General features: G+C 37.1%; 1 long non-coding RNA gene across 1 annotated transcript; it reads left to right on the top strand.

The window, feature by feature from the left end:
• The first annotated feature begins 55,083 nt into the window (after positions 1-55,083).
• On the top strand, positions 55,084-143,503 carry LOC105088353 (uncharacterized). Its single transcript, XR_837082.3, has 3 exons — positions 55,084-55,173; positions 136,497-136,797; positions 143,422-143,503. It is a non-coding gene; the product is annotated as an uncharacterized LOC105088353 (long non-coding RNA).
• Positions 143,504-144,179: the final 676 nt, after the last annotated feature.

Below are 144,179 nucleotides of genomic sequence, written 5' to 3'. Positions count from 1 at the left end.
AGGGGTATTACATTCTCCTCTGTCTAATCAGGAAACCAAAACAGTAAAACTAATATATTCTCATCAGGGAAGCTGTTGGGTGGTATGTTGGGTGAAGGACAGACTGTGACTTTCAGAAGAAGGAGATTTACAAATGTAGTAGCACAAAGGTAGTGACAGATGCAGAACTGAAGAACCGCAGGGTGGAGGAAGGCTTTTTAGCTGTTGCTTATTAAAATACTGTGTGGGAAGTGAGAAACTTTTCATTCTGCACCAACACATTCATCGAAGGATGTTTGTCTTTGTGATGTGAAGGAAACAAACTGCTAGGATTCTTTTTTTTTTTAACCAAAGTGCCTTAATAGTGGATGAAATCACAAGTTTACCCAGGAGTCTGAGGTGAGAAAATAGAGGGAGAGAGGAAGCTTGGCAGAGGAAGAGGGTATAGACTCTGTTGGTCCTATGCAAAAAGGAAAGTTTCTTGAAATCCTCTGTTTTATCTTTTTAAAAAATATGTAAATAGCACCGACTTTTTGGGGAAAGTTTTATAATGCTTTCAATTTTACTCAAAGTTATTTTCTCACATTTATCATGTGATTTTTTTTTTTTTTTTTTTGGTGACCTAGTTTGGGAGACTGGATGAGTACATTATCAATAGTCTTGATTTTCTTCTTAAGCTTTCCTTTTTCCTTTCAGAGGGTCGTGTGTAAGTAGCCTATACTGTTCCTCTTTGTACGATTTCCTTGGTACACCCAACCCTGGACAGGTGGTGGTGGCAGCGGTTCATGGTAAGGGTGTTAGGAGGGCAGGCAACAGCAGTGAGCATACACCTTCCTCCAGCTCTGGGTCCCTTACTTCTGTGGTTTCTTTCAAAGCACCAACACTGACAAGTGGGCCAGTTGAAAAAGCACAGAAATATAACTCTGGGATTTATTGCTTAATGCTAATGCCAAGATACCAACGAAAGTAATTGGAAGGAACTAGAGATCAGTAGTCTTGGGATGCTTGCTAACAACTGGCTCAAGTTAACCTTTTATAATATGTCATATTCTTCTTTTTCATGACATCATTCTTTGTCAGAGACACAAATTCTTTCAAGAGTTCTTCCAGATGTTTCTTGAAGACACCGCATATCATTACACTTCACTTGCATCTATATTTTATGATTTTAACATGGATATCAAAGGTGTGGGTGCTATAGCAGGAAAACTGGCAATGCCTTATGCACAGAGCAGCTTGGCCTGAGCCTTTCTCTGCACCTGATCCTATTCCCATTATGCTTTTTCCCTCCCTCAACCTGTGATTTAAAAAATGCAAGTCGCTTCACCGTTCTCTCCTTTTCCTCCCTTGTTTGGTTTCAATCCCACTTGGAGATGGAGATCTTGTCTCTTGTTCTCTCCCCACTCCGATTCAAAGTCTACATAATTTGCAAATTTTCACCTGAATTTACTAATTTAACTTCTCTGTCCATTGTCTAAGTTGATGCTTTCTCCTTCTTGCTCTAATATGTATTGCCTTCTCTGATTAATATTTCCACACAACAGTTTTGAATGGGTTTTGGTGATAGCAATACTTTTATTTGTAAGGCTTGGAGGCACAGAGTAATTGCATGGATAATAATAGTCAACATATATTGAGTGTTTGCTATACACTAGACATTCATTGTATGTGTTTATTTAATGCCCACAACCTTTTGAATCTGCAGCAGTTATTATGACATTTTGCAGGTGAGGAAACTGAAATACAAAGAGCTTAGTAATTTGCACTAAGTCCCGGTTCTCACAGCAGTAAATAGAGAGCTGAGATTTGAACTCAAGTCAATTTGATTCAATGTAATGTGCTCTACTACCATCAGCAATAATTCTAAGAATATTACGATTTTGGCCATTTTGGTCAATCTCTTATAAGGCTCTGGTAGTATAGTCAACATTAGATCTTGATATTTAAGTACATTTTAATTTCCCTGTAGATTTCTCATTGTATGGGAACCCTACTTATGTTAACAGATAGACGGACAAATGATTGGTTCAGTGTTGACTTGAGTCTTGAAATGAGAATTTGTGTTTGGAGACTGATGGAGCTGTAGAATGTGGCTGTCATAGAATTATTGATTTTTAAACCTGAAGGGATCTTAGATATTAAAAATAATATCAATAATAATGATAACAGCTACCAGGCACACCACGCTTTCTATATCCTAGATCTTTTGTCAAGATCATTATATACATTATTTAATTAATCCTTAAAAATAACACTATGAGGTAGGCTATCATTTTGTACTATGATCGTTTTACAAGTGAGAAAATAAACTTGTTATAGTTTGGTAACTTGCCCAAGTGATAATTGGCAAAGTTGAGATTCAGATACTGCAGAGTTTGTGTTCTTAAATATTATGTTATTTATTAATGTTTATTGTATCCACAGATTTTTACAAATGATGAAATTCTTGTTTAGAGAAGTTACTTGGCTTTCCCAGACCCCACAGCTAGGCAGTGATAGAGCTGAGTCTCCCTCTCATTCCTGGTTACACTTTCTTTCATGTCATTTTCTTTTTTATACAAAGTTTTGACTATTACCATTCTTTTCTTCATTCATTCCTTCAATCAATGTAAAACTGAGAATTAGGCTTCAGCAGAGCAGAAGTACAATGAAGGATACAAAGATGAATATGTGTTCTAAGCTGTAACCCAATGAGGGTAGAGAAGAAAAATATATAAGCAGCTGATTATATTTCAAAGCAGAAACAAATATATGTTAAAAGTACAAGCAAAGTGTGCAGTAGTGAAGAGTAAAATATAGTCTTTAGTTGGACTTGAAAAGAATACTCAGAGAATGTGTAATTTGAAATTAGCCTTGAAGGAAGGGTAGGAGGTTTGAAGGCAGGGTATCCCACTGAGGTCAATAAATATGAGAGCCAGCTAGGTGCTGTGAGAGGTACAGAGGCAGTCTGAAGGATGGTCTCTTGTCACAAGGAAGTGAAGTGAAATTAAGAGGCAAGACATATACATGAAAGTGAACAGTGAAGTGTTTGAGTTGTAAGGAGGCAGAGGTAGAGAAATATCTGAGAGTTAGAGTAATCAGGGAAGGTGCATGGATGGAGCAGTCTCAACAGGACCTTGAAAGATGGGCAGGGCTTCTGGGGAGAGGAGAGGCAGTTCAGGCAAGGTGGGGGTGGTCCCTGGTACAGCCAGGAGAGAATGTGCAAGGATGTTTATGGCTTAGAGAGGAGGTACAGAATAGTGTGTGTGTGTGTGTGTGTGTGTGTGTGTGTATTCATGTGGTGGTTAAAGAATAATTGTGGCAGACAAGAAGCTGGGAAAGTGATGCCATCAGACAGTGTGATGGCATGTGCCAGCCAGAAGCGAGGTACCGGTGCAGGCTGCTGCAAACTACTGGAAGATGACAGGCCTTGGAGAAAGTTGTTGTATAGCTCTGAGTGACTGCAGCTCATACATCAGTCATGTGAGTGCTCCTGGCTGAGAATAACCTTGTTAACATCTTTAAATATGAAGAGCAAAAATAGTCCATGACAGTACAAGTTGTTTAAATTTAAAGTTATTTTTTTAAATAGGGAAACAGTAATATTCTTTTACGTGCAAAATCTAAACAAATGCTGAGGAAGTCTGCATCAGCTTATACTGCTTTTTCGTAATTATTCATTAAGTGGTCTCTACTATACTTGTATGAAAATTTAAATCAATTGCTAGGATAAAGAAATTTGAATTCTGGGGTATGTATGGATTTTTGAGAGGCAGCAGAGAGGTGAAACTTACTTGGGGGCAGAATCTGTTATGAGGATTGAGAGCTGATAGTCTCTGTCTGCCATACTTGTGGGATGCCACACATTGAGGCCATGAGATGTTCCCAGCTGATGCCTGCGAATGGTGGAGGGGTGGGAGGAGCTGGGGATTTCTGCCCAACGTGAGGCTCCTCTATGATTGACCTGTGCATTGCCGTGCCTGTTGGGCTGGCCAAGACTTTCTCAAGCCTGTACTTTGTCTCAGACTCTTCCTAATGAATCTTCCTTCCTTCCCTTTTTCCTTTTATAGATGTCAGCCTTGTACCTTTGTTGACAGTAATTAGGTTTTTGTCTTGCCACAGAAAGAATTCAGAGATGAGACACGGAGGTTGAGAAAGTAAAGTGGGGATTTATTAAGGGATGGATAGTACACTCTCAAGGGGATAGCGGGCAGGCTCAGGTGAGCAGCTGCCCTGAGGTTCTTTGGTAAGTTGGTTACATAGAGTGTAAAAATGAATGGGAGGAATATTCATTGGGGAGGCAAGGGTTTGGGAGCATATTTCCTGATTTTCTTTCCTGAGGGGAGGAAGGATTTCTGTCCTTATTTAGTCTGGATTGGAAGTGTCATGGCATCAGTGCATGATGGGTACTTCTAATCTGCAAGGCTCATTTTATTGTAATGAGGGCATAATGAGCAAAAGGTTGCATTCGGACACTGGGGCTTCCTGCCTTTTCCTACCTTTCTTTATCAGCCTCCAGGGCACTTGTCACCCCAAAATGTGTGACCGCTTATCAGCCCAGAGGTTTCTGGTTTTCTTTCTCTGCTCAGGGACCCCTGTTGTTTACATGATGAATGGTTTCCTGCATTTGGTCTTGTACCCCTCCTTTTTGCCCACTTCCTGCCATTTGGTCTGCATCCCCCCTTTCTCTGCTCCTATCTAGCTATCTGCCTGTTCTAACACCTTGGGCTGAAAGCTTTCCCTGCCTACTCTTGCTCCCCATCCCCTGAGAAGTCTCTTGCCCTTGAATTCTTTCTTGGTATCTGTTTCCTGGAAGACCCAAACATATAAGCAATTTTATGATGATCAAAATCTAAAAAATAGAGATATAGTCCAGAGTAGAGGTGAGTAAACTTTCTGTAAAGAGTCAAATTGTAAATATTTTAGAGTTGATGGCCCTCTGTCACATAATTCTTTGCTTTTTCTTACAACCTTTAAAAAAATGTAAAAACCATATTTAACATGCAGGTTGTAAAAAACTAGACATTGTTTGCCTACTCCTCCTGCTCTAGGATACAGTTGATCTAGCTTTGGAGGTATTTGCTTATTTGCTGCATTTTTCTATTTTCTTATCTGTTAAAAAGGCAGTGAATTTCTGCCCACCAAGCTCACAAGATGTTTGCTATCTTTGGCAGTGACAATAAGTCATTTCAAAATGGTTTGGGGGTCCGAGGGAATAGTATTCTGAGGTGTAGAAATTTAAGTGGAAGTGAATGCCAATGAATATATATGGGTCTGAGGCAAGAAGACTAATGAAGAGGAAAAAGGTACAAGAACAATAAAAGTGGTAGCATCAGAAGCCCTCCCTTGCATAACTTCAGTAAACCAGTTGTGCATGAGAACTCTCATGAAAAGGAATGGAATGAGAAAGCTAGAGGATAAGAATAGACGAAGAAAGAAAGAAAAAAAGAGTGAGAAGAAGGGCAAAAACATAGAAAGAAAGCAGAAATTGTTATTTAATCTTTTTTATTCCACACGACAGAAGATAGAATGGGAAAGGAAAGAAAAAGTATGCAGCCTGTGGGAGTGGAGTAGACAGCCTAAAATGTGATTGAAAGAAGTTGTCCAGAAATTATGTTTTACACTGCATAAAGGCAACTCTCCAGGAAGAGAGAACTGTGTAATGGAACCGTGATTATAATCAATTATGATGAACCCAAGGAACACATTCTTAATAATTTGGATTTCCAGAGTTTAATGTGAATGTTAGCTTGTGGAGAATTGCTGTTATTTCAATGAGTGCATTAGGAGAAAATGTTTTAGACCAGTTAATGGAACAATTGTACAAGTTTTGTTCATTCCCTCTAGGAAAAATGCATGATTTAGGATGGAGGACTCTTTGTTCTGCATTAAATGACCTAGTTAAAGGAACATTCTGGTGTGGTTTCAGATTAGAAAATGTGAGTATTGGATAGGACTAAAGTAAGCATCTAGATGGGATTAACTATCCGGGGGCCATACCTGCTGTTTCATCACACCATTCCCTTTTTCTGGGCACACCTTGCTGTTAGGGTGAGGCAATTCCTGTGAGTTTTGGCCAGTGAGGTGAGGACAGAAATGATACAAGTCACTTTCAGGCCTGGACCTTGAAACATATCTCCTGACCTTCCAGCTCTCTCTTCTGTGACAGTGATCTTGGAGGCCAAATGCCGCAGTTGGAGTAGCTACAAGTTGAAGGAAGGCAGCCTAATTTTGCCATACTATGCCTGAGTGAGAAATAAACTGTAATTGAGCCAACTCAATGATATCTGGTGGTTTATCTGTTATTTTAACAGAGTGAAGCCTGTTTTTGATCAGTAGAGATCCCTTGGGTACCAAGCCACAGTCAGTGGCTAGCTACAGGTAGAGCTCAGGAAATCTGAATGTTAAGTTTGGTTAGTGCACAGAAATGCCTTCTATTGAAAAGCAGATTAAGAGGACAGCAGATGTTGCTGGAATCATTTCAAGGTTACAGAATTCTAAAAAAGGAAAAGAAAAAGGGGCTCAATGAATGACATCTGCCCAGATGAAATCAAGCAATCCTTTTAAGTCAATAGGAAAAGAGGGAAAGTCAGATATGACATGTACTGTTTGGAGATGTCAATATTGAGGCAGAACATGATGGTAATCTCTGGTGGTGTTAGTGCTGGTTGAGTGTAGGATCAAATTCTTCTTTCTAATGTTTAAAAACTAATGAAAAAGGTTCCCCTGAAGAGAAATCATTGTTGAAAATAGTAGGCAATGTATTAAAGGACAGATACCTGTGTGGTAGAAGCCTGATGTGGTAATTTACCTGAAATATAAAGCCGATCTGCCCAGACCCCTGCTTAAAACTGCAGTGGCCCCTCTGTCTCCTGCCTTGAACACCATGCCTGCTTGTCATACTGAATTATTTGCTGTTTCCCAAATTAACCCTCCATCATCTCTTTAATGGCGTTACTTACCGTGGTTCCTCTGATGGATGTGTTCTTTGCCACTTTTTGCCTGCTGAATTCCTATCTCTTTTTGAAGGCCTATATCAAATGCCATCTTCACATAAAGGATTTCCAGATTATTCTAGTGTGTCAGATTCTCCCTCAGTTCTTTCATAGAACCTTATAGCTTTCTGATACCACTTTCTACTTATACTGTAGTTATTTGTGTTCATGTCTGTCCTCTCCAGTTATTTTGTAAACTTCTTGAGATCATGTCAAATTTACATTTTTGTATATCTCCTAGGACAAATCAAAATTTCTGGTCTTAGGATAAGATTAAATAAATAAATAAATAAATAAATAAAATATTTAATTAAATTGAAGAGATTGAAAAATGAAAAGAATAATTCCTTTTGGCATTACTAGATAGTAAAACGTATTAAAAGTGATCATTAAATTAGCAGGGTATTATTATAAGAAATGAGAAAGTGAGAAGAAGGGAAATTTTGGTAGCCAAATAGTTCTTAGTAAAGACAGAATGATATAAATAACAAATTATCATAAATCAGAGATGCTAGGATGCTTAGTTTGCTAGTTGTAAAAAAAAAAAAAGAAAGAAAAGAAAAAAAAGGAAAAGATGAAAAAAAAGAAAAATTTGGTTTGGAGACTTACCTTATCCTCTACCAAAATCAATTTTAGTTAGAGCTAAACAGAAAAAAGTAAGAAATCAAGCCATTGACTCATGAATTCCACTGCAAGGAATCAATTCAAAAGAAATAGTGTGCAATACAGGCAAAGTTTTAGGCACAATGATGTTTAGAGCAGTGTTATTAAAAATGCTGAAAATTAGAAACAGCTTCGATATCTAGTATGAGGGGTATAGTTCAGGGAGACATATTTAGTGAAAAAGCATTATGCAGCTATTAAAAATTTTTATGAAGAGTTTTAAATGCTGTGAGGAATTGCTTATGATAATAATGTTGAACAAAAGCATATGGTGCATACATGTGTAAAATTTTATATAGAGAAAAATTTGTCAAAAGGTTTACTGTGCTTACCCCTGGTGCTGGCATTATAAATGTTTTTTTTCCTTTTTAATTTTCAGAATTTCTACAATAGCCATGCACAAATGTCTAAGTAGCAAATCATAAGCAAAATCACAAATTTTAAAAAGACTAATAACTTGAATGAAAAACTGGGAAAGTAAGATGATAAAGAACCTATACGTGCAAAATAAATTCATGAACTTAAACTTCAGGCTATTTATAAAGTCTTTAAGAAGCTGTAGCATTTAGGAGCTCATTCACTTGGGTAGATTGAGAGAAGTCTAATAAAGGGATCACTTACTAAAGTGTACAAGGTGCTTTATAAAACTTAACAAGAGGTAGAACCCCAGGGTTAGCAAAATGAGGAGCTTTTCTACCTGGAGATCTGAAGTGGCAAAAGGATGGGAAAGGGTAGGCACATGGAGAAGGGTCCTTGGCAGAGTCAACCAACACAGGGACATCAGGAGATGGATCTGGGGGATAATGACCTCAACTTTACTGCCATCCTGTCCTCAAGGCTCCTGCTGATGCTCCCTCTTGGGTAAGCTTCCAACTAGAAGCCAGAGAACCAGGGATCCTGTTGATGGAGAACAGCATCTCATTGCACAGAGCAAGGTTGAGGGAGGGGAGTGGATCTGGGTAGAAAATACAGCACAGACACTGTAGAAAAAAAAAAAAAGAGCTTGTCAGAGTGGATCTCATAAGAATTCTTTACTTAATGAACTGTTGGTTCAAGTCAATATGAATTGGAGGATTGTTGATACAGAATCTTCCTAATGAAGGAGAAACCTGATTGATCAAGATTTAGGCATGTCACAAATAGCAAAAAGATTTTTGGACACAGCTAATATTGTAAGGGAAAGAAAATAGGCTATAGCAACAAAAAAGCAGTATATGCAGTCTCATTAAAGTAAGAGCTGAACAACAAACAATCATTAATTTAGGGCTAAAAATCTCCTGGAATAGCAAAAATGCTACCGTTTACAAATAAATGTGAGTGGGATTCAGGGAAAGAACTAAGAAAGCTAGGACAAATCATAAGTACAGAGGATACAGAAACTGATGAGAAGAAATAATAATTTTAAAAATTGGACTGTAGGAGAGGTTTATACACATTGCATATATTTTGGTATGTTTCTTTATGAAAAAAGTATAAAAGTGAAAGTATGAAAGATGGGATTTGAACTTAAAAATTATGATTTTGTTACTTGTGATTATTTAAAGCTAAATTTAATAATTTTGCAATTTTCCCATCTGCTTTATTTAGTGTTACATTTTCAATGAGGTTTAATTGTTTTGAAACACATTTTTGTGAATTACTTAGGAATGAAGTCATGTTATACCATTCAGAATATGGTAGACTGCCAAAGTTTTTGGATAATTGTTTTAAGTGATATTATTACCCTTGAAAAAGAAAATATGGCTGTTTTGGAAAGATAGCATTTCCTTCAAAGGTTTAAAATATATTGACAGGCCCTGAGATTCAACAGGAATTCATCTTTAAGATAAAGCCCACATAAAAATTTTAGATATTGCCTGATGGCAGAGAGATAAATGGTTGTCAGAAAATGGAAAAGACTCATTTCCTAAGTCTGAGTGGCAATTTTCCTATAGCTCTGTCACATGGATAAAGTGCTTGCCTTTCTGAAACCAGTCACCTGAAGGGGAAGGAAGGAATGGCCAAAATGAATGAGATAAACCAAGATAATATTTATTTTCTGAGGTGCTCTGTTAGCATCTCAGAGTGGTTCAGCCAGAACCTTACTTCCAGTATCATTACATGGATGACTTAATTAAGACATCTATTAAGTTAACACCGTGCAGACTCACCTTCGGCAAAAATGAAGGGCTCTTCACAGCTCTGCCTTGTGTCTGTTGCTCTTCTTTCACCTGATCCTATCCCCTGTGTGTTCAAAATTTGTTCATCGTTCTTCCCTTCTATTTAGAGCTGGGTGAAGAAAACTCTGAATGTATATTGTGTCATCTTTAACTTCTAAGAATAAAGATAACCTATGGTTTAGCTGAGAAACCAATTTCAGCAGTAAAATTATTGCTTATATTTGAGACAGAAAGAGAGAGAAATGCAAAGAGATAGACAGAGACAGGGATACAGAGAGAAGAGTTGTTAGTATAAGTTGTTACCTAAAACTTAAGAAGCACTTTAATCAGGCAGACACGAGGTGTGTCTGCCTGTTTTATCTTTACTTTCTTGTATATTAAAGAGTATTTCCAAGTTTTGATGAGTGTCCTCACATTCAGGAAAGGAATGTTTATGGGAGATAGTGCTGCCATGATTGATAACTTTGTTAATATATAATTCAAATTTGGGTACTTTCCCCTTCATTTTCCCCAAATGCTAACCCACTGGTGTTGGTAAAAGATGTGAGATAATCTTGAGCTTGTATGTTATTTCCCTGTGAGTGAAGTTATTGTATCATGAACGTACACAGAGCATCCAAAGATATTTTATGAAAAATGCACTAACAAAATCACCAACAGCATGTGTGTACACACATGGGGCATTTTTCCTTGTCCAGTGTGTCCTTTTGGTTGTTTTTGGTCCAATCTTCAGATCTGCATAAGTGTGAAAGATTCTCAGGAGTCCATTAATCCTACTCTCCAGAGATAAACTGTTAATTAGTTAAATGTTTATCTTTCCAGTCTTCTTCAATGAACATTTAAGTGTGTATGTTTCCTGTCTTATGCATACTGAATTATAATCTGCATTTCATATATGATAAGCCAATATCTAACAATTACTTAATCCTTTCCAACGGCTGCATAGTATTCTTCTGTATGGATATATTCTAATTTATTTTTAAAACTCTTTGTTAGACACTATGTTATTTCAAGTTTTACTAAAGAAACAAATGCCCCCAATCCCCCAAAGAAAGTCACAATGACATATATCTTTGCATTTTTTTTCTGTTTCTGTAGGATAAATCCAAAATGTGGAATTGTTGACAATATAGTTATATTGTTGGGATAGGTGCATTGCAACATTGCCATTCAGAAACTTGTGCAATTTATATTCCGAGCATAAGAACTCTATTTCCTCACACATTCAACATTGGAATCTATAGCTCTTTTTAATTTTTGCATGAATAATAGATAAAAAAGTGATATTTCAGTGTTTTAATTGTTACATTTCAACTAGTTGAAAGGCTGAGTAAAATTTTAATTTTTATAAGTTTAAAAGCCAACTAACCAAAAAAAAAAAAAAAAAAGGAAAAATGTTTTTCCCCAGAATACATTCATTTTCCTCAATATTTGGTGCAGATGTTAAATGTTATCATTCTTCTCTCTCCCATGCCGCTTTAGGAACCCTCTGTGTTTGCCAATGTTCTTCCTGTAATGTTGTGACTGGAGTTACTGATCCTTATTATAATTTGTGTGGATTTGTTCTTTCTGGAAGAGTGCATTTCTCTCTGTGGTTTTAACTGAGAGGGAAGGTTCTCTGTCCTTTGATGAGATTGATGCTGATTCTGACACGACTCACTAAGTGAATCCTATTTCTTTCAAACTTAATGGTGATTTTTGCAGCTTTGAAACTATTTAAGATATGCCAGTTACTTAGAGGTTTATTTTTGCTTGAACAATTTCCTTTATATGGCACTGTGTATGATTTCTGGTTGTATGAATTTTAGCAATGGATCGGAATCTCAGTATGGATCAGATCATAAATATCCAAACTCATAATAGTCATTAATAGCTATTAAAATTTCCACCAATTTATTTCTCCATGTGTTCAAACTTGGATTTCACAGTAATAATAGAAAACTTTTTTTGCTTGTTTTATTTAAGAAATACATTGAACTTTCTGAATCTAGTAAAAGAAATGCATTGAGATTTAAAAACCTTGTGTGTGGACATTTCAATGATATAATAATATATAGGAGTAGTTAAATGAGGCACTTGCTCTGACTTTGTGTGAGATTGATATTATGATATATATGTGCATAGGAAGAATTGATGAGAAATGGAACTGAGAGTAAATTTTTTTTCATATCAGTTATGCCTAAGACCATAAGAATATGATTACCTAGAATAAGAATTTTTGAGTTTTTGTCACACCATGGTTTCTAAGACCAAGATCTTAATATGTAGGCAATTTAACCTCTTGGAACAATGGTTACTTAATCTGGAAAATTAAGATAATGATATTATTCCTGTCCCAAACACACAAAAAAGTATATAAAATAAAACAAGTCTATATTTGACACAAAATCAAACATGCACCTAGTGTTGCCTTTTTAAAATCTTAATTATTACCTAAATTCTATAATTTTGCTGCTTATGTAAAAGGTTAGGAATTTTAAGTGGCTGCTTTTGAAGCTTCATATTAATTGCATGACTTTTTTAAGTGCATAGTTTATGTCTACATCTTTAAAAAAGGATCACTTTCTATAGAGAAATAGAGACATAATTGAGGGGGAAATAGTCCAGGCAAATATGCCTATGTTGTATTTTTATTTTGCTTTCCACTCTTCTTTTCCACATTATGGGTCTGATTTTTAATGCAGTGTCAAATACATGTATTAAACTAGTATCTGAGACTCTGCATTAAGCACTTTTAAATAAAAACAGTTTCCATTTTACAGATGAGGAAACAGAATCGCAGAGAGGTTAAGTGACTTGCTGAAACTCATATAGCTAGTAAATAAGAGAGCTGGGCCTGGAACCCAGAGCTCTTCAGCACCCAAACATTATTCCTGACCTCAGTGTTCCCTGTCTCCTGGGGCATTTGTGTTTGTATACCAGTATTTTGTAATATTTGTATTTCATGAGTACCAGCTCAGAGTAGTAGAAAGATTGTTGTACTGAAAGTCAGGAATCTGGGGTTCTAGGTCGACTTAATTTTATCTTTTCACTCTCTGATCTTGAGTTATGATTTAAATTTTCCTGGACTTCCATGTCATACTGTGGAGAATGAGGCTAGAAATCCTATCTAATTTTTCTTACCCATTTCATGGGAATGATATATGTGCACAATAAAAATTCTATGTAGATACTGTAAAGCTTTGTGATAAACTGTATTACTGTTCAAAATTTTCACTGTCCCTCCCTGTGGAAGGACTTATACTTCCCTTTTCTGCTGATATAAGATTGGGCCTGTGTTTTGCTTTGGTCAATGAAATATAAGAAGAACTGATATGTTTTGTTATAAGCAGAAGCTTTTGATTTCTCTTCCCTGACTCTATTCCCTTTCATTTATGCTTGCAAACAAGACACTTTTTTTCTGAGTTTATCACTTTTTTAATAAGAAGTTGCTTAACATAGCCAAGAGTAGCCCATACATAGTATTAAACAGGTTCCAACTGCAAAAAGGTAAAACTGCGAAGGTCTGCTAGCAACATGAGCTAATTAAAACAGAAACAAATGGCTTGAATAAAAGCAAGAGTGTGACTGTATATCCCATTGTTAAAATCTTCAAATTGACTAAGGTGATAGCCACTAAATTCTTTCAACAGGATAAAATTTCCCAAGAAGAGTCTAAAATCATGGTTCACCTATAGAAGCCAGACAAACCTAGACTAGAGTGGGGAAAAAGAATTGTTATATGGTGGTTCTTGGCACATGGTGCTGATTGCAGTCAAGTAGACAAAAAATATGCTTTTATAGACCCCCCAAGTAGTGTAACCCCCAAATCTACTAGTTTTCACAAAAAGAGACTCAATTTTCAAAACTTAACAACCCTTAGGCTTCCAATATTTTATTGGAAGAAAACAGAATGGGAAATTTTCTCCAATTCCGAAAAGGTCATTTTCTCTAATGTCTTCCTCAAGAGGACAAGAGAGATAATAGAAAAGACTTTCCAGAGTGTTGAGCCAAAGGCTATTGATAACAATAGAATATAAGCTATTCCTCTGGGCAGAAACACGGCTTAATCAAGAAACAAGAAACGTGCTCTACTGTATCGGTCTCCTGGGGCTGCCATAATGACAAACTGCAGACTGATGGCTTAAACAACAGACATTTCTTTCCTCACAGTCTTGGAGGCTGGAGATCTGAGATCTGGGTGCCAGCATGGTCAGTTTTGGGTGAAGACTCTTCATGGCTTGCAGACAGCTGCCTTTTGACTGTAGACACACACGGTCTTTCTGTGATAGGGAGAGAGAAATCAAGCTCTCTGGTGTCTCTTCTTTACAGGGGTGCTAATCCTATCAGATCAGGACCCTAAATTTACTACATCATTTAACCTTAATTTCTTCCTTAGTGGCCCCATCTTCAAATATAGCTACACTGTGGGAGGGGGAGGGTCCATTAGGGCTTCAGTATATGAATTTTGAGGGGACACTAGACATTCAGTCCATAATACCTATCTTTATGGTGAGGTTCTTGCAATGCCTGTTATCAGGATTTTAGAATTACGGATCAGTGGCCACTTGTGTCAGCCATTCTTTCTGTTTCTGGAATGGGTGTGATTATTGTGATGCGGGGTTGGGTAGGGAGGGCTGATAACTTGGCTTTTTAGCTATGCCCCTTCCTACTGTGTGTCTCCCTGTAGAAGGAGTATATATTTGAATCCCACTGATGGTAGCCTTGGCTATGGCTTGTTATGTTTGGCCAAGAAAAGGTGAACAAAAGTAATGTTTGTCACTCTTAGTGGAAATGATAAGCCAGAGTGTGTGCTGACTATGAGATGGATGACGTCTTGGATAAAGGTTACTCCATCAGCCTGCATGCCGTTGAGAAGATAACATTAAGCAGAACCATGTGGTATGAATGAGAGAAAAAGCACAATAAAACAAAACTTTTGTTACTGTGAACTATTGAGAGTTTGAGATGGCTTGTTATCACGTATCACCCAGCCTAAGCTAATTGATAGCATCCTAAGCATATGTGGGGAATTAATGTTACACTTAGTGGATAAGTTCCAGATTTATCCAGATTGACCGAAGGATTAAACGTGCTACTTTATTTAATTTGCTAGAATCTTGAGGTGAAGGCTGAGCTACAGAAAGGAAAATTTTCATATTGAAAAGTAGTCCAAAGAAGAACTGAATTATTTATTTTACTGCAGTGTTAGTATTATAAGATCTGCTAAACTGTTCTTAACACAAGTTTGGAATAAAGTCTCAAAATGAAGAATAGAGATTCTGGAAAAGAATTACTTCTTCTAGCAAGTGTTCCATGACTCTATCTCTTTTTCTATATCGTGATAGGAGTATTGTGCAGTTTCTGTTTCCGGGGATGACAAACTTGCTGACTCATCCAGTCCCATCTCATTATAATAAATTTAGGATGACTTCAACATTTTCTATGAACTGGCCGAAGCTATTAAGAGGCCAAATCTGCTTTTTCCTAATTTAAATTCAATTGATGCTTCAATGTGAGATCTCTAGTTTATCAGGTCTTCATTAAGGGCCTGTCGAACTATTAAAAAGTATTACATTTTTGGACATTTACACCATTACATATACTATTAATTGCCAAAGTGTAGTAATTAGCTGATTAGAGTAATTGTTCTTTGTATATATATATATATCATTTCACTTACTATAGAGTCTACATTCCAGTAGCGTTAGGAGCAGAGAGAGAATTTTTATGTTAAAAGGGGAAGGGTCACTCAAGCATTCCATGATCATCAGTATTCTTTTCAAAGTTGCATCAACCAAAACTCCTGTAGTCACAACCTTGTCTTCAGTCACTTGAAAGGACTGGGTGCTCATTAGTAAGCTTCTCCATCCAGTTTCTGATGCTGAGCACAGTGTTGAAGGAGGGAGATAAAATAGACTTACTCAGCACTGCAGATAGAGTCAATTGATCTTCCAGGCAGCAAATACTTGATCAGCTCTTCTCATACTTACCAGCATCTCTACGTGGAGATGTCTGAAATCAGTGAACAGTAGCAGCTCAGCCAAATGAGATACTAACAGGATGTGCTGTAATTGTACAGATGCTCTATCTGCCTACATTAAGACCCAGAATAATTTGTGGGCTTTCAGAGCCCAAGCTAATTAATGAGACTTTTTTTTTATCCTATAAACCCTTTGTTAAGTTTTTATCAAGTGAATACAAAATAGTGTCCTAATAAAAAATTTTAATTTTAAAAATGTGAAGTATAAATATTTCCTTAAGTTCATATCGTGTGAAAAAAAAAAAGAAAATCAAAACAGTGCCCAGGATTATTGAGTGTAAGGTGATCACTGACAATAGCCCAAGTTGGGGAAATCTTTGTGGAGAGAAAGCTAAGTGTTCCAGGGTCAGGTCAAGAAATTCTGCAATGAAAATATCTGAAAAGAGGTTACTTCCTTTACAAAAAATTTAAAGAAAAGGTATTTCTAGCATCAATAGTATGTTATTTGAGAAGTCCATGTCTGTTTTCTGAATATTGGTAATAGAAGTGCTAATAAAACTCATAAAAATTTCCAAATGTTGTGGTTTCTAAACTTCTAATATTATATATTGCTTACTTTCTTGTTTTGCTGTTTATTTAGCCTGCATTTTATTTTCATTTTAATCAGTTCATGCTTTCCAAATATTTGGAGAAGGTAAATTCTTATTGTCAAACCTTCCTGCACTGTAACAAGGATAATTGAATGTTCTTGTTTATATTTATTCAATGCCTAGTTCTCTCTAAGTGCTTATTTAGTTTTAACAATCAGCTTATGTGTTGGCAACACATTTCTATTGATCACTCACTTGAGTAATTTCTCGTGCAATAGCATGGCTGAGGCTTATATTTATTTTGGTGCACATTTCCAGCACGTTCTTTGCTGTGTAACTAAGAACATTGTTAAGGAAGAGTACGGTTTTTCGTAAGTACGTATTGAAGAAAGGTTAAGTACTTACCAATGGGAAAAAACTGTTAAGAGATCATTACCCAAGAAATTGAGCATTTTGTGTCGCCACATTTTAGAGATGAAGAAAGTCATCCAGATGTGTCCAGTGCCCTAGGGCAAAGGAGTGATAGTTTTAAGGCTTGAGTAAAGGACTCTGACTAATCATTGCTCTTTCTCTTGCTCAAAGTTGACTCCTCACGTTCTTAAAAATCACAGCTTAGTGAATTTATTAGAGACAGTTCAGGGCACAATTCCCATGTTAGTATTTACTTTTTGTTTGTTTTTTAAACACCAGATCAGATAGGCATTGGTTGGTGTTATGACCCAATCAGTAAAACAGTGATTTCCCCTTGAACTGAATTCTAAAATTCGTAATTTCAGGAAGGATTGGTGGAAATTAAGAAATGTAATTGTAGAAATTACAATTGGTGGAAATTAAGAAATGTAAATGTAAAAGACAGATGTAATTCCTAAAGTTTTGTTTTTGTTTTTGCTTTTCAGTCTGGCCTGTAACACATATTTTCTATGTGTAATTTCTTTCCCTTCGATCACTGAACTAAAGCCCTGGGTAAAGGATCTTATCAAAATTCTATTATTCTGTAATTTGTGATATGTGGGAATGTCTTTTACAATAGCGTGGGGAGCAGTTATGTTCTTGGGAACACCATTAGGTGGAAATGTGGCTTTCCAACACCATTCTTTCTACTATAGGTTCATGGTGGAGAGCTTGATTACTGTGATGATCCCAGAGTTTCTCCTTCTCTTTACTCACTCTTCTCCTGGCAAGTAAGGGTGACTTATCTGACTGGAGAATTTAGCAAAAGTAAACTTGCATGTTTGTCTCAGTTCTGCTTTTTTTTTTTTTTTTTTTTTTTTTTTTCTGTTGGGGGCTAGGTGGCCCAGGAAGCAGGAGTTCTCTACCTTAGCATCCAGAGTGAAGAGATCATTTGCTGTTAAGTGTCGCCTGTAACAAGTTGATAAAATTTGCTGGATTACTGGGCTTAGTTAGCAGGATTGTCATGGTTCTCACAATAAGCTCTACTGTCTAACTCAATCTTTATGGCTAAAAAGTGTGGTATTTTGACCTATATTTCTTTTTTATCCAAGTTTTCAATTTGTTTGGAAAAAACAAAGAACCTACTGTCCTCAATAGATGTTACTAGCATAAAATTATTAAATATATAACCCACAAAAATATAATATTTAAAAATTAGCTCAAGTACATTGTAAGGCGAAGGAAAACTCTCATTTTTCCCCTTCCCAGTCGACTGTATCAGTGAAGTCTTGAGTGAGGGAGCACTCCTAGGCTAGTTGTAAATGAAGGGATTTCTGCTGGTACCTTCTTAGTGCTGCAGTCCTGATCTGGCTCTGTATCGTGAGATCCTCCTCTTCCCACTTTCTGGGAGTTGGTGCTGGACTTTCTCTCTGTTATTTTCTCTCTCTTTCTTGCAAGTCCAACGACTTTGCACATCCAGTATTCCGTGGAATCCAGGCTGTCTCACACCTGCAAGCCTCTTTCTGAAAAGAAGCTCGTGTTTTAATTTTAATTTATTTTTTCATTCACATTTTCTCTCCTTCCTCTAGAACTCTCTTCTCTTTGGAGTCTCTCTTTTTCACATAATTCCTGTAATATTCCTCCCCCTCAGTTCCCTACACTCACATATAACATCTATCTATGTATGTGTGTGTGTGTGTGTTTTATATATATCTGCACACACACATGTAACATCTCTCTCTATATATGTACATAAACATATTTCTGTGTAGTATACATAATCCTTACACTTTGCACTCTAGGAAAACAATGACTGATTTTCAGTGAATAACTCTCACCCACTTTGCCATTTATCTATCTATCTATCTATCTCTCTATCTATCTACCTATCTATCTATGTGTGTGTGTGTGTATCTGATATTACTCTCCAAACTCACCAAAGAGGAGTTACTAGAACTGACAGTCTGAGAAAATTCACCTGCCTTCACCCACCCCGCTGGAAGAAGGAAGTCAGTAGCACAGATGGAGCGACCACTGCGATCTCCTGAGCTGGAGACAGTGCTTGATGTCGAGGAGCATTTGCAATTTTGATTTTCTTGAGAAGGAAATATGCACTACCAAGTATTGTGTGAACGTCAGTGAAGAATCATTTTTCTTTATCTGTTGTATTTTCTTTGTTCTGACTACAACTTTTAATATTTCATATCCTACAGATCTTCACTTGGGACACAGTGATAAGCACCAGTTGAAATGTCCTTCTTTTGGGGCCATATTGTTAGAAAAGGAGAATTTTTTTTTTTAATCAGAAAATGGTCAGTGTCTTGACAAAACAGTATACAGTAATCTGAACTTCAGAAATTTTCCCAAGATGCCACATCTAGACAAGTTTAACTAGTGTTGCAAGAATCTTGTCCATAAGGGCTTGAAATTCAGGTCAGCTATTGAGGCCAAATGAAACTACTTAGAAAACTTTACCTGTGACATTGGAATTACTTGGCTTCATGGATCAAGGCTAGAGTTACTTAAAGACTGAGGCAAGGTTCACTGCAAATCAACTGTGTTAAGAGGATGTCGAGTAAATTGTTTTGCGATGGACTGAATCGAGGGGACTCCGTGTAGGATAATGGAGGACCTCTGTTAAGGAGAACTCAGTCTCAGCTTGCACCAGCTCTGAAGACTGAGAAACAACTCAGGTCATGCTGATGTGAAAATGAGAGGATGGTGAGGAAAGACATCCAGCTGATTTGGAGGTGTATGCAGAGCCCAAAGCAGTGTTCATCCTAATGGGGAGCCAGAGAGTTTTAAAAATAAATCTTTGGTTTCATTAAAAAAAACTTAGTTCCAAAAGATCAACAGGAAATGAGCTATTGACTATGTGTTGACATTTCAGGCCATAAAGGGACTGAAAGGAATACAAACATACCCTTCAAATATGCTGATACTCTTGAGTGACATTTACACGGGAGAAAAATATTAAAATCATATTTCCCCTAGTCTTAAGGCTATGCACCGAGGTTAGGGAATTAAATAATTGGCATTTTCTTAAGAGTTTCTAATTTATAATACCTGGTTTTGCTCCAGTGGCTTGTTGGGCATTGAGACCAATATCCAAGTTGACCCCAGGTCCTAATCACTTTCAATTCCTCTCTGTTGACAAACAATCCTCTTAGAGTGATTTTGTGTACTTTTTTTCCCCAACATTAACCAAAAGTATGAGGTAAACTGAATCATATCCCAGAGGTAACAATTAAAAATAATTGTTTCCAAAGCTTTGTTATATTTTTGTTAATATTAACTGAATTACAGAGCAAACCTTTCTTTATGTCATGCAATTATTTCCTTCTAGAATAGAGGTCATATATAGCAGAATTTGAGTTCAAAATGGCTTATATGTAATTTTTGTTTGCCATTTTCAGTTTGATAAAAATTGAGAACAGTAACACAAGAGTTCATACCTTCAGATTTTCTTGAAAAATTAAAAGATCTTGGCACCACTTTTCCTGCATCCCTAGTGGTAATGACTTAATGGAGTAGAATAGTGTTTCATATCTAAGCAGAGCAGGTGTTTTCCAATATGGCACCATTCCCTATGGTTTTATGTTGGACCAGCCTCATTACTTAATTTACCAGAGTGGCTTTGTAAGAATCTGAATCTGTGAGTTAGAGTTTGATGGTCTAGCCTGATCCTTCTTCAACAATCCTGGCTCCATATAATGTGTTTTCTTTTGTGTCTGGCTTATCTCAAAATGAAGAGTTTATGAGATTTATCTGCTGTTTTGCTCATTTTCATTGCTATATAGCATTTATGTGAATATACCAATCTATTTGTCTATTCTGCTTGATAGATTTTAGGTTATTTCCTGTTTTTGAGTATAAGAACCCTTGTGCTTTTCTCTTGTATCCATGGGTGTGCATTTTCGTTTGTTATATAGCCAGGAATAGGATTGCTGGGTCAAAAGGTATGGATTCAACTTTCTTGTATACTATCAACATATTTTCTAAAATAGTTTGGTGGACAGGCTCTTGGGTGACTTCCTGGTGTCCATGGGTTTGAATAATCTTCCCTTGAGTGTGAGAAGAACCTGTGACTTATTTTTGACCAATGAAATATTGAAATGCCATTCCTCTGATTAGATTATGCTATATAGCAGAGGTGACAGGATGCCACCCTTTTTTGACTGTGTTATGTTATATGAACAGACTAGAGCAAGAGACCCGCTTGATGGCTAAGAAGAATTATGCTACTGTGTTTTGAGAGGGCCTCGAGAGAGGACAATGCTGCAAGGAACTCTGGGTAGCCCCTTTGAGCCGAGTGTTCCCAGCTGACAGCCAGCAGGAAAATGGGAACCAGAGTCTGTAAGAAAATTAATTCTGCCAACAACATAAATAATTTGGAAGATTCTTTCCAGTTTTAATGAGATGTTTGATAATAGTTCACCAAGACTCTTGATGAAAATGCAGCCTGGCTGACACCTTTGTGGTGGCCTTCTGAGACTGATCAGAGAACTCAGCAAAACTGGGCCAGACCTAAAAAAAACTGTGAGATAGTAACTGTGTGTTGCTTTTAGCTCTTAAATTTGGGGTAATTTGTTATGCAGCAAACAAACAAGTAAATAAACAAACAAAAAAAAACCCGAATGCAGTAGTTACACCAATTTGCACTCCCAAAAGCAGTGGATGAGTAGACATGCTTGGCTACATGTGATATAGCTGGTAATAGCAGATATGTAAAATTATCTCACTGGAGTTTTAATTTGCACTTCCCCTAGTTTTTATTGAAATTGAGCATAATAAGCATTTCATAAGCTTATTAGCCATTTGGTTTTCTGAAATGCCTGTTAACATCTCTTGCTCCTTTTCTATTGAATGTCTTTTTTATTGATTTATGAGTTTTTAATTTTTCTAGCTATAAACCCTTTGTTCCTTAATATGTTGCAAATGTACCCTCCTACTCTGACTCACCTTTTTTGTTCACTTAATACAGCTTTTGATAAACAGGTGTTCAAATTTGTCAATCTTTTTGGGATGACCATATTAACTAGATCATTTATTCTGTTTGTGGCATGAGAGCCATTGATTTTGGAATGTTAAAAAAAAAAACTCACATTCCTATAATACATTAAAGTTTTTTCCTTAAACATTTGCTTAAATTCACTGGTGATGTCATCTGGGACTGTTGTTTTCTTTGTTGGGAGATGTTTAATTGTAGATTCAATTTTTTTTATAGTCATAGAACAATTCAGACTTTTTCTTTTTAATCTAATTTTTTTGGTGAATTCTGCATTTATTCAAAGAGCCTAATATATTTATACCTAATATCTTTTTATTTTGATGCTTTTAAAAAGTGTAGTGATAATCTCTTTTTCATTCTACTTATGTTTATTTGGGTAGTCTCTATTTTCATCAATCAGATACACTAGGAATTTATCACTGTTACTCATCTTTCTATTTTAATAACTTTTATTCTGATCATTAGTATTTTCTTCCTTCTACTTATGGTTTTGACTTTCTGTTCTTTATCTGACTTTTTGAAATGTAAGTTAAGCTAATTGATTTTCATCCTGTATTTTTTCTAGTTTATGCATGCAGTGTTATAAATTACTTTCTACATATAGCTTTAGTTGTAGCACACAAATTTTTATATGTGATTTTTTTTGTTATTGGTCACTTTAAATGTTTTCTAATTTTATTGTTTTATATTTGACTTATAGGTTATTTATAAGTACAATATATTTTCTAATTTCCAAATGTTTTGAGATAGTCTAATTTTCTTAAGTTCATTTCTAGCTTAATGCTGTGATTTCAGGTTTTTTAAAAATCAGAGATGGAATATTCTCAGATATTATTTTTTTCAAATATTGCTCTGACACATTCTTTTATTTATTTTCTTCTTTAACTTCAGTTGTATGCATTGTAGATCCTTCCATTGTCTTTTATGTCTTTTATCCCCTTTTTTGTATTTTTCTGTTTTATTTCTTTGTGCAACATTTTGGATATATTATTTTGGCTTATATTTCAGTTCACAGATTCTTTCTGTTGATAACAATGATCCACTGAGTTCTTAATTTTGGCTATTTTATTATATTACTTTATTGTCTAGAATTTCCACTTGGTTAATTTTTATGGTTTCCAGTTCTCTGCTGAAATTTCCAGTCTTGTCTTTTGTCTCTTTATGTAGAGTAAGAACACTCATTTTAAAGCCTGTGGAGAATAACTTTAATCTATAGACTCTAAACGTGTGTTTCTTTTGTCTTTTATTGCGGTTGTTTTTTAAATCATACCTGTTGTTCACATATGTACATGATAACTTTTTATTTTGAGCCTGATGTGATGTTTGCAATATTGTGTAAAGAAATAATTCAGTGCTTACAGTGATGTCATCTTCCTTTTTAAGGAACTTATAGTCATTTCTGCCCGGAGATCTACCACTCTGGCAGTTAGAGCCACGTGCTCTACGATCACCTTAATACAATTCTGGGGACTGGTAAGATTCAAAGTTGGGCTGCAGTGCCTTTGAGATCCATTTCTATTTCCAGTTAACCTTTATTTGTAGATTCTAGCCCTTTTAAGTCCCAATCCATAGTGAGGTGGATTCACCACGGACCTCCCACATGGTGAATCCTGGACTTCAGTCACTGTCTCCCTATCTCCATGAGACCATCCAGTGCTCTGCTCAATCTTTTAGTCTCTCAGCCAGTCCCTCCAGAATCTGTCAATGCTTTGAGGAAAAAATTAGCCCCCAAAGTGGTTTCATCTTCCTTAGTTGTTGTATTTCCTTGATACGTGTTTTAAAATTTTGTTTTTAATGCCTTCAAGCAGTTTTAAAAACTATATTCTGTTCAGCTTTTTTAGCTGTCCTTAGCTGCAGAGTTGGCTCAAATTACCTACCATTACTAGAAATAGATGTCTTCACAACCTTTACTTCATTATTTCTGTCTTATTAAAATGAGTGATCACCACAAAACCTTTATATGAATAGAAGGGTGTGTTTGTGTTGATAGGTCTTTTTGAATTGAGTATCACATTAGTCCCCTCTTGAGTGAAAATTTTTGAACTGCATTTCCCTAGAAAAATATTTTCCTTGAGGTGATAATTGCTTTTTCTCTCCCAAACTGAAATACACTCTGCTGTTTACCTTGCTAAAAGTAGTTTTAAGCTACCTAGAGCTGTAGTTTTGGCTTTGCTTTTTTTAGAGTATTGCATTAAAAACTTTGGACAGATTTGTTGCTGTCCCACTCAATGGCTTGGGAGAGAGTCATTGGCCCCTGAGTTTACACTTATTGTATTTTTTTTTTTCTTTTTGGAGAGCATCCTATTTATACTTTAACTTTGATATTTGCACATTAAAATTTCTGGTTTCATTTCCTCATAATTAAACTGAAGATCTGTGACAAAAACTAATTTATGATTTTGCTGAGGCATGAACTTGACTTATAACCTCTTTGAGGCTGGTGTGTTGATTGGGAAAAGTAAGATGTTAGCCAGTGACTAAGCCCTACTGACCACCCACCACTCAGTTATACTGGTTTCCATGCAGAGTTTTGATTCTCTATGGTGATATTTTAAGATTGGAGGTTTGTGAAAATTTCCAGAACCTATCTGATATAAATGTCAAGAGCTCAGTGTGTTTCATTTTAATTAGTAAGGAGAATGTGTTTTCCTCACTTAAGTTTTCAAATCTTACTACAGTTTCCATAGAAAAACAGTTGGAATATGGGGTAGTAAAAACATCTTGAAGAAATGAGATAGTGAGCTAAAAGTTGTATGAGGATCTCTATCCTAATCAACCTTGGAAGCCAACCACATTAGACTATTTGTAAACATGTGCAACTTTATCTAGAAATATCTCAGCATTCTCCCTTTAATATATCAAAGTAAAGCAGAAGTGATTCTGTCCTTCAAAATATGCAAACTGACTTTTGGAAGGTCAAAAAACATTCTGATCTTGAGCACTAAAAGCTAAGTTCTTAAAATAGATTTTGATAATTTAGTTAAAAAACCTTTCCTAGTATGGTACAGTGTAATTGTTGCAAAGTTATTGAGCCATTTTATTTAATTTTCTTCTTTTTTTGGGTTATTTCTGACTTTTTACAAAAGCTTAATAAAATTCTTAGAGAATAGGTGTTTGGGGTTCATTGAATTTTCTGAATAATTGGTGCTCAAGCTTATAATCTTTTTATGCTAATGGGAATAAAAAATTTTCACCTACTTGACTGACTTAGAAGAAAATACTGAATATAATTGAATTTCCTTTTTTTGATTATGACACTTAGGATAAATGATTCATAGTGATCATTCAGAACATCAGAGTTTTCTGTGTTGTGTAGGAATCCGAACTAAATTTCTTCTGACTTTTGGACTCATCAGAAATGATTTTCTCGAATGGCATGATATCAGCTTGTTTTCTTTCAATTTAACTTTGTCCCTTAGTGTTGTAGACCATGAGAATGTAATCACATGCAAATAATGCTTAATGGAGATAGTACATGTACATATTGGGAATGGATTTGTGTATGTTATTTTTGCGAGGTGGAATATTCACTGTTTTTGGACAAGGATTAGAGAATTAAGCTAAAATATCTAAACATAGCTAAAATAGAATTTACATCATTTGATATGATATTAGTATAAGTTTGGCGTCATTTCTGGCTTGCTAAATGATTAATACTTAATCTGTAATTGGAGAAGCTACGGCAGCAATTTCCTGTAATAGTTTACAAGCTGTATCTAATTTCTCCTTGGGGGAAAGTTTCAATTGTGTATTACTCCCCGAATATGGACAAATTTAGCTGCCAGCTCTTTCTTAAATTTGGTATTAATCTTTCCGGTGAGCCAGCAGTTTTCATGTGTTTATCACAATTAATTTTGATGTAAAGAAACAACAAAATCTTTTGCTATTTTCACAACCGGGAGTTAACATCTTGGTTTAAGAAAAATCCACAGCAAACATGAAAATGAATCTTTGGTAGACATGTCTGAGTTCAGCTTTCAGTGTTAACAATCTCATAATCATAATCGTAATCATTCAGTAAAGAGTTATTGAGAGCTTGCTGTTCTGCTCCATGTCAGGCACTGTGATAAGCAGCCCTACAGACAGCATGTGGAGCATGGTGAGTAGAGCTTTAGATCTCATATAGATCACACGTAGGAGCAATGTTACCATTTGTTAACCATTTCATACATGCGTGCGCACATACACACAGGTTTTCTATGTTTCGGAAAGCATTTAGCATCTCGTTGATGGTTAAGGAGATAAAAAATTCTGAAGATAAAATTTAGGAATCTGCTCAGGTTCTTCATTATGTTACAGGGATGGTGTCCACTGTTGTGAGTTTTCTGGTGACTCCAGGAATGATTACTTTTCCTACATCATGCGACACAGGAGACATTTAAGTTGATAAATGGGGGCTAGTTTTTGCTTGCCTTTCTTGTAATGCAGTAGAGTGGCTACGAACGCAAGTTCTGGACACTGTCCTAGTTCTGTCAGACTTGGAAAAAAATTATTTTTTTTCCAGAGCCTTAACTTCTTCTGCTGTAAAATGGGTAAAATGAGGGATAATTAGATTAAACTCATAGGATTGTGAGCATTTGAAAGCGGTGGCCCTTGTGGATCTAAATCTGGTATTCCTTGTGCTGCTCACCAGATTAAATTGCCTATGAGCTTGCCAACCGAGGAAACTTTTCACCAACAGAAAAAACCTCTGGTCAGAAATATTCTTTCTTGAGTAATCTAACTTTATTAACAGAAAAGATTTTTGTTTTTAAATATGATGTTTAACCAGTAGGAAATTGTGAAGGTTCAGCAAAAAATAAACAAACAAACCTGTTTCTGTTTAGGGAAACAAAGTGATAAGGTGATACAGTGATATCTAAAGTGAGAAAAGATGAAGGTCTTGGAGACATAGAAGGTAACAAGTTGTGGTCATCATCCACTATAAGTCAGTTCTACTGATTTTGAAATTTAAGTTATAGGTTGAGTTATCCACCCTGAGCAGTAATCTTGGAATTTTTCCGGTATCATATAGATTGTCCTCCTGAAATTTTAATCTAATTCCATCTTAATCTTCTTTATTCTGGTCCTCATCCTGTTTTTGCTTTACCTTGTTTATGTTTTATGGCTCCTGTTTATGACCTCACTCATGCCTCTCTCCTCTTTGATTTGTTTTTGCGTCTGGTCTCCCTACCCTTAACTATGGTTCCTTCACCTCCCCCGTTTGCTGTGGGCTCTTGAATTGAATTCACAGCACCGAGCCCACAGCTTCTCAAACCTTAAGCAAACAAATCACACTGTGATACTGTTAAAATGGAGATTCTGATTCAGGAGGTCTGGAGTAGAGCCTGAGATTCTGTATTTTCTGACTTTTATGCAAAAGTGTCCAGAGCTCTATAGCAACTGGCTATGTATATTAGAGATAAGATAGTTCTTCATTTAAAATATGCTAAGATAGAAGGACCAAAATCCTGTACCTATCCAATCTATTAGACACGAATAATATCGTCAAGACTGAATTGTACTGTTGTGAAGCCCATACTCACCGGAAAGATGGAGATCCTGAAACAAAAGAAACCTGTAAAAGGTTATGAGATTTCTGAAGATGTCTTTATTTTTGTTGACAGTCATCCGGGGAAATGTAATCATTTGGCAATGTTATTGAGGTAGGAATCATTTTTTCCTCCTTTTAAATTACCTCAGTGAAAGACACTGTTCTTGTGGTTACAGAAGTTGTGCTCATGGACTGTGGAGTCAAGGGTAAAATCCAGAATTTAGATTCTGACTTCCAGAATTGGCCCAAGTTATCACATACAATGTTCACACTAGGAAAGGTTATTGGTACCTCGCACCTGCTTACTTTCCCATTTAGGTATCCTGGTGATCTCTGTTCCCCATTGCCATGTCGCTCCTTGTTCATATGTAGATTCAGGAGTTAATTAATAGTTTGTGATTTCACAAGTCTTCTGTGTGTTATTGACTGCCCCAGTTTGTGTCAACTCACGAGTCAAGTTTATATATTTTAATATAGGAGGACAGGAAATTTAGGAGAAAATCTTGTCTTTTTGACCTTCACAGAAAAATTTAACACACACGTAAGAGACAGAAGTGCAACCAAGGCTTTAATTCTGCTTCACTTGTGGTAGTTATTTTGCCACAAGCAGATGTCGTCGTATGTGTGTTACCACCTGACCCACAGAGCTGCTTCCAGTACTGTCGTTTATTTGCCAGGTATTAAGTTCACAAGAAAGCAATATAAAGCTGCTCTCAACCATTAGCTAGGGGAGAAAAAGCTTTGTGTTTACATCAGTGAATCTGGAAAGGGCAATATATTTAGTTACCTGTGTGTGAGGTGATTATACAATTGCTCTGTGTCATTTTATGTAGTGATCAATTGAGAAGGCTTTAAGAGCTTATTTGAATTTATGGCTGCTGCTCGGCCCTCCTCCGGCTTTATATCAAGCAAGGTAAACAGAGTGAACTCACCCATGTGGGCCCAATGTTTGACAGCTTCCCGGGGCTGACAGTCACCGTTGCACGCTCTCCAGTCACTCCGCTCGAAAATCCTTATGAACAACATGGCAAAGGCTTAGCTGTCCTCCAGGAACTTCTTCCTGATCAGTGCCTTGTGGCTGATCTCTTTAGGGCTCCACAGCCTGCAGCCTGGGACGTGCTCGGCAGCCAGATTCTGAGTCACAGACACGGTTGTTTGCAAAGAGATTGTGAACATGCCAGGTGAGGAGGCTGGCATCCCAGCCAGTTTCTCCCAGACAGCTGAAAGGTAGTCCACTAAGTAGCCTGAAGCACTGGTTTTCTTTGGTCCCCTCATTCTAAAAAAGGCATCAGACACTAAAACCAAATGTCTCTCATTTTACCCCTGTGGGACAATATTAGCGTTTTATATGAAAACAATCATATAAATAAGGTGGTCATTTTTGTTGCCATAAGCAAGAATTACTAAGCATGTTACTACTCTTGGGTCATTTTCTTCAGCAGTAAGACTAAATCAACCTAGTAAATAGGATCTTACAGCCTCTAAGATCTAACATACAGACGTCTATATAGGTGTTCACAAAGACACCATGGCTCAGATAGGAAATAGCTATCGGAGTTGTGAAATGGCGCTAGAGAACCTCCTTTGTGTCAGTATTCTGAATAAGGCACAATCATATAGGGTCTCTGAACTAGAAGGTTGAGTAAAACCTGGTTTGGAAGCAAGTTAAAAAAATCTTCTGACCAAAAGGATACAATTTTCTGGCTTCTTAAATCCATGTGCATTATAAAACCTAATGTCAAATCATATCTTGAATCATTCAAATTTTAAATCAACCGTAAGTAGTAAACAGTGCTGTTCTACTTCACATGTGAGGAAACAGGTTCAGGGCCACATAGCTGGTGAGTAAGGAATCTATAGTGGGGGATTGTTTTCAAACTTTTATTAATTTGAGTTCTACCAGGGTGCTTTTATAAAATACTAAGACACCCTTTCTTTCAGATTTTCTCTTCCTTGTTTTGGGTCAATGGCCTTCATGGCTTTGTTCTAGTTTGTCAGAGGATGTGAGATGTTTCTGTTAGGCTTTTTGTTTTATGTGCAATTCTGAATTTTCTCCATAATGACAATCTAGGCTGGCTTGAGAAAGAGAATATCTGGGACTTACATCAAAGGGACTGTCAGATACTTTTTTTTTTTTTTTTTTTTTTTTTGCTTTTTGCTTTCATTGCCTGTCCCATCCCAGAAAGATGTGTCATGAGAAACAAAGAACTCGGAGTTTTCAACAGTCCCAAAGGGAAGGAACAGTCTCATTTACTATGCTACATGGCATCGTAAATCAGCAAGGATAAAACTTGTGTGACTCTAATCTGGCATTAATTCTGGCGCTAAAAATTTAATACTTCCCTGGCCAGCCCTCAGAGATGTTGGGGGTTGTTAAGGGATTTTAACTGGGGTACTCTGAGTTCCTCTGGAGGTAAGTATGTGGGAATTTGGAGAGTCCCTCTCCAAGTGAGCTTTACGAGATCTGTGTATTATTACGAATGGCCTCAACAACGAGCAAACCAGGGTCCGCGGAGCTGGTGGGTGGAATAGCTTTAACAGTTCGTTCTTCAGTTTTATCTAGATGCTCATATCAACTCTGCTCTACTGGGATATGTGATAAACCTTAAAAACAAAAATGTTGAAATGTTTATAAAAGTTATACTCTTCTTTTCTCATGAACCAATAAGGTTCATTGCCAGATGAACCAAATCAACATTTTTTTCCTGCAACTTCATTAATTTAGGCTTGTCATATGGGTGACTGTTTGTAAGGCTGGACTACATATTTGGGCTTCATACATATTTACTCTGAATAGTCTCTCTTCTTCTCATGGCCTAAACTGGTACAGAAAAGGGAGACATTACTAATCCTATATGGAAAATGTTTCATAGAAGAGAGACTGACTAATAGAATACATGTATTTTGATAAGAATGCAAAAATATGTAAAATTAGCTTTGGCCAAGCCCATGATTAAAAGTTTCAATGCGAGGTGCCATTTCCTAAGCAGGATTGTAAAGAAGGTGGTGAGAACCATAATTCCCCTCATCTAGTGTGAAAAGAAGAGAGAGAACAGTGGTCTAGAACTACTTAAGACCCTAGGTGGCCACCAGAGCCTGACCCTTCTAGGGGGGTGTTAAGGGACCTCTCGGGGAGTTAGGAGACTCCAGATAGAGGCCTAGACTGGGGCCCAAAAGGAGACTCCTTGGTGTTCAGAGGGGGGTGGATATTCATGTTAGGGAACTGCAGGGGAGATACTTCTAGAAATGGGAGTGGTTGTGGTTTTGAAGAATCCATAGGTGTGTCCCCGAGAGAAAAGAGAAAGCGAGAACTTACAATATCTGCCAGAGCCAGAGAGAATCAATTCCCAGTGATACTGGCACCCATCTTGGAAGGGTTTTCCTCATTTTTTTTTTTCTCTTCTCTCCTCCTCAGCCGTGGAAAGGGCTAGAAGCTGCAGCTAGGAAGAGAAAGTGGAATGGTAAATGGGAGATAGGGAACTAATGAGCAAGAAAGAACTGGATCATGCCTTCCTTTCCTACTGCAGAATTCCTGCCTGCAGCTGGCCTAATTTGGGCCGAGGTATTTTAACATCGAACTTCTAAGTTTTTATATTCTCTGCAACTGGACATACCAATGGCTGATTTGTGACTTTTTGGGGAACCAGGGTGCAATTTTTCTCTGAAGCAGATTGTTTATATAACCCTATAGACTCTGTAGTTAAAGATTTTATTTCACATTAGTATATTTATGTGGCATCAATTTATGTAGACATCAATCAAATAAACAATTGGATAAACAAGAAAAAATAGACTGATAAGCGCTTTTCGGTGAATTAAAACACAATGAAAAGACAATGACTTGGAAGCTTCTTTGGATTGACTGGTCAAGGAACAGTTCTCTGAGGAAAAAGGAGCCACACAAATATTGTGTGTGTGTGGAGGGGGACTTCAAGCAAAAAGAAATAGCTAGTGCAAAGACTTTCAGGACGGACTTTCAGGCAGGGAAGAAGGTGTGGCCAAGAGAATTAAGTCTTGGTGTACATGTGAAAAAAATCTTGTGCTGATACCTAGACATTTTCCCAGGAATTTGTAGGTTGCTTGTATTCTCAAAGAATGAGTAGGAGAGGATTAGAGACATTTTTGTTTTGTGGTTATATGCTTGAATAGCCTGCAAAATACAGTGATATAGATCACACATAAGTGTAGCAACTCTTGAAAGAGATGAAGTGTGTAATTGTGATGCTATGTAAAAGCACTTGGGTAAAATATAAATGGCTTAGAAATGCAAGCTATTAGTTATACAAAAATTATGGCATGGCATCCAGAGATGCCACATGAAGTTTTTTAGGTAGGAGTGAGCGAGTTATTTTGGTTGCAGTGGAGATTTTAGTTCTGAGCTGTGATTTTGGTATCTTATCCCAGTGGAACATGAACTTTTAAAATGCTTCCTGGGCTTTAGGACTTCCTGCTTCTGCAGAGGATTTTAGGGAGATAACTCACTGTCAAAACGATGCTTGGAGCCAGGTTCAGATTCTGTGCACTGAGGGAATACAGCTTTAGAGTAGGTCAAGGTTTTCCTAGCATGTGATTTAGTGGACTGGCCATAACGTTTGTTATTGCGTAGTTTTCTGGGACAGAGTCTTTTCCCAGCAGGGCTGTGACTCAACCTTTCAACCAACCAAATGGAGTGCCAGAAGGATGAGACTGTGAAAAATGAGCCTTTACCTGGACCTTGTGGGAATTTAAATGCTCATGGTCCTTTCTGTAATGTGTTTTGACTAACCGAACTTGGTCCAAAGTATTCCCTTTCCTTTTTCACCATTAGGCTCTTTGCTTCTTTTTTTTTTTTTTTTTTTTTTTTTTTCTGATATTCTTCTATTCCTAAAAGGTTTACATTTCTCTGGTGAAACTGCATGTTGGGAGGAGGGGGGTTTGAGAAATGCTTCAGGATGAAGTGCTATCTATCAATCCACAACACTACCAAGAGATTTATTTGTTGTTTGCCTATTTCTCACCTCTTTGCTTCCTAACACATTTTTCTTCCATTTCTTCTATCCACTACAGAGGACTGCCTGCAGCTTTTCCCTAGAGCCATTCGGCAGAACAGTCTTAGAGAGGAGTTAAAGTCTTCAATGTCTCCCCTGACAGGCACTAGAACATTTTTTCTTTAACTCTAGCATCACTGATCTTTGCCACCAAATATCCACCACCCTACTCCTCAGCCCCAAATAAGACATTCTTACTGATAGTGGGTGGGTAGGTGGGCAAAGAGCAATATTACTCAACCAGTTTCCACGTTTTCTTTATTTTTTAAAGAGGAGAAAGTTGCCTTGCTAGACATGTTTTTAGGAGGAATTAGTATTAATAGTCACATGATTTAAGTCAGCAAAATAATTCACCTGGCAATTTTTGGCTGGGTCAGAAAAGCTACTGAAGTCCATTCAGCTTAATTATGATGATGGTGATTAGTGAATCTGTCTTAGTGAAAGACCACTGCAATTATTAGAAAATCAGTAACATACAGAATCATCCCACTTTGACCTACAAATATGCCCATGTCCATCAGGATTTAGCATGTGAACATCCATGATATGCTAGTCCTTTGTTGTCACATTATTTAAACTGTACCAAGGAAACTATCCTAAAAGCTTTTTCTCACACAACTGCAGTCTTTGTTTTTAGGTGCTATCCTGTTCAGATTCTTAAAGCAGTCAATAGTATTAGGAGAGCTTCACTGATTGAAGCTCTGACCTGATTATAAGAATCAAAAAGCCTGGGTGATTATCTAAAGCCTATAGGAACTTAATCACATTGCTTTAGTCATGGAAATAAGCCAGGATGCCACAATCAGCTTTTCAAGTAAGATAGCTGTAGATCTAGGGTTGAAAGAGAATAATGTGATCCTTTCTGAAAAATCAGACCTTCCTTTTAGAGCGGGCAGTGGTGAGTTTTTGTTGTACCAAGTTGAGGTGGCATGTGAAGGGGAGGTCCTCGCTGCTATCATGAATGCCATTTCACAGTTTCTGAGAGTTGATATTAGGTGGATCAAAATGCAGAAAAGATGGATCCAGAATGGTTGAGAATGTAAAATATCCAAAGTATTTCAATACAACTAAATAAATGTTTCTTTCTTTACAATCTTATGAAGAGCCATTTTAGAAATGTCTGGGTTCCCTTTTAGAATATATCTCTTCATAATTTTAAAAGATTGAATTTATATTCAAGTTTTTAGTCACAGTAAGCCAGCCTCTATTTACAGGTGTACATCATTATTCCTTTTTCCTCCTTTTTAAGGCAAAGCTTTGCACTGGATCCCACCACTTCTATCTGCCTGAGGTCACTTAGGGGCCAACAAACTATGGCTAGAGGCCTGCTTCCACCCTTTCTTGTATATAAAGTGTTACAGAAACACCACTGTGTCCATTAACTTACGTATTATTTCTGGCTGCTTTGTGCTTCTACAGCAGAGTTGAATAGTTGCAACAGGGACCTTGTATCCTCTAAGCCTAAAATATTTACTACCTGATCTTTCAAGAAAACATTTTCTGTATATATACAGTTTTATTGAAGTATAGTCAGTTTACAATGTTGTGTCAATTTCTGGTGTACAGCATAATGTTTCAGTCATACATGAATGTACATATATTCATTTTCATATTCTTTTTCACCATAAGTTACTATAAGATATTGAGTATAGTTCCCTGTGCTATACAGTATGAACTTGTTTATCCCTTTTATGTATAGTAGTTAGTATCTGCAAATCTCAAACTCCCAATTTATCCCTTCCTACCCCCTACCCACCCTGGTAACCATAAGTTTGTTTTCTATGTCTGTGAGTCTGTTTCTGTTTTGTAAGTAAGTTTGTCCTTTTTTTTTTTTTAGATTCCACATGTAAGTGATATCATATTGTATTTTACTTCGCTTAGAATGACGATCTCCAGGTCCATCCATATTGCTGCAAATGACATTATTTTATTTTTTTATGGCTGAGTAGTAGTCCATTGTATAAATATACCACAGCTTCTTTATCTGATCATCTGTAGATGGACATTTAGGTTGCTTCCATGTCTTGGCTATTGTATATAGTGCTGCTATGAACATTGGGGTGCATGTATCTTTTGGAATTAAGGTTCCCTCTGTATATATGCCCAGGAGTGGGATTGCTGGATCATATGGTAAGTCTATTTTTAATCTTTTGAGGAATCTCCATACTGTTTTCCGTAATGGCTGCACCAAACTGCATTCCCACCAACAGTGTAGGAGAGTTCCCTTAAGAAAACAGTTTCTAAGCAGACTGTCAGCCTATGAATATGCAAACCTCTTTCTCACCTTCAGCAGCCCTTTGACTCTATGGAGCTTCTAGACCAGGCTATTTCGCTTCTCTTCTATTTAAACTTCTTGGAAAGTACTAGCCCTTCACCAACTAGCCAGTCACTCCCTGTCTCCCATTCACTCCTCAGCTCTGCATTCTTGTTTCTGCTCCTACTCTGTAGCTGTTTAGGCTACAAATGTTTTCTTAATTAAATCCAGTGGCCACATTTTTGGTTCTTCTCTATGGCGATTGATCCTGGGATCATTGGTGCTCATGCTGGACTCTGTACTCTAGGTTTGTGATGATATATTCTCCTCTTTGAACTCTGACTTCTGTGGTATTGCTCCTTGGGCCTCTTTGAGGCTACACGTTAACTGCCATGGCTCCCTATTTCAGACCCCCATCAGCTCTCATGTGGACAACCTCAGCAAACTTCTAACTGGTTTTGCCCTTCGGCATCATTGTCCTCGTTAAATCTGCTCTCATGTAGAGTGATCCATATTGAAACCCAGTATTACTCCACTGTTTACAAAACCTTAGTAATTACCATTGCCTATACGACAACTTTAAAGCTCTTTTATAGCTGCAGTGAACAAAGGCAGATTGCTGCCTTACCCATTGTTCCCTGCTGAGGAGAACTGCCCAAGACCACTGTTTTATAACCTGGATTTTATCCCAGGAAGAGCGAAACATTGTAAACACAGGGTGGTGATAGAAAATGTTGTGTAAAGTAGTTCCGTATTCCACAGGGGTCCTAAGGAAAATGGGTGGGTGGGTGGGTGATAAGGAGGAGAGCTGAGTAGGGGGACAGACAGTGAGGAACCTGGTATACTATATTAGAGAAGTTATGTTTTATTCAGTAAGATCAATTGACTAATTTTAAGCCAATTAGTATTGTCAGTTTTATAGTAAAGAAAACTCATTCTTAAAATGCCATAGTATATCTAGAAAGCAATTTTTATACTATGTAATAAGATAATTAAAGGATTACAGGACTGAGCCTTTGTTTCTTTAAGTAGGAGAGATTTGAACATACTTATGTAAACTACCAAACATGAAAAGGCTGAACTATAGGAGAGAGACGGAATAATTGATGGAATGGTTTACCGGGGGATAGGATGCCAGCTGAAGGATTAGCAGGGACAGAACCAGGAGTACTTCAGTGCTAGGTGGGAACAAAGGAGGGGAGAAGTGAGGAGGTATCTATGATATCGAAATGAGCAAATGAAACTGAGACAATTCTCATGGGCTTTACTTAATTTGTGAACGAGGTAGCCATATAGTCATCTGGGAATGATAAAGGAGGTAACAGCTGACCATGCTTAAATGAGATTTTGGACTAATGGTTGAGGAAAATGGGAGCTAGAGATAAATGTGGACAGACAGAAACAGGATTATTTGGCGGTGTTAAAGATCACCTAATGTCATCAATTTATAGGGACTTCAATAGAAAACTGTTCTGCTGATAGCACTTTGCAATCATAGGAAAGCAGGAGGCAGCCATTTGGTTGGACAGGTACAGGCCTGGAGTTATGTCATATGAAAAGGGCACAGGTAAAGGGTCTTGACAAATAACAGCTTTTGAAGCCTTGAATCACAGTGCCTAAGGCTGGCTGCAGATGGAGTTAACTTTCACAGTTTCAGAATTATGATTGGTACACAAAGCATCAGCCCATCATGTTAATACTCTTCAGTGGTTCCTAATTGCTTTGCATGTTAATGCAATCTATTGGTAATCAGCTTTAATGTCCTCCAACTGTTAGCTCTCTTTTATCAGAACAGTTGCGGATGTTTTGAAAGGGAGAGTCTCAGGCAGAATTGGAATGAACTATATGGAACACCCAGTTTATGGAGGCAGCCAAACTGCCAGACTCTGTATTCCTTCTTTTGTTCTTCTGAAAATGTTTCCTTATCATCCACAAACTTCCTCCACTCTCTTCTATCTCAGAACCTTCTGTTGTTCATTTAGTCAGTCAATAAATATTGGAATATGATACAGATACTGTAATTAAAATTCAGTCACCTGAGCTGCAATGTTTAGTCTTAGCATTTCTGAACATGGAAGAATTTGAGAATCATTCTTGGTTTTAACATGTTGGTAGCAATCAGGTGTACCTGGGGCTTTTCAAAGCCAATGGGTCCTGCTGTATAACAAGGCGCCAAAAACTCATGAGGAAAAGTAAGATAACTATGACACCAACAAGGGCAAACATCTCCTGCTTGGAGGGAAAAGACTCATTTGCACTTTCAATCTCTCCTTCTCTCATAAATCCCTTTACTGTGAATTATGAGATTTGGTGGGTGTAGTATTGGGGGTTTTAATCTATATGAAACTCTTAACATTTATTTATCTGAGCTAGACTTGAGCCTCTTCCTGCCTCTTCTCCCACCAGCATCAAGTCCAAGAGGACAATGACTGGCTTAGGGATCAGCTAAAAAATATTTGTTACAGGAATGGATGAATCATGCTAGCAGATAACATATGCCTAGTAAAACTTTCTAGGCTCTACAAGCCAAGAATGGGTTCTGTTAAAATCCAGTGACCCCAGGGGAACCATGGCTCCTGGTGAGTGAGGTTCCTGAAATGATGAACAGAAATTACTAGAAACTGTCTGTGATGGGAGCTTCAGACAGGTCGGCCATTCTCACACCCTCTAATGTGATTGGCCCCCACCCCGTTCTCCAGTTTCCATCTCAAATGTCCTCTAGGCAAACTGCATCAGTGAAACTCATTGGAAGAATCCAAATCATTGTAAATGACTTCCTGCCTACCATCACAATCACTGTTAAAGGCTTCACCCACTTCATTTACTCTGCTTCCTCATTCCCCAGTGCTATCAAGTTCTGGAAGAAACAGAATTGTGTGATGATGTGTTAATTATATTTTTATTCCTTAACAAATATATCTAGTGCTTAGGAGACAGCGTGGTTTCCTGCAAATGTTAAAAATAAGCAAATTAACAAAACATAAAGCAAGTAAACAAATAAAACCTACTGAGTGCTACTATATTCAGATCCTTGGAATAACACAAAAGCCATTGTTCTGATGTCCACGTATTATACCTTTCATTATTTTTTCCAGCAGTAAATGTAAGTCAAGAAATTTGTTATCTTCTAATATTTCATAGTTTTTCACTCAATGACTTTTGATAAATGATATAGCTTGGGGAGATAATTTTCTTAGGGACCTTATTTAATTCTCATCCTAAACCTATAAGATAAACATTACCTACATTTTGCAGAGGGGTAGACCTCAGGTTCCAGGAAATTAAGCAACCTGATAATAAAAACAGATATTGTGACAAAAGAAGGGCATTCAAATAAATGATAATTCAAATGCAAGGCCAGGTAGGCATGATGATCACCATTTTAAAGACAGTTTTGGTTCAGGGAGAGAAGGTGTTCTGCCGAAGGCCACTCCACTAGTACTAGTGTGTGACGTGGGCCGGCGTCTCAGCAGGGGCTGTCTGCGCAGCGCGCTCTTCCTGCCTGCCTGACTTGTTTAACGAAGGGCTTTTCTCTCAGCAGGGCACCATTCCTGAGCGTGTACAGCCTCCCTGTAACAGGGAAAGTACTGCATAAAATTGCATGCTGTCTTGTTCAATTATAAGACAATCAGTGCCGAGGACACCTTACTGGCTAAACGTGAGTCTTCATGCCTCTGTTCTTTTACCAGCAGAGTTTAGTCTTGCTCTCAGGAAAGTAAAACATGATAAGCAAAAACAAGTAAAAATTCTATGACTGCTTCCTGCCTTTGCCATTTTGTTTCCTCCGTGGCTAGTGCCAAAGTAACCACGTACTACCCAGCCCCGAGCAGAAGCATGCCGACAGGTCCTGGAGTTCCACCACTGTGTTCATCCGGGCTGTGCAGTTAGATCTTTGCTCAAATGGAGATATGCTGTGAGAGACGCTGAGTGGAATTTTTCAAAAAGCAGTGAGGATCCCAGTGACTGTTTCTTCCTGACATTTGTTGGGGAAGGAATAGCAGGAAAATAAAATAAAAATGAAAAATCGTAGTTTCTTCCATATTGCCGTGTGGTGGTACTTTTCTAGCTGTGTTCGGCACACATTTAATCACATCAATCTAGCTGATAAAATAAAAGCTCTCCTCCCTTGGCCCCATGCTAATTATTCTTGTTAATTATTTTTTAATTACCCTTCTATCACTGCTTCTAGAACAACTGTCATAATTTCCACCTGAGAGGCTCCAGACATGACATACCTATAAATGTAGTGTAAAGGATGCTGGCTGGTGTGTGAATGCTTTCAAAGGAGACACAGAAGGGGAATCAAATCCAACCGCAGCTCCTGCCACATTAGTGCGGCTGAGTCTCTCAAATTTTTCCTGTTAATTATTCATTATAGAAACACATAAACACTATATCCCTTAATTAGTTAAGGGTTCATGTTACCTAGTTCATATCTCTGCATTTGTCAGGTGTCTGACAGCATGTTGGATGAAGCAGAGCTCAAATAGCCTGCTGCATTGTTTAATCTTACTTCCAGAATTAAAAAAAAAAAAAAAAGACTGGATGCCAACTAATTATGTGGACCTTTGAGGTTCGCCATGTAATAACTAGCTCTTCTGTGTTGGGGTGAAGCCATTAGCACTGTGCTGGCAGTCTGTGTTGTGGGTGGGTAGGACACAAAGCCATTGATTTGTGTTCTCCACTCTCAGGTAAGTTATAATCTCAATAGCAAGGCAAAATATGCTCATGTGAGGTTAAAAAAAAAATTAGAAACCAAAGGAGTGGTAAGAATAGGAGTCCAGAGGAGACTCTCAGGGCAAAGTTCAGATACAAGTTTAGAGGGCTTAGTGGCAGCAGTAAACATGGGCTCTTCAGTGGGCAGATGGCCTGACTGAATTGAAGACTGTGTGTAAGAACCAAATAGGTAAGGTAAATACAGCCTATATATTATATAAGATGTTATCCATTTGCTCAGAATATCCTTGGTCAAAATCTGTTTCAGAGGCCTGAAGCCCTGCAATACTCATAATATAGCTAGTGAGTTTTTCTTCTCTTATGTGAGATTAGTAAATTGTACCTGAAGTCAGTCCCATCAAAATCTGTGTGCTTGTGTTTCAGAAAGATGTATTTTATATCATTGTTACAATTGGAACATGTAATATTTATAAAGTTTCTTGCAAACTCTTTGTCCAAAAATTAGTCCAACCTCCTTGTTTAATTAGTATGAAAGTTCAGGGAGGGAACTATTGCTCAAAAATATTCCATGTGAGACCATCACGTTTGCTTGAATGTCATCTCTGCTTATCACTTCTAAGAGAGATGATAAGAAGTCTGTTTCTACTACCTAAAGCAGGCAGTCAATTGAAGGTAAGCCATAGTGCTTATTCTCAAAGAGTTGGAGTATTTTGTTATTCTTGAATAAAGGAGAAAACTGATCATCTTTAAAGCACAGTGTCCAATAAAGTGCTATAATGTCTCAGTGTCCTGAGATGATTGAGCAGTGGAATAGCACTGACTGGTCTGCAGGTTTTTTCATTTTCTAAAGACACAGCTTCATTGCCTTTTTTTCCCAACAAGAATTAGAGGCCAAACTTAGAGAAGAGTTACTCCTGATTTTGATAATGGTATAATAGTAGTTCACATGCATTATCATATTTAACTCCCACACAATTCTAGGAAATAAGTACAATTATCACAATCATTCCTGCCGTTAGACATGAGTATGAGAGGCCCCCACTCAGTGCTCTGAGCCACAGAGAACACTGCAAATCATAGATGCTGAAACCAAGGAATGTTTTTCCTTTTCAAGCTAAGATTTTTGTCTTATTTTCTCTTTTTTTTATGTTTAGAATTATACTACACAAAATTATGGGAAATAAATATATTAGCCAAAATGGATGCCCCAGGCCAGAGGGTACTACCTGAGTGTGTGTGTGTGCATGGATGTCTTCTGCCCTGGGAAACTAGAGGAAGAATTGGTGCTCTTGTTTACATCTGGCTGACCCGAATCACCACTGCTGGTGTCCAGGCAGACCAGGGTCCCTCCATAGCTGCATCCTCTTCCTCCCTACTCCACCCCCTCTCCCCAGTCTAGTTTTGATAGATGCTTAGAGCCGTGTGTAAATCCTGAGTCAGAAAGATATCCCTCTGGCACTCTGATCACCATCCAGGAGGCCTGGGAGCCTCTGCCTTGCCTGGCCCCAGCAGATCTATACTCCTACCCAGGCTTGCAGCAGGCAAGGACAGGCTCTGGGAGAGCAAGGTGGCTCTCTGGCCTCTTGGTAGTGAGCACATTCCAGAGGAGTAGCCTTGCGGGTGGGAGAGGGGAAACTGAGTGGAAACTAGGCCAGGTAGGGGGCACAGTTAATCTGGTAACTTCCAGGTGTTCAGACATGTGGTTCTTGGCCCTCATTTGTCCTTTTTGCCCCGGGCTGTGCTAGTATTAGGGGAAACCTGTTCTCAGTTCCACAGAGGAGCAAATTAAGGCTAAAGGGGATTAAATTAATTGCTCAATGGCTGGTGAATAACAGCGTTGGGATTTAAACACTGATCTGCTGACTTTAGAATCTCAAATTTGGGGTAGGGATGAGGCAGTTTATGGAGCAAGCACCTCGAAAAATATAAACTTATGTAATAAATGGAACGTCATATAGAAGTCTGAAGAGAAAAGCAACAGGAGATTAATCTTGATGCATGAGAATTGGCCTTGGTTCTTAATCTAAAGGTTTCCAGAGGATTGTTTCTTAAAGTTTGATTCACCAAGTGCTAATAGTTTTCACATGTATGCACAACACAAAAAAATATTCTCAAATTAAGGGGTAGGAAACTCCAGGTTAAACAAAGGAAAATAACATTCTTTATTGAAGCCCCTCTACTTACTTGGATTTCCATGGAATAAATAACATGACTTGTTGATTGACCTGTTTCTGTGGAGCAGTTTTTTGTTGAGGAAGGAGTGACTCGTAGCCCCTTTCCTGCCGACTCTTCCTCTGGAGGCAGTGGTGGGGAGCAGGCTGATAGCTGCTCTCTCTGACCCACAGTGGCCGAAACTGATGGTTCCTACATCTGACTAGCACTGGGGCCTCTGGCCAAGAGAAGGCAAGATTGAGCAGCACAGTCCTGCCATCACAAGACTGGTTTCTAAGTTACAGTGATGGGCCTGATGGCTAAGAGAATTGATTTGAACAAAAATTTAAGAATGCTTGCTTTTGGGGGTTAAGCTTCTAAGTTTTCCACATAAATGGAAAATAAATTGAAAGGCAGTACCTTTATTTACTTCTATATTTCTGTTTTGGGAAAAATAGCACAAGAAATGATCATCCAGATACATTTGGACAAAGTCAGACAGGAAAAGGAAATGAAAATTATTGAGTGTCTGTGCCTGTAGGCTAGTAGTATTAGAAACAAAACCTCCATCCACAGCATGGGTGACAGAAGAAAATTATGAGATACAAAGATTTTATATATATATAAAAAACAGTCTTACTGCTGCAGGATAACAGAAAAGTCTAGAACATGTTACTATGCAATGTGCTTGCAAATGGAAAGCATAATGAAGGAGTATAAATGGGAGCATTGTTGACTGATTTTCATATAAGAAGAGTAAGTTTAAGAGAATAAGTTAGTGCTTTTCTAAAAGGTTTACAAATAAAGCTACTAGAAGTAGGTATACTACAGACCTCTAGGGCAAAATAGATAAGGCAAAGAAATGTGTGACGTGATAAGAGCAAGAGAAGATAACAAGATTAAACTTATTGGAGATCTCAAACTCTTTGCTGTGATATGTGATTGTGAAACTTTTGAGACAAGGTTAGAATGAGGGAAAAGGACATGATGGAATTTCTAAATGCAGATCATACTTTTTTTTTTTTTTTAACTTGCAAAGCCTCAGCTGACAAGGTCTGCTCAACAAAGTTTAGTTAGGGTAAAATTTCTCGTCCAGCTCTAAGTCAGTGACCAGAATTCTCATGTACATCAGTAGAAGGATAAATCAGTGTGAAATTCTGTGTAGTAACATCTGTCCAAAATAGTCATTGTGTCTTGCAAATGTACAGTCATAATCTCTGTGCCAACAGTCCCCTGAAGATGTCCCCAATATTCAGTGTTATTCTCAGAGTAGTACTAGCTGGCATGCCCAAAGTTCTTCATGGCAACTGTGAAGAAGTTGTCTTACAGTTAAATGCATCCAATCTGAGGGAGTCCCTGCTTGGGCTTCAAGGTTATAGTCAGTAGGCTTTCCACAAGCTCCTGGAGTTTAGGAAACAAAAGAATCAAATTAAAAGAACAATGTGAATAGCTTACAAAGTTTAACTTAGTAATTAACCTTGGTATGTGTATATATGTGTAGTTATGCTGCTGATTTTTATGAACTTTTTATATAGGTAAGCTTGTTTATTAACAATCCTCTCAGTAGGGATTGGTTACATCGTTTGGAATCCTGGGTGGGTGGGAGCCAAATTGTAGCCATGGTTCACAAATTCATACCTTCCTCAGCCTCCTTGAATTTTGTTTCTGCTCACTGAGTTGGCTGTCTTTTTCCATAAAACATCTAGTTCTGAATATATCTTGGCTCTGTAGCCCTTCAGACTCCTTTTTCATTTTATTTAAGCCTCGATTTCATTGTGCAAGTGTTTTTGCCTTTATCATCACTGCTGCTAGCCTATCGCTACTATTAGGCATTTTCATTTAGCTCTGTCTCTGCCACGCACCGGCATTATACTAAGGGGTTAGAGAGAGCTCTCTCTTTAGTCAGGAAAAATGGCAACTTTTCCTTTTGTCTGTTGCATTGAAGTTTTTCTAGCATAAAACTGTGAGCTACTGATGTAACAAATTTTTTCACCAAACAGCAAATTCAAACATTTAATTGCAAACCACACATATTCATTGAATGCTTAATATGGGCCCAGTACTAAGTAGTGTCAGAAGAAAATATACCTTCCTTCAAAAAACTCATAATCTAGCAGAGGAGTTAGGTAAGAATTACATGGTGTGAAAACTGTCATAGAGGTTTTGAAATGCTCTCCTTGTCCTCTTTGACAGAACACTGTCTTGGTTTTCTCCCTGCTTCTCTGACTTGTTTATTTTTATGTTTCCACTGCAGTCTTGTACTCTATGGCCAATAATTCAGAGTTCCTCTAGGGTTGGTCCTAGCCCACCTTCTTTCTCACCCTATAGATTCTCTTCCCAGGTTGTTTCTCTTTATCCATGTCTATTATTTAATTTTTCAAAAAAAATTTTAATTGAAGTATAGTCAGTTACAATGTGTCAGTTTCTGGTGTACAGCATAATGTCCTAGTCATGGATATATATGCACATGTATTCATTTTCATATTATTTTTCATTAAAGGTTATTACAAGTTTATATGCAGAATACTCATAAGTTTTCCCTTTACTAAAAACTCTGCTCTGAGTTTCAGACCTTTATATCTTAATTTTTAATTTGACATTTCTCCAGGGAATCTCCAACTCAATATAATAAAAGACTGAACTCAATATCCAACCCCCATCCCTCAAAATCTGATCATGCTCCAGTACCACAATGTTAGTGAATGGTACCATTCACTAATGGTACCATTCCTTGTTCAAGCTGGAAAACTAGGGACCATCCTTTTATATCTTCTTTTTATTTGTCTCTAATGCTCAATCTATAATTAAGTCCTTTTGGTTTCCTTTTCTAAGTTTCTCTCACTTGTATTATTATAGTAGACTACTTTCTCCACTCCCAAATCTAATTTTTCACACTGAAGCCAGTGATCCTTTTAAAACTCTAATCTTATCAGAGAATTCCCTTCTTAAAATCTTTCACACTTTTCTACTGTTATTTTTTAATAATAACCATATCAAGATATAATTTACATACCATAAAACTTACCCTTTTAAAGTGTGCAGTTCAGTAGTTTTTAGTATATTCACAGAAATGTGCAATTATTATTACTATCTAATTTAAAAACTTTTTTATCTTCTAAAATAGAAATCTTGTATCTGTTAGCAGTCACACTCCATTCTCCCCTCCCCTCAGCCCCTGATAACTACTCATCTACCTTCTGTCTCTATGGATTTGCCTACTTTGTATATTTCATGTAAATTAAGTATACAATACCATTGCTTTTTGGATAAAGACAAAATTCATCAACCTGCTTTAAAACCCTGCAGAGCATGGCCTCCAGTTTTCTCATGTCTCACCATCTGTTCTCCTCCATTCTCTTGATTTTATTTACATTGGGCTTCTTTCCTTACTCCCCACTTGCTATACTTCCTACTGCTAAAGGTCTTCACGTGTGTGTTTTTCTCTTTCTCTTCTTATCTAGTAAAATCAGCTTCATTGTTCCACCAAAGCCCATATGTTACTCTTTCAGGGTGGCCTTTCCTGACCCTTCTGGCTAGGTCAAATCTCCGTGTACAGGATCTGATGACACTGGGTGCTCCTACTTTGCAGCATCTGTCACAGTTACAATATCCACTTTTCTTTTGTGATTATTTGATTAATGCCTTTTCTTAACTGGTCCAAGCTCTGCCCTAGTATCTAGCACAGGGTCTGCAACACGGTAGGAGCTGATTAAGGTTTTCTTAATGAATGAAAGAAGTTTGAAACAGAAAGATTTTCAGAAAATAGCTACTGAAGTTGAGCTGACATTAGAAAAAGATGAGAAACAATGCAAAATTTGGTAGTGGGAGAAGGCAGCAGACACTAATGAGGTTGCCTTCTGGCATCCTGAGGTATAACTGGAGCTTATCCTGGTGCACCTTCCTGCCTCACCTTCTCCATCTGTAACATGAGGAATATGTTTGCCTTTTTATGTCCCAGACTAATTCAAAGACTCAAATGAGGTAATGTATTTGAATAAGGTTTGTAAACCTTATGTCACAATTATGAAATTAAAAAGTGTTCTTATTAAATAACTGAGAAATAGATACTTAATAATCTTTGTTATTTGTAGGATACAAAACTAGATTGTGTGGGAAATAGGAAGCATGGTAACTCTTTCCCATTGGTGTATACACCATATATATTTGTCAATTATAAAGATTAAATCTCTCATACTAATTGATAAGAATGTGAAAGGCACTGTGCAATTTTATGGAAAAGAGAAGTGATTGGATCTAAGATAAGAAAGATGACATACGTGATAGCAGGATCATAAGTAGCCGAAATAATAAATACTGGCAGAGGTCTCTAAGATTATAACTATGACTGAACCAATACAATGTTTAAGATGAATTTGCTGAGTTGGAGAATGTGAGACTTAGTTGAGAAGAAAAAACAAAAGCTATGTATGAATATGGATGTTTCATTTGAAAAACCCTATTTTCATTTCATATTTTTGATTAAATATATTATAGCACAGTCATTCAAGTATTCCTCTGAGTTCTGTGTGCTTAAAAACTCATCAGTAGGTTGTGTGGGATAAAAAATTTATGTGGAGACCAATCACAGTATCCTGGAGAGGTTGAAATTAGTGTTAGCACTAAATACAGTGACTTTAATAAATATGTGCATGTAAATATGTTACATCCATTAATATATGATCACTGTGGCTGAACTTTTGATTTGGTTATACATACCCAGGAGCAGAAAGATCACTTATGGACACTTAAATTCCTACTATTATAGAATTTTAGGATAGGCAGGGCCTCAAGCATCATCATGTTATAATCCAAAGAGGATATGGCTCTCTTGCAGGTTTGTGGCTAGTGGTTAGTGACAGAAACAGGCCTAGAGCACAGGTATTGAGATTTCCAATCTAGTGTTGTTACTTTGCTACTAAGTCACTAAAACAGTAACTTGAAGTATCTAGTTGGTTTCATCCCATATGAGGCTGTCTTCATTTCAGTTCTACATCCAGAGATTGGCTTGTTTACATTTCCACTTGCGGTCATTGTGCAAAGGCATCTAATCTAGCTCCAGCATTGCTACTCTTTGAATTTTAGGACCATCAAGATGAATGTTCATTGCATGATTACTCAGGGCTTTCATGTCTAAGAATTTATAAGCAGCCAGTCTTTAGGTTCACAGAGAAGCATCTTGGAACAGCAAAACTATGAATAGTTAGGGTAGTCAGCCTGTATAATTAGCTTAATATCTGATTTATAAATACAAGTGGGAGAGGGTACACACGTATTTGAGTAAACATGTATTTTAATAAAATAAAGAGCATGATGAAAAATACATGAACAAATACAGGGAAAACAACTAATGCTTAACCCTTTTCAAGTGAAAAAAGAGAACTTTAGAAAGTTCTAATTGGTACATTTGAAGTATTTCAGAAAATAGTCCATTTATAGAATTAGAACTGGCTGCTATGTAAAATAATCAATCAGAAGGCAAATAATTATTGTAAATTAAAGGTATGATGAGTAAAATTTTAAAAAATGAATAGAAGGGCTAAAGGATAATGTTGGGAAATAGTTGATAAGGTGGAAGAATGAAGAGGAAGAGAAAAAAGGGAGAGGTGTAGAGGGCGATCTAGGAGGTCTGATACTTCCCTAATAGGCTGTTCATAGAAAAGAGAATAGAGGCAATGGGTGGGAGAATAATCAGAATAGCTTATCTTTTCCTGGATGAATAATAGTTATAATTTAATTGAGGCAAAGTTCAGCATCAATTATATTTTTATATTTTATATACGTATGTAAGCACTGAGAACACTTATCACAAATAAGAAGAAAGAAATGGAAGTTTTAGTGTAGTGATACCACTCAATTCTTTGAGCTCTTTCCAAGTTATATGATAAAAATTCATATAGGAACCTATCATCAAAAATATTTTTATTAATCTATCAGCTGACAATTCAACTGTGTTCCCTTCAGTTTGATCCTGACTAGCAAAAGGCTTTGTCACCCTGTCATTAGAGTCAGTGTCATTCTCAATTTATTGGCATTTACCAGAAGGGCTTTGCTGAGATGTATTCAATAACTCATTATCAATTTTGATACACATTTACCAATAAACAGTTTTCACAAAATTATTTCTTTTCATGCACTTTAAATATACTATTGTTAAAATCTCAGAACTACAGAATCAAGTGATTTATGGAAAATGTTTAATTTACCTATTTGGCAAAGCCAGTTTTCAAATCAAATCAATCAGTCAAGTCAGATTTACTCTCAGGAAAAGTCTGACTTCATTTCTTAATGTAATTACATGTGTTAATACATGTCCTCATGACATGCTCTCACATCTGAATTCTAATTCTGAGAGAGAGAGTCATAGTGGAGAGTCTTGGCAAGACTATTGCTTGTATGAAATAAAGCAATTTTGGAGCTGTGTAAGTGATAGGAATTTAGGGGAAATTTCTTAAAGTGCATAAAAAAGTAAATATATATATATATGTATATATATATACATATATATATATAAAATATATACATAAGGTCTAAAAGAATATAAAAGCAGGCAAAGGGCTAGAATAATAGAAAATTGTAAAAGACTGTTACAGAGGACAGGGAGCAAGATGGACAAGGACGAGGCAAGCCCACTGTTTCCCTAGATGGTATATTACTCAAGATGATAGATACTTCTTTACTCAGCTATTTTTCTTCCATATTCAAGAGCAAGAAAGTTAGTTTTCCAATTAGAAAAGTAGAATTAAAGTCTGAAATACATGATGAAACAATAAATGACACTGATCACTGTTATATAAAAATCATCTGAATTCTGATAAATGACCTTGTAGTTTATTGAAAGGACTTATAAGCACAGTTGCAGAATTTCTGTCAGCAATGTAAAAAAGGCAGTAATTGAGAGGCAACACACAAAGAGATTAATGCTTTTCTTAAAAAGTGTATCAAAAAGTCGTAAAAATTGGGTGTTGATACACTTAATGTCAATGCTAAAAACTGCCTGGAGCTAAAAATTATAAGTAGTTAACTAATGATCTATTTAGAAAAATTCTCTTGTCTTTCCCTCTCTCTCTAGGACCAGTCAGAATCACCAGTTAAAAACCCCTGGGAACCAGATCTCAACTCAAGGTGAGAAGAATCTCCTTAAGACTTCCAGATCTGAGCCAGCATCACAACCACTGTGTGCTCAATGCACGCAGTGGACAGACTGAAGCAGGGTCAGCATCATAGTCGGAAAATTCTTTTTGGGTGGGACTTCATTTGGATGATTTCAGGTTTGGATCCCAATTCTTAGTTCCTAGAATTCTATACATCTGTCTTGGGTAAGATGGAATAGACCTGCTTAAGAAACACACATTTATTTGAATGCTTTTCTAGGTCTCCCGCATTAGCATTTAGTGGGAGATGGTGTGAGGTTGTAGGTCCAGAGGTGTGTGGAAGCACACATGTGCATCACTGATGAGGCTGGGGACGGAGCAGGAATTGCTCTCTACAAACCTGGGCTGTGTGGATCCTCAGCACGCTCCGCAGGGAAGACTGATGGGATGTGGGGCTTGAATTCTCTGCTGTTAAGATTTATCTGCCTCACATACTGTCTCTGGCAGGACCCTGCTGTTTTTGTGTATTTGGAGGACCTACCTAGACAGTTTGGGAATTACCTGCATCATTGACAAGATCTCCCTTTTTTGTTTGCTGCTATTGTGTGTACTTCTCACACTGGCTGGAAAAAAAAAAAAAAGTCAGTTATATGTTTAATTGATCATTTTTAGTGCAGAAAGAAGCCTACACTGGCCTCCTCCCCACTGTGCTTATGGCTTTCAGTTTCTGGCTTTGGGGAAGAGAAGGACTATTCAACTTCCCTTCCATTTGAATACATGCATTTGTAGGAATTCATTAGTTTTCCACAGGAAAAAGTATTTGAAAGTTACAGGCATCATTCAAAGCAAATATGGAGTCACTTATAAGACAGCTCTAAAAGGTGTGTGTGTGTATGTGTGTGTGTGTGTGAATATTGAGATAAATAGTTTCAGGTACCCATTAAAGTGAAGTTGCATTTCTGTGTCTGTGACCGGCCCTACTCAACAACTTCCTTTATTTACAAACCAGAAGCTCCAGCTGTTTTATTAAAGACTGGGTGTGAAAGCTGAAGTGCTTTGCCAACACAGACATCAAAGGGACCTAAGCGTACTTTCCTCCATATGTTTTAGATCATTTTTTCCCTTCATGCCTGGTATCAATCAGACAGAGTGCTAGAATGTAATACCTCACACCTTGAAGATTAAACACCTTCTCAGCTGGTATTTCTGTTTCAACTTCATTTCCTGCCGCCTTCTATCATGAGCCCTTTGCACCATGTCATGTACAGTCCTGGTTCTGCCTGAGCAATGAGACTATGTTTTTCAAAAGCATTTTTTTTCCTGCAAATAAGTAGACTCTGCCTTGTCTTTGACGTGTGCTTAGTTGCTGAATGAATAGCTTTGTTGGGCAGAGAGATAAGATTATAATAGAGTCTGTAATAATGATGCCAATCACGAATGGCAGGAAGGCTGTTATTCTTGGACTGTTGTATTTGTAAATCATGCTGGATTCCCTACGGCTTAATCTAAAAATGCCACCTTGTCAGTGGTAGGAGTTTACATTTTGAATTCCCAAGAAAAATATTTCATAAAGAACATCCTACTCTTTTTACTGTGTAATAAATACGTTCCAGGAAGGACTCATGTTATCTAAGGAATTACCCAGGTGGCATTTTCATTTCTGTACCTCACGCAGCATGAGTTAGGCAGTTACCATGTTCTCTTATGTGTGGAGTGATTCTTATTTGTATTGGAGGTTTATATGTGTGTGTGTGTGTGTGTGTGTGTGTGTGTGTATTTTTGCTTTAGTTTTCTTTTTCCTTGAATTGGAAGCACATGTTCTAAGATGGGGTAGGGAGTGTGTTTGGGAGCTCTGTGGAGATAGAGCAGACCTATGAGGAGGAAGAGGCAGGGTGAAGGACCAGTTAGGGGTGAGGAATCTGCCTTTCAAAATAAGAAGACTTGGAGGTAGGTATTCAAAGAAAAGAAAAAAAGGAAGTGATTCCAGACAGTCTATAGATCTTCATGGAGTTGATGTGTTCTTAAAGGTAAAACACCAAACAAAATAAATCAGATTTTGTGTTTCATTTGCCTTATACCTTCAGGCTGTTTCTTTTTCCTTCTTTCTTTCCTTTTTATCCTGAGAAGGTGGCTTTTCCTATTTTGGTTTACAATTTTTTCTGTCCCTTCTCTATACACCTCAGTGACTAAAAAGCAGAATAGTCCCTGCTTTGTAGCTATAATAGCAAAGGAACTGTGGACTGTTCCTATATCAGCAAATGACCCATTTCGAAGCATGTTCCTATGTAAGACCTAATTGTGAGGTCAGGACTCACAATTAGAAATGATAGCTAACATTCTGTAAATAACCCCTTAAGTGAATCAATATTTAAGAGAGCCCTGTGGGAAAATTATAAGGAAATTATAGGCAAATTTGGATTTAGAAAGAACATCAGATTATTTCACTCTATCATTGCAGTTGAAAGATAATAAAAATGAGGCTCAGAGAAATTGAAAATTATGTTGTAAGGTTTGTGGAACAAGCTAGCTGTGAAATCCTGATCTCTTGAATGTCATTTTTGCAGTCAAGCTCTTGAATATGCCTGGTATCTCCTGTATATAACTATTCATAATCAAATCTACCTATTTTGTAATACATACAAGATTTTTTCCAAATTGGAAAAAAAGGTCTTTAATCACAAATTGTCAATTGTAATAAAGTAGGAAACGAAATCTAAAATATGACTAATTTCCTCTATCAAAAAAGAATTTCTAGAAGGTTAAACTCATTTGAAAGAATAGTATATTATAAAATGATTTATTTTATATCATACATTTTAATTATAAAACATTTTCACAGGTATTTTTGTATGTATTCTTTATTTAAAAACCTGTGTGGTGAGTGACTATTTGCTACATATGACAGCTAAGAATCCTGAAGCTCAAAACTGAAGAGGTACTTCTGAGACAGGAGAGACAGGAGGACTGGGTTCAAGGTCGAGGTCTTCTGACTGCAAATCCCAGGATTCTTTTCACAATCTCATAGTTTGTTCTTCCAGTGGTTAACTGACCCTTCTTTCTTCACCTGCATTTATCTCCCAAATTTTGTTCCAATTTAGGGAACAATAATGAGATTTTTAAAACCAGAACGATTATAGTAGAGAATTTCCAAAATAATACTGCAACTGAGGAATATACCTAGAAGAACTAATAAGAAGAGCAACCTGCCGTCCTGCTGGCGGTTAGGATGGGTAGAGGCAGCTGGTCAGCTCCATCCAGCTCCTACTGGCTCTCAAGAGCCAATGGTTAAATTTACAGCGATTTTGCTATTTGTTAAATAGCAATTATTACAAAGAAAATTTTATAAACTTTTAATTGAACATTATGTTAAAAACAAAGGTAGTAAATACTAGAGACTTGTCACTTCTTAATTATCTTACTATTATCTATGCTTTTGCTGTTATTTACATGTCTGGTATCTGTATGGTGGAAAAGCTATTTAATGCTATCTGCTCTTCGCAGTCCTGCGTTGGTAGTTTGAAATCAACTATGATGAAGCGTTTATACCATGAAAATCACAAATGCTAAAAATTATTGTTTTGTTCATTGTCTAGGCTTAAAGTATTAATATTTTAATATTAATAATGCAGATTAAGATTTAAATTGTGTTGTATATGCAGCTGTTACATTGTGAATAGCACATAAAATTGAGAAAACATTCTTCTAGTGTTTGAAAACTACTATCTGATTTAGCAAAGAAATTGCTCATGTCATTGAAAACTGAATGAATTCTGACATGCATCCTTGTTGTTTTACTTTAGCCTTACTCTGTAATGTAAAAGAAAATATCAACCAGCATTTATGTCACAATTGCACTCATTTGGCAATGACATGAGGACTTCTTTTTGAATCAGATTGCAATCAAACATTTATACATAGTCCAATTTTGTGATTCTAAGGTTGGGGACAGAATGAAGAAGAAACTGATAGTGGATTTTATAGGAAACAGCAAGTTGCACTGACGTCATTGGAATACAATTTACAATGACGATTATTATATATATTATCATTATTTGTAAATTGGGTGCTATGTGTCTTAAAGCAGTAAAACTTATAATAATTTTTTAAAGCAGTAAAATTTATAATAATTTTTTTCTTGGAGAGTCTGTTAAACATTTATCAGCACACCCCAAGATAGAAGGCATGTTTTGTTGGAAGATGAGTGCTCTCTGCAGATGAGAATACTAGAAAAATTCATTCTTGTCCCTTTGTAGCTTTCCTTGAACATGAGCTCCAAGTATAAATAACGATACCAGGTTTATGTACTAGACCTCTGTGACCTTTTCCTATATTGTATGGGGAGGTACTCTTCTGTTTGTAGGGTCTTGATTTCAAATTCCAGAATGTATTTTCTATTGTAAAAAGTTACCAATTTACATAGACAAATGAAGGACAAGAAAAACTTTCATTAGTTGTAGGTAAACTTCTGGTGTTGGACCCAAAATTCTACCTCAACACTGTCCTTTGTTTCACTTTTCTAGTACCCAGTGCCTAGTGCAATGATTCTACCATCTGTAACTAAAGCTCTGGTGCCTTTTTGGTCCTTTACTCCACTGGTGTGACTTATCCAAAATCAGTCATAATTTACCTGTCTTTCATTCTGTCCCCTTGGAGCGCTGCATATATTTTGCTACTGGAATAATAGTTGCCAAGGAGTTACTACTATCCTGTCTTCAAGTAATCCATATTTACATTAATACACACTCATTCTCTGGTCATGCTTTAAACCCAGTTGATAGCTCAAGGGTTGGGATTCCAAGCATTGTGGCACAGTGGTAGTTAGGGGTGGTGGATATTCAATAAATAATTGTGGACTGATTGATAGGATTCTCTTCTAGGCTCTTTCAATCATACCACTTTCAACTTCTTCTGCACTGGCAGACAAATTAGTCATATGATTCCTTCATCCTTCTATTGACTTTTGAATTCAAATTAATTTATACAAAAGCCAAAATTGCAGATTGAGCATCTACTAGTTTTCTGATGAAGCTGTCTTTGGTTTTAGAACTGGCTTGCTTTACCATTCATATACGCTCTGTTGGTTTTTATTTGGAGTTTAGTTTGTACTGCAGTTAGTCATACTTAAGTACCATTTGTAAAGGCCTTGATGAGACAGCAGAAATGTCAAAAGAGAAGAAGAAATCATGAAATGCCATGGTCTTTTGACTTCCAATTGAAGAGTGGAGGTTAGTTATAGGTCAAAGTGAATGAAGGGATGTTTTGTAATCTCAGGAAGCTTGCTAAGGTAAAATAGGGGAATCTTACTGAGAGTATATTCTTACTTCTAAAACTTCCATGGCTACTATAAGATTTAAATAGGCATATCAGGGTGTTCTGTATATTTAATATATGAAACTGAATATGAGCATTGCAGAGAGGTAGGTTAAGTAAAGTACTTTGAACTCGGCAGCCTAACTTCCAATCGTAGCTCTGCCGCCTCAAGAAACTTAATCTCTCTTAACCTCAATTTTATTATTTGTAAAATTGGAGATTATTTATAATGTACCTACTTTGGACTGTTTTAATTATTAAATAAGACAATAAATACAAAGTGCTTAGCAAAATATCCACTTGTTACAGATATTGATGACAGCATATTGACAAGAGGGTTTCCATGATGCAAAACCTTATTTAGAAGACAATTTGGGGAACAATTTCCCTTCAGAGAACCTTTTATTTCATGGGCCACATAATGACCTTCTCTATTATTATACTAAAATGGTGCTATTTCATGAAAATATTTTAATGAACTACAAATAGATTTAGCTACTTTGAAAGTTATTTGTTGAGTTTTGAAGGATATCGCAAATATTTCTACTATGTGTGCTTTGTGAAGGTGGAAATTATTGAATTTCATTGGGAATTCTCTTTTTGTTACAGAGATCAGGAAGATCTTAGGACAGTGCATCATATTTCAGGGGAAGGCACAAAGTGCTGTGGTCCGTCATGGTGCACGGTTTAATTCCAAATCCAGCCTAAGGGTTTTTATTATTTATCCATGTGTTCTGGGAATTTGAACTTTTATCTGATTAAATGTTATTAACATTATGTTATGTTTTATTACAGGTGCATTCTGTAGCTACTCTTGGAAGAGTTCTCTCTCCCTTTTACTGAAGTAATATTCTATATTATCAAAGGATAACAGCTTAGATAAATATCAAGCTTTTCCAGAATTTATCTTCTAATCTCTGCTATATTAATAGATTGTAAATGGGAAGTGAATGCAAAGACTAAGACTGCCAGACCTCACTTACCTGGTCTGGTGAACACCCTTCCCCACCCCCTGCCCCACTGGGACGTTATTTTCTACAGTTTGTTCCTTGGAAGTCTGGAAATATGCTGTTACAGAGGGTTACCTCAGAGGTCTAAGTAGTTATGGAAATGCTGCTTTTGGAGATTCATGAAGCATGTCAGCACATTAAAATCTCTGAGGAGTCCAGTAAAACAAGTTGTTTGAGCCAGTGTTTTCCTCTTTTATTGCATAATTCTTTTACCTTGTATCATTTGTTTGATGAAACATGTTTTAGGAAGCTTTATTCTGGATTAAGATTTCTCAGCTGGTAGCAAGAAAAAAATCTGAAATTGCTTTTAACAAAGTCCTGAGAGTTGATTTGGAACAAGAAGAATTGGACTTGAGCCGTTATGCTACAATTTCACAGCCGGGTAACACTGGGTAAGTTATTTCGTTTCCCTAAATCTCAGTTTCCTTTTCTGTAATAGCATAAAATACCTAAAAACTTACGTACAGGTTTTTATAAATATTATGTATGTTAATGTCAGTGAAAATAGCATGTAAAACCACTGGATGCTATTTACTGACTCAAATCCTTCCCTTATAGATTTATTGGGCCTTATTTAACATGCACATGTTAATGAACATAGGTCTCCAGTGTCTTAGCCTTAATAAATTACAATTAGGAAGAATGACTAGAAAGCTGTTGAGGTGGTTGTGGAGCAGTGGCAGGAAGAGCAGCAATCCCCAAACTGAAAAGCAGACTGATTATGTTGATACGTGGCATAATAGCCAATCATAGAGTTCATCAAGAAATGCTTAAATGATGTTAGGCATCCTCCATTTAAAAAGAAGTAGGGCATAATATTTTAGGTAAAATACCATAAATGTGGTTCCTTTAGATAAGGACCTCCTTATTATCCATATTTTAACATCTGCTTCTTGCATTGAGGTCAGGACATACTAAGATCTCTAAATTCCTGCTTAGTAAAATGTTCACTATTTGTTGACTGGTAATTTATTTACTTGGAGCAACTCTTTCCCTGAAAATTCTAGACTGATTTTTTTTACATTGTCTTCTCAAAAGTGTCTGTTTATGTAGATTACATAAATACATACATAAATCATACAATATATAATAAAATATATAGCATGTATACTATTAACAGTGAAAGTATAGGAATCATATTTATTCACATGAAATACATTTATGATATTGAATGTAAAAACCAGGCTAACAAATAATATAAAAATATGTATGTATGCAAAGAAAATAAATCTGGTAGAAAAAAACAAACTCGCCAAAAAATTAGTGTTGATTCTGTCTGGGTAGTGAGTTTATGGTTAGTTTTTATTTTATTGTATTTGCTTATCTTTATATTCCAATTTTTCTGTAATCATACAAATGTGGAATATTTCATACCAACATAGCCCAAAATGAAACAAAGAATTCACTCTGATATTTTGTCTTAGTCCACTGGGGTTGCTATAACAATATACCACAGTCTGGTAGCATATAAGCAACAGAAATGTATTTCTCACAGTTCTGGAGGACAGGGAGTCCCAGGTCAAGGTGCTGACAGATTTGGTGTCTTCAAGGGCCCACTTTCTGGTTCACAGGCAGTGCCTTCTTGCTGTGTCCTCACAAGGTGGAAGGGGGAAGGCGCTCTGGGGGTCTCTTTTGTAAGAATGCTAATCCCACTCATGAGGACTCCATCCTCATGACCTACTTACCTGCCAAACAGCCCCTCTCCTAATAGCATCACATTAGGCATTAGGATTTCAACTTGTGAATTTGGATGGGACACAAACATTCAGCCCTTAGTACTGACCAAAAGAACTGAGCAGAACAAATAGTAGTCATCCCATGAAAGTCCCTCCGGAGCTCGAGGGTGTATCTTTTCTTGCCTCTATGTCTCTGTGGCCCTCTGCCTACCCGCCTCCCTGAGTGTCACAGTCTCAGAGGAGATGATAGACTGGTACACCTCCAATCAATCAAGTTCTTACCTGAATGAATTTTCTAAAAGATGAAAACATATACATCAACCAAAATCTGAAACCTATTAATCTTAACATCCCCACAGGACTCTTCAAGAAGTTTCCAACTCCTGTGTTAAATGGCTGAGCAAAATAAATTTAAGAGAGAGAGAGAGATTAAGAAAGGACCTTGTGAAAACTGTAAACATCTTTGTAGATTTTCAGCTGAGCTCTCCAAGCAAATGTGGCTCTAAACTGTCCAATGATTATTCAGTCGGTATTGATGTGGTATTATCAGTGACATAGTAGGGGTATAAAAAGTTCTCAGCACCCCGTCTCTTACAGATAAATCTTGAAGGGTGCCAAGAAGGACTCATCAAACATTACCTGAGAGATAGTCCTGAGAGCGTAACCCATGAATATAATCTGTCTGAGACAGCAGTTAGCTCCAGGTAAGAGATAAATGACATGACCAATAATGCATATGGTTCTTGAGAAGCTTTTATCACTCTTCTTTTTTCAAATTCTCTTTTATCAGAGAGAACAAAATTGTAGGCTAAAAGTTACTTTCTCATAGCTCCCACAGAGCACTCTGCTGTTGGACATTGTGTTTATATTTAATGATGAGGAGGTTGAGGAAGGCTCTTGGGTTTATATCACTGTTGGATTATTGATTTGTTTAAGGTTTTTGTGATTTGTTGCACTGAGGAAATTAATGAATTTTTATGTTACGCTGGTATGAAGCCTTAGGGCTAGTAGGCTAATTATTGTTCATAAGTGGAAGGACAGATTATTTATTCACTTAAAGCCACATATTCCAGGAGGTAGGTAGTTTCCTAATGCAAGCAAAGTATACAAAGCATAATTTAAAAAAAATAGACATTTTTATGTCTTTTTGTTGATTATCAAAGGAGAACTAAAAATCCACTATTTTTTAAAACCTTGCTTAGGCTTGTATGCAGACTTTTCTATCCCTCGCATTCTCTTTTATTTCTGCTTGTTTTTTGCTGGTCAGCCAGATGCAGATTTGCAGCAGTAACCCTGAGATGGCCAAAGGATGCACAGCCCATATGGACTTTCCTCTTGTTCTCTTCCTTAGCTCTCTCGCTTTGCCTTTCTGTTGCTTTCCTTTTAGCTTCTTTTTCTCTGTCTTTGATTAATTTGTGTTCTTCTCTGAGCCCCGACTCCCTTTCTTTTTATTTTCTTGAGTGTTTCCCCTGTGTCCTTCTTATTCTCTCCATTGCTTTTTTTCACCATGATTCTCATTGTCCCCTACATCACTCTCAAGGTCCTGCTTTCTCACCACTTCCTCCTGGCAGTACCTGGTAGTGTTTCCCTCTCTCTCATTACTGTTCCTTTTCTGTCCCGTTATCTCTCTTCCTTCTGATCCCCATGGAGCCAGTTCGACACTTTCATCCCTGTGTACACTGAGATGAGACTCATTTAGATTTGTCTGGTATTGGCAGCAGAAGAGAATTTTATTTAGGGCAGGAGACGTGAGGTAGAGTGAGTGTCTCTTGTGACCAGCTTAGCTGAGATCTGGCTTCTTGCCAGAATCAGGAATCAGTCAGTGTTCAGGAAAAGTGATTTCTGGTGGCAAGGACAAGGGGGATGTGTGAGGCCAGCTGTGGTAGGTGAAGTGACAGGAGATGGACCCTGCAGATCTGTAGGCTCTGGGCTGATGAGGTATTTCAATGCTGAAGAGCATCATGCTGATTGTCACAGGCAAAGTTATCATCCCTGTTCACTCCATCATTCAATTTAAGCCACATATTATTGTCAGACTAATTTACCATCTTTGCTGCTTTCCTCTTAATCTCCCCTTTCTTGAAACTCCTTCAGAAACTTCAGTTACTGTTTTGTGCAAACCGCTACTCCTTAGCACCTTGCCTGCCACCAAGTGAGAGCTCTGACTTCCCTCTGCACTTCCAGTGCCAACTTCTCCTCCTTCTTTCACTCGTGCTCTTTGCATATATTTATTTGACCTTTTCTCCCAAAGTGTCCTTCTCATTTTTTGAGAGACTCAGTCCAGCTTTATTCAGAGAATTTGCCTCATTTAAGCAGTCCTGTCTATTAACCCCAAATTTTCAGCACCCTTGTAAAAGTTTAACATTATGCTTTTCCTACATATTAATTTGAATCCCACCTTCCCTTCTCTCTCAAAGTATAAGCTCTGTGCATAAACTCGCACCTATTTTGCTTATCTTATATCTAATAAACATTCATTTTTGATGAGGACATAATTTCATGTAAAAATTTTTTTTGATTAAAGCAATCTTAGTGCTTCAATAGATGTATGTAAATAAAAGTATGTACAGAAGGCTGTGATCTGGGAAGGATTTTATAATATTGTGTTTAATCCTTAAGGATTAAATAGTCTTACCCATGTTCCTTTATCAGAAAAATTCTGGTTAAAAAATACATTCTTTGGTGGCTAGGGTCTCCATCCAAAGTCTTGATGCCTAGTCCTTTTATATTCTTCAAGTGAGTGTCTTCGAGTGGTCTGTTGGTGGAACAGCCTAATAATCCTTGTGATTTGGACCATTTGTCTCTTTCTAAGAGATGTCAAGGACTCTTTTCATGTTTTTAAATGCCTTTTGTTTTTGTCCTGTGGTATAATTTTCTGAATTGATTTTTGGGCACTATCTTTAAAGTCAGAATCAAATGGATATTTCAAGTACTCTAATGAATAGTTGCTAGGTAAAACTGCTATTTTGGGTCCTCAGTAGACATGTAAACAGACGTATTTTCTATAATATGCATGCCTTTCTCAGAAAGTGTGTTCTAACAACCACTGATGAGTGAGCAAGCACCTATGTGACACTCACTACAAACCAGCCACGGCTTAACATCAGTGGTCTGTATGGCCAACCAGGTTCTCTCTTCTAGAAATTTAGAGTTGGGACACAGGACTCTCCTTAGTCAGAATTTAAATTTATAAAGGATGTTGAGCCAGAATTGGGAGTAATAGTCTTTGACTCACATGTTAATGGGTAGATAAATCTGGACAACATAGAAGGAAGATAATAGAGACATGAAAACAGAAGCAGAGATAAGACCGCTTGTCATGAGGGACAGAGACAAAAAGAGACAGACACACATGCACAGAAATACAGAGATAGAGGGAGACACATCAGCCAGCTGGGGGCGAGAGAAAGAGGGAACGAGGGAGGGTGGGAGGGCTGGAGGAAGAGATACCCACACACATGCCTCAGATCCCAGTAACTCACCAGTTCCCAATTCCACCCCCACCCTGCTTCCCCTCCCTGATGAGGACAGAGGCAGAGACCCTGTGCTAAAGCCAGATCGACTTGGTTCTATTCCTTGTATCCAAAAGATTCTAACACAAGACAGAGCCTACCTTTAGTCTGTGCATTTCTAACTCAGAACAACTTGCGTCCATAACAGTTCCATGTCCCTGCTGTGAATTAAGGGTGTGTGGGTTCTGTCTTGGTATTTAGTAAATTGCCAAACTTATCAGCAGTCATTGTCATAGTAAATCCATAATGAGGATTTTTTGCTGAATGATATTAAAACATTATTGCCAATTTTTGTAATTTGGAGTTCTTTATTAAATTGATTGGTTGATCAAAATAATTAATCAGTGTTTAAGTGAATTATCTAAAAATAAGTAACATTAGTAATGACAGACCCAAACGGTGGTCCATCGTGTGCTAAAGCACCTATGTAAAATATGTATTTTTTTCATGAAACTAAACAGCAATTTGCTTTAAATTTAAATAAATTGAAAAAACAAATAATTACTTGTCATATTGTCACACTAATTTAATGTTTTAAAGTACAGTTTCATTGTTTTAGTTTTTCCATCATTTAAATAAAATTGTTTAGATGTTTTATCTCTGTACGAGCATAAGCTTACGAAGTTTACATCTATTTTTATGTTAGTACATATACAGATACTATTAGGAAAATGATTCAAGTAATACTAGGTTGTCTAATATTTTTCCCTTAGAAGTTCCATGCATTATTCAAATTTGAGCAATTGTGAATTAAGTACTTGTTTTTTAATTGAAAGTTTTTCTTGATTTTCACATTAGGTTTTCAATTTTTTAGGTAACATTCCTAAGTTTATCTATGTATGCTCAATATTTATGTATCCTATGATAGGCTCTTTTAAGGGTCAAATAAGTTTGTTTTGAACAACTAAGCAGAATTTCTCATTCTCTCTCTCTGAATTTTCTTCAGTAGATTTCAATTTTTTGTCTGAAAACCAAGAGGTAGGTGATCAGTTCTCCTGGCTTGGACACTATATCAGGGAGGCCACGTATATCGTGTGAAGATAGGAAGCTAAGCAGTTCCCGTTTGTGGTTACTTACTGTTCACGGCAGCTGGCCAGCCCTCCTGGAGATGTTGAGCTCTGGTTCACAGGAGTACCACGTGCAAATAATCTATCTCAGCCCCAGGAAAGACGACTCATATTATTGGACCCAAAGCACCATGTTTGTGTTTGCAGTTCAGCATGCCACTGTGACTTTCAGAAAACCGATGCAAGTAGCACACGTAAAGTGAGAGATCATCATGCAGAACTTAGAAATGGAAACAAATAATACTTTCCCTTTCAGTTCTTTCCATATACATTTAACTTAAAGTATAAGTCAGCATCTGGGGAACAATAACCCCTCTCTCTGAAACATATATTTGAGGAGGTCTGAAAGAGGCCCATTTCCCTGTGGGTTGTAGATGAGTTCACCTTAACAGTTGTCCCTGAATTGGTCTGGGTTCTCAAGAAAAAAACAGAACCAACCAATAGGAAATATATATTTTATATAGATATATAAAAGAAGAAATATATAAATATATAAGAAATATGGGGAATTTGTATAGGAAATATATAAATATGTGAGATATATATTATATATATATATATATATATTTTTTTTTTTTTTTTAAGGAGCTGGGTATGTGATTGTGGACTGGCAAGTCTGAAACTTATAAGGCAGGCCAGCAGGCTGGAAACTCTTGGACAGGAGCTAATACTGTAGTCTTGAGGCAGAATTTCTCTTACAGGGAAATTTGTTTTGCTCTTAAGGCCTTTCCACTGATTGAATGAGGTCCACCCACATAATCAGGAATAATCTTCTTTACTTAAAGTCAAATGATTGTAAATCTTAACCAGATCTAAAAAACACCTCCACAGGGACACTTAAATTAGTGTTTGTTTGGATACCTGAACACTGTGGCCTAGCCGAGTTGACACAAAAAGCTAACCATCACAGTCTCCACGTCTGATCAGAATCCTGACTGATAGGATCTCAGCGTTCCTCTTCTCCAGTGCCCTCAGAATCCCTAACAGGGGAAGACTGATTCACACTTACTTGAACTGCTGAACTGTGCTGTTGTTCCCGTTGCTCAGTGACGCTCAGCCTCCCTGCTGCAGCTCTCTCCAGACATCTAGTGCTGCCATGGGATTCCTGACCCTCTGCTCAGGCTGCGCTTCCAGTGGTGCTGATGAGTCCTTGATCTTTGCCAGTTCCTTTCTCCACCACCACTCTGAGTTCTCTTGCCTCTTCCAGTGCTTTACCTGGTGGGGTGGCTGTAACCTCCACTCCCGTAAGATTCAAACCCTTTGTGGCTTTACTTTTATTGAGTTTCTGCAGATTCCCATAAAAGTTATTATGACAGTAATAGGAGGCAATCCACTGAATCTTCTAGGCTCCCCACATATCCCTTCTTATTCCCATCTTGTAGCAGCGCCACAGTCACCCCATGACAATTGGGATGGACTCCCCCCAGCAATGTTATACAGTCTTCCTCTGCTTTCAGTTCTGTGTCATAAGAGATCTAAATTATCAGGATGCAGAATTGGTCTCCAATATAATGGAATCACCACTTCTTTTCCAGTCAGAAGCATTATTCTCGTAACAATTCAAAATTCCAAATCTGTGGAACCCAAGGTTACAGGAAAAAGAAGCAGATTTTTCAGCATAGGGATTTCAGGTTTAACACTGAGGGGCCACTACCACTTCCACCCTTTGGTTCCTGGACCTGGCTATGGGGTGGAGTAGGGGGACATTACCGTACATTGGTCATTGGTTTACCCTAACCCCACCCTCCCCAACTGGTGCAATAGATGTCCACTTCTAGATGATGAGACATGTGGTAAGGCTTGTGAATTTCATGAGCATGAGCCCATTGCTGTGTTTGTTTCATTATAAAGTGAGGTGCTTTGTTGGGGTTGACGTTTTTGTGGTTTAACATTTCACTGAATAAGGAATGAATAAGGATGCGTATTAGATACCTATGGCTACCGTAACAAAGTACTGCAAACTTTATTCTTGTGCAATTCTCTACCGTAACAAAGTACTGCAAACTTTGTTTAAAACAGCAGAATTTTATTCTTGTGCAATTCTCAGCAGAGGTGAGGAGTCAGAAATTCAGGTGTCAGTGTAGCAGCGATCTCTCAAGAGTCTAGGGGAGAATCAGCTTCATGCTATTAACTTGTGCTGTTTCTGGCATTCCTTGACTTACAGCTGCATATTTACACTCTCTGCCTCCAAAGTCATGTTACACTTTTGGCCTGTGTCTTCATACCACCTTATAAGGACATCGGTTATATCGGATTAAGGGCCCACCTTACTCCAGTGTGACCTCATCTTAACTAGTTACACCTTCTATGGCTCTATTTCCAAATAAAGCTACATTCTGACGTACTGGGGGCTAGGACTTCAAATTAATTTTGTAGGGACACAATTCAGCTTACAGTAGGGTGACAGAAGAAACACCGAGGGCTGGGAGGCCAAATGCATATCTGGGACAGATATTTAGGTTCCTGGGGACAAATATCTACCCCAGTCACAAGTAGAAAGGGCAGTCAGCTTTCTATCAGGGAGCTGGCTGGTCCTTTTGAAGAATGGTGCCACATCAGAGTCCATGACTGGCCTCTGTGATTGAAAGTCTGGGTACCTGGGCATTGTAATAGCTAGGTTAGCCCTGGGGAGAGCGAGTCCGTGTTGCTGAGTCCCATGTGTATCCTTCAACCTTGCCACTATGGCCATTTTGAACAACTGCTGGATTGGCTGGGTGAAGAGGTTAAATGGCATCTCTAACAGGAATCACCTAGTCACTCTGACTATTGAGGCTCCTCTGTGGTGGACACCTTCTGGTGGACTTTTATATGACATAAATGGCTTAATAATAGTCCATGACTATTCCAAGACATCTTATCTGCATAACTCTCCCACACAATGCCTTGTCACCAATCCTCTAATCTTGTTTTTCAAGTCTCTGATGAGATAGGCATCCTTATCTCCTCCCAGGAGTCATTATGGATCCATTCAGTGGACCATCTCTGTCTCCACACAAGGTGTACAGGTGTACTGCATCAAATTCTGCCTACTGGAAGTATTTTCCATTAGGAATTTCAGGCTGTCACAAATGGGGTTAGAGCTCACCACTCCTGGATGGGGTCAACATCCATCAAAAAGGCAGGTAATTTTTCCTCCTTGACTAACAGTCTTCGATAACTTCCCAGGAGGACACAAGTATGGTTTAGGGACTGCTGACACAGCAACAGGAGTACGTACTTTCAAGTCTGATTCTGGTAAGAGGAGCTATTAGAATTTTCTGGACCTCCTTGGGCCTGTTAGATATATTCCTTTCCCATTAAATCAGTCAGTGCCCCTGCACACATCTCCTTTTAGGATTTGACCAATTAATACCCAATTCACAATGAGCAGCTCAGGTCATATGGTTTCCTGGTTGCTGTGCTCAGGAGTTGTTTTATTGTACCAGGTCCAGTAGCAAAGTAGAAATAGTTCTACAAATGAAACAGTTTTTTGCATGAGAGAGTTTGCATTTGCTCCATAATATAAAGGTTTATACCATGTTTCTCCTACTGAAGCACATTGGAGGCTCCAAAGGGAGCCTTCTTACTTGTAACAGAGGGTTTGAGTACCATTTAGATATTCTAGTTTATGAAATCCAAGAGGTGGGAAAGCTTGCACCATAACCTGGTCCTATTGCTAACCTTTTCTTGCTCTGGGCAACAGTCAACTGGTAACATTGCGGATTACTCAGGAAATAGGTTACGACAGTGTTCCCAGTATATTCTTCCTCCAAAATACAAAGACAAAGTACAAAGTACAAATGTGGTGCCTCTTTCTTCACAGTGGTAAATTCAAGGTGTGGTTAATTGTAGCTGGCTTTAAAGGGACTATTCACACATGCTCTACACTAGAACTAGTAGTAGTACTAGAAATGTTGCAGTTTGGCAGTATCCCAAAGCTTTGTGGAATTTCTCTCCTACTCACCAGCACATATCGTTTTATTAAAGCATCTGAAGCTTGTGACCTCTGGGTCATCAGGTCCAATTAGCATAATATCTTCAATGTAATGTATCAGGGTGATGTTTTCTGGGATTTCAACTTGGTCACGATTCTTTTGGACTATATATTATGACAAAGATCAAGAGTGTTAACGTAGTCCTGAGGTAAGACACTGAAGGTATAATTACCTTCCAACTCTACATAAAGGTGAACTTCTTCTGACTGTATTTACTAATGCAAATAGGGGGGAAAACACAATAACACAAACTACTTCCTAGATCAATAACTACACCAGGAGCCACAGCTGTGTTGATTTGCTCCACTAAGGGCACAACATCTGGATCAGCAGCGGTGGTTGATCACAGCAATTCAGGGTCACTCTAGAGCATTCATCTGGCTTGTGTACCAGCAAAACTGAAGAGTTAAATGAGGATGGGACAGGAATGACCATGACTTCTGCTTCTCTGATAGTAGCACAAATTTCTGCATTTTTTTTCGGGGTATTGCTTTCTGTTTGCTACCCGACAGGGGAAATTCCAGGGGCTCTACTCGGCTCTTCCCACTATAACAGCATTTACTTCATGGGTCAGAGAACCAATGTAAGGATGTTTTCAGTTGTTAAGTATGCTTATTCCAAGTACACAATAAGGAGCGCAGGAAATAACAGTCAGAAAGGATGTAGCCCATTGACCGCTCTTAAGGTGGATATAGGCCAAGACTCCATTTATTTACTGACTTTGTGTACCCGCTGATTAGTGCTAAATTGGGGTGAATAACTCCAGGTAGTATGATTATTTCTCTTTCCCAGTTAACTGTCATCCTGTTAAATGGCCATACATCTTACAGGGAAGGTTTGAAGGAAGATTGCACTGCATCTTGGTGTCCACATTTCAGAGTGATACCCTGAAAAGAGCTAGCCTCTGTCTCAAAAGGCTCTGGGTTTGTGAACTGAGTAAAAGACCATGAATTCCCACTATAGCCCTTTTTGGGGAGGTTTTGCCTTCCAGAGGAAAAATTGATCTGATAACATAGACTAAATAATATTTTAGAAGGCTGACAATCTATTTCATTCCTAAGATTCTCTCACATACACAAATTAATCACAACCATGTATCCATGTGGGTCAAAACACCTGTGTTGCCATTTTGTCCTTGTGTTTTACTGCAGTAGTTGTGCCAATCGCATCCCCAAAACTGGGCACTGCCATATGGCCTCCACTACTACAAGACCCCATCATTCTCACTAAAGTTAGGGAGCCTAATTCTTCAGGGACATTTCTAGCCTACAGAGGCAGCCATGACAGAACTTTTCTGGGATACAGGTGCTCAATACCAATTCTTTTTGCTTTGGGGAAGGACGTGTCTTTCCTGGATGTATGGAAAGAGTGACTGAGTAGGTTACAGATAATAGGTCTGCTCTGGCATCCCCACTACCCTAGGCCTTTAATTTTTTTCCTCTTTGTTGCAGAGAAGTCCCAGCATCTCAGCCTCATTACTGTAGGTCACCATTGATGTCAGGCTTCAAGCAAACTAATTAGAGCTTCAGCTGACATAATATGTCTAGAATTTTAGGTAAACTTCCCCATATTGATACATTCTTCTTGAACCAACCTTATTATTTTTATCTCCTTGATTTAACTGCTCCAGAATCTATTTGTAAGCATCCTTCCCTGCTGCCATTTCTTGACTATAAGAATTAGCAAGTTCCTGTCACCCCTTTGGTGTTGAACCCATCTTATCCTTGAGAAAACTTTGCAATTCTTCTTCTGGCCACAGAAGCAGTAGACGGTGGTGGGGGTTAACCTTGAAAATAACGGGAATGTCCTGACTAGGTAAGTGCTCCAGATGAATTCATTCAAAGTCATTTTTTTAGTCTAGAGAGACTGTATCAACTAGCAAGGATGATTCAGGGGGATTTGAGAATTCAAGTTAAGGACTTCATCTCAAGTCTCAGGCTTCTCTTTTCAACCAGTCCTTTATTACAGCAAGTTTCGTAGATTACAGTTAGAACCTTGGTTACAAAGGAGTGGGATCCTGAGACTAGAGGTGATCTGCTAAGCTTAATTTTAACTTGGACTTTCAAAGCCCACTGGATGTATGTATTTAATTGGTATCACAACTGTGCAACTCATGTCATCATGTCATGATTCTAATCATCAGCTATGTCTGCCTTACATATCCACAAGATAAGAGATACAGTTAAAGCTAATTAGGACTTTTCTGGTTCCCCACCATGCGTTGAGTTTATAGTTGAGCTTATATTTTTTATTTCTGTAATCTCTTCAGCACAGTGGGAAGCAGCCTGTAATCTTTATCACCAAAATGCTCAAATGAAACAGACACTTAATCTCCTCAAACCTTGCCCTCTGCTCTCTCCACCCCCCACCCCAACCCCGGTCTCCCACCTGAATATGGAAGTCATCTGTATGTTATAAAATAATATGCATGGAATTAATACTAGAATTTCAACCTGAGGGTCTGTTTCTCGAGGCTACTCCTGGAACCAATTACTGTATCAGCCATGGGCCCACAGAGACAAAAGGCACACTGATGGAATTGCCAGGAGAAATGTAGGGTTGGGTAAAATAACAAACAAGAGAAGTTGAGGGACTAGCAACATTGAAGGTGTTCCCATCCCTAAACCCAAGGAGAGGAACATACATTAAAGCCCTGTGAGAGACAGAGCCCTGAAGAGAGGCTGCCTGGTCAGAGCTGTGGTCAGAGGGAGCCGTGACCATGGTTAGAGTCCTGGCACTGAAGCAGGGCATGAGCTAGTGGAGAAGAACACAGCTCTCTCTTCTGGCTTCCTGATTGCCTGCTGGGCTCCCCTTAGCCCAGGTGATGTGGTTTGTGGGAGTCAGCCTTTTTGGCATATGCAGAACACAACAGAAATGGATCTGGGTTGGGGGAGAATGGAGACTGGCAGAATGGGTAATAATCACAGCACGGTGGTGGCAGTAGTGGGGGTAGCAGGAGCAGTCTGTGCAGTAGTGGCAAATTCAGGGAGCGTCTAGTACTGTATTCAGAAATGCTATTCGCCTTCAGCATTGCTCCTGATAGAGGATGTATTTTTTCAGGCTCATTGTGCCACCGTAGCAACCCTTTTCTATACCACATCCCACCCCAGTATGTCAGAAATTCTTTCCTAAGGGCCTCATGGTCCTTGGGCAAATCAGGAAACATGGCTAGAAACTCTTTAAGTGTCCTTAAGAATTCTCAGCTATGGGGACTGTACATGGTCGTAGCACAAGAAAGCCTCCAGAGGGATTGTTGCCTAGTGAGTCTGAATCTGAGCCAAGATAACTTGTTAAGAGTAGTGAAGTGAAAGAAAATTAAGGTGAGCATTACTTGGAAGAAAAATTAATTTATAATCTGATGTGGCAGCAGAAAAGCCGAATGTTTTTTGAAGAACTATATGAGGAATAATCACAGTCCTGAGTATTTCTTCCCACGCAATTCAGTTATAATGCTTCAGACATCACATCTGATTTGGGATGTCTGAGTTGCAATAAGTCACAGACATTTGGTGGAAGAAACAATGGTAGAAAGAGAAAATGTAAAACTTAATAAAAGAAAAAAGCCTTACTAGTCAAAAATATGCCCTCCTCTCAAAAAGCCCAAAGTGAAACAGGTTAATTGGCTTGACTCTATAGCTGGCAAATGAATTTTCACCTTAATAATCATAAAAAGTATAATGTGTTTAAGACATATAAAATGATGCAGTGGAGACTATAGGGAAGATATACCTCGGGCATGAGAAACATGACTAGAAATAATCACTCCTGTATTGGTAACATGATTTTTCTTGAGGAAAAAAAAATCAGCCATACATAGAAGTGTGGAGGAGGTGTTGATTGTCATTTCAAGTATAACTTGTTTATTCATAGCTGTGCGTCCCTTTCTGAGAAGCATCCCTTAACTCCGTGAAGGTGGAAATTCACACTGGGGCTAGATCTACAAACGAGGTAACTGGAATCTTCACTCTCTGTCCATTCCCACAAATAGAACAAATTTAGCTGTGTTTTGCTAGAGGCAAGTTTGCTGAACTTGAATAACCTTTACATTGATTGCTATAGACATCAGGTAAGATTGCGAAGCTTTTTCTGTGGCACTGCAGTTTTACACGGTGTAGGTTTTTGGTCATTGTGTCAATCTACATTGCTTGCCTCATACCATCTCTATTTGAGTAGAAAACGGCCTTTACCCCAGATATTGGGTTTCTCATCATTCTGCTCTAGGGGACAGCATGCAATCGTTGAGGCCAGTCGACCAGAGTTTTGAGTCTTGCTTCCTCTGCTTACTAGCTGTGTGACATTAGGCACATTTTTAGCTCCTGTGAGCCTCAATTTTCTGCTCTGCAATGTAGGATTATTAATGCTCATAGTAATGTTTTGAAGATTCAGGGAGACAATATAGGTAAAGCATCTAACATGGCTGGCATACAGCAGGGATTCAATAACTAAAAGCTGCTGTAATTCTTCATTGTTGTCTTCTCATTTCTCAAGTAAAGAATGAGTACACCTTCTCTGTGGGGTAGAGTGGTGGTACTTCCAGGAGAGAGAATGTTGGCAGGGCCAGGACTTGTTTCCAGAGCTAGACACCATTTATCTAAAATAGTTTCTTCATTTCTACCTCTCAGAAGAGACTGATTCATCACCTCCTGGAGATTTTAACTTCTTCCCTAATAAATGAAAAGTTTGAATCTGAAGTCAGGTAACATTTTGTCTTAAAGCGTTGTTTTAAATAGATTTTTCTTTCCTGCTTAAAAGAAAGTCAGGAAAGATTTATTATAAATGCTCTCAGGAGACCTTTTCCAAAATGCTTCCCCTTAAAGAGGTAGTCACAAAAATGAGCACTGAACATTGCCTTGGAGATTTGTTAAGTGACAGAAAAACCATTTCCCGCATGTCTATTAGTGGATTTGCCATAAGTTTGAATGTGCTAAAAATTAATCTAAAATTTCACATTTGATTGAATTAAGATCTGCATGTGAAGGCAGGGATATTTATTTTAAAAAAGGAATCATTTACTAAAAAGAGATTAGAAAGCTGATAAGCAAGCCAAATTATATTCAATACCTTTATAGTTACATCTTTAAGGCTGATGTCTAAATAGATAAATCACCGATATTTAGTTAACTTACATTTATGTATTACATTTGTCTCAGATAACAATTGTAAATTTAATTTGGATAATATAAGTTTTTCTTTTATTCTTTGACATTTTATAAATGTTTGCAAATGATCTTTTAATTTGGAGAGGGAATAGGCATAAAAAGCAAGAACATGAATTTTGCCTTTTCAGCTGTCTTTTTCTAGTCTTTAGGCTTTGAGTAGTTTTTGAATATTTGAAGGAAGGCAGGAACCTGAAGTTCGCAAGTTTGCTTCATCTATACCCTACACTATATCAGCTGCTTAACATCCATTGAGAAAGAATGCTGTATGTTTAGGGATTCTTCCTAATTTGACCTTTTTGAAATATAATAATAGCCTGATAGATGAGCAAATAGTGTCAGGAAATGTTAGTCTCCTTACAGGTATAATCAGTTTTTTTTTTTTCTAGTTTAACGATCCCTCATAATCAATTAATATAGAGTGGCAAATTGAAGAGTATTCTGGTTGTGACATGGAAACTCCCAGGTTCTATTCCTTGTGATTCAGTTCATTTAACACTGACGTCTTGTGCAAGTCTCTTAAGTCTTCCGAATCTCAGGTTTTCTCGCCTGTGAAATGGAAGTATCAACAAGCTCCCTGTGGTTGTCCGGCTGACTGGGCTGTCCTCAGCATCTACTTCTAACCACTTCTGCTTAACCTTCCTGCCCTGTAGAGGCTGAAAAGCTAAAAATCCCTATTTTCCAGGCTCCCTTGCTGCTGAGATTTGGAAGCAAATTTGATTCTATCATTTGGAAGTCTTTATTCAGGATTTGTAAGGTGGAGTTATATAGGCAGCATCCTCCTGCAGCTGTTTTTCTTTCTTTCAGAAAATGGATTGCAGAGTCGTGGGGCTTTTCTCCAGCAGTTTTCCAGCATCTAGACTTAGCCAGTAGCTGAGGTGACAACCACAGCTGCTTTCTCATCTCCAGGTTACAGCCGTAATGGACTCTTAATTTTTTTTTAATGTTTTATTTTACTTCATTAAATTAAAAAATATACAATTTCTTTAAAGTTACTTTCTATTTACAGTTTTTACAAAATATTGCTTATATTCTCTGTGCTGTACAATACATCCTTGAGCCTGTCTTACACTCAGTAGTTTGTACCTCCCACTCCTCCACCCCTATACCACCCCCCTTCACCTTAGTAACTACTAGTTTGTTCTCTATGTCTGCGAGTCCATAGCAGAATGTTACCTTGACTTAATAGTCCCTGTGTCTCTTGATTTTTACCTTCTGATTGTGGCAGCATCAGCAGTTGTCCTGTTCAGGGGTTATTCCTGGAGGCCCAGCCCAGAGCCCACTCCTTCCAAACTTCTAGTTATTTTGTAAGTATCTTATTTCTTGAGTTAAAATCATTTCTTTTAAAATATTTAAAGTGTTTATATTTATTATATTAAACTCTGATACTTGGCCCAAAGTCGAATGAAGCATGTATTTTAAGGTGCTTTGTTAAAATGCTATATAGATGTAGGAATTATTACATTTAACACACACATGCAAGATTTGCCATGTTATTTGACTAGTGAAATTCAACTGAAACATATACTCTATGTCATTGCCCCCTGATGATATAAGGAGTTAGATTAAAGTGGGTAACTCACAGAGAGAAAGAATAGCTGTGTAACCAAGTTACATTGAGTTTTCTGCCTATGCCCTGGCCAAGGGGTCAGGGCTGAGTGGGTTGTGGGTGCAGGACGGTGGCCTAATACTTCTTGAATAACTTGGGGTCTGGCAGAGCAAGAGAACTTGGCCCTGAGTGATTTCTTTGCTTCCACACACTATTCCTGATCACCACTGCCGTTGACTAGAATTTTCTGCAGCACTTGTGAATTTGAAGTTTCTGAAAGTCAGAGTACTGGGCTATTTCTTGCTTTCCCCTTTTCCTTATAAGCAATATCCATTGGGAAACTTAGGTTAAAGGTTTGAAATTATAAAGAGTTGAGCCAATTCCTAACATTACTGCTTATTCTAAGATGCAATCCTAGTATATTTCTTGCAAGAAATTGAATTATTCAGTTAGAAAATATGATGATTCTTGAAACACAACAGGAAAGTTATACGTGCTAAATCAGCACTCTGGGTCTCAAGATTTCTGAGTTATAATTAGCTTATCTCAGTGTTACTATTCACTTAATATAGCTGTCTTTAGTATTTGTGGCTTTGGATTTGTGGTGAGCGTGATGAGGCAATCATAACCTTTTTCCTCATTGTTAGGAAAAGTAAGATTTATAATCAGTGGGCTTCTCTGATCAAACACAATCAATTTTAAAGGAAAGATGTTCCTAGTATTATTCTGAATTGATAAGCATTCATTAAAAAATAAATGTTAGTTTTACATTGAATAATGCATGAATATTTTATGTTACCTTATATCAAAATGATGCTGAAGAGGTTTTTGATTACAGCACATGGTAGGAATTAGAAAGATAATACCTGGTAACCCTGCTTAACTGCCCAGTGGCTTTAATATCTGGAAAGTAAAGCAGGATTTTACTTTACGGATTCTTTCTGCTTTGTCTAATGAAACACATACTTGTACATATTCTGATGTAGTCTGTTTTCCTCCTAGAAAGAGCTTTTCAAATCAAGGCTTAAGCCAGCCACACTGATAAATGAGGTTACATGATTCAGTGGTTTTCTCAACACTTTCAAAACATAATTGTTACCCACGTGAATTAGAAGATTGCCTGGACAGCTGTGAACTTAGAAAATAATATTTTAAAAGTGTTTTTAGCATTTATCTATAAATGTAATAAATGTTGGGCAAGTGTGAAACATTTCTCAATCTCTATTAATGTCTAGATATGTACCATCTGCAGGCTATGTTCTATCAATCTCTCTCTGTTTATCTCTATCTCTACATCTATATCAACAATATTTATAAATACGTACATAGATGGATATATGTAAAGAATGGAATGTGAAGTAATAATAGTGTGTCATAGTAACTTGCAGAATCACAGAACATTTACTTCTCTGTTCTGTTCCTCATGACCATCTCCAGTTTAGATCATGAGTTCTTATGGAGCAGGGAGGGCTGCTGGGACCGAACATATCTGCTGAGGTAAAGAGCTAAGGAACCCCCTTTTCACTCGCCTTCACAGAATAAAGTACTTTGAACCATGTTGAGCCTAGAGAGGAATGGAGTTTTAGACGAAGAAGAGAGAGAGAAAACTGACCTGGTATTGTTTTATTCCCCGACTATTTGTGCTGAATACCAAATGAAAAAGAAGGACAGAAATATAAGAAGCCCCCAGGGAGTATGCAGATACTTGAGAAAAGGAGATGGATGCGCTGTCTCTTGGCTGCAGTTTAAAAGTGTGCACCACATCTGCCTGCATTGGTAAAGCAAGGGAGATGGTCACATGGCTCATTTAGATACCAGAGGGGCCTCCAGCCACGCCCCACCCTCCACCCAGTCTCCAGCGTACTAACCTGGTCTAAGATTGACATGTCAGGGAGTTGCTCTTAACAGTGGGCTAAAGATGGACTTTCGTGACTTACTGGGATGGGCAGCTGATGTGCAGGCTGGCATGGAAGAAGGAGAGAGAAACGGAGCTGCTGCATCTCTGAGCTCTCACCCTTCTAGGCTGCTGCCAGCAGCCAGATGTGGCCCCCACCAGCACCCCTCCTGATGTGGCTCACAGTCAGGACACTGACAGAGGCAGTGCAATACAGCATAGAAAGTAGATTTCTCTTCACAACCTCTCCCCACTATAGATAGGCGGCCAGCTGCTGTCTATGGAAGGCAGGTGCTTGATACCCTGAAACACTGACAGCTAGAAGGTGAGGTGAGAAAAAATGTCTAGGATGCACTAGGGAACTAAACTGTAACTGATTTACACGATCTAAATGGGCTATTAAATCACTGGATGGGGCCAAATTATAACACAAGAACTAAATGAAATTGCCTGCTATAAGGCTGGCTAGTTGGAGATTCAGATTTAGAAACTAAATTCAGTTCAAGACCAAAAGCTTTGTTTATAAACATCCAAATTTGTAATTTTATATATAGTCATATTATTCAAACACATATTTATTGAGTCTTTTTTTCCAAAATGAGATCATGCTATTGATGCACATAATCTTTGCTTGCATATGTATCAACACTGTAATTTTTAATAGGTGTCTAATACATGTGTTTTACATTTATGTGAGGTCAAATATACTTTTTTTATGATTATTACTTTTTATGTCATTTTTATATTTTTGTATCTATAATATAATATAAAATTCTATAATATATAGAATTACCAAGTATATAAATATTATACCTATATGCTTATGGCACTTTTATGGCTCTACTTTTAAATTTAATCTTTATTTCTAACTCATTTTAGGGTAAGGATGAAGCAGGAATCTGCCTGATTTTTTTTTTCCATATTACTCAACCATTGTCCCAGCTTCATTTATTAAATTATTTATCTTTCCTGTGCAACTTGAAAAGCCATCTTTATCTTTACCTATGAATGTTTATGTTTGTGTTATGCTTCTTTATTTTGAAAATACTACCATTTCTTAACTATGACAAATTTAGAATACATTTTAGGTTCTGAAAGGACAAGTCCTCCCTCATTCTTCTTCTCTTTCATAATTCTCCTGGATAGCCAGAGAATTTTAGTATAATTTTGATCAGTTCATTGAAAAAAAAAATTGATGTTCTGACTGAAACAGAAATAAATCTGTAGCTTATTTTGGGGGAGAAAATTTGTATTTTTATTTAAAAAGTTCTTTTCTATCTCACTATCTGATTGTTTTCCACATGTTCATTTTGCTTCTATGCTTCTGAATAAAATTTTATAATTTTCTTCAAGTAAATGATCTAATTTCTTGTGAAGTTAATTTTCTTTGTAGTTCTTTTGAATTTCTTGTCATTCTTCCATGTGAAATGTTTTCACTTTACATTTTCTAATTTTGGAAACATTAACTTTTTGGCTTGATTGTCCAATTTACTGAGTTCACTTTCTATTTATAGTAGCTTCTTCATTGGTTCATTTATTTTTTCTAGATAGATAAATATTTACATGTTTTCCATATTTCAGTACTTTTCACTTATGTTTCATTTTCTTATTTAATTTCATCGGCTGGGCTGAATCAGAGTAATCATGTGTGCATCATTTGTGGAGAGAATAATTATTATTTGTGGCATACTAATACTATCATATGGCATTAATAGCAGACATGCAGTGTTTAAATATGAGGCTGGCTGGAAGAGTTGTGATTGATTTTAATATACTACATCTTTCTATTCATGTTTTTAAGAGATTTTCCTTTAGGAGGGGATGTTAAATTTTATCAGATGCCTTTTTTCAATGTTTTATAAACTAAGGTTTTTTTCCTTACTTGACCTTTTTATAATATGAACTTTATTAATAAATTCCTATATGTAACCTGTATACTCCTGGAATAAGCACAAATGATATTAATTTTAAATACACAGCTAGATTTGATTGGTTAAAACTGTATTTTATTTAAAATTTTGATTCATTATATTCACCATTCACATTAAGGTTGGCCCCAGTTTTCCCATGGAATCAGAATTGGCTGTGGTTACAACAATATTAGGACAACTTGTCTGTGTACCCTGGAGTTTTTGGAGGCACAGATGCAGGTACCAGACTTTAGTTTGGAAAGGTCTACAGAGTAGAAGCTGGTTGAAATTGCCCGCTGTGTCAGAGTGAAGAGGAAGTCTGTGGGGCAGAGTTCGTGGAGCAAAAACAGAGCTGTTGCTATCCTGTTGTGTGAATCAGGAAAATATACTCCTTACTCCAGGCACAAACAGTCCCATCCCAATATGCCCAGTTTGATGTCAAGAATGAGGACTCTTCTCTTGTATAGCACTAGGTTGTGAACCCAGTGCACAGTGTTTCATGGCCACTTTGGGCAAACATGCCAAGGAGACATTTCAGAAGAGGATCAAGTTAGAGACATTTAAAGAAAACTCCATTAAATAAGGCTATCTACAAAGGGTGAGACAATCCCAGCAGAAGAGAAATGCTGGTTTGAAGGGGATAGAATTTTTTAAAAATGATAGGGATTTTTACTGATACAAGCAAAGCTTCTCCATGACTTGTGGAGATGATTATGCAAGTTATATATGAAGTAGCCAGCCAGCAGTTACAGAAAAGAAAACTAACTCTCCACTTGGAATAAAATGAAAGCAAATACCTGACAGAATTTGGGACAGGAGTCATGTTGGAACAGATACGGCACAGAATTGGTAGATCTTGTTAAATGACCAGGGAGTGACTATGCCTCTGCCTGTCTTCTAAGGATGCCCCACTCCCTGCCAACAGTAGTGTTTCCCTGAATCAGCCATTAACTTAGTTTTTATTCCAGGAGAAAAAAATAGTCTCCCATTTTTTATACTAGTGTATGATTTACAGCTGCCCTCTATGTGTTTAAAAAAAAAAAAAAAAGGCCCAGAATATTACATGGAAACTTGGGAAGTCAGCACTCTGAATTTGTTCCAGAGTATCTGATTTATGGTAAAAGCCTGTGGCACATCGACGCCTGACCCCATGTGAAGTTGCATTTGATATTTGGACTGTGAGTAGAATTTCCTTCATTTACAATAACATGAAACTCAGCAGTAAATCTTCACAAGATTATTGTAACTCAGACCAATTGTAAGCTATCCTTAGGGTTTACTGAGCAGTGTAATGGCAAAAATTTCTAATCTTAGGTGATAAATAGCAAAAGAAAACTCTTCCTATTTCCCTGACTCAAAAATTCTATCCAAATGGAATCATCCTTCTTGCCCCAGTGTCTAGTCTTTGGATCTTTATAAAACCACCAAGAAATAACGCTTTATTACATGTCTAGAGTCTTGAATTTAAGGAGCTAGAATATCACTAAAAATAGATTAGTTCACGTTTCTTAGGTGCGGTACTTCACATCAGAGATGAAAGGGAAGCAGAAATCCCCAAACTGTTGTAACTTGAAAAATGAAACATATTTAACCTACTGCGAATGGGCCATGTGGATGTAAGAAAGGACATATTAATCAAACCTTACCAATTAAGGAGCTGGTACTTCACTATTAAACTCGAAGATGAATTTCAAGAGCATGGCTTGATGGAATGGATATTTATGTTATTAAGATATCATAGCAACCAATCTTTATCTGTTCTGAGTGCTACATAGAGGTCAAGTTGAAAGTTCTTCGCTGATTACCATTGTGACAGTTAATAAAGATGATGTAGCTGTCTGTTATAACTTCTCTGAAAACACGTGTCTAGAGGTAGGAGAGTCTTTTTAGTGCTAAACAGTAAAGTCTTCTGCTAAAAAAGTGAGAGATAAATGAATTGAATCATTGTTAATCATTCAACAGATAACTTTAAACTAATTTTAATTAATATAAGAGCTCTCAGGATTTGTGAAATTTGAAGCCGAAGACCCACCATTGTCTGAAATGATTTTCTAAAGATGATTTTTCTTGGGATGTTCTTTTCTCCTAGTTCTTGCTCTGATTACTATTGCTACTTTTTAAAATGCTACAGATTTGGAATTTGAGGCTATGTACTTATTATCACTTATATAAACAGCTTGCAATGATATTAATTTGTACTTTTTTGTTTTTTAATTACCGAATTAGCATTTGTGGAGCATCTGCTCTTGGGAACCCTATTCCAGGCTTCTACATCTTCCACATCTCATAACTGCATCACTATTCACCCCTTTTCTGACTAATATCCTAGAACCCATCCTCATTTCTTCTTATTTTGTCACAGTTATTATGAAAACCATTAACAAGTCCTGTCTTCTGACTCTACTTTCAATGTCTGTTAAGAATCTGATCACTTCTTATCACCTCCAGGCTACTACTATCCCAGTCCAGAGCACTACCACGTCTTGCCTGGGCCCTTGCAATACCTCCCAACTGGTCTAGCTGCCATTTTGCAACCGTCCTAGCCCATTTGCCACAGAGCAGCTAGAGTAATCTTCAAAGGCAAATCACGTTATGTCACTTCCTTGCTCAAAACCTTCCATAAGCCTCTCACTGAATAAGTATAAGATCTAAACTGCTTCCCCATAGTCTGTGCTGGCCTTACATGACCTGGCTCTTTCTAACCCCGTGTTAGGCCCCTCTGCCCCTCTTTCACTCAGCTCCAGCCGCATTATCTTTCCGATGTTCTTGGAACTCCCAGGACTCATTGCCACCTTGGGGCCTTTGTGCTTTTTGTTCTCTCTGCCTAAAACATTATTCTACCCAGATCAATACATTTCCTCAATACATTCAGGTTTTTGCTTTAATGTTCCTTGGCCATTTCTTCCAAAATAACCCTCATGCATATCAGTTCCTAATCCTTTAACCTATTATATAAGTTTTTACAGTACTTTTTCTAGCTAACATTTTCATATTTCCCTGTTTACTTGTTTAATATTTGCCCCACCCCACCTCTTACATACACATTTAATATAGCCCGTGGGAGCAGGGACTTTATCTTGTTCTTTATACCAGGAGTCTAGCAGAGTAACTGACATATCGCAGGCATTCAATAAATATTTTGATGAGTGAATGCATGAATTGATATAGTAAGAAAGAAGGACAAATAATGGTAAAAAAGAGTTAACTAAAACTGAAGATATTTATTGCCAAAGAATTTCAGGTCTAATCAGAGGAAAAATCTCCACACCTATGCAAAAGAATATAAAGCATTACAGATTGAATGCATAATATCCAAGTAAAGCAGAGCAAAGCAGGACATTTTATTATGTATATTACATAGAGCCATCTGTCTCCCTCCTGTTTCTTTTGCATTTCTCCATACTGCCTAATATGGTCTCTGCACATAAATGTTGACTATGACTAATCGATTATTTTTTAAAATATGCAAGTATGAGTAGAAAGTAATTTGAAAGCAAAACTAAGTGAAGACTTGAATTACTCTGAATTACCTATGATTTAATTTTTCCATGCTTGACAATAAACATGGATGAATATGTATTGGCTTTGTTTAGCTGCTGGACATACATCAAGGCAATTTTTTATGGCATGGTACAATATTTTCAAGATACTATTAGTGAAAAATAAATTATACTTAAGAATCTAAATTCCTAGTGATTTCCTCTACTCTTCCATGTCTGTGATCTTTTTAAATTTGGAGAAATTAGGTTATACATGTTCCTTGAGAAACAAGTTTGTTGTAACTTGACTATATTTGTACAGTTATAAATGAATAATACACAACTTACTGAGTTCATCATTGATTCAAAAAATGGCTGCTCACTGACTTGGATAGACTGGGTATAGAAAATTGAATAAGACATAGTTCCAGCTTTCAAGAAGCTACCATGCCTTTATTCATTCACCTGATGTTTTCAGACAGTTGAACAGATTTCAGGCACTGTCCCAGGCATTAGGGATGCAATTGTGAACAGGGTTTTCAAGGTGCCCACAGTCACAGAATTTAAGGTTTTGCAAAATAGAAACGGTACATGTGATTTTTATATAAAGAAAGAGAATGGAGCAAAATGGGACCACGTAACAGAGAAAACCAGCTTTGAGCCTTCAGGGAAGGTCAGCCTGAGAAATGACTTTAAGATTAGACCCCGAGAAGAAATCTAAGGACAAAGTCAGGGCCCAGGGAGCAGGATGGGCAGACAGACAGACAGACTACCATAGTACAGTGTAATCAGGACTTTAGTAATAGAAGTAAGGAAGTGAGTATGAAGTCTGATGGTTGCACTGAAAAGGGAAAGATAAACAGTGCCATTTGGCATCAGCAAAGCCTTGCCCTGGAGGAGGTGCTTGGGCTTCAGGAGTGTGGGTTTGCCAGATGGAGAAGGAGGTAGGGTTCATCATGTGCACTATCTGAAGACTGTAACACCCCATGAGAAAGTAAGCACGTGATGTGATCCGGCCTCAAGCAAAGTGGACTGGTGTTGTGAGCTGAGCTAAGGAACTTGGCTGGTGGAGTCCTGACTTTCTGTCTGCATGTCAGGCACTGTGATCTTTAGAAAGGGATTAACACTTGAGAAAGAGCGCAGGGCAGTGTCTGGGCTGATCTGGCTCAAGAGCTGCCTGTGGCTAACTCGTGGCGTGGCAAAGTGCTGTCGTGGCAGACAGACCATCCATTCGCACGTGCCCGGTTACCTTGCTGGCTGAAAGATGGGCACAGTTACAGGAGAGAGAATGGACTTTGTCATTCTAGACAGCACAGTAGTCAGGCCTGGGCATGAAAACAGAGAAGTGGGGCTAAAGGCTTTTCCAAATATTTGGGAAGTACCTAAATGAACAAATTGTGTTGCATAAGTGTAGATTGTGTTGGTGTTATGTAAGTGTAGATTAGGGTTTCTTTTTCTTTTAAACACGAGAAACAGGGACCTTTAATTTTCCCTTTAAGAAAGGTAGTTAAGAAAATGGGTAATAATCTGTCTACTAAAAAAGCAGACAATCCTCAAGAGATTTTTTTTCACAAATAACAAAATGTACATCCAGTATTGACATCCATTTTTATGAGCAAATACAGAGTAGATTGGGAGGAGAGAGAGTCATGAAAACAACTTGTATTTTCTGAGGCAGATTTTTTTTTAAAGGATTTTATCTGCTTTGGAGAGGGTTGTAATTTCAAAGGACTGTGATTTTCTCCATGGTGCCCTGCTTTGAGAACATGGATTTACTTGACTGTTCTATGCAATTGCTTTTGCCTTCTATTGCTAAGTACCAGCATTTTTCATACATGCAGAAAGGAGGCAAGTGTGTTTGTGAAGTGGTGTCTTGTTGTTTGATTAGCTGTATGAAGCTGCCTTGTCATGAGAAGTCTTAATTGTAATAATTCTTTCACAGAACTTAGTGATGTCTTTCAGGCAATGCTACTATTTAAGGCTTTGCTTGTACCCTAGCCAAACAGATGTGTTTATTTACATGTCTGATCTAAACAGAAAGACAAAGGGGACTCTGCCCACGGCCTTGCACTTCCTGTAAGGCAGATAAAAGGGGAGGAGAGATGCAAGCAGTCAGGGTTCCCAGAAATGAGAGTGGGAATGAAGACAAGCCCGTAGGTGTGAGTCAAACTGAGGCAGCTGTGCTTTCCCTCTCAGCACTGTAACAGCTGTGTGGGGGCTGAAAAGAACCAGAGGGAGAGCTAGCTGGTGGCACTGGTTTGGGGCGGGTGGTGTCCTCTCTCCGTGAGCCTGAGGGGGAGTAGATGTATAATTGTCCTGCCTGTGCAAAGATGCTACTGCCAGAGCACCTATGAGTCCACATCATTCAGCTAAGCATGTGGGCATGTTCTGTTGCAAACTGTGACTGCACATGGACTGAGGGACATGAAGAGGCTGCTTCTCTTCAAATGTGGATTAAAAGCTTTGAATGGTTGGAACAGCTTTGCAAGTAGAGGACCTGCAAATCTAGAGCAGGCAGCGTGAAAGGAGTCAGATAGCATAATGAAGTGGTCTCTCAGGGAATAAACTGAGGGTGTTGGGACAGGGATCAAAGGAGGGTCCTTGTTCCTGGTAGGAGTAGGTTGGGACTAGGGGACTGAGCCATGCATGCTACTGCATGCCAGTAGAGAAATGAAGAGAGCGGTACTTTTCCTTCACTAAAGCACATTTTTAAAAAGTGTCCTCGTTTGATATTTTCATCTTCTGTCACTTCTTAATCTCTTTCATACTTAATGACATACAATAATGAAAACCATAAGCAGAAAGCAAAATCTACAATGATACTACCAGGAATGGCTTTGGAATTTTGTCCCCTGTTTCTACTCAGTGAAGGAAAAGATGTTACCATTTGTAATATTTAGTTATTGTTCTTTTAGTCATAAATTAGAAAAACAGGTACAAAACTGTGTGTACACACACACACACGCAACTACAGAAAAATGTACCCTGGAGCCTTGTTAGTGAAACTTACCGTTTGACTCTGACTAATTTGGGCCTCTTTACCAAATTTTGTTCCCTAAAACTCACTCTCACAGGAAATAAGGAAATATCTTTACTAAAGAGAGTAACAAGCACTAATTTCAGTGTGACATTTCTCTTAGGGCATTGATCCTATGTGTTGAAAATGGCGCCAGAAGCCACCTCTGAACTGTAGGATTAGAGTCAGCTGAGGTTTTTCGATTGTTGCTTTTAATTGGTTTGTCTGCTTGCTAAATTAGGGCTGGGGATTCTCCAGTTTCATTCTAAATATTTAGCACTTACTGTGGGCAGTAAGGAAGAGAGGAGTCCTCTGTGTCTCATTTGTCATATTTGTGATGAGGCAGGGTCAAAAAACCCAAAGATAAAAGCATTTTGCTTCTCATAACTGTTTTTGAATATGAACATAATCTGACAGGCCTACTACATGGTCTCATGTGGATCTGAATTGGGTGAAATGTATGCTTTGGATATCTGGGTTCCCTGAAGATTGTGTATATATACTTGGGGTGAGTCCGTGTGTGTTTAACTGTGGCAATGTTGAAAGCTGAAATGGAGACCTGTTTAACTCATGAGGATCCCAAATACAGATTTTGGGGGGGATGGGGTGAAACTGCATATTCATAAAACTCATCAGTAAAGAAAAATATTAGTCTTATTTTGACTTTTATTTACTTGGTTTTGACTTTTCCCTACTTACTTGGAGAAAGGAGCAACAGGAGTAGCAAGAGGTGACAGGGGTAGGCTGTGTTAGCCTTTATATTTTTCTGATGGTGAGGCCACCAGTACCTCGAATCACAGCTCTGCCAAGTGCTTGCAGTAATGTGAATCTGTCTGGATGTTTAGTGAGAAAAGTGCTTTCCTTCAGAGGAAGTGTAGTTATAATATGCACTGCCTTTGGTTCCACCGTGTTTGTTTTTGTGTAAAGGTTCTTTCAAATATAGTAGATGCTTTCTTGGTAAGCAAAACATTCTAACGTGTGAACTGTCTTGATCTTTGGCTAGCTGTTCTGTTTACTAGCTGTGCAGGCGGTTAGTGTGCCAGGAGCTGCAAATAAATCAAAGCTGTGACTAGTCTCCTGTGATGGGAGCACCAGCGCCCTGCCTCTTCAGTGATCCTTTTTACAGCACAATTCTTATCTCTTAGTTTAGTTATATCCACTAATTCTTAGGCATAAGGATAAGTCACCAGTCAATGCTCCAAGCTGCAAGTGGGAAGGGGGAAAACAGTAGAAGAATGAAAGTAATTTTCCTGTTTTGAGAACCTCCTGCATACTGCCCTGTGGTCATTTCAAATGTTTGCTTTTGTGCAGAAGGTAAAGTGGTCTTCTGAAATGTAAAAACTTGTTCAAATAGAAGAATAAACAGTGGGTTGTACAAGGGTCTATTTTTATTTCTGAATGAAACTAAATTGGTTTTTATCACATGTAAGCGCTATTTTCATTTTACATTTTAAATCAAGTATTTTGACTGCTCTGAGTGCAAGCCAGATAGCTTCTCAAGAGAGTAATAACCTGATAAACTTGGTTGAAACAAAATAGACTCCTAGGAATAGTCGTATATGAAGATAACATTGCCTTCATATTTCTCACTTCACCTTAGATGATATATTTAGTGCATGTTTGGTAGAAAGGTTTAGAGTGTAGAACTTTCTAGACTGTCTATGAACTTGTTGATGTGATGTATTGGAAATGGTAATTTAGCTGTTTATCTCAGTTCTGAACTTCTTCTATTTGACTCAGCAACCTGGTTCCATTTTGTTTTCTTCCCCTACTCAACTGAGAAAATAGATTTAGAAATCAACTCAATACTCTGGGCTATTTCAGAGATCAAGAAAGACAATTTTCTTTTCATTTCTCATAAGTGATACATAAAATTTGGGAAGAGGAATGATAACTGAAGATGATCATAACTAATTAAAATATTATATTCAGAACTGAGATTGAAGTGCAGCTAAGGAGAAAAATCCTACAGATGCTCAAAATTTGTGAGGCTTCAGAATTAGCTGAATTCCCAGTGAATCTTCGTTATTGACCAGAGGAAATTATATGGTATTCTTCTTCTTTGCAAGGCTTGAAAATTTATTGAATTGCTACCAAAAGCTTGCAGAAGGTAAGGGGAACTTCCCAGAAGCAATTATGCTGCTTTTTGCCACTGAAATTTTCTGTTTTTCCCCAATGTGTTAGGGTTTTAAATGAAACTAAGGAAAACAAAATGTTAAAATAGACCATCGTGGTCTTGCCTAGAATTAGTCATATTCATAGGGTTTGAGAATGGAGATGTCTCAGAATATGATTTATCTGCCAAACGACAGATGGTCCAAAGCCAGAAGAGAAAGGCTCAAGAAGATGTAGTTAAGGGTAAGGCTGATTCTGGGAAGAGCTGAGCAGCTGTTTAGTGGTTGTGTTAACACTGATCATTAGTCCAGCCTTTTTTTCATTCTGCCACATTAATTTGTTATTGTTTTCACTTTTGTTATGATTCAACTAGGCTCTTTATTAGAAAGGATGATATTTGCAGAAAGGTTCACTGAGTTAAAATATTCTGAAATAATTAGATTGAACTAAATATGTATTTTTTTAGATAGAAGGACACTAATGCTCTGCATCACACATTAGTTAAAAACAGTTTGAAAATTGATTTTTTGTTGTCCTTCACAATGCTATTGAGACATGTCATTGTGCTTTGCTATCAGAACTCAATTAAAAGGGGCTCGAGAGAGGTAAGCCAAAGAAACGTCATCATGGGGAGCTCACGAATTGTTGATTATGACCTTGTAAATTGCTAGTATTTATCTACCTATTTATTTGCTTGTTTTAAGTCAATTTCATTGACTTAATAAAATGCACCCCTTTTAGTGTACATTAGTGGGGTTTTTGACAAATTTAAACCCCCGTGTGAACACTATCACAATCAGGATATAGAACATATCCATCACCTTCCAAAGTTCTATGTCCCTTCCCACTCAATCCATCCCACCTTGGCCCAAGTAACCACTGATCTGTTTCCTATATATTGGGTTTGCCATTTTTAGAGTTTCATATCAAATGGAATCATACAGTACGTATGCTTTCATTTGTAGCTCCCTTAGCTTAGTCAAGTGCTTTTTAGGTGCATTTAAGTTATCATGTGTTTCAATAGTTCACTCCTTTTTTTTACTGAGTAGTATTTCATTGTATAAATATGCCATAATTTACCTATTGTAGGACACTGAGTTGGTTTGGCAAGTTCTGAATAAAGCTTTTTGAACATTTGTTTATATACAACTTCGTGTGGGCATATGTTTTCATTTCTCTTGGGTGAATACCTAGAAGTGGAATATGATAACAGCATGTTTAGCTTTATTAGAAAGTGCCAAACTGTTTCCCAAAGAGACTTTACCATTTTAAATTTCCTGTAGCAGTATATGAAATTTCCAGTTTTTTGTACCCTTGCCAAGATTTGACATTGTCAGTTTTTTTTAAAATTACCATTGTAATGAGTGTGTAGTGTTATCTTGTTGTGTCACCATTTCTGTTGTAGGCCTTACTTCATGCTCAGGCTGGATTATGTTGTTCTGACAGGGCTGTCCCCTTAGTGGAGACTATAAATGGACAAGTCATGATGTTTCAAGAAAGTGGGATTAGTGCTATGGAGAGGACCTCATGAATGGGGCACTTGCAGGTAGAGAATATATTTTATACTTCAAATACATCTTTTACAATGTGAAACTTTGTAATTATACCTGGATACACTCCATACAATGCACTCCACGTACTAAAAAATCAGAACAAGTATTCTTAAGGGTTTGGAATGGTTATGAATCAAGGCCAGTGGGTAAAGTGAGCAGAGGCCCTTAGAGGGCAGCAGAGAACCACATACCAAGAGAGTCATGGGTTGGGGGATAGGACAGGTCTGTTTAAGCAAAGGGACCTCTGTCTATCACTAGCTAATAGATTAAACTGTTTGCCCACCTATTCCTCAGTAGTAAATAAGGATAAAATCTAAAGGAGTTGGAGGGTAAAAACTCACACTCAAAAGCCTACAGGGGTGTGACAAGAAACATACTTCTGGGAATGTGACTTGTGTTAAGACAAAGGGTATTTAAAGGTTTGTGGTTAACTTGAGAGTACAGTGCTCCACCTGGAGGCATGCAAATTCATGCAAATAAAATGAAATGAGCTTTGCCAGCCAATCAGCTTAAAGCATCTCTGCACATGTACTGCAAATCTGTGACCCTAGGATATCATTTGAAGAGGGATGAGAATGGCAGCCCACACTGAGACACTCTGGAGATTCCATTTGAAGATGAGAAAGGAGGCAGGAAGTATCAGCCAGGGAGAGCTAGAATAGGAGCTAGAATCCGGGCTAGAATCCGGGCTAGACTCAAGATACAAATGAGGACTGAGCTGAGGTGGGTTATAAGGGAGTGCGTGAGGATTTTGGTTGATAGTGAAGTCAGGGAATGCATCCTTATTGAGCACTTACTATGTGTATCAAGAAATGTATACAGTCTTTCTGTTAATTCTCCTTATGCAAGTTTGCATAGAAGTCAAGCCTGACTCTAACTTCAAATCTCCATAGCAGATGAGAGAATTGGTAAACTTGGGCTTGAGAATCAAAACAGGTTGAAGATGAGATGCTATCAGGGTTGTAGGCCAGTGCCGCTTAGGAATTAATGTGCCTCTGAATCCCCTGTGAATCATATTAAAATACAAATTCTGACTCAGTGGACCTGGATTGAGGCCTGAGAACCTGCATTTCTAACACTCTCCCAGGTAATGTTCATGTTGTTACCCTGTGGACTACATGTGAAGCAAGGCTGCAGCCATGCTCAGCTGGACCTTATGTTGGGATAATAGGTTTTATTTTACTCTTTCTAACTTGAAAAGCCAGTTAAAGATTATCATTTTTATGGGGGTAGGGGCTGAATTGCATACAGGCTAGTTTCTAAACTGTGAGATGTTTGTTTTCTGTCAGAAGATTTGGAATTTAATCCGTACTCCACTAATTCCAACCTGGGTGAATTTGCACAAAGTAGAAGTCCTCTTGGAAAAGTAGTTTCCTCTCTACAAAATGGGAATAATAATGAAAGCATCTACTACTATATAAATATAAATGCAATGTATATATAAATAGCAATGCCCTTTTTTAATGTTAATATTCCATTCTGTAAAATAATTCGATGGATGAGAACTTTGGCATAGTGTCTGGCACATAGATAATGATCATTAAGTATTTGCTGAAGAATGAATGAATATGTATACCTTGATAAAACCTGACATAATACCTACTGCACATGTCTGTAAAAATGTTAAATTACTATTTAATTTGGTCTGTATTTAAAAATATAGAGTGTTACAGGTTGTGTCTAGAGTGCAAAGTACTGTGAAGTAAAATTTTTGTTTCATGTTTCTCTTTCTCCTTAAACAAAGAAAACACATATAAAACTAATTTATCAGTGTATAGTTCAGTGTATCTGAATTACAATATTAGAATATTCACAATATTTTTTATTGAGAACTTACATTGGATCAGGCACTGTAATGGATGCTTTATATATTCTATGCAATTTAATTCTCAGGACAGCATAGTGATGTAAGTATTATTTCCCCCCCATTTAACCAACAAAGAAATGGAGGTTTAGAAATATTAAGGACTTTGCTTAAATTCAGGGTTCCCACCCTCCTCTGTGTGCGTGTGTGTGTGTGTGCGTGTGTGCACGCGTGTGGCTAAGGGCACTTTTTGCTGGGCCCCTGTCTGTTAAACAGTTTGAAACATTTCATATCACTTGGAATTAATATGTTAGTCAGGCTGTCCTCCTACAACCAGGCTAGCCATGCAACCCCAGAAGGAAACAAAAGGCATGAATGCTGGAGCTCCTTGGTGCATCTGGTCTACCCCACAAGTGGGAAATGGGATGGAGGTATAGGCAGAGTGCTGTAAAGCTCCCTGAAAGGGAAAAACAGGCCAGAGGAGGCTGACAGAGGTGGGAACACTTTTTTCTTGTACCATTTAACTGAGACGTTTTTGGAGATTATGGCTCAATGTTTGTGGTTGAAGCTATTTCAGTCTGTAGAGTAAAGGAGTGGAGATTGATGAGTTCTGTGGTTGATATCTAAGACCCATGTGGACACTCTTCCTGGAAGACTAGTTCAAAGCACTCTGTGGGAGTCTTGGACAATTCTAAGGGCAGTACTCCAAAGTGTAGAGCATCCTAGGCATGGACCCAGGGAAGGGTCCCTGCTTGCTGGGTTTGAGGGCAACATTGCCTAAAGCTACACAGCTAGTAATGATTTCAATCCAAGTCTTTCTGCTTCCTATGATCTTTACCCAGAAGAACATCATTAGCAAGCTGGAGTTGGATCAAACTTTAAAGAAAGTACAAACTGTCTTTACTATGCCTTTATTTTGATGCCTACCCTGGTCAGGACATTAGTAGGACCTGTGTAGTCTAACCAAATTTTCATCATTGTGATTATCATTTTTACTTTAAAGTTACAATATGTTGAGGATGGACATCTTTGTAAAATATGATAAAACTGTCCTGGCAATATGAAATTTCCATAAAAGCTTTTAAACATTAACTCTCACTTTCTAAATTTTCTTTACCTGGACCACCAAGGTTCATGGCTCCCACTTTAAGTAGCTCTGGTCTAGCCCAATGTCTGGAGTTTCCCCCATTTACTCAGGACTCCTGACTGCCATGTTCCCATAATTTGCTACTGAAATAAATCAATATATAATGTGTCTTACAAAGAATTAACAGTGATAACTCAGTAATCTAAGTAGGTGAAAACTAGAGAAGCCATGTCTTTCGCTGAAACTGTCTTCACTTTTTTCTTGTACCATTTAACTGAGACGTTTTTGGAGATTATGGCTTAATGTTTGTGGTTGAGGCTATTTCAGTCTGTAGAGTAAAGGTCTGGAGATTGATGAGTTCCTGTGGTTGATATCTTTAAATTTTGACTTCTTAACCTCCCACAAATCTCCAAATGTGGGTGGTTAATTTCATCACATACATATTAGGATATTTTTGTAATTTGCATTTGAGAGACTTCTGGATGCACCTGGCTGGAGGGGTTTGAAGTACTGTTTATGGAAAAAGAAAATTAATATTGTGGTGGCTATGTCTGCCAGATTTTTACATCTCCCCTTTCATGTAATCATTTATATGAAACTTCCTTTAGTGGACAGCAACTCACAGTTGAGGGAATTTGTCTATAATAAACAACTTTGCTTATGTTACATCAAATTAGATCAGATCAATTTCCTTCATTCTTAATTCCTTCCACATCACACCAGAATGCTTCTTAAATGAGATGCCTGTAAACAGATCTGGTTCCTTAAGGAAGATAAAAAGATGTGAATGTAAGTGTCAAATTGATTTTGGGAAAGGAGATTTTCCTTTTGTGAATGATCAGCTGAGGAGTGGTAGAATGCAGAGCTAGATTTAAGGGAATAGTTGACAAGAAAAATAAATATCCAAGGTATTTATATCCAAGATATAATATTTATATTTTCTTGCTCAATCATTTTATATATATATATGAAGTATAGAGGGAGATTCTGAAAGCTTTCTAAAGTCCTTAACTTTTAAGGAAACCATGTTGCTGCTTCATAGAAAGTATAGAAAAACCATGTTTTATTTATAAGAGAAATGAGAGTCTAAGTGAGCATTTCAGTACTGGAAGGCCTCCTGTGGGTATACCACTTTATAACACTGATTTCCTGCAAGTGTATATCAGCTCACATTAATGCGCATATAGATAGGTGTGCCATCTGTTACAGCTTTAGATGCCAGATAACATTTCTATGGGTTTTCTTGAGTCATACTAATTCATGGAGTGTCTATGATATTTCGTAAACTTGCTGACCAAATAAGCTGCGAAGAGGTTGGGTTTGCCTCCTGACAAACACAAAACTTTTCCCTTTTCAAACGTTACTTGAGATCTTGCTGTCCTTGAAGTCTCTATAGGATTTATTGCCTTGCTTCTCATTTGGAGTTTTCATTATATTTTTGTTCATCCTAATGATTGATCTCTTTGTATATTTGGGTTCTTTATCCGTATAGTTATCAGACAATAAAAACCAAGTGATGACTCTGGGGATTGAATGGCTGAAGCTAGTTTCCTGTGATCAGAGAAATGAATACCATAAGCTAGGTAATAAAGTCTGACAGAGACCAGTTTATTTCAACTGATTTCTACCAAAGTAAAATTGCATGATGAAACTATGTATTGTGGTTGGGTGCACAGAGTACCAAGTGACTGATTAATAGTGGTAATTTTTGAAATCAGATATTGACATGTACTTGACATGGATGGTAAAAGAAGAAAGACAACGAAAGACTTGTAGCTCAGTAACTCATGAAAAAATCCTTAGACTAACAGACTTGTTAAGACATGTTAAATATTAAACAGCTTCTAAATATTTTTTCAGACAACTCAATGATCAACCCAGGAAAAGCAGCAAACATTAAAATTCTATGGCTTAGGCCATATCTCACGACCTGGGAGAACCATGTATAATAGTGTTCAGTGACTGGAAAATCAGCTGGAAGAGAAATGAAGATTTGTGATATGTCTGAATCAACCAATGTCTTATTTTAAGCAAAATTTTTTTCCTTTAAAAAAAACAGGTGAATATATTAATGTTGATGTTCATGGACAGAAATAGGTCAGATGATATTTTTGGAAATCTTTTTTTTGTTTCGTTTTGCTTTGTGTCTAAGGTCATTAAGGAGACACTGGACAGGTAATGCACTAGACTCTAAATATCTCTAAGGACAGTTGTTTATTTGTTCCATGTGGAAGTGCAGGAGAAGACCCTGAGCCTCGCGGAGTGTTTAGCATATGGTAGACATCTAGTTAGTATTTGATAATGATGATGGATTTTAGGCCAAATGTATTTTGAGGGCTGGAGACTTTTTGTGAACAAGAGTAATAAAAATAATGAACCTTTATTAAGCACCTATTTCAGGAAAGATGCTAAGCATTCTACATACATTTTTAAAAATGCATTTTTAGACCAACCCTAAGAGACATATACTATTATTTCTCTTTCAGAGATTAAAGGGAAAAAAGGGTTAAAAAAAAACAAAGAAGCTGATAATTAGAGGTATCAGATAATATTACAAATCTAAATTGGAACACGTGAGCCCTGATTTGAACTAAGTCATTCTTAACTCCACAATTCACTCTTAACCAACCAGTATGCTATTCTGCCTTGCCACATGATGTTCCAAAGTTGTGGTAATAGCCATCAAAAACATAATTTAAGGGAAGGACTAACTTCAAGAAAGACTATCAAAGAAAATACACATTTGCCATGGTAGCTGGATGTCTTGATTTTACAGAAGATTGCTTGTTAGATACCACTTTAATTAGCCAACTTCCCCTTGAGTCTCCATGTAGTTGTTAACTCCCTCTGCCTTGGAAATGACCCTGAAAACTGTGTCATGCACCCTAACAAAATATCTTTGTAGTAGGTGAGTTGCTTCCTACATGTTTTCATGCCATTTTCCAAATCCATTTTCTGACTACAAAAATAAATGGAGTATGCTGAGAAGTGACAAGTGGTGTGAAAGGGCAGGTGATTCCACTTAGCTATGATCTAAGTGACATGTACAATATTAAAATGTATAAATTTATATGCTTGGAGTATTTCTCTTTCACAGTCTTTCTCTCCTCATCATAAAACTGAGTGTGACCAGTTCTTAGCAGCCTATTAGAGAGCAGGGAGATTCTATTCTGAGACCATGGTTTATCAAGGTGCTTATTTCAAGGTGCAGCAGAAGCTCACTATTTTGTGCCTGGAGCAGTGTAGATTCTCTCTTTGTGTGACGTGCCCATCCTGCTGGGCTCTCATGCACGCTTCTTCAGAGGAATTATGGGACTTCAGAAGTTAAGGGCCTTGTTTGTCAGACAGGGGGTATATATCTTGTATTATTTCTTATATGTAAAATTATTTCTTGTAGGCTAAACTATTTAGAGCTGCTATGCAAATGAATGTAGAATAATGCTATCTTCCTCATAGAAAAGTTTGGGAAAGTAAATATCAGAATTCTTCATTTTCAGTTTGTTTCTAGCCATTGTCAAGTGGGGATCTTGCTCTTTATTTTAGAAACTTCAGTAAGTGTCCTCAAACTTATTTGACATTTCTGTCTTCACCGTCTTGGGATAGTCTAGGAGATTTGACATTCACCAAGATTCTTCTTTTCTTTTGATTTTTTTCACCCACTTTATATATGTTGCTATATTTTTACTCTACACCATTACATCTCCCTAAATTGCGTATATCTTGCCTTAACTCTCTTATTTTTATTATCATAATTTACAAATTAATTCTATAATGTGTTGACAGTTTAATTATGATTATTGTGCCTCAAGAGCTGGGCTAAACCCAAAAGGTCAGTATATTTTTCATTATTATTATTATTATTATTATTATTATTATTATTATTATTATTATTATTATTATTCTGAGCTTCCTTATTTACTCTGTCAAATTGTTCTTAGATACAGAATCAAGCTAACTAGAATAAGATCAAAATCAGCCACATCTTACAGAACAATTTCAGCTTTTGCTGCTGTTTTAACATTTTTTTTTTATGCTGTAATAACATCTGATGTTTTCTTTAGGAAACAAAAAAAGCATATTTTTCTCTTTGACAGTAGCTGCCTTTCAGACCTCTTTTTTGATCAAGTCAGTAGCATAGGTGTCAAGCTAAATTACTTTTTACTTCAAAACTCTAGTGTTCTGTCTATTAGAGGTAACTCCACGCAGTATAAGCTATTTACTTCAGTGAGTTTTCCTTCTGACAAGCATCAGTCTCTTTACCACTTAGTGCCCACTGGTGAATTTTACTTGGTTTTGGATTAAGAGCTGGGCAAACCAATTATCTCAGCCTTGCACATTACCCTAATCAGGGATCAGTCATGTGCTTTAATCCTACTGTCATATAATGCCCAACTGTTTCTTGCTTTGTGCTGAGTTGCTGCAACTGTCCACCTTACTTTGATTACTCTTAAAAATGTATCCACATCTGTCTGTGCTTAATTCATGGGCATAAACTGCACATTGGCGACACTGTGGTATGATAAAGGGAACATTAAAAATTTCATGTCAGAAAGTCTAACTTCGGTGGTGGCTCTGCCAGTTATTAGACATTTGATGTTGGCTATGTTGCTGATCCTCTAGGAACTTCAGCAGCTTCAGTGATAAAATGTCGTTTATTAAAACAATAATTTTAAGGATTTTTTTATCATACGTTTTGTATGTTATATAACTATATAGTTATATATAATTATATATAAATATAATTTTAATTATGTATTGTGAATTAGGTATTGCATATTACACAATATGTATTATGCACTTTATATTTATATGTGTGATATATGTTTTATTATACATATATTTATTTGTTTTATATATACATATTTGTTTTTCCTTTTAGTTTCATTTCAGGGTTGATGTGATTTATCTCAGATGAGTCAGTGTATTCACCCCTTTGTCTTTTTAGTCTTGAAATCATTCTTTTCTTTCTATCAAAGCATAGGCAAGAGACCTTAACACTCCCTTGTTTGAATAGTCACTGACCCTGACTTACCAGCTGGTCTTAGAGAACATGTCCATGTGATGTGTACTAACCCCCAGTAGCAGTCGGTTCCCCAGATCTAGGAGGTTTTCACTTTAGATTCAAAATATCCCAAGGACAGTCTCCAAACATTTGGTTTAATATTCTTTGTGTTCTAGGTCTAAATGTCATATTGGTGGAATGACTAAAATATTCTGGTAGCCCCAGAAAGATTAATTTAATTATGTCTGGTCCATCAGCAAAAGCTCTAGATTATAGCTAGTTAGCTCTAGTAGGTATGTAGGATTATGTCAGTCACAGCTGGGGTAAAAATAGTTTCAAAGAAGAGAGAATAGTATAAACAAGTATACATAGATTAAAAATTTCTGTGGAGTTTTCTATATTAGAAATGGTGAAAAGTCCATTGCAGTAAGAGCATAGAGTTCTTTCTGTACTGAAGGAAAAAATAAATTGTCTGGGGAAGAATCTGATTGCTTTGATTTTGAAAGCTCAATGTTATGATGATATTTTGAATTTTATGTATTGTGTTACCCCCAAAAGCTATTTTTTTGATATATAAACACAAATATTAGCAAAGATTATGATGAAGTATTAACAATGGGAAAACTAGTTACTATAGAGATGAACATAGAATTTCTTAAAAATACATTTATAAAAGACTGGCAGAGTTTATTGATAGTGGGGGAAGTTTTAGATGTATCACTGGACTCAAACTGTTTATATTTAGTCCCTCTGTGCTTTCTACCATATGTAAGCTGAATATTTTGGTTTAGATGTAATGTGATGATTTCAACTCCTATTCCTCTCCTCCACAACAAAGACACTGTCTTTGGCCCTTAGAATGGAATCTGTACTCATTTGACTCAACAACTGGACGGCTGAATTTCATAGGCTGAGAAGTCTGAGACGAAGTGAGTGACTTTTAAATTTTACTGGTCTTAGGTAAAGGGAAGTCTTATTTATCTACTCCATTATTAGAAAATAAAAGTTCAAGAAAGCAATGTGAATTGCTCACAAGGTAAGCAAGGAGAATTGACTGAAGAACAGAGACTTGAGTTAAGAGGATAGGTTCATCCTTTACTGAAAAAATTCAAGTAAAGGATGTTGAAGGACTGAACTAGGGCAATGAGAATTGAAGAGGCATTTTTAGTTTATAGTGTGTAAGACTTGGGAACAGATTGTTAAATGTTGAGGGAGTTGCAGACCACGAGGAAACCTCTGAAGTGTCTAGCTTGGCTGACTAGTTAAAGGTGATATTGTTAACTTGGGTAGGGAAAAAAGAATGAGCTGAAACCACTGGTTGAAAAATGAAGTGGGTACGAGTGAATTAAGGGGTTGAGAAAAAGTGGCAAATGTTTGGAATAGTATCTCTCGGTAAAAGAAATGGCAGCAAAAAGTGTGAAGAAAAATCATGCATAGCTCAATGAAGTCACAGCTGAGGTTAGAGAACAGGAATTGACATTGACATTCAAGTTTTCACAGTCTCCTCAATGTCTGCAACAGCTGCCTATTGGTTAGCTGAAATTCCACACCTTTCTCCCTAAGTATGTATCTAAATGGATGAGTGGGGCATTATAACAGTGATAACCTTATATGAGCTGTGTTTTATTTTTAAGAAATTTTATTTTAGCTTTGATAACTTCAACCGTTATTTGAGTACATTGCTTCTAACATACTTCTTAACTAATTTTAACGCTGAAATTGAGAATTAGTCTAAATGAAAAAAAATTGTCAAACTTGTTGGCCCAGCAAATGAGGCTCTCCACAGTCAAACTATTTTCCAAAGACGGTTGCAAGGGGTATCTCTCACCCCATGTGGATTTCTAGAACCTTTTCACTGTAACTAGAGTCTAATTCCCCTCTCCTGGGATCTGAGTGTATTTGTGATTGGCTTGCAACCAGTGGAATGCAGTAGAAATGACAACGCATGACTTCTGAAGCTACATCAAGCAAAGACAAAGGAAATGGCAAGATTTCATTCTTTTTTTTAAAGCTGAGTAACATTCTATTATGTATATATACCGCTTTATGACATAACTAATGATGTTTCCAGGGATAGTCCTGAAGATGTCACCTACCTTATTCTAGCTATCAATTATAAAATGAGAGAACAGAGCAAATTATTTAGTTTTAAAATGGAATTCAGAAGAATGTAGAATCCAGAAGGATTTTTTTTTTTCAGACAGCATAGTGTTCTCAAGGTAAGAAAGGACCTCAACACAAAGATCAAATCCAAGGTGGAATTATAAGAACTTTTGTTAAGACCTTAGAATGGTTTAAGGTAGAACTCCATTAGGAACTTTCAGACAGACACAATAACCTCTAAGTAGCTTGAGGGCATGCCTCACAGATCCTTTTAATTAAACAATCAGGCTTCTAAGAATCTTCAGGGTATTGTCCCACAGTTACAGAGAGCCCACAGTAGCCAATGTACTATCTTGAAGAGATTATCGATACAACTTGGATGCTAGTAGCTCTCTTTTCAAATTGAGCTCTTTATCCCTGTTAACACTGCCTGTACATTACTCTGACAGTGTACTTGCTTTAACAACAAGGTATCTCAGGCACATTTTGAGTTGAACTACCTGCATAGATTGAATCAGTTGTTCTAAGAAGACCTGTCTCCTTTTGGTGGATACTAGTCATAGAACTGAGTCTGCATGCTGCTGATTGATTAATGGGTGTATTTCTTTACATAAGCATTTGTGCTAACACAGGGTGACACAGAAACTGCTAGTTTCATTTCTGTCTGGCCAGAATATAACCTTTAAAAAATTAAATGTTTGAATTGATATTTCTAATTCCCCTTTTTTATTCTTATACTGGTAATATGACCTTTCTTTTTCCAGTGCTACATTGCACTATCATATTAAGCAGGTGTCCAATTACAGTGTTATCCCTAAACTTAGAAACCCCCTCCCATCTTCCTTGCATTTTCATCTTTTACTCCAGGGTCTTGGAGTTGGCTTCAAAGAGCACATGACCCTGCTTATCAGGATGACCTAAGCACCAGATGAGTGATGAGACAAAGATATCTTTACTTCCAGCCAAAGGAATACCTGTAAATTCATAGAAACTTAGTGTCACAGTACAGTATTAAGGAACAGTAATGGAGATAAAGACTTTAAGATTTTGACTAAAACTCTCTTAAAAAAAAAAGTATTTTTCGAGCAGTCTTTGGTTCACAGAAAAATTGAGAGGAGGGTATACAGATTTCCCATATACCCTTCCCCAAACCTAGACATGCATAGCTTCCTCTATTATCAACATCACCTATCAGAGGGTTACATTTGTTACAACTGAGGAACCTACATTGACACATTGTCATCACCCAAACTACATAATTTATATTAGGGTATTGTACATTTCATGGGTTTGGACAAATGTATAATGACGTGCATCCATCATTGGAGTATCATACAGACAATTACTACTACTCTAAAAATCCTCTGTGTTCAGCTATTCATCACTCCCCTTCAACCCAAACTCCAAGCAACCATTGATCTTTTTACTGTCTTCATAGTTTTCTTTTTCCAGAATGTAATAGTTGGAATAACACAGTATATAGTCTTTCAGATTGACTTATTTCACTTTGTAATATGCATTCAAGGCTCTTTCATGTCTTTTCATGGTTTGATAGCTTATTTCTTTTTAGTGCTGAATAATATTTGATTGTCTAAATGGATCAGTTTATTTATCTACTCATCTACTGAAGGTCATATTGGCTGCTTCCAAGTTTTGGCAATGATGAATAAAGCTACTGTAAACATCTGTGTGCAGATTATTGTGTAGATATTGTTTCTCAACTCCTTGGGTAAATACCAAGAAGCACGGTTGCTGAATTTTATAGTAAGGGTATGTTTAATTTTGTAAGAACTTGCCATACCTGCCAGCCATTAATGAGTGTTCCTGTTGCTCCACCTCCTTGACAGCATTTGCTGTTGTCAGTGTTCCAGATTTTGGTTATTCTAATAGGTATGTAGTGGTATCTTGTTGTTTTAATTTGTACTTCCCTGATGACATATGATATGGAGCATTTTTCATATGCTTATTTGCCATCTATATCTTCTTTGATGAGATATGTGGTAATGTTTTTGGCTCATGTTTCAATCAGGTTGTTTTCTTTTGGTTGAATTTTAAGAGTTTTTTGTATATTTTGGATTAAAAAGTCCTTTTGCAAATATTGTTTCCTAGTCTATGGCTTGTCTTCTTATTCTCTTGACATTATCTTTCACAGAGCTTAAGTTTTTCATTTTTATTTTGTATTTTTAAATTTTTTAACTAAGTTTTTCATTTTAATGAATTCTAGCTTAATTATTTATTTCAAGGATCCTGACTTTGGTGTTATATCTAAGAATTTATCACCATACCCAAGGTCATCTAGATTTTTTCCTATGTTTCCATCCAGGAGTTTCATATTTTTGCATTTTACATTTAGATCTATGAACCATCCTGAGTTCATTTTTGTGAAAGATATAAGGTCTGTGTCTTGATTCATTTTTTTACATGTAGAGATCCAGTTGTTCCAGTATCATTGCTTGAAAAGACTGTATTTGCTCCATTGTATTTCCTTTGTTACTTTGTCAAGGACCAAACGTGGGCCTATTTCTGAACTCTCTATTCTGTTCCATTTATTTATTTGTCTATTCTTTCACTGATACCACAATATCTTAATTACTGCAGCTTTATAGTCCATCTCGAAGTAGGGTAGTTCAGTCTTCCAGCTTTATGCTTAAATATTTTGTTGGCTGTTCTGAGTCTTTTGCTTCTCCATATAAACTTTAGAATCAGGTTGTCAATATACAGGGAAAAACTTGCTGGGATTTTGACTGGGGTTACGTTGAACCTGCAGATGAAGTTAAGAACTGACATTTTATAATGCTGAGTCTTCTTATCCATGAATATGTAATATCTTTCCATTGATTTAGTTCTTTTATGCCGTTTGTCAGTTTTGTAGTTTTCCTCATACAGAAGTTGCACATGTTTTATTAGATTATACCTGAGTATTTCATTTTGGGGGTACTAATGTAAATAGTATTGTATTTTAAATTTCAGATTCTACTTGTTCATTGCTAGTGTACAGAAAAGTTATTGACCTTTGTATATTAACTTTATAGTCCGCAACCTTGCTATAAATGCTCATTAGTTATCAGAGATTTTTTGTTTGTTTTTGTTTTTGTAGATTCCTTTGGAATCTATTTTTCTTTTTTTTTTTTTAAACAACTTCTTTTAACATTTCTTACAAGACAAGTCTACTGGCTACAAATTTTCTCAATTTTGTTTGTCTGAGGAAGTATTTCTCCTCTTGTGAAGAGTAAATTTGTAGGGTACAAAATTCTAGCTTGGTGCTATCTTTCTCAGTATTTTAAATATTCACTACACTGTCTTCTTGCTTGCATGATTGTTGAAGAGAAATTGGATGTAATTCTTACCTTTGTTCCTCTATAGATAGGTATTTCAGGATTTTTTCTTTATCTTTGTAGTTTGAAATTATATGCCTAGGTGTTGTTTTTCTGTTATTCATCCTGCTTGGTGTTTTCTGAGCTTTCTGGATCTATGGTTTGGTGTCTGACATCAACTTTGGGGAAATTCTTAGTCGTTATTGCTTCAAATATTTTTTCTTTCTTCCTTCCTTCCTTATTTCCTCCCTCCCTCCCTTCCTCCTCCTTCTTCTTTCTCCCTTCCTTCCTTCCTTCCTTATCTTCCTTCCTTCCTTTCTTTTTCTGTTTCTCTTTCTTCTCCTTCCAGTATTCCCATAACATCTGTGTTACACTTTTGTGGTTTTCCCATAATGCTTGGATATTCTTTCTTTCTTTCTTTTTTCTTTTTCAGTCTTTGTTCTCTTCGCTTTTCAGTTTTGGAGGGTTTTATTGATACATCCTTTAAGTCAGAGATTCTTTTCTCAACAGTGTCCAGTCTCATAATAAGCACATCAAAGGCATTCTTCATTTCTGTTGCAATGCTTTTTATCTCTAGCATTTCTTTTTGATGCTTTCTTATAATTTCCATCTCTGTTTACATTGCCCATCTGTTCTTGTATACTGTCTACTTTATCCATTAGAGCCCTTAACGTATTAATCATAGTTGTTTAATTCCTGGTCTGATAATTCCATTATCCCTGAACATGTCTGGTTCTGAAGCTTGAGTTGTCTCTTCAGATTGTGTTTTTGTCTCTTAGTATGACATAATTTTTCTTGATAGCTAGTCATGAGGTACCAACTGAAAGGAACTGCTGTAAATAGTCATATAGTGTGGGTTCATCACCAGTTGTGGGTTCTGGCCGGCAGAAGTCCCACAGAGACGGAATGAATTACTTGAGACTCTGGAAAAAGTCAAGAGAGCGAGAGGGAGTTGGGAGCCAACTCCACGAACCTCTCAAATGCTCCCATATTTATTGTGTACTATCAAAGGAAAAATCACTAACAGTTGTGTGATGGAAGGCAGGAATTTAGGGAAAGACAGGGTGGGATCGAGACTGCAGAGTCTGGCTCAAGGTCAGAAGACCCTTTATGTTTTGGTAAATCATGTTCATGTTGGCATCAGCGAGCCTTACAGCTTATCAGGGCGGAACGTATGAGAAGCAGCTGCTTAACATTTTTCTTGGACTTAGGCGGCTGTGCCTGTCTTAGGTTGCCCCCCTCTGGGGATCTTACCCGTCTTTGGCTAACCAGCCTTCTCACCTCTGAGTCTGCAGCTTTTTATAACTTGTTTACCATTCCAGCCCAAGACTCATTCCTTTGGGGGCCTACAGTTTATCTTTAGGGAAGTCATGGGAAGAGGGGAGCAAGATACATTCTTATAGATATGTTAAAGCAGACCACCAGCCAGTTCCTTGCTTTGGGGATAGAAGACTGTCTAACAGCAGGCATGCCCAGCGTTTATAGCCGAGGGCCTGGGTCGTTGCTTTGCAACCAGCAGAGTGCTATCTAAAACCTCAACTATGCAAGCAAGGCAGTTACTAAGCACATTTGCTCTTCCTTAAGGAGAGAAGCGGCTGGGGTCTGTTACAATTTGTTAACCCAATCATGGGCTCCCACAATATAATAATGTGGCGGTATGGTATGGGGAAGGGAAAGAGCTCTGTTGTCCTATAATTATGTCTCAGTCTTTTAGTTAGCCTATGCTTCTGGACTGTGAACTTCACTTATGTTTCCCAGTGTTTTTCTTCCCCGTTAAGTGGGACAGCATTAGCAGAATAGGCTGGTTGCTGCGTTTTCCCTTCTTCCGTGTGTAAGGCTGGAGTGGACAGGAGTTGGATATTTCTTTTCTCCCAGGTCAGTTAGGCTCTGATAACACCCGAGCAGATTAGGCTCTAGTTAACTAGTTTCTCCTGAGAGCAGGTCTTGCTATGAAGATCATAGCAACCTGGTTCATTTCAAAATGGTTCCTTTCTCCTCTCCCTGCTAGACATACAAGAGGATTTTTCTTGATACTTTCTGTGAGAACCTGCTTGAGCTGCTGGAGGTAAATCTCACAGAATTGTAGGAGCCTCCCTGATGACTGGGTCCCCATGGAGTTTCTAACTCTCAGAGTTGTCACACTCAGCCTCCAGCCATTCATCAATTACAGTTTAGGTTTTCCACTCCGGCACTGGTTCCTGCAATAGATGCCACTCACGTGTCTCTGTTTCAGTAAGCCATGACTCCTTGTATTCACCCATCTCTCTGTCCAAATTGGGGGTAGTGATTTGCCCTGTGTCTTTTCCTTTCTTATGAATCCAAGAAGAGGCTGTTGGCTTTTCAGCCTGTTCAGGTTTTACTTGTTGTTAAGCTGCTCCTTACAGGTGGAACCAGAAACAGGAAGTCATTTTTTTTTCTTTTTCTTTAAATTTGATTATTGGATCAGAAGTTTGGAATTTTTTAAAATCTCATTTTATTTAATCTTTGTAATTTGATTTTCATTCCTTATTGTAGTGCCTTTCGGAGGGTATCTCTACAGTGAAAAAAACACACTTCTGACCTCTATTTGCCTCTTTTCTCTATGGAGCAATAGGCTATTGTTTGTGTTGGTAAGCGAGCCGCTTGAGTATGCTGTGAATTCGTAAGGGCAAATTGAATGATTAGCATTTAAAAGGAATATCTGTAAATTTTTAACCAATCTAGACATTTGGTGATGGTTAACTTACCTCAATGCTACCTAGAAAAACATAGAGAGGGCTTCCTGCACTGAGACCTTACTTAATGTGTTTCAAATTTCTCTAGTTGTGTAAATTAGCTTTCATTTTTAAAGATATCATTGGACTTAGATTCATTCAGGTATAAATGTTTGTGTTACATGGGTAAACACTGATCAGATTTTTCCATTGACGTCAATTATATTCAATCTAGGGTATATGTCTATTAAGATCTCCCTTAAATAGTACTGTAAGGATGCTACTGGAAAAATAAATGCAGAGAGAGACTGTTCTGAGGCAGACGGCTTCCTGCTCTATAGTCTTACAGGAAAAGGAAAATTACACTTTTAAGGTGCTCTATCCATTACAAACATAGGCACAAAATTACTACTTTGTTTTAATTTGTGATTTTAAACATGGTGTTTGTTAGGAGTGTGAAATGAGGAAATGAAAGATATCAAGCGATGAGTTCTCTTATTTCAGGGAGAATCACTACAACTGTTACTAAACTTCCCGCGTCGTTCCCCAGCAAGGGTCCTCCTGACAGGTGTTGAAGTTAAAGTGGACAGAACCGACTGAGTTCGGTTGGGAAGCAAAGGAAAGCTTTCTCCTTTTTCTTTTATAGTACAGTTGATTTACAATGCTGTGTTAATTTCTGGTGCACAGCACAGTGATTCAGTTATACATACATTCATTTCCATATTCTTTTTCGTTACAGGGTTTTACAGGGTATTGAATATATCAGAGAGTAGAGAGGCACCAGCTGGCGCTCCTGGGTTCGTGGTCTCCCGATTAGGCTGTGGGCGGGGCTGCGTCTCAGGCTTACGGACAGCGGGAGGGGGCGGAGCTCTCGGTGATCACGCTCAGCTGTGCTGCCCACTGGGCGGGATCACAGGTTGGGGCGGTGTCTGCACCCACAGCCGCCGCCATCTTGGATTGCCGTGTCATCCCTTCCGCGTCAGCACATAGTCCTCGGGCTGAGGTGCTGGCACAGCCATTCCACACTGGTCTGACCTGCCGGTGCAAGGCCTCTGCGTACACTTCCCTACGAGCAAGTGGAACTAGACTAAGCACAAAGGAAAAGAAAAAGGTGAGATACTTTTTTATTGCCCACAGTCTGTTTTGCAGGAATTATTAATGGGCTTGGCCTGTGACACAACCAGAGTGAAAACCTTGAAGATAGGGAGAGTGTTTTGAAAACAACTGTGAGTGTGTGTGTGTGTGTGTGTGGTGCGAGGGCCCATATAGTATGTACTCGCTATTTTCTTTCAATATATTTTTGTCAGACTAACCAAAAAACCTAAAGGTATTTTGTATTTCCCAGAAAAAAAAATAGGTATGTTTTGTTTACACTTTAGAAATGTAGGCATTATAAAGGGAAAGAATGTTTCTGAGGTGCTCTTATATATTTAAATCTTTTGTGACGGCAAAGAGGAAAAAGCAGCCAGCAAGACGAGTAACTTTGCTTGGGTGAGCAAACACCATGACTATGTATGGTTTCCTTCTGTGCCTTTTCTGTGTGTCCTCACTGATAAATTACAAGCAATTCTTTGTCTCTCTATGTTGATAAGGAAGAGATGGAAAAAAAAATGCCCTGTGAGTCTGTTAAAGAAAAAAATCAATGATGAGGTTTTTTTTTTTAATGTAACACTTGAGTTAATTTAATTTCGGTGAATTTGACTACCTTTTATCTCCTTGCTCTCAATAAAAGGTTTTCTGCTATCATTTTCCTTACGTTTGAAGGCTAGGTTTGCTGACTGCTGAGGGTGGCTCTCCGTTAGCGTTAGTCAGACGTGGCTCCCATGGTTCTGTCCTGGCACCCTGGCATTTCGCTGACACTGCACGTCCTCGATGTACTTGTCTCCCTTTTGGGGCTCTGGCTGTGCAGAGAAGGGCAGCACCTGTCAGAGACCTGGTTGAGCTGCCTGGGTGCCGTCACATTTCCAGGCCGCCCTATCTGGGCAGGCGGATTCAGAAGGAACTGCACACGCCGAAACCTTTGTATGTTGCGCAATTGGTTGATAAACATGCATCATCAGAGGGGATTTAGTGCAGCAGGGACAAAAAAACAAAACAAAACAAAACAAAAACCCGGAAAATAATAACTTTTATCCTTTCGGCTAAAAAGCGCTTATATAAATATATTAGTAATTGGCAAATCATTTCTTGAGTACCCCACATACCCTAGATAAAGTTCTAGGCCCAGTGCAAGGCATGGAAAGAGTAAGATACAAACGTCCTCTCAAGAAACTTACAGTCTTATAATAGAAATAAGAAATATGTAATTAACCATATTTTAAGATGTAAATTGCCACACAAGAAGCCTTTCTAAGTAGTTGTGCAAATGTACAGAGTATTATCTGATTATGTTACTTCTCCCCAGACTTGTTAGCTTTGTGTGTGTGTGTGATATGTGGTATGTTGAATTTAGAAAGGAAAAGTACCAATGAGATTCACCTAAACCATATGTTGGAGTTAGAAGAGTTGCATGGGTTTTATTGTGTAAAGCCCAAATAGTTTTATAGTTACTTATAGTTTAGCATATAAAACACATGCTTAAAGCAAACTAAATTAAAGAAAGAGAGAGCAGCACTTTCTGCATCTCATATAATACGCTTTACTTTCAGAAATGAAACACCCCAAAGAGTGCCTTCAGAAACAAAAATGGCGGGTAAATCAGCCCTTAACCAATTACAATTATTATTTAACTGAGACACAGTCAAAGGGAATGACAGGCAAGAGCTCCAAGTCCGGGGAAGGGACTTTTTAATCTTTCTCATTTGTGTAGCTCCTTGTAATTTAGACTTTTTTCGTATTTTATTTTACTATTTCTAATTTTAATCTGTGTAGCAGAATTTGTAGTCTGCACTTTATAGAAGTAACAACTGAACACTAAATTTAGTGATTTGACCAAAGTCACAGTTAATGGGAGAGATGGATGCAAAGAAAAAGGTCATATTATTCATTAAATCATCTAAATTCTAAATCACATCCTCAGTCCTTACCCTATGAGAATTTCCTAGTTTAAGGTTCTTCTGCTTTCTCCTGGAAATGTGGACTAAGTGGCCATTCCCTAACTATGTAGAAAGATTTTAGAAGAGTTGAAGAGTTGCTTCTTTCTGTGAACAGTTGAATATTGATATTCAGTATTCAATGATAGACAAAAATATCTAGATAATGATATTTAGAAAAGTATTAGAAAATTTTCCCACGAATTTCCAGAAAACTTTAATTCGCCTCATACGGTCGGTACATTTTACTAGTTCAGACTCCTTTGGGCATAATGATTTTTGAATTAAATTTGGATTACGGTTTACCCTGTTGTATTGGTCCTTTTGTCACACTGTCCACTTTTTCCAGTATTAGAAACCTATGCTTCTTTTATAAACATAAAATATACCACTCTGCTTTAATATAGTCTCAAATTGCTTAGGTCACCCAATGCCAAAAATTCCCAAGCAGTCCAGTATCTTTGTAAGGGGGTTGAAGATTCAGAGAGCTGCTCCTAGATTGTCCATGTCATCCTGTCACTTCACAAGATGGGTTATAACGTTAATGGTGAAGAGGGAGGAGAAAACAGGAAAATTGTTATATAAATATAAGAGAGGTTGTTTATATGGGGGTGGTGTTTAGGTGATCTATCAACCTTGGAAAGATATATTCCTTTGAACTATGTTTGGAAAACTTTATTACATGTTCCCATGATACCAGAATTACCTAAGGCATCAGTAATACCTGATAGTTTGTAAGGCAATGGGGGAGGGGTTCTGTTGACTGTACAAAAATCATTTGTGTCACAGGAAACAGACATTTGGGAAGATGAGGAAAAGGGATGTTGAGGAATAAGGAATGAAGAAAAAGGAATGTAAAAAGGCTCCCATCACTGTCATATTTTATGTCTCAGAACTGAGTCATTAAGCTCAGTACACACTTAAATAAAAGAGTTTGCACAAAAGTATGAATACCAAGGGGCATGAATAATTGTAGGATATTCTAGAGGTTGTTTACTACAGTTCACCCTCTGACACCCAAAATTCGTGACACTTTCATAGGCAAAATGCTCTCATCCAATCCTGATATCTCCCAAATTCTCATCTCATTAAAATATTAGCTCAGTAATTCAGAATCTCATCACCTAGGTCAGGTCCAGGTATGGATGAAGCTCCTCTGGGGCAGTTCTGTATACAAATTATTGAACTGCTAGAACCAAACCATTTCCAAAAAAAAAAGCATAAATAATTCACATTCCAGGAACGGCATAAGGCTATAATGGTTTAAGGGAGTAGGGTGGTGTAAGTAGGAAGGACGAAGCCATTGCAGTAAGGCGTTCAGGGAGATTGGTTTATAAAGGAGCTGAAGTAAAGGTTCATAGATAGCCTCTCTTTAGCCTTAAGGCTTATTTCTCCTGCTGTGTTGAATGAGGAATAGGTATCAAAATCAAACTTGGTTAAGCAAGCTACCCCTTTCCTCTGGCACTGCATGGGGTGGCTCAGAAACCTTATTTCTGGGCCTTGTGCGTGGGACCCTGAGCACTTCTTGCTCAAACGACAACAGTACTGAAAGATGCCGCTTCCTGTCATGTCCGTCTGCATAGTTCATTTCACTCTGCCTATTAACATTTCTCCCTTGTTCAGAGCAATGATGCTGCATAAAACTAAGTTATTATGTAAAAGCTGTATGCTGCTGTGCTGATAATTGGAAACTTCCAACTTTATGTGGCCCAGTAGAACAAAGTAGGCCTGCTGGCATTTAGTGGTGTAATGCATTTGCTTTAGAAGAAAGGGACATTTAAGGTGAGTTTGGGTGCTTGCTTATAGCTTTTGACAGGTGAGGGTCTTACTTGATATGTTAACTGTGTAGAGACTAAGTAACTACAACTTGGAAATTACAGGGCCAACTTTAGGAACTAAATAGTGTAAAGAGAGTGCTAACACCTTATTTTAAATAAATGAGCTATACATTATATATAGAGTCTATCAGAGAGTTTTAAAAATGTTTAAGACAGTTCCTGCTTTTAAAGAGATTATATTTGTTAATGGGGATAGCAGGTATGCAAACACCCAAATTACAAGGCAGACTATACTAAATATCAAAAGAGAAATAAAGCAAAATGTCATAGAAGCTCTTAGAAAAGCAATGAATCAGGAAAAGCTTCATGCAGGAGGTGTTACTTAAGATGAGCATTGAGAAGGAGTGATCTGAGAAGGAACTTACCATTCTAGGCTGATAATAAAAAAAATCAGGGTGTAGAAAATTGGAGAGTAGTCTTTAAGAATAAGAAATCGTTTACTTGTTCTAGAGTTGGGAGTATATATATGACATCTGAACTCTAACAAGAATTTGGTAATATAAATGATGTCTGGAGATGAAACCAAATAGTCTCTCTCTTTCCTTCAACTCATCAGATTTGACATCCAATTGAGTGTAGGTTACATATGAGAGAGTATCAGGAGATAAGATTGGAATTTAGGTAGATGGGAGACATATTGTGGAGTTTGATATATTCCAGTAAACTATTAATAAGTAACCCCTGAAATTTCCTGATCTGGATTGTAATATACTTGCACAGTATAATAATCTTGCATGGTATGGGATTCAAAGATAAACAGGATAGAATTCTTGTACTCTGAAGACTCGTAGTCTTGTAAGGGAAATAAACACGTAAATAATGACAATTAAGGGCAATGTGATATATGGGAGTATCAAAGAAATTCCTACTATATTTCAGGTATGATCAAACATTTTCTTGCTGTCACTTATTTGAGCCTATTCAGCCCCTTGGTAACTGAGTGATCACATAAAGTACTTTGACAGTTGATGAGCATTATAAAACATTTTCCAGAATAGATTTGAAAATAAGAAAAGCCATAGGACTAGGACCAACTGGGCTAGATGCTTAAATTTTGTTTCAAGAAGTATCTATAATGAAAAATTCCAAAAAGAACCAGGAAAAGGTTATTTTTGCAGTGTAAATGTTATGGGATTGAAGTGGTGTTATTGATGGTTTAATTGAATTTCTGATGAAGAGCTGAAGTATACAACCTGAGTTGAGAAAAGTTGAGAGAAAGTAAATACTGGCTGACCTTACCCAGGAAAAGGAAAAAGAGCAAACGTTTCAGTGTGGTGTCTGGGCATCTGAATTCAACAGATTAATTACACAGTAGCAACCTAGAGAAATGAGGTTTCAGCTTCAGCCTCTTTACGTCTTTTACCCTTGATTGACTTCATGTGGAAAGACTGCTTCCTGAGCATAGACACTGTACTTTAAAGTGGGTTGCAGTAGTAATAAGAGAACATGAAAGGATCAGTACATTTCCATCTATACTCTGGGAAAAATGATTCCAAGTCCACGGACTAGTTGTATCAGTTTCGAGAGGGCAACCCAATGACTAGTACTCTTAGTGAAAAAGTATCATCTTCATCTTGTATTGGGATACAAGACCTGGATTATGAGTGTTAATTTTTATTGTACTCATTACTTTTGAAAGTACTTCCATATATGTTGAACTTCAGTTACCATGGACCAAGGAGCTGGGCAGACTCAAATGAATAAAGGCAAGAACATATTTGTTTCCTACCTGAAGTAAAGTGGGAATTTCTTTCTGATTCTCCCATATTACACTGGCTTTTATTATGATCATTATATGTTTATTTCTCTCAGCAAACTGGATTCTCAGAGTGCTGAGATTCTGTTTTACTTATTGTTACATCCCCTAAATATCTAGCATAGTATTTTTCAGAATGTTGATTTTTAATAAATGTTTGTTGACATGAACATAATTAAATATACAAATTATTTACTCGTTGGTGAAATTTGGCAAAGATGCCCAGAGAATGCATCTCCATCTAGAAAGTTAATATGGCTAGTATGTTCTAAGAACTTTTAATGTGTGGTATCATTTAATAATAACAATGATATTATGAGACTGGCATTATTATTATTCCCATTGTATCAGTATAGAAACCAGGGTCCATAGAGAGAGAAGAATTTACTGTACAGCTCAAGGGGCTATATTCAATATCTTGTAATAGCCTATAATGGAAAAATAATCTGAAAAAGAATATATATATATAAAACTGAATCACTACTGTATGCCTGAAACTAACACAATATTGTAAAACATCTATAGCTTAATAAAGAAGAAAAAAGAAACTAGGATCCCAAAAGAGTAAGCAGCTTTCCTTAGGTAACATGGCCACAATGCACACAGTATGACACCAGCTCTTAACCATTCTACTGTTGCTCATGTTGATTCTCTGAGCATGACTTCTGTAACTGTAACAAAACCCCCTGTATTTGTAAGGTGGCTTCCACAACATTGGAGGCTCTGTTTGTTATCTAATTGCCATCAGAAAACAACTGTGGGAGATCAGTAGGGCAAGTATTACCTTTATATTACAGTTGAAAACTAAAGCTCTGAGAGGTTGTGATTTCCCCCAGAGCCACAGAGCTCATAACTGGAAGAGCTTGCACTAGAATCATGCTCTTATGATTCCAGTTCGACTTGATTCCCTCATTTGTGTTCTGGGGCTAATAATACCTACATTGCAGCGTTGTGTGAGTGAAGTACCTTACTACAAAAAAATGCACCCAATAAATGTTTGCTTTCTAACTATTATCATTATGCTACTTTTGTATTACATGATGACTAATACTGATAGCATCTCTCAAAACAAAAGCAAATTTCTCTTTCAAGATCGTATTTAGAATTCTGTAATACTTCCACTTGGATAAAGCTTTATTTTATTTTATTTTTTGATCATGTCATCTATTTTTTCTTTCTCTCTGATCAAGCTTGGCTAATGATTCCACTTGATCATTGTTTACATTGGGAATATAAACATGAATGATTAAAATTATACTCTAATTCCCTATTCATGTCCTGCTTCTATTATATTCTGAAATTAATATTCATAGTATCGTCATATCTTTCATTATTAATTTTGCTAATGTAGTTCTCAGATTTTTTGCTTGCATTGTTTTTGTACTTGGTCATCAAGTTACCAAATTGTTGAAAACTTCACTTTATTCTCCTCTTCATGTTTATCTGTGAAATTTCACCAATCTTAGCTAGTGTTGTTTTTGAGTCTTTGGCAAATACTGGGGTCAAACTCTTCAAAATTTGGTTGACTTAATGTATTGGCTGAGTGTTTTTGAGATTGTTGACCATGTTACCAGCACCAGAAGTGAGTATGAATTTTGTCCTAAAAGCGTCAATATTATGGGCAACCTTGTATTCTCTGAGCATCATTATAATGAGTATATAGTGTCTTACTAATTTTGTTAATGTATAATTTTCTCAAATTTTTCTTGGCTTAATTACTCTGAACCTGATCACTTGTAAAATGGAGTTGCATTCATTTATTCATTTTTCAGTAGAGCAAAGATAGTCTTTTTAGCAGATGATGCTGAAACAACTGGACATCTCCATGTAAAAAAAATGAATCAAGACACAGATCTTACACCTTTCACAAAAATTAGCTCAAAATGGATCATAGAATTAAATATAAATGCAAAAACATGAAATATCTAGAAGATATCATAGGAGAAAACCCAGATGACCTTGGACATGGTGATGAATTTTTAGATATAACACCAAAGGCAGGATCTATGAAAGAAATAATTGATATGATGAACTTTACTAAAATGAAAAACTTGGGCTCTGTGAAAGAGAATGTCAAGAGAATGAGAAGACAAGCCACAGACTTGGAGACAATATTTGCAAAAGACAGGTCTGTTAAGGGGCTGTTATTCAAAATATGCAAAGAAGATACATAGATGACAAGTAAGCATATGAAAAATGTTCCACATCATATGTCTTCAGGAAAATGCAAATTAAAATAACAATGAGATAACAGTCATTTCCGGTGCATCTGGCCATTCTTATAAAGAAGAAAGCTTCCAGAAATGAATAAATAGCACCAAAGTATGAAATGCTCTCTCTCCATTTATATATCAGATGATTTTAGTCTTCCTGAAACTAATAACAATTTGGACAAATATTTTCAGTCTCTATGATTTATTTTGGTACTGAAATATCTATGCAGACATATATCTATCCTCCTCCCAATCCCGTTACACTATATTAAGAGATTAAAAATACTCTCTGATTTGGGTTGAAGCACATGAGATAGACATATAGTAACTCCCCTTAAAAAAAGGATTTCTCATGAATCACCAGTGTTGAGCAATGTTTTTCTTAAATTATAACTTAAGTTTTTATAGATACATAAACATAATAAACTCCTATGTTTAAAATGTAATATAACTATAAAACAAAACAAATTTGAAAACCAAATGCAAACAATATCAATACCAATAGCAGACCAATAAAGAATAACTATAATTTTAATATGACTGAAGCCTAAAATTATCACTCTGCTGAAACCACTGTTGTGGTTGTAGAAGTGACTGGCATGGTGCAGGTTTTGTTAAACTCAGTGTAACCAGGCTCTCCGGTTTGTGCTGTGATATCACATGGTGCAAATGCTTCCTTTTTTATTGAGTCCTTCCTTTCTCTTGTCCTTCAACCCACATAGTGCTTCTTGCTGCCATTTGAATTGTAAATAGAGGCACTCATGAGGGTACACATATTACCTAGCAGCAGAATCCAATTGCCTTAAATGTGTTTATTTTAATTATATTTGGTTATCATAGAAATAAGAACCCTAAGTTAGAAAAAATAATCTGAGTACCCTCAAGATTTTGAAAAAATATTTTTACCTCTAGACAAATGACATAATGATTAACAAGAAATTAATGCATTTTTCTTGTTTTCATATATCAATTCTTTTTTATTATTTCATTTGAATCTAAATTCCTTTAATTACTTTCCAAAAGCTGTTATGCAGATAGGAGCTTTGATTTCTTTTCATGACTTCTAAGAAAAGTTTTTGTAAGTTGTATATTAGATTTTGGAAATTCATCTTAAACTTATCCATCAATGTATTTATCATATATAAAATGTAGTCTAATCAAGTAATAATGTGGAAGAAGTGGTTATTAAATATTTTGAGGTCTAGTTTGCTTGTGGTTTTAAATTGAAATAAAATTGGTATATTACCCCAATGTCCCTTTTTCTATCAGTTTATATATTTGCAGATTAGTATCATAATGATATGAGCTAAATGTGATTATTTCTAACCTCTATTACTCTGAATATTATGTTTGTATAATGAACAAAAGGCCATTTGAATCATCGACTTATTATTTAAATTTATTATTTCCTATTTTGCCTTTGCTCATATCACCACAGTAACCTCTTAGTGGCAGCCTGTTGATTATTTTGTATTATCATTTGAACTTCCAAGTAGTAAGAAATATACAAATATTCCTGATTGTTTATGTTAAAAATAGTATGTACTCTCTATGGTTTTGCATGTAGCAGTGGAAATTATATCCTACTTTTGCTCTTATTATTTTGATAAATGATAATGCACTTTTTATTTTACAGTAAGCAGTTTTACAGCTATATAGCTGTAGTCTATGACATTATACATTTGCATTTATTTCTGTAGTGAGTTAATTTAGGTAGATAAGTTGGCAGTGAATAAAATGAATATTGTGAGTTTAATAAGTGTATCAGTTTTGCCTCAAATCTTGATCAGGTCCAGTTTTATAGGTATTCCAGGACCTGACATGAATCAAACTGATTTGTTACCTCTGGAAGGTAAACTTCATGGGAGCTTATACTGCGTAGCTGAGTGTCAAATTCTATATATTGGTATTCTTTTAGATATTCAAGCCTGCAGGTATATATATTCATAGAGAATCATGGATAGTATTTTTCCTTTTAATGAGATCTCCTATGGTGGCAGTCAATAAATGTATATGATCATTACTAAAATGAGAATCTTGATTTGTTTATAGTAATACAAGTTCCTGATAGGGGCCACAGTACAATTATTTTCCCACTTTTAATAGCAACTGCTATATTTAGAAATACACTTTTTCCTCTTTTTCCAATGCACTATTTTTCTATCCTGAATTATGTTTTGAGACCCTTAACAGCTTTTTTTTTAAAAGTGAGATGTTTTTACATGCAACAACAGACAACAACCAAGTAAGAACGTAATGTCCTTGTGGTTACCTGATTCCACATAGAACATCTCCGGTCAACTGGGGAGTTATCTTTGGTAACTTTATATTTTGAAAAATGAACATTAGGATGATTTTGAGATACATTTTTATGTTTTATAAACTATATTTTTATTTTCCTTTTTTTTTTTTTTTGTCATGGTATCTCTCAAGGCTTCCTTCTGTGTTTCGACAAAGTGGCTTTTGCTCTTGATAGGACAGTCCCTCTGCTGTGTGTGTGTGTGTGTGTGTGTGTGTGTGTGTGTGTATGTTTGCATTCCTATATGTCTGCGTTTTTATGGAGAGTGAATTCTTGCCTGTCAAGAGATTCTGTGTTAACAGCTCCTTCCTGAGCCAAGAGGAAGTTAAGTTGGATTTAATGCCTTGTAATCAGAGCAGAGTCTGTGAGCAGCTAGCTGACTTGGGTTCTATTGTCTTAACCTTTGTAAGAGTTCTTGGAGAAAATGATGAGATACTACACTGCCTTCCACTCTCAAGGAACTGAAAGCCCCAAATGGGAATTGGAACTGAAGAGATATAAGGCATACATTTCCTGGGCATTTAAGTGCACAATTTCCTTGTCATCACAATGCATCACTCTGTACATTGTGCCGCCAAACTCCACATTTCTTGGCCTCTTTTCAGAGTCTTTTTGATTAACCATTAATAAGCAAAAAAATTACAAAGGTTCTCTTGACTTTCCATAGTTATGGCTAACCCTCTTTTTAGTTCTGACATTGTCTTTGAAAACAAAATAATGAATTCAAACATTGCAATGTCTTGAAGCCTAAATATTCCTGTAAATTTCCTTCCTTACTCTGTTCAAAGCACCCATATTTTGTGTCTATTGTTGTCCTACATTAAGGAGTCTTGATTCATTTTCCCTCTGTATTTCCTTGTCTGTAGTAGCTCTTCTTGTGTTTCATCTTCTTTGTTAAGCTTTGTTTTATTTCTGAGATTGAATTTTCAACCTTATAGAGAGGAGGTGGCCTCACGCTTATTTTCCTTTATTCTCTTTCAGGAGTGTCACAGCATGAGTTTTAGCTGTGTTATTCTTGGCAACAGAGTTCTGAATGGCAGATGAGTGTTGTTTTCTAATTGCATCCTATCATGTGGCTGTGTAGCTTTGTCTTCAATAAGAGACTTCAAAAACCGTGCTTTTGCAAGTAAATTTAAGTCTCCTTTTTTTGAGTTAGGTTACCCTTTGCTGTAATATCTCCTGGAAACTGGTATTTTACTGAAATGTAGATTAAGTTCACTTGGCATATTTTATTGTGCTTTTAATTATACACATCTAACATGAAAGAACTGAAGCATATGACCCAAATCCTTGCCTAAAAGGGATCTTGCAGGCTAGTTGTGTGAAAAAAATAAGACTGAAAAAACTAATAATATCAGTGCAACTCTATAGAGTCATGATACAGTAAAGACCTCACATGTACCAAATATAGTGTGTAGAAGTAGCTCCACCCTTACAGTCATGTGATAAGTGAGATTATAGTTAAGCTATTTTGAGCTTATAAAATTGTAATGATTATAAATTTCAGTTGACCTGTCGGAGGAGAAAGAGTGGTAATTACAAATTCAAAGTCAGAAAAAGCTTGGGACCAGAACTGACCCCAGAGACTAGAATGGCTGTAGAGCTGAAGAGCACCAAAAGAGACAAAGGTAGGGATGGGGAGGGTGGAGTTAGAGGGTAGATTCTACAAGGGAAGATTAGATGATATATCCTGGACAGGTCTCATAACTCAGAGAAGAGGTTCAAACCAAATTCAAGACCAGCTTGCTCAGTCTAATTTAATTGCTATAGGGAAAAGAGAATGTGCCTTGGCATTGGAAACCTGAGGTTTTATCTTGGCTCAGCCACTTCTCAGCTATGTGACCATGACCCATTTTTCTCAGTTGGGTAACTGAGGTAATAACTATGTAGTAATGCCTCCTGATAGGATTCCAGGCATATGGAAGATGCTCAGTAATGGGTGGCTATAGTTCTTGTTATAGCTCCGGTAACAGAACTGGATCCTGTGTATTCTAGAGTTGTCATTGCAGGCCAACCTTTAATTAAACTTTTTGTGTCTTAATATTTTGCACTTTGACATTTTTGCTTTTTAATATTTTGGCTTTTATCCCATTAATCCCACTTTTCTAATAAAGATACAGTAAGAAAGTAGAATCCATTCTTAGCTGAAACTAAGGAGAAAAATAATTTGCTATCAGAACCAGACAGTGAACTGATTTTAGAGGACTGATGTGGAGGGGTGGGGGGCATCAGCTATCTGGCTGGAAAATTGGGAAATGGAGGGAATGAAAGATAACAGTAGTACAGAGTGGTAAAGTCAGGTGCCATGTGATTTCCAGTTGTCTTCACTGGAGCTATTTCCTTTTTTTATTTTTTCTTCCTCTTTCTCTTTGATGCTCTTTGTTGTCTGGGAAAGTCAAAGTGGGGCAAGTTGGTCTTGCTCTTGGAGGTTCTAGAAAAAATTACACTTTCCCAATGCATTGGATATTAGACATGCTCAAGAGAAATATTAAGTCAAGTATTGTGAGGGCAAAGTAGGGCAGATTTGGAGGCAAGTCATGTATGGGACATGATAAAGGAGGGAAGAAAAGCCATAAAAGCAGTGATTTTAACCCTGGGTGTATATTACAGTCACTTACAGTCCTTTGAAAAAAATACTGAGGTGTGGGCCCCATATTCAGAGATTTTTTATAATAGGTCTGGATGGGACCTGGGCTTTGGCATTTCTCAAAAATTTCCCAAGTTGTTCTAAACCTAAGCCAGAACTAAGAACCATCAGTATAAACTAAGGATAAAGATTTAGGGCTGATACTTTTCATATGTGATACAAAACTCAGATTAACAGAAGCAAATACATACGCATGTGTGCACATACACGCACACACTCACATGCAGGGCTCAGGTGAAAATCTAATCCTGATATTTCTTCAGATCTTTGAAGCATGATGTGTAAGTGGGCAAGCTATGTTTACAGGGATAAAATAGATGTTATTTTTTTAAGAAGTAAGAAAAGAAGCACTGTACTTTTTTGATCCAGTTGAATTTTTAAATTGCAATCTTAGAGATGGTATAGAATTAGGTATCATTATGATCTATTTGTATGAAAGTAGAGATTTCTTCAGGTATCAGTGACAAATGAACAGTTGATAGGAAGATACGAGAAAAATAAGGTAGGAAATATCTGGAGCTCAGCCCTCAGAGGTTTGAGTTAGATAAAGGACCAGAATTTGGACCCCTGGGTAACGTTCAGTTGGTCACCCTGGGAAAAGAGTGTAAAAGGCATCCTTGCCCACTTAGAGAAGTGGAGGTCTCAGAGTAAAGCCCTGAACCAAAACAATCAGATGGTTGACCAGGAAGGAATGAAGCAGACCCATCACGACTGAGGGAAGACAAAAAGAACAACAAACTATCCAAGCAAAAAATTCAGAGAGATTAAGCAGTAAGTGCTCAGAAAATGTAGAAGTAGTTGTAAATAATAGTGCTCTAATAAGCATTACTATTATTATTACTTATATGCAAGTAAGAAAACTTGGAATGTCTGTTCCCAACTGTTAGAATTGTGAGGAAGATCCTGATGGACCTGCAAGCTAAATAACTGAAAATGCTCCAAAAAAGATATTTGAAGAGGCGGTTTTAAAACATGGTAGATACCAAGTTGGTAACAGTCAACGTTGGTGTGATCCAAACAGACCCCAAAAAGAGGCAGCTTAAATTCAGAGTTAAAGAGCAATACCTCAAATAGTGCAAGACTCTACAAACAAATGGAATTTGGCATTGCTACTTAAAATAATGGCAGAAATGCTTATAGTCCTGTGGTGGTATAATACATTCAGATACTTAATGGAGTAGTCACAGCACTGTTACCACTGGTTGTTTTGACCGTTTATTTATTTATTTTGAGTGCTTACTATGTGACAGACAATCTTTGTTCTAGGCATTGGAACTGTTTTTTTCTTCAATAGAAGCAATATATTGTTTTGAATATTCAGATTACCTAGTGTTTTGTTTTTCCAACCATTATCAATTATCTATTAATTTCTAGTTGTCAAAGTGCATATACTAAGAGGTAGCATAGCCTATGTATTAGGTGGTATATATGTAAAGATTCCTCCTCCCTAAATTTTTATGTGAGTCTGGGAGTGTGAGGTACCTTCTGAGAGCTGTGACAGTCACCGGGTATTATTTTGGCCTTCAGTGATCTTGGACACTTAGTATTTCTCCTGATACCTTTACTTCCCTGCTTACCCCCACCCCATGACCCTGTTGTGGTTTGCTTCTGGTCTGAATTATGCATTGTGCTTTACCTTTTCCTTGTTCCAGTTTTCTGGAACCTGACATATCATATCCTACTAGTACTGGTTTAATGTCACACAACTAGTTAGTGCTGGAAGAATTTGATACTGAATGTCTAACTGAAGCAGTATCTTCATTGTAAAGCTACCAATAGTAAAACTTCACAGATCCTCAAGTGAGTCCTTGCAAATTACTTCAGTACAACTCATGACACAAAAGGAATCGACATTGTGTGTTTCAGTGTAATTACCATAGAATGTATTTTAGCAATAATATTACATGTTTTTATTTCCTTAAGTCTTGCCAAAAAATGGTAACTCTGAACTCATAATATTTATCTCAGAAGAAATTGCTTTTCTATAGTTGGGGATTCATTGATAGAAAGTGGGAAAAAATAACAGATGCAATTTATTATAACTAATATTTATTGAGGACTTAGCACGCGTCCGGCATGGTGCTAGGTGCCTAACATGTTTTTGTTTTTTTAACTTTTTTTTATTGATTTATAATCATTTACAATGTTGTGTCAAATTCCAGTGTAGAGCACAGTTTTTCAGTTATACATGAACGTACATATATTCATTGTCACTTTTTTTTTCTCTGTGAGCTACCATAAGATCTTGTATATATTTCCCTGTGCTATACAGTGTAATCTTGTTTATCTATTCTACAATTTTGAAATCCCGGTCTATCCTTTCCCACCTTGCCCCCTTTTTTATTGAATTATAGTCATTTTACAATATTGTGTCAAATTCCAGTGTAGAGCACAATTTTTCAGTTATACATGAGCATACATACATTGTCACATTCTCTTTCACTGTGAGCCACCACAAGATCCTATATATATTTCCCTGTGCTACACAGTACAATCTTGTTTATCTATTCTACATTTTGAAATCCCAGTCCCTTCCCACCCCCTGTCCCCCTGGCAACCACAAGTTTGTATTCTATGTCTATGAGTCTTTCTGTTTTGTATTTTTTTTTTTTTTTTTTTAGATTCTACATATGAGCGATCTCATATGGTATTTTTCTTTCTCTTTCTGGCTTACTTCACTTAGAATAACATTCTCCAGTAACATCCATGTTGCTGCAAATGGTGTTGTCAGTTTTTATGGCTGAATAGTATTCCATTATATAAATATACCACATTTTCTTTATCCACTCATCTGTTGATGGATATTTAGGCTGTTTCCACGTCTTGGCTATTGTAAATAGCGCTGCTATGAACATTGCGGTGCAGGTGTCATTTTGAAGTAGGGTTCCTTCTGGATATATGCCCAGGAGTGGGATTCCTGGGTCATATGGTAAGTCTATTCCTAGTCTTTTGAGGAATCTCCATGCTGTTTTCCACAGTGGCTGCACCGAACTGCATTCCCACCAGCAGTGTGGGAGGGTTCCCTTTTCTCCACAGCCTCTCCAGCATTTGTCATTTGTGGACTTTTGCATGATGGCCATTCTGACTGGTGTGAGGTGATACCTCATCATAGTTTTGATTTGCATTTCTCTGATAGTTAGTGATATTGAGCTTTTTTTCATGTGCCTATTGATCATTTGTATTTCTTCCTTGGAGAATTGCTTGTTTAGGTCTTTTGCCCATTTTTGGATTGGGTTGTTTGTTTTTTTCTTATTAAATCATGTGAACTGCTTGTGCCTAACATGTTTTATCTGATTTAATTCTCATAGTATGACATATGAAGCATATACTATTTAAGATAAGTAATCCTCCTGAGGTTATATCGCTAGTAAGCAGAACTATAATGCAGGATACCAAACGCAGTGAGACACTGTCTAAACATACATTCAAGATTTTACAAAAAAAAGATAGCCCTTGATTTTCTGAGTGAAGCCCACAATTAATTAAAATCTCTTTGGCTTGATGCCTACAAATTGTTTCCATTTTTATTCTAAATTTAAAATATTTTTAATTTAAAAACGTTAATAATTTAATATTATCTCTACTGTGTGCAGAATTTCATGATATGAATTCCATATTTACTACTTTCAGTATAGAAACTTGATTTAAAAATCTACATGTAAATCTATTATTTTAAGAAAACACTTCTAATCTAGAATGTCATGTTCTATATTAATATTACAGATTTCTTAATATGCTTTCTGAATATAGATCAAGCAACTCAACTTGGAGTTTTGGAATGGTAGACTAGTCCCCTATAACTTAACATGGTACCACTCTTCTGTGGTAAAAAGAATGGAAGTGATAGGTTTAATATTTGGCATAATATATCAGTAAAGTATAGATTTCCTGGAAATATAACTTGCTTGTTGAAATTAATCTTTGAAATAACAAAATAGTTATTTTCTCATACATATTGAGAAATAAATATTCTGTGTAATTGCATACCCTGTATATCTATTCTCTACAAAGATGCATATTTGAGAATTTTCAGTATCTCAAGATTCCAGAAAGAGTGTCTGAGACTTACCCAAAGGCTATATAGTTTTTATAGGGTGACCTTCCTTGAAAAGAGATTGAAACTCCTTCAGTGTTTGGGATTTTTTTTAAAGCATTATGGTTTTATTTAGAGTTTACAAGAGTCTTGTGGCTGATAGTTTCTACATGATGATTAAAGCACACAATAATTCAGTGGTCAAAGACAGAATGTGAAATCAAGGAATAAAAGGAATAGCCGTAATAAACAAATGCCATTTACAGATAGTATGGACATTTTAAAATGTCACTGATAAATAAAAAGCCATTGGATCCACATCAATGAAGTACCAAAAATTTAGTAAGACTTGGAACAAGATTATAGACTAAGTGCATTTATCTCTACTTTTGCCCCAAATTTCTTGAGCTGAAAAGAAAATACTAATACTTCATTATGCTGATAAAAAAATCGATTCCATCATTATATCAGATATTCTTAGGAATTCTTGAAAGGCAGAAATTAGCCTGATTAGAGCAAAGGAGGACAAATGGCTAAAGGTACTTACGGGGGAAACTGTACCAAAGGAGGAATTGCTTTAAGGAGAACAGCTTTCTCAGTGTAAATATAAAGTGCAGAAGGGGATGCAGGAAGAATCTTTATGATGGTAATTGTGGAACTGCATTTGGAGCAGTTAGGTGTGTTGATTGTTTCTTTTTCCTCCGATTGTTCTATATCCCAGACACACAAGGTATTTGCAATGAGACCAAATCAATGAATTTTTGTAATAGATTCAGAGAGTTAGAGCAAGGCAATGAATAGTTACTGACCTACAAAAATGACCTTTCCTGAGGCTGAAGAAAAAATACAAATAACCCTAGCACAGTAAATCATGTCCCCTCCTCCAGACCATCATAGACAGCCTATCATGAAGGGAACTATATTCACATAAAGCCTACAGGAAGTCTTCAATGGAAAGATAAGCAAGCAGTAAACAATTACCATGATTTGAGTGAAACAAAACATATCAAATAGTGATATCAAAATCAATAAAAAGAAGAATGAATTTCTGAGAGACAAGATTAGTGTAGCAAAGAGGAGACTATTTTCAGCTAAGCAGAGTAAATGATTTCAGATAGATTTGGGAGAACTTTGCATCCCTAAAATTCTTCGAAATTAAAAATGAGAGCTGAATTTTAAAACTTTCAAAAGATGAAATGAATAAGGTTAAAGATGGGTTGGAAGATAACAAAAAGATTTTCACAGAATGCAATACTAAAGGATAAATAGGTTAAAACGTGTAAGTAAAAATTAAGATGTGCATACATTACTTAACAATGTATAGAAAACAGGTTAAAAAGAGAAAAATAATTGAAGGAATGATGAAAGATCATTTTGAATAACAGAAAATATACATATTTTTGGTGAAAAGTCTTGAACATGCAGTAAAATGAATTAAAGAAAACAGATCCTGATGAAATGTGGTGAAATGTCAAAATATTAAGGATAAAAATAAAACCCAAAGATAGATTGGTAAAAACAGGCTTCCTAGAAAGGGAATCACTTGCTGTTATGGTACAATGAAGACAATTTCTTAAAAAAATAAATAAAACTATAGGCTAATTCCACTAACAGATGAAAGATTCTAAACAAAACAAAACACAAACAAACAAACAAAAAACTAGCAAATAGAATCCAGCAATGTAGTAAAGCAATATCATGACTAATAATACATCATGACTTGTGTGTACCTTGCAAATGCAAAAATAATTCAACTTAGGAAATTTATTAAGACAATGTACTCATAAAATTTTATTGAGAGGAAAACCATATAATCACTCTGGAAAAAGTAAAAAAGAAAATAAAACACGAATTCTTAATGTGAATTTCTAGCAAAGTAAAACTAAACTGGATATCCCCTTAGTTTGATAAAGAATGATTTTAAGGTGAGATATAGCTATCAGAGACCCACAGAAAATATGATCATGAGAGATTAGAAACACTTCCTTTAAAGTCAAGAACAAGACAAAGATCCCATTTATTATAATTAGTGTTCAATATACATTGGGCTTAGCTAATGGTATAAGACAACCAAATGAACTAAAAAGTTTAGTTATGGAGTACCTTTCTGTATTTTCTGTATTCAGTTTTTTTTTTTCCTGTAAACCTAAAGCTAATCTAAAGAATAAGTGGTTTTCAAAGTGTTTTTATTAAACTTCCATTATGATGATCGTTATTTCCATTTCTTCAAACCATTAACAGTATTTCATATTGCCAGTCTGTATAAGTTTGGCCAATTTGGTCTGTGTAGTGTTATCCCATTGTGTGTGGTTTTTTTTAATTGAGTTATAGTCAGTTTACAATGTTGTGTCAATTTCCAGAGTAGAGCACAATTTTTCAGTTATACATGAGCATACATATATTCATTGTCATATTCTTTTTCACTGTGAGCTACCACAACATCTTGTATATATTTCCCTGTGCTATACAGTATAATCTTGTTTTTCTACATATGCCTGTCAGTATCTACAAATTTCTGACTGTTCGTGAGTTATAGCATCTTTCACTGTGTGTATTCACAATTTGAATGTCCTTTTTATCATATGCTTATTCAACTATCTTACCTATTTAAAAAATTTGTTATCTTTGTTTTTCCTTATTAATTTATATAATAATTTGTGCAAGTTCTTTATAATGTTCTGAATGTAAACTCTTTATTAATCATGGATGTTGCACGTATCTTGTTCTACCCTGATGCTTGTTTTCTCACTCTCTTAATGTTATCATTTGATAAGCAGTTCTTCATTTAAATTTTAATATAGACCAGTGTGTCAATCTTTCCCTTTATAATTAGTACATTTGTGTCCTGCTTAAGAAATATTTCTCTATTGCAAAGTCATTTAGAGATATCACTATATTGCTTGTCACATTTACAACTACAACCCATCCAGAGTTAATTTTTGTGCATGATATAAGAAAGGCTCAAATTTGTTTTTATAAATCCAGCAACCCAACACTGTTTACTAAAAAGATCAATCTTAGTATATTGCGCTTGGGAGGCATCTTTGCCATAAATGAGGGATTCACATCTACACTGAAGAGGTTCTGGACTGGATACTGTCTGTGCCTTCTGTTCTGTTTAATCAGTCTGTTTATCTTTCTTTGATGTGGATTGCTGAAGATTTCAAATTGTCTTACTAACTGGAAGAGAAAATTCACTTTGCTCTTCTTTAAAAATGTCTTGGCTCTTCTTTGGCCTTTGCATTTCCATATCCATTTTAGAATCTGTTTATTTCCATAACAAATCCCTTGATATGTTGCTTGGGATAGTGATAAATCTATAGATCCATTTGGGAAAATCTAACATGTTATGACAATGAGTTACCTAATAAAGAACATGCATATTACTGCTTTATTTAGGTCTTTCATTTCTATTGATAAATGTATATTTTGTGGATTTTGGTGGGTTTTATTACTTAGAATTTGATATTTTTTAATGCAGTGAAATGATGTCTTTCTTTTTCACCAATTTAATTTTTCTGTTTGCTGATGTGTATGGGAAATATAAATGTAATGCATTATATATAGTTATAAAATGTATATTTTATAGCTTTTGGTCCCATTTTATTAATAGTTTTTGAAGGGATGCTGGCTATTGTATATGTTAATTTGAGTGTTCAGATGATGATTAAAAAAATAGCCTTTACAGAGATTTGTTCTTATATTTTAAAATTTATTTATGTAGCAGATATCTATTCTTTCTTTTTTATTTTTATACAGTTTTTAAAGGTTAGACTCCATTTCCAGTTATTACAGAATACTGGCTATATTCCCTGTGTTGCACAGTACATCCTTATAGCCTCTCTCACACCCAATAGTTTGTACCTCCCACTCCCCACCCCAGTATTGCCCCTGCCTCCCCACTGGTAACCACTGGTTTGTTCTCAATATCTGTAAATCTGCTTCTTTTTTTGTTATATTCACTAGTTTATTATATTTTTTTGATTCCACATATAAGTGATATATAGTATTAATTTCTGCCTGGCTTATTTCACCTAGCATAATGCCCTCCAAGTCCATCCATGTTGTTGCAGATGGCAAAATTTTATTATTTTGTATGGCTGAGTAGTGTTCCATTGTGTATATATTACCACATCTTCTTTATCCAATCGTATTGATGGGCATTTAGATTGCTTCTATATCTTTGCAATTGTAAATGATTTTGCTGTAAACATTGGGGTGCATGTATCTTTTTAATCAGTTTTTTTTTTGATATATATACAGGAGTGAGATTGCTGGACTATATGGTAAGTCTGTTTTTAGTTTTTTGAGAAACTTCCATACGTTTTCCACAGTGGCAGCACCAATTTCATTCTCACCAACAGTGTATGAGGGCTCCCTTTTCTCCACATCCTTGCCAACATTCATTAGCTTTGTTCTTTTTGATGATAGCCATTCTGACAGGTGTGAGGTGATATCTCATTGTGGTTTAGACTTGCAATTCCCCAAAAAAAGTATGGTACTGGCATACAAAAATGGACACATGGATCAATGGAACAGAATAGAGAGCCCAGAAATAAACCCATACGCTTATGATCAGTTAGTCTACAACAAATGGGGCTGAATATATAATGGAGAAAAGGCAGTCTCTTCAATAAGTGGTGCTGGGAAAACTGAACAGCTGTATGTAAAAGAATGAAATTAGAACATTCTCTAACATCATATACAAAAAATGAACTCAAAATGGATTAAAGACCTAACTATAAGATTGGATACTATAAAACTAGAAAACATAGGCAAGAACCCTCTGACGTAAATCAAAGCAACATTTTTTTGGATTCTTCCCCTAAAGTAACAGAAATAAAAGCAAAAATAAACAAATTGGACTTAATTAAACTTTAAGGCTTTTGCACAGCAAAGGAAACCATTGACAAAATGAGAAGATAACCTACTGGATGGGAGAAAATATTTGCAAATAATATAACTGATAAATGATGAATATCCAACATATATCAACAGCTTGTAAAACTCAGCGTCAAGAAGCAATAACCCATTAAGAAATGGGCAGAAGAACTGAATAAACATTTTCCAAAGAGAAAATACATATGGCCAACAGGCACATAAAAAGATAATCTATTCTTATTTCTTGCTTTGCAGAGCCTGAAGTCATATTCTGTCCCTGAATGAGCATTAGAACTCAGTGCTAGTGAGTTGTGCAATATAAGGTTCCAGGAAGCCAACGGACCACTGTGGGGACTGTTTACACCCATGGGCTCTTGGTTTACATTTCCTTTTAATTTATGGTCTGTTTGTGTTTTCCTTTATTTTTTTCCTGGCTATGTATTAACTTTTGTTTGTTACATCATATACAGCATACTTTTTGCTTGAAGTAGGATATGGAATTACATCCACTCAATTTATCATGTTGCCAACAGTCTTCTGCAATCATATTTTCAACATATGTTGTAACTTCCTCTCTTTCTATATTTAAAAGTCTAGATAACATGATTTTCTCAGGTGTGAAAAAAAATCTTAAAGATTATCATCTCTTGCTTCTGATCTATGCCAAGTTCACTAACCCACATTCTTTTGTCAACAATTTTTATTTTATTAAAAGTAATGATATGTGTCCTTTTCTTTACAGATATGCTATGGATATAATTTAAACTATCTCAAAAGGGAGTGTCAAAACAAAGTGGTGGCATTTTCCATAATGTAATTAATATTCATGGGTGTGTATTTTTCTTTTCATGTATTCATAAAGTAAAGTATTATCAGAAAAGAGGGAACTGAACCAGTTCGTTAAGTCCATGGTTTATTTAGTCCAACACTTTTTCTTTGATTGGTATAAGAATTTTTGTGGGGGCAGAAATTGCTTTTGTTCCTCATAGTTTAAACTTCAGAAAAGTTAGAATTACATACCCAACATTCTAGTTTCTTTAATAACCTATTATGAATTTATCATCTAAAAATTTATAGAAAGTGGTATTTTTGGCTTATCCCACCAGTTGGGAGGGATAAGTTTCATGAGCTTACTGCCTGCTGTGTAAATTAGTGCTTAACTTTTGTGGTTTTTCAACTACAGCTTTTAGGCTACCTAGGGTGCCCTTTAGTTCTGCTATTACAGAATTTGGTGGACGAGATTGTAGGGGATGAACATGATTTTTTAGACTTTGACTATGTGAGGAAACTGCCATATAACTGTTCCAAAAATATTATTATATTGCATTTAAGTCTATATTTAAACTGTTGAGAAAAGATATGACTACTTTAAAATTTGTATTTTCTGCCAGGAAACATCCAGTTTTGCTAACCAAAAGCAAATTAGGCTGATAGTTATGGAAGAAACAGTGCTTTTTCAACTGTGAAATACATTTACTGAACTTGGTGCCTGAGAGAAGCAGGATCAAAAAGAAGTGCTAGAGAAGGTGACTATGACTTATAGTTGGAAGCAGGAGACTCTATCCTGCACTCTTTCAAGGAATTCCTAAGTTGTCAAAAATGGAGATGAGAGTGAAAATAATGCTAATCATTTATATTTACTTAGTGTTTGCTGTCTCATCACATCTGCCCTACAGATCCTCAATATTTTATCAAATTGACTTGTTTGTTCCAGTATCTTGAACATTGAACACTTCCTGAGAAAATACCACACTTTTGAGTACATTGTGCCACTTTAAACTGACGACCTCCAATCTTCATCATCTCAGGGTAGCCCTCATTGCTACCCAACTGCTTTACTACCATCCGGAATCAACTCTGCTCCCATTTCTCTCTGCAGTCATGCTGCCTCACTACCGCCACTCAGAAAACTGCTTTCCAGGCCAGAACCAGGAGCTTCAGCTCTGCTGCTAGGATTTTGTTTAGTTTACTTCTATTTTTTCCTCTTTCAGTCTGGTCTTTGTGTCTTCTACATTCCTTTTCCAATTCAAAATATCATCTCTTGGAATGATGCCGCATGCAAATTCTATTTACATAGAATTATCGCCTCCCTCTCCCTCTCACTTCCTTCCACATTCAATTTAGTTTCTATATTTCATTTTTACCATTACCTCCTTATGAATACTCTCAATAACTTTCCCCGTCTCTCCTCCTTTCATATGCACTTGTCAAAGCCCTGTCTTTATTTGTTCCAGTCACCTCTTTTCCATGCCCACAAGGGACTTCTGGGGAAAATATCACCCACCTCAAATAACTAGTTTTACTTTAATTACTACAAACCTAAGCCACACTTAATAATGCCTAGCAATACTTCGGTTTTACCGTTCTTTGAAAGAACTAGTTTAAAACCATGTCTTTTCTCTTAGCCTTCCTACACATTGTATACTCCCCACATTCTAAGCTGATGGCCTACCTCAGACCTCATTAACCACATAAAAGCAGACTACAAATGCTTCATTCTCCTGTCACCAGGTCAACAAACTTTTCTTCATCTTCACCCATCCTCTTTTGTATTTTCTCCTTTTATAATTGAAGAGATATCCTTGCCTCTGTCAAGGTCAAGTTCCTTCACTTGTACTCTCATACCCTAGTATTTCCTGTTTTAACTTCAAAATCCCTCCTTTGACCTCACATCCTCTCTTAGCCGCCATTCTACTTCTCTGCTGTTTTTCAAGGCAAAACTGTATACCTGACTCCTATTTACTCTTTCACCCACTCCAGTCTGGCTACTTTCCATCTGTTTCACTGCCACAGTGCAGCAAGTATCAATTTTCATTTTATGAAATAAAAGACATTTCTCTGTCTGCATCTCGCTTGACTTTTTAGGGGTGTTTAACTCAGCCAACTACTCCCTCATTTTGGAAACAAACTTTCTTTTTGGGGCTTCTATAAAATGACTTTCTCCTGAAGTGATTTTGTCCTCTCTTCCTACCTAATTGGCAAACTTTTCAGTCTCTTTAACTGTGTCCTCCTCCAGTTATCCCTACCACTGATTGCTTGAGCATTCCACCAATTTTCTTCCTGTGCTCTCCTGAAGTGAACTAAGCCAGTTTCATTGTTTGAATACAAATTTCTAAACTGATAACTCTCACCTCACATTTGTATCTTAAACCTTGATTTCTGACCTGAGCTGCAGGCTCAAACATTCAACCACCAACATGTATGTCTAATAGGCATCCCAAACTTAACTTATTAAAAATGTTACTTAATGTCTCTCCCACTCCTAAAATTATTTATCTGTGATATTCCCAGTTTTACTTATAGGCAATAGCTTTCACATAATATTTCAAACAGAAACATATGACCCTTTATTGATCCTACTTTCCAGTTTCTCCTGTTCATCCAATCCATCAGCAGTTCTCATTGATGGAAACATAATAGCACTTTTATATCTACAAAGTCAGTGGTGTCCTTTTAGATGTGAGACCCTTGTGTAGTTTACAGTCCGCAGAATCAGGCTTAATGATCTTTGTTCTACTCACCAAATTATATCTCAAAATAGATTTCTCTCTTACCTTTACTGCCACCATACTGGAGAAAACCACCATGATTTTTCACTTGGACTAATGCTTGTAGCTTCTCAGCTGGTCTTACTTTGTTTTCCTTCATTTTATTTTATATACAACTGTCAGCATAATCTTTTAAAAATATTAATTGTATCCTGTTGCTTCCTTGATTAAATAATTTAGTTTAACTTAAAAACTCTTTGCAAACTCCCATATGATTTGGCCCCTGCCTACCTATCAGGCTTTATCTTGGCCACTGTCTCCTTGCTGGTCTCTTTTCAGGTTTCTTTTTACTTTTGACCTTCTGTATTCTTTGCTTAAAATATTCTTTTCCTCTCAACATTCTTGGATACCTCTTCTCCTTCAGTTGTAAGCCTGAAAAGAACTCCTGAGAGGCATTTCCTACCCAAGCAATCTAAAGGAGAACTTTCTCCTCTCTGCAGACCTCTCTGTTACAGAACAGTGACTATTCCCTGCACAGTATTTATTGCAATCTCTTGTTAATATAACAGCATGGATTTTTGGTTTGTTTACATGTATGTCTTCTGTCACTGGGTATGATCCCTGAGGATAGGGACTTTATCTTGTTTACCTTCTATTTTTAACTTCTGGGACAACATCTAGGACAGCTGTTCACCAAATATCTCTTGTATTAAATATTTGTTGAATGGATAAATGGCACTGTGAGACAGTCACAAAAGTATTTTTGCATCTATTTTTAAATTTATGTTCAGTGAAATTAAATCACCAAGGATCTGTAACTGGACCATGATTGATCCAGATTTCCAGGAGTCAAAGGCTATTTCTATTGGGCTGTGTTGGATGATACAGTTTCCAGAATAATTCAGAGAAATCATTTAAGACCTTGTAGAAGCATCCAGTATTTGTTTTGCACAAGAAGGTAATTAGGGAAAAGATCAGAAAAATAGTTCCTGTGGACACATGGCATCTTGAAGAAAAATGTAATACCTACTCTGGATGAGGCATGGGAGGTAATGCATAGTACTGAGAAAACAGCTTGTTTATTTTACATAGAATACCTTCCAGCAGTGGCAAGCTCTGTAGGAAACAACCAATAAAGGGATTGATGGAGGATAGCTAGATAAACTGCATTAAGATAAGTGACAATCAACTATGTTATAAAGTTGCGTGGATGGAAGTAGGAAAGACAAGGTCATTTGGGGCCAGGACTGGGAGTCAGGTGAACTTGAGAGAACCTGTCACGTACTCAAGAGCTGAAAATTAGCTGTTAAAACAGGGACAGTCCAGAAACTTGTAAATCAGAGTTTGGAGTCAAGACTTTATTGAAACTCTGGAGAAAGAAAGCTATGGTACCTCTGATAGCTGATTTAGAAAATTAAGTTAACAAAGTAATTTCAAATGTAAATTGAGACAATGGAAATTAAGTGAATATAATAAAAATGGCAGTGGGAAATAGAGCCATAGACCTCATATCCTTTGACAGAGCAGTTTTGCCTGTTTTGAGAACCCCTCTTTGCATGAGGTGATGGATAGAGCCATAGGTGTCAAGAGATCCTGTTGATTATAACAGAGGCTTAAAATTACTCCTTTCAATCACAGCTATTACAAGAAAACAGAGCACAGTGGTCTTGAGAATATCAATATATTCATTCTTACTTTAAATGAATACCATCTTTACTACAAATTTTCTTCAGAATTATTCTTATTTATCCTGTTGTGTTAGTAATTGCTTTTGTGTAGTAAAAGCAAAGCTGATTGAAAGTCATTGATCCTAGATTCATCACCAATCAGTGTTTTAGGATATCTTTCTTGTCTGATAGATCTCTTATATAGTAGCAATTTCCTAGAATTGTAGGTATAAAGTTCTGCAAAATCATGTCGAAACTGACACGAAACAGCTTTACCTTTCCAAAGTTTCCATTTCCATTTTGCTTGTCTTCCTACAGTAAACCCTTAACTATTTTTGCTGCCTGTGGTGGTTAGTTTTATGTGTCAGCTTGGTGAAGCTGTGGTGCCCAGTCGTTTAACACTAGTCTAGATGTTGCTGTGCAAGTATTTTGGAGATGTGATTAACATTTACAGTCAGTTGACTTTAAGTAAAGATTGTTCTCTAAAATGTGTGTGGGCTTCATCCAATCAGTTGAAGCCTTAAAAGCAAAAACTTCTGAGATTTCCCAGAGAAGCAGGAATTCTGCCTTTAGACTACAACAGCTTGAGTTTCCAGGCTGCCAGCCTGCCCTGCAGATTTGAGACTTGCTAGCCCCTACAATTGCGTGAGTTGATTGCTTACAATAAATGCGTGTGCATGCGCGCGTGTGTGTGTATGTGTCCCATTGGCTCTGTTTCTCTGGAGAACTGTGATATGCTGTTGTCATATGGATTTTACCAGGCATCTATCGGCTTGATCTTTTGTTCCAGGTATGGAGGCATCAAGGATTTCTATAGCGGTGAATGTTTTTCTCTGTTGATTTTTAATGAATTTCTTGAGGATAACTTACATTTTTGGACCCTTCCCTCTGGTGATAACACTATATTTGGTTATCCTTTTTGAAGAAAAGTCTTACAACAAATTTATAGTAGCTTTCAGAGTATAATTACTGACGTTGTCTAAGCTGTGCCCAGGAGTTTGTGCTTATTTTTCCTTACAAGCTAATTATCTTCAAGGCCCACACTGAAGTATTTTAAATAACAATAAAGCTCTCCAAGAGTCCCAACGTTGGTACAATGAATACAACAAATCATGCATTTAACGAACACTGGGTCATAATGGATAACTCAAACTTTCATTGTGTGTGGTTTATATGATTTTTGCTTACATTGAAACTCACCTGCCACTTTATTTCACATGCACAAAGCAAAATATATTTGTACCTTTTCCCCATTGGTCTGGTATTTTACTATCCCCAAAAGCATATATTCTGCAAACTTAAGGAGTTTACTCTATTTAGTTTCATCCTGGTTACTTAGGGAATTCTGATCCCTGTTGACCCAACTGTTTTTCTCCACATTTCTATCTCTTTACAATTCAGTTCTTTGTCTATGCAAAAACAACCATCTCTACATTTCTGATGTGCATTTTTATTGGTGTGGTCTATTCAATGTTATAGTCATCTTTTGAGCACCCAACAAATGCTAGTTACTGAGGTATCCAAAGATAAATAGAAACAACAAGATCAAAGTCAGGTATTAAAGGGTTTTTGGAACTAAATAAATCACATCTACTTGTTTTTAACATGCATATTTTACGTCTCAAAGTAGTCAGACCTGATTTCTGGCCATGTTTTTTTTTCCTCTAGAGATTATGCATGTTTAGCATACACTGAATTTACATTTATTATGAATCCAACCAGCTTTTCTAGTATGAAAGTAAGATTCATTGGTCTGTACTTCCTTGGTAGTGTCTGAAATTCTTATAGATAGGTGTATCGTTAGTGTTTCAACAAGCTTTTTGTATAACAAATTGTCTAATTTAGGAAGCAAGTAAACTGATGATTTTTCAAAAGCATAAAAAACATACTTTGTTTTCCAAATCTGGAAAAGTTATTTATTAGTTCAAATATTTGCTCTAGCATCAATACTGTAAAAGTCAAATGGCATATTTTAAGTGATTTTTAAATATTAAAGCAAATGAATATGTGTATAATTACATATATGTATTATAAATATAATTTATTTATAAAGCAGAATTCACCAGTACTGGCTGGTGATTTTAACCTGAAAATTAAAATAATGGGTTAAGGTAGGAAAATGATCTGTCTTGAACAGAGTTTTGTACACTAATAAAAAAAAAGTTAGGAACATAAGCAAGGGAGAGTAATGGAGAAAATACATTGTACTTTAATGCACATAATTGAAATGTAGTGGGATTCTTATAATAAATGTCAAAATTAATAGATGCAGTCTGTGTGGGAGAGAATAAAAGGAAAGAAGGGTAGCAGTTTGTGTCAAAAGCATTTACTAAGCAATTGAGAGTCTTTTTAAAACATGCAAAAGGAGAAAATAGTTTGAATAAGCTCTGTAAGCAAAGAAAGTTAAATTCTACCCAGATATTCTTATATTGAGTTGAATTCTTGTATTGGTTTTGTGGACTATTTTTCCCAAGAGAGGTTTTTTTCTTCTTTACCACTCCTTCTTGGAGCTCAGGAAGGGGATGGAGTGGAGCACAAGAGGTTGTTCTATCTGTTCTTTTCGCTGTTTGAGAGAGGAGAGGCCTAGGCATCCTGAGCCTATTTTACCATCTATGCAGGATGTCTTTCCAGCATGTGCCTACCTTTGGCTATATTAATTAGGATGGAAGTGAGTTGCTTCAAGCCTTTATCCCTTGTTTCTCAAATACTCAAATATATCCCTCCAGTACATTGGTCTCTTCAAATCCCCTAACTTACCTCATTGATCAGATTGTCTACCTGCTTTAGATCAGCACTCTTGTACATCTGAGGTATCTTTAGCTTTTAATTGCTAATTATCTACCTACCCTGCAAATGCCCACTATCTGTATCTTCCCTCGTGAACCTCCCTGTAACCTTCCCCTTTACCACCACCCCCATAGGGACTCCCTTCTCTTTTCTCTGATTTCATAAAATTTAATGTCTGGGTTACTCATCAGTTGTTAACCTGGGTCTTAAGAAGCATCAGGCTAAGCAAGCATGTCGGGGACCAAGACCAGAAACTAAGTATCCATAAAATATGGAGTTAAGACTGAATAAGCTAATTACTGCCCCTGCCCCTACCACTGAAAAAAAAAAAAAAGCAGTTAAATATTAAAAAAGACTGAGCAAACAGAAATCTCAAACACCACTGCCTCCTACCCCACCTCCCACCCCACCATACACACACACACACACCATGTAAAAGAGGGAAAGCATGGCAGTGAGTTCAGAGTATATGTAAAGAATCAGATCAGCAGGACTTGAAGGAACTGTCCACATTCCAAGGAGAGATTATCTAGGACAACCTCTGATTTTTATATTTCTTTCTAAAGCTAATTTTTAGTGAATTTTAGGTCATAATTTTTGCTGCCACAATGCACCCAATACCAGCAGTTTACTTAGTAGGCATTCAATAAATCTTTTCTGAATAAATGAATAAATAGACCAAGTGATTCTTTTCAAGTGTTTACAAAAGAATACTTATCATTCAGGATAACTGAATGCAAGACCAATTTAATTCTACTTGAGACTCTAAGCTTTCTGATTGGCTCATTTGGGGGGGACACTTTTCATAGACTTATGAATGTCATAGCTTGAATAAAATCAGATTTCCTCATTCAATCTTTTCATTCTACAAATAAAGAATCTTTTAGGGCTAATGATGAGGGATACATAAAAGTATACATAAGTCCCAACCTTAAGTACACAGTGGAAAAATCTTTCAATGATAAATTAATCTACTAGGAAAATATTCTTTTAAAAAAATATATAAATCAACAAATAGTAAGTACGTTTTTGTGGGTGTATAAAAAGGCACTGTTCTAGGCTGGGATATGAATAAGACATTGAAGAAAACTACAAGAAATCAACTAGATGATCTTCTAATTCCTGAACAAGAAAATGGTGGGACTTTATGTTTGTTTTTGTAACATATTTTCATTGAATTTCTGTTGGGTTCGTACTTTTCAACAATATTAGCACCCTCAACAGGGGCAGTGAACTGAATTTTGGATGACCTAAGCATGGGGCCTTCTAATTTTATATCACAGTGAAACTGGACCAAGAAAGGATGAGGAGTTTAATTCTGCCCCTGTGAATATCATTTTGTATGATCCAGACACGTGCTTCTTACTTTCTTTTCTTAAACAAAGTGCACCTGGACTCCCATTTGTTTTATTTGAATATGTGTGTCTCTCCCATGCCTGCAGATCTTCTGTGTCTCCATGTACTATGATAAGAATTTCTACTCTTTGGGATTCTGTTCTTCATCACATTATTGTTATTTTCAATTATGAAATATTTCAGACATACAAAATGTTTAAAAATGATATCATCATCAACTGCCAACCTAAGACTTAAAGCATTAAAAATACATTAGAATCTTCTTATGTGTTTGCTACAAGAGGCTAATTGACAAAATAGCAGGAAAACAAGGCACTAAAAGTCAATCCACTGTAGTAAAAATCACCAAACATTACTGAGGCCTAGTTTGTCTTAGGTATTGAGGATGTAAAAAGAACTGGTATATGCCCTCTGACTTCTTTTAATTTATCTTGATGGGATATACCTGTAGAAGTTCTATTAAAAATTCAAGGATCTGAAATAGAGGATCTGAAACATCCTGCTTCAACAGTGATTGGTTGGTAATAGTTGTCTGTGGAGCTGTATTAAAAGGACTCCACCCAATGGCTTAGCCAGGAAGAGTACCAAGAGTGACCAGTGATGTCTGCCTTGGGCACAACAGAAAGGTGTGAAGCACTAGTACTGTGTTTGGAGAATCTGTCATTGTCTAAGAGCCTGGTAAGTGGTACAGGAAGAAATACAAAGTGACAAACTCAAATGAATAGTCATCATAGAAGAGGTAATATTGAACTGGCCCTTGGAAAAAGAAGAAGCCCTAACATTAACTAAAGGTTGATTTTAGTGAGTAGAAAGAGGGTAAAAAGAGATGAGAAGATGGCAATATATATGACATTTTAGGGGTTTTAAGCAAATTATTAGGCTAGGGTGGGAAATACAATATGGCGATCTGTTTGCAATAGATTAAATTGCCTCTCACTTAAACTTTTGCCTAAGCCCAGAGAGTGAGAACAACATATTACATGACAGGTATTCCCATATCTCAAGTTAAAGTGAACACCACCTAAGCAAGACTTGTGAATGAGAATCTGAGAACTGATTGTGCAGGAGCATGATGGTGATTATTTGGACTTCCATGTTTTCAGTGTATTTTGTAAGAAGTGATTGATTAGTTTTAGGATGTATTCATGAGATGAGACTGATAGTTTGCTAATGGTTTGGATGCTGGACAGATTAATCTTAGCCTATCAGAAATACAAATTAGATGTGCAAATTGGAGATCTTATATAAAGATGGATTCTGATGTCAAAAGTTTTAGAAAGTAATGGGTTAACATTTTTGGAGACTTTGGTGTACTGACTTTCACTGTGACTTTTCAAGTAGAAGAAAAGTGTACAGTGTTTTCCATATGTTCTCAGAACCTTGTTTCTAAGGAGCATCTTGTGGGTTGGGTATTCTGTGGAATGTATTTTGGTAATTTTGCTCTGGGCTAAGGGAAACCAGTGACTGTTTGAAGGAGGGTTATGTGGTATAAAATATTTTAGGAGAGTTATTTTGTCAGGACTTTGATCTGATGAGAAAGAGGCTGGAAGCCTAGAGAACAGATGGGAGCCCATTGATATCATCACTCGGACATTTGGGGATGAGGGTCCAGATGAAGGATGACAGTGGGAATCAAAATGAATATGTAGATGCAAGAGAGCATGTGAAGGACAAAAATCATCAGATGCTTTATTTTTAAAACACAGGTGACCCGGATTATGCCTTGGAAAGTTTAAATGAAAAACTCAGTATAGGTGCCATTTAATGAACACTTGTTATAGCATTGATTCTTTCTTTCTATCTATCTATCTATCTATCTATCTATCTATCTATCTATCTATCTATCTATCTATCTATCTATCTTTATATTCCCCAGGCTAAGAGAAATGAACTTATCTATGAAAGATCACATGGCTGAAATTGAAATAATAACCGAGTGGTGTTATAATTAAGATTTTCTGGGCTACAGACATGATTTAAAAGAATATGAGCAATTAGAAACGGTTACTGTGAGATACACATGTACCATCAAAGTCTTTCAGAATAAGAATTAAGTAATTTAAACATGACACTCGAGCATTAAGAAGGAATTTTGCTGGGAAAAATATGTGATAGGTAATATGACATTATATTTATATTTATTTAGATATAATCTAATATAAATTAATATAATATAAATTACAGGCTACAGTACAACTAAAAGCTCTTTAACCTCCAAAGTTTTACTTCTAAAGTTGTGGCTACAGATATTAGACAAATTTTTGAAAACAAAGTGATAGGGCAAATGAAGAATATAAAATTAACAGTCCTAGATTCATCTTAGTAGAATAGCAACAAAAGCAAATGATGATGATAGGAGTCTCAATGCAGTAGATTTTTTTTATGTTAATCAAACATATAATATCTTATTGATGTATGCTGTGCCTTGTATATATTCCTTTGTCTACATTATTTCCTGTTCCTCCCAGCATCTTGTGAAGTTGGTAATATTATATCTATTTTATCCATGAAGAAACTAACACTCAAAAATTGGCTCATTAAAGATTTACTTTCAGTTATCTGCAGAGCTGAAAGATAAGCTGGGTGTCTGTGACTTTTACATTGCTTTACTTCACCTAGACTTTAAAGAAACATTAGCATTCCTCTGTATTGTTTTCTGATTACTTAAAAATTGTTTTTCAGTGTCATATAAACATATCCCTTCTTGTTTATTCAGACTGTTTACAATTCCACTTCCTTTGTGAAGCATTTTGTAAATAAAAGGGAGGTAAAAGATTGTTCTTCCTTATTAAACAGTGATTACTTACCTTCCAGGTATAAAGCATTGTTGGAGGAAGTCATTGAGAAAACTGTGAGGTGACCTGCAAACTGGACCTGGGGACTAGAAGGTGCCTCATCCTCTCTCCTGTCATTGCCCCCACATTCTACATTCTACCACCATTGCCATGTGGGAGCTGTTCCAAGGATGTAGCCTTGAGAGAGTAAGATGTTGTTGAGACCTCTACGTGGTATATATGACTGAGCCCAGTTAAGGCCTCTCTGTAAACTTTTAAGATTCTGGCTGGTGGATATGGAGATCTATTCATCTAGCAACTGCCCAAGACAAGCCTCTTAAGTAAGTTCCCTTGCTTATTAAGTCCGTAACATACCAATTTGTAATGATCTACCTCTTTCTTCAGTCTCTTCTTGTCTTCCGTGTATGGGGGCAAGTTTGCAAACCAATAATTGGCAAGCTAGCCAGGACACTGAAGAAATGGGCCCTGAGAAAGAGACATCAGGGAGAAATCCTGAGTTGGACATTGGCCTCTTTGTGGGGTGAGTTGGTCCATGTGTTAGATGCCTTTGGACCACTGCATGAGTACGGGGACATCCTGAAAATACCAGCTGGTCTAATGTGGTTGTTTGAGGAATTGCACAGAACACATGGTGGCAAAGAAGGGAAATGAATGGCTGCTGTAGAGGGCTGGCCTCTATAGTGGGCAGTTCATCTAGTTACCAATGCCCAATTAGAGGCTAAAGCTTGAGTTAGAGAGTTGGAAGAAGAGCTGAGGTTAGAGAAGGACATGTGTGTATCCACTGCCCCGCTAGCTTCGGGCTGGCAGACAAGGTGGGAAGCAGGATAATGACTTGGAGACCTTAATGTGCCCTTTTGTAAAGCTAGGAGGGCACAAGCTGGTGGGGGCAGATTAAGGTCTGAGAGCTTTTGATGAAGCCTGATTGGAATGGTAAGAGGTGGAATTCCTGGGGGAGCTGAGGAGAATGAAGAGGAGGATGCTGTGAGGATTGACAATGAAATGGGTGAAATATCTCATGCTGTCTGACCCCTAAAACAAAGAAAAGTAGAAGCATAGTGACAACAACCCTAGCCCTGGGCACAGCCTCCAACTCCGGAAACATTTCTGATGAGAGAATATACTCCTGCTGAGCTTATTACAAGAGCTACCAAGTTCCAGCCAAAGACCAGGGAAAAAATCCAGACATGGTTGTTATATCCAAGGAATATGAGAGGGCAATGAGATTTCTCTGACCAGGCAGAAGACAGGGAAAATGAGCAAAGTCACCACACACCTTGCCTTCAGGCAGCACCTGCATGGTATATAGTGGGTTCAGAGAACTTACTCCCGTATATGTTGGACTATCCTAGTCTGCAGGGAGTCTTGGCCTCAATAAGGAGGATTTTCCTGGGTACATGGAACCTTGGAAATCTATAAAGTGGTGCAACAAATTCTTAGAGAGTTGGGAATGAGACAGGCAGTCTACTCCCCTGCCTTTGAAAGCCCTAAGTGGGCCACATTCACTGCAGGAATGAAAACCAAGGTACTCCAGTTTGGGACGCACCCCCAGCACCTGGCTTGGGAAGCTGATACTCATGCTGACTCCAGTTGTGGGACAAGACATTTATAATTTTTATAATTGTTATATATTGCTCATCTGGGGGAAACTGACAAGTCTCAGGAACAGGTACCAGGCCACGGGGAAGACTGAGATGGAGAGGAAGATCAGAAAACCAAAAGGCTGTCCCAGTTGACTGTAAAGGGTCTGGTAATAGCCTGAAGGCAAATGTGGTTTAATCTCCTTGCTTCCAGTATCCCACCTGAAAAGATACACCAAACCTTCTGAAGTTTCCTGGCACCCTCAGTTCCTTTGATGGTTATGGAGGGCAAATAGTTATGGTCAGGAAGTTCCTTTGGCACTACAAATTGTGCATTCTTCCCCATGAGAATACAAAGTTTGACCTGCTCAATACTAGGGAACATATTTGATATTAATATCCTACAAAGTCAAACTCCGCAACCCTCTACTGGTGAATTCCACCTCAAGGTTACAGTAATCAAACTAGCGCTGAAGGGCAACACCAAATGGGAACCAATAAGCCTACTGCCCCACAAAGAGTCGTAATTGTCAAACGATATAATTTGCTTGAGGGGCATAGGAAATAGGAAAAACTATCCAAGAACTGAGTGGGTATTGTATGCCCACTTTCAACAGCCCAGAATGACTAGTAAATAGCCATGGACTGTCTAGAATTGAACAAAGTGGTGCCCCCATCCATGTGGCCATGCTCAACATTGCCACCACCTTGAATACCTTGGCCACGGTCCTAGGAGTATTCACAAATGCTTTTTCAGTATACCCCTGGCCACTGAATCACGAGATCAACTTTCCTTCATGTGGGAGGGGCAACAATGGACCTTTCAAGTTTTTTTTAAGGCTACATGCACCGTGCAGCATGGGATGGTAGTCCAGCACCTGTCCCTGTTCTTTTTTCCAGCATCAGTAAAATGGGCTCATGACATTGATGCTATAGTGTTAACATACGAAACTTGCCTCTACTGCAGGACACTCTGCAGATTTTGTTGGAACCCCTACGAGGGAGAGCATGGGCAGTGAAGCCATAAAAGTTTAAGGTCCAGCCACTTCCATAAAGTTTTTGGGAGTCGTTTGGTCGGATGAGATGTGTGTTGTCCCAGAAGCTTTGACCGACAATGTACAAATCTAACCAATCCCTAAGTGCATGAAAGAGGTGCAGGCTTTGTTAGGATTTTGGGGGGGGGTTGGAGGACTTTTATACCCCACCTGGCATAGTACTTCCATTTCTGCCTGGTAAAGAAAAGGCAGATGTGAGACTGGAGATCAGAGCAATAAGACACCTTTGAGAAGGCAAAAACACTAGTGAAGCAGATTAAACCTCTGGACATCTCCCAAGCAGGGTTACCTGTGACTCTGGAACATATGGGTTGGACATCTTGGCTGAGAGAACAAAAGGAGAGAATACCCTTAGGATTTTGGTCCCAAGGGGAAACTTCTTATAGTCCAAAAAATCAATAGCTCCTAGCTGTGTATACAGCACTTTTCCAGGTAAAGCCTCTCACGAAGCAACAGCGTATCATAGTAGGAACTCCCTTCTGGTCAAGGGATGGATTGAAAATATGGTCCATCAATCTATTTCTGCCATGGCTCAAACTCCCAGTTTGATTAAGTGACATGTCTGTTTGCAGCAGAGGATTACCTTGTCTACCAGCCTGCTGTCTCTAGATATGTAGGTGCTACTAGGCCCTGTGGAGAATGTAGATCCTCTAAATGCCCCCACCCGTATTCCTATGGTAGCCCATGCAACCCATAGAAAGGGAATGGAGAAAGTTCCCCTGAGGCCTGGTATATAGATGGAGAATTGGGGCAACCAACCTACACAGACTGTGGTCCCTATTCTGCCCACCGCTGACACCGTCTGGATGGAAACGAATAGACTGTGGTATCCAGTGGTCTGAACTCAGAGCCCATTGGCTGGTGATCACTCAAGAGTCTTGTTTGTTAACCCTCTGCACTGACAGTTAGGCTGTTCTAAAGGAATGAACCCTATGGCTTGGATGAACAGCTAGTCTCGTCATGCCTGGGAAATGCATTATCCACTGCAGTTTTTAATGGGACATCCCACCAAGATGGGTGAGCTACTTTGCACCCCTGGGTGAGGAGATACTACTCAGTCTTCACTGGGATACTGTTGTCTTGCTGCATGTCAGACCTGTTGAAACCCACTGTACTTGGAATGGAGCATGTACCATTGAAAGGGGGAAAAGGTGGAAATCCTGGTATGACATATCCTGCCCCCAGTGTATCACCTCACGCCTGACAGTGCTGCTTCCCGTGGGCAAGATGTGTAGTATGCACAACCTGGTCAAGTTCCTGAAGTTGCCCACCTCAATGCCAGGTGGTCATATTCCGTTCTCCACTGGTATAACCGTTAGGCTGCTGTCTTTGTTCCCCTCATTGGCCTGGGGGACATTTTAGCACACGTAGAAGCCTTTACTAAATTCACTCAGCAAGTTTTAGATGATAGCTGGAAAAACCTATCTTCACTGAACACTGAAACGTCTCTAATGAGAAAAGATGTCTTTCAAAATAGGATTGCCTTGGACATTATTACTGCCTTGCAAGGAGGTGCCTATGTCATTATCCAGACAGAATGTTGCATGTTCATACTTGATGAGTTTGCTAATGTATCATCTTTATTAAATCAACGAGGACACAAGTGAACACTCTGAGAGATCAGACCCCCAGTCGAGGGGTCTTCAGTGATGCAGATCATGGGACTCTTGGTGGTAAAAGTGTTACTTATTTTGGGAATCACTATCTTGATCTGTGTTTTCTCTTGCGTGGGCCTCTACTGCTGCTGAGGCATCTGCCTCCAGTGCAGCCGACAGCAGCCAAATGGGCTGCCTCTATGCCAGTGACACCCCTTGCTGACTGCTCAGGGCACATTGTGAAAGAGAGGAGTACGTGAGGTTGTAAGAGCCGGGTCTCGAGAGGGTGGAGTGTTGGAGGAGGTCATGCAGAGGACGTGACTGCTGGTAGCCCTACAAACTGGACCCAGGTAGTCAGCGGCCTTTTACTCCCTCCCCTGTCCTTAGAATGCGCAATGTACACCTTCTGCCCACTGTTCCCACAGTGGGAGCTTTTCCAAGGACACAGCCATGAGTGAGCAACGTGTTGTTGAGACCATCTGGATGGTGTACATGACTGAACCTAGTGAAGGCCTCTATATAAAGTGTTAAGATTCTGGCTGGTGAGTGCAGTGAGCTACTAATCTTGCTGCTGCCCAAGACAAGCATTGTATGTAAGTTTCCTTGCTTGTTAGAACTGCCACCTGCCAACCTGGAGTGGTTCGCCTCCTTCTTTGGTGTCCCCCTGCCCTCTTATGGGCTCCAGTTAGCAAACCAGCAAGCATAAATGTTCATTCTTGAGCTTGTATTTTGTAATCTCTTGATTTGTTTTTTAACTGTATTTATTCATCTGAATGATTTTTCTGGTTAAGGAAGGAACCTTCAAATGGAAATTAGGAGGGATTTGAGACCACTTAAAGCCTTTACAATTATGTTCAGTATCAAACAGAAATGGTGAAAGGTGTTATATCATCAGATACAGTCTTCAGATGTGTGCACTGCTGAGCACAAAGCAAATCTGAACATGGTATTCTTATGACAAAAGAAATATGGGCATGGAACAAGAAGATGAATTCTTTGTGAAAAGGAGGAGGCTCATGTGTGTTGAAAAATAATTAAAAACAAGGTCCTCTAGGGAAAGAATAACCTGGAAATAGTATTGTCAAAAAGACCTATGGTAATAGAGAAAAAAACAATTGGAAATGAGGCTGAAATGTGATGGACACAGGAATGTTATTATAATTTTAGAGCCATCTATGGAAGCATCCCATTACTTTGCAGGAGAGAGCTGTACCTCTTCACGGGGAAGAGACACAATTACAATTGGAATAATAAATATTCTGTTTGGGGGAATCTCATTACCAGAAAATTATAGTCAAATAGAAGAAGTACAGAGAGTAATAATAGTGGTTAGGCAACTGCCAGGATTACTTCTAGAAGAGATGATTGAAAGAATTAAATAGCTTGGTAAGGGGCAACTAAAAGGGAGGCAGTGTTTACAATCACATGGAGAATGTTAACTCTGAAGAGAAAGACATGCCAGCTATTTAGCATGGTGGTAAAGGCTGTAATTAGAAGGAATTTTTTGAGACTAGGAAAAGGGGGATTGAGGCAACAGTCATAAGACCTATTTGGACACTGACTAAGGAGTGTGCTTAGGAACACAACCTAGATTTACAGTTTGCAAGTTTAGCTTCTGTAATTCTGAACATTTCTGTGAATCTCATATGTTCTTTTCCTTCTTTATTCCCCTTCCTCCTTATAGTTTTTATCCCTCTCATTTGAACCATAAGTTCTATGCTCTGTTGTGTCAGTACATTTTATGGATCATCTGTGGATTCCTGACCACTTAAATACATCATCTTTTAAAATTTATGTTTCAGGCTTGAGCTAGCAATTATTTTGCAAGCACTGGAAGCAACCTTTTCCTTGCAAATTTGCCTTCCTTTAGTCCATGGGGGTATTATATTTCCAGGAGCTACAGAATGCATTTTTGTAACCAGAATTTCTCAGTGTTCTAATAAAATGTATTAAAAAGTTATGACTATTGGTAGCTCATTTTAAATGTTATATCATAGTATTCAATGTTTCCTGGCCACCAAGTTTATCTTAATGTGAACTTTAAACAGGCTTGGCTTTAAGTTATGAATGCATTGAAGTGTAGCAAAATATATATGGAGTCCTACAGAAATGCACATTGGGGGGCAGTATTCCTTTATTGTGGAACAGCTGCCTTCTCTTGAAAGGGTGACATCACTTCTGTAAAGTCTTATCATCTAAGTTTTATAAAGAAGCAACTATAAGAAGCAAAAGTATCAAGATGCTTTGGAAAAACAAACACCATCATCCTCAGTGGTACTTAGAAATAGGCCTCCAAAGAAGACGCAAATGAGAGCAATGCAGGCATCAGTACTTAAGGAAGACTGAAGTACCTTTACTGATGTCTCCGTTCAGTGCCCTTAGGAGGAGTGTTCTCTCAATCGAGAATTAAAGTATTCCATGTTCTTAGCAAACTCCAGTGCCATTTGCAGGATGTCTGAAGGGGGATGTGGGAGAACTCATGCCCCACTACAAACGACAAAGAAATATATTTTAATTGTTACAATGCTTTGGAAAAAATATTAAATTTACATCTAGAGAAATTCTTCTCTTCTTCTTCCTTCTTCTCCTTTTCCTTTCTCTTTTTTGCTTCAATTAATTTTATTAGAAGTGAGATATTAAATTGCTTTAACCGACTGAAATGTTACAGCCTATATGAATCATAAGAAAAGTGAGGGATTGGCCTTTCTTTTGTTCAGATGATGTCCCTGACTCACAGATGGTGCCTGTGGCCTCTTCTGCGATTGGAGATGAGGGCTGTGTGTTCACAGTGATAGCCAGAGCCTCCACTTGCTTCCTGTGGTGAGTACTACTGTGATCTGTCCTTGTGCATGGTATCCATCCCTCCCGAGAGAGTAAGTACCTTGGACCTCTCAGCCCTGTGGAGCCTGGTCATAGGATAGTACCCAGAGAGATAACTGACTGTTCCTGATTGTAGAGAAAAAAATCCTCTGTGACCTGGGCAGATACTTCTTAATTCTAGATCTAATACAGTTCAAAGGAAATAAGTAGATTGTACATGTGTCTTGAAACCTTTGCTTAGTACTTCTTAGTAAGAGAGCCCACCATTGTTACTCAAACCTGACTTAGGACCATTTTTAATTTGGAAATAGGAGAGTAGCTCTTGTGTTAACTTTCTTACTTTGCTAGTGCTGAAATGATGGGGAAAAGAGGTATGGAATTAAAAGAGGCCCATTTATGTTACAAACATAACATGATTGTATATCTTTCTTTGTAAATCTCCAAATGAAGTAGGAACCTGGATCTAGGAGCATCAGTAATAAAATAGGAAATGGGAGAACATCGCCTCAGAGTGTACTGTATCAAGGTGCTGACCCACCTTAATATTTCATTTTAAGAATATCGATTCTCAGTACTTCTCATTTGTAAAACCCTGTTTAATGTGTACACTTGCTCATCATCCGTACACACTCATGCACACACATGTGTATTTGTA

Source organism: Camelus dromedarius, chromosome 6 (genome assembly GCF_036321535.1).
Source record: "Camelus dromedarius isolate mCamDro1 chromosome 6, mCamDro1.pat, whole genome shotgun sequence".
Lineage (NCBI taxonomy): Eukaryota > Metazoa > Chordata > Mammalia > Artiodactyla > Camelidae > Camelus > Camelus dromedarius.
This window is presented reverse-complemented; position numbering and strand designations above follow the sequence as displayed.